We start from the raw sequence: 121,896 nt of genomic DNA on the forward strand, positions 1-121,896 counted from the left end.
GACCAGTTCCTGAGAAGCTGTTACAGCTCCACTCTGGCTCCTGCCATTCCCACTAGAGAAAGCAACAGGAAAAACTCAAAGTATTTGGGGAATCTGAATTCTTTGCTCTGATTGGACTTCATCAGTCTAAGCCAAGCAGGAAGAAGGAACAATAATGACACTGAAAAAGAAGAAAACATCACAACTGAGGGTGGATATGGAAAATTCTAACTCCTCACAGTGAGACCTATAAACTCACAGAGTATTCTTGGGAGGCAACAACAGGCAGAAGTGGCATCTTTGGGGTCATTTAGAAGACAGCTTCACAACAAAATGCTAGAGCAATGCCCACAGAAGCTTGAAGACAAAACCACACAGCTGACCTGTTAGAGCCTTGCTGTCTCTGAGACACACAGCTGCAATTCTCTGAACATAAATTTCACATGTTTTCAGATTAGGTGGATGAAAAATATCTCTTTTTTTTAATGCTTGGGAACCTGACTGTATATATTAGAGGAGAAAGAATTAGAGGACTGGTTTTCCCCCACACTTGAAAATTTCCAGGACTGCTTTGATCATATGTGAGAATTGATTTAGGGGATGCAAATGAAGGCCTTGGCAATCTGAAGAAGAAAATCTTCTCCCCTGACATTTCTGAACGTTCAGAGAATTCTCAACAAGCCATTGAAGTAGGGGTTCATCAGAGAGACAAAAAGCAAATCCAAGAAGCAAAGGAGTACATAAAGCCCCAATAGCTCCCTCACAAGAAAGCCAGCAGCATTAGCAAGCTCTCTACCTTGTTTAAGCCTTTTTCCCCCCACCCCCCATGTTTAGACTTACCTAGACACATGAAAGCAAGGAAGGAAAGATGCAAGTGTTTCCTTGCAGAGACAGAGCCTGAATCCTCTGCAAGAGCATTACAATATTTTACAACTCATTAGCACTTTCCATCCCAGGATCTCCAAGCATTTTCCAAGCGTTAATTAATGCACTCTGACAACAACCTGTGCGAGGCAGAGAGGCAGGTGTCTAGGCACTGTGCTGACAGGTGCACTACAGCTGAGCACGACACACTTTCTAGGCTCTTCATCTGCATATTTAGGAAAGTAGGGCACAAAGAGAGGAGGTAAAATGAAGAAGTGCTGCAATACCCTGAAATACCTTCGGTTAGGGGGTACTGGAATACCTTGAGCTGCCTTGAATTGGCTTCCAAGCTCTCAGCTAAAAAGCAGTACTTAGGGACCTCAATAAAATGTTGACTTTATTGTTGTAAAGTCTTTGCATCTAAGACCACAATGGCTATTTTGGGCTGTCTTGTATAAAAAGAAGTGGAGCCTGAATGAAATTGGATCTGTTTCTTTAAAAATTATTTATTGAGGTCTCCTAAGTCCCTGAATCACTGTGGCCTCTGAAAAGCACTAAATCAATTCTTTTTAAAGCTAAGAGGGAGAGTACAGAAAGTGAAACAATTATCAGAAATAAATTACTTTACTAATCATCCCTAACTCAATAAAATACAAACTGCAGTCAGGTGCTCTGGAGGAGCTTTTCTGCAATGTGTGTGCACAAAAAAATAAGGACTCTGGTGGTTCTAGGTTTTCTTTTTCCTGTACTGCACCAACTTGTTACCACAGTAACTCACAGGATGTCAGGGGATGGAAGGGACCCAAAGAGATCATTGAGTCCAACCCCCCTGCCAGAGCAGGACCAGACAATCTAGCTCAGGTCACAGGAACACAACCAGACAGGCCTGGAAAGACTCCAGAGAAGGAGACTCCACAACCTCTCTGGGCAGCCTGTGCCAGTGCTCTGGGACCATTCCAGTCAAGAAGTTCCCCCTTGTGTTGAGCTGGAACCTCCTGTGCTGCAGCTTCCATCCACTGCTGCTTCTCCTATCCCAGGGAGCAGTGAGCAGAGCCTGTCCCTCCCTCCTGACCCCCAGCCCTCAGATGTTTATAAACATTTATTAGATCCCCTCTCAGTCTCCTCTTCTCTGGACTAAGCAGCCCCAGGTCCCTCAGCCTCTCCTCATCAGGCAGTGCTGCAGTCCCCTAACCATCCCTGTAGCCTTCCACTGGACTCTCTCCAGCAGATCCCTGTCCCTCTTCAACTGGGGAGCCCAAAACTGAACACAGTACTCAAGATGAGGTCTCCCCAGGGCCTCTCACCCCTTAATGTATACAGAGAACAGAAGCAGTAATTTATACCATGGCAAGGAGGGGATAAAAAGAGGAATTAAGGAGTTTCTTTCCAGTTCTATCACAGATGCCTCTTTGCGTTGGTGACCAGAGCCTGCTCTACCTATTTCCTCATCTGACAAGATAACACAGGAACAGACCAGTTATCAAAGGATGGATGCACAGAGCAATTCAAATACTTGTACCAGGTGCTGCTGACAATGTTCATACTCCTCAGCTTACAGGTTTTCTCTGTTGTTTTTTTTTCACTCTTTAGGCTCATGGTATTCAGTGAACATCTGGTCATACAATGAGGCTTTCCTCTTGTCTCTGCTTGCTTTCCTGCAAGGAAGAAGAGCCATGTGCAGGAGTATTCCCCTCCCTAAGAGCCATATGGGAATGTAAAGGCATTCTCTGAATTCATTACCCTGCCCCACAATATGATTCTGTCTTTGTATGGGCATGAAAATGGATGTTTATTTATTCCTTATTGCTAATTTGAAAAGGAGCACAAACACAACAGTTCCATTGCAAAGACTTCTACCAAGGGTGTAGTTTAAGTCCAATTATGTGCTATTAGTACATTTGCTCTTTGTTCCTGTGGCATATTAATTACATGTCTGGTATTCTGATAATTAACACAATTACACTCTTGATTTTCCCTTTTCTTTAGACAATATTCTTGCATTTGATTTGGATAAGTAATTTTCTATAGGTTAAAGGAACCAAATCATTGCATAGTAATAAAATCAAGCAACGAGCTTTTAAGTGAGCTTATACACAGAATTTCCAGCACTGCTCTTCAGCAAAAAGAAAAGCAGATGCTCTCCTGTTGGGCTGAATTTTCTCTCAGAGGCTTCTACAAGGGAACTAAATTACCAGCCTCCAGTTGTATCATAATCACTGGCTGAAGCAGCAGGGCCATCAGGACTCTGTGAGTACTGCCACACACAGCTCTTCCAGCCACACCATCACTGCTGTTCAAAGGCTCACTGCTACCAAGATCTTTAGCCTCCCACTGACATCCATGAACCTCACACGACAAAAAAGGTGTTACAAAGGGTCAACACAGCTGCACAGATCATCCACAAGTGAGCACTCCCCACATATTCCAAGGAAATATGAAAAGAGACTAAATAAAACAGGCTCTCTTGCTAGTGTGAGACAGTAAGGTGGGTAGATTAATTGTGTAGGTATAGACTATCTGTAAGACTTGGGGCTTTTCCTCCAGAATCCTGCTCCTCTGAACACAGGTTGATGTTTCTCTAGAGCCTATCTGAATCTCCTTTAGGTCTCACATGCTGCTGTGGCTGAAAAAGCCCTGCAGTGGAAGGAGAGGTCCCCAGCAGTTTCCTTCTCTATGTGCTGATTTGGCAGAGGAGAAAAAAAAAGTGAAATATCAAAGTTAGAAATTTAGTAGAAGGGTTACCAGCACCTGCCCCCATATCTCTTGTGTCCAGATCCACAGTGGGGCTGGCTACAGTGCAGCTGTGTGTGCATGAAGAGAGGCTGTCACCCAACAACATGAATGCCACTTGCTCCCTTCCAGAGACAGCAGTGGATGTTCCTCACTTACTGCTGTCTGGTACAAGTTTTACCAGTAAAGAAACTTGAAGCTTGTTTATGATTGCAAACTGCCTTTAAGTGTGCCTGCCTCCAGTGCTGGAGCTCCCCCTCCCCAGTTACACTGCACTGTCTTCAAGTCCCTTGGGGAAGAGGAGGAATAAAACCTCAGAAGGCAAGTCCTAGTGTTGGAAGAGCTTGCTCTGCCTCTCCTGAAAACACCATCTGGAATATGGTGTACTTTGAGTGGTTGACTAGTAGACCAAGATTATCTAAGGGCCCTCTGAAGACAGCTGTTAAAACTATTTCCTATGCAGTCCAAAACCCCACAATCCCCCAAAACTGATCTCAGATCCCAATTATTCTGATCCTATCCAAAGAGCACAGAGGTCTCATCTTAGGAATTTGCACAGGTAAGAATTTGAGACAGCACAGGGCTGCTGTGCTCTCTTCCTGAAGACACCACTGACATTCCACCCCCAGACAAGTCCCTGAATCTCTCTCTGCCTCATTTATTCTCTCCATTTAAAGCAGCTTTGCCTATTCCGCATGGAGGGAGTAAGACTTCATTAACTGTCTGTAAAGTACTTGAAGATCCTAGGACAAAAGCCTGCCTAGACCTTAAGAGTATTAATATTTCCATGAAAAAGGAGGCAGTTATAAATTCCCTGCTATGAAGTGACCCTCTGCAACATGAGCAGCCAGGCCCAGCTCCCAGACACTCCTGGGAAGCAGCGAGGCCGATGCCAGTTTAAGTGCGATGCAGTAAGAAGTACTCAGAAGGGAGAAGGTTACACAAGAGCACAAACCTGTCAGCATGGTTCCCAGCTGGCAACTGACTTGCAGCCAATGCCCACTTTGATTTATATTTTATTCTGAGTCAAGACTGTAAACTCCTAACAGCACAGCCTGGAAGAAAGTTCACCATGTTTAACCTTTTGTTTCCTGGTCTCTATGCATTCCTTAAGCTCCAGTGAAAAAACCCTACACAGATACAGACTGCAAAGCTGCTTTTGTCTTCCCTGCCTAAACACAGCCAGGATGTTTTCCTCCCTTTTTCCTGGAAATGTGCAGCACATTAATGATTAAATGCATTAAATGGTTGAGGCTCAGACCTGTGCTCGATAGCAGCTTTTTAGCAGCATGGAGAACTGGGAGCACTGGGATGTCAGAAGATCTGATTATTCAGTGCTTGATTCTTTCTTCAGTCCTTGCACCCAGCCTAGGAAGCTAAAGTTACACTACTGTGCTACCATGCTCAGGTGAGAAGAGGAAGCTTGCATCTCCTCTTTTCCTTTGGGTGCTCTTGGCAGACCTACTCTAAGAATAACAAAGCAAGCAGGCAGAACAATCAGCCAGGACAGGACAACCAGCACTGGTCTCCCCATTGACAAAACACATTCTATTGACGCTCTCAGGAGGGACACTGGGAGAAAGGTCAGCATAGAAACCAGTTATGAAAGACACTGGGAAAGAGCCTGTTAGGGTTAATTGTAGGCTGTTCATAGGTAAATGGAAATAAATCTACCCTGCAGCAACTGAAAGGCTCAGAAAACAGATGGCTCCAAAGGCAGAGGGGCAGAACTCATTTTTCCTCTTCACCTCATGTTGCCCAGATTTCCTCCAGAGCTCAGCCTTTTAAAAACATTTTTAAACATGGATTTTAATAAACCCCAAATAAATAAAGGTCACTACATTCATTAACTGTCTATACAGCAAGAATTTAGAGTAAAGGCTTCTTATTGCCTGTGCAATGCTATTTACCAGATTTATACTGAGACCATGCATGTGAAAACAATCACGTTACCATCTCTCTGAAGCTGGCTTGCCAGGTCAGAGTTCCAGGCAGAAGAACTGATTTAATGCCAGGAGAACCTAGGTTTAAACTCCCAACCCTCTAGAAGCAGTTGTGAATTCTCGCAAGCTTAACTCTATTGCTTAACCTTCTGTAAGATGCAGAAAGCAGAGTAAGGTGAGCTCACAGGTCACCCAGCTTGTGTGTGCTTTAACTACTGGACTTTAAAAACAGCTCTCCACAATTTTCTTGACAAGTCTGCATAAAGCTCCCTGGTCGAGCCACCCACCTCTTCCCTGAGTTGTGCAGGGTGCTGAATGGATACTCAGAGAGACTGTACAATAGGTGCCAACACTGCAGCCAGAGCCTGAAGAACAAAACCCCCTGTTTGCACAGACCTCAGTTAAATCAACTGGGAGAAGTGAATTGATTCCCAGCATCTAGGCCACAGATGAGAAGTTTCCCAGATCCCTCTGGATCTTGAATTTTCATCCCACAGCATTAGACTCTGTATCATTACATGCAAGTGCCTTCTCCTCCTGAGAAAACACTGAGCTGTATGGTGCTGTAAGTGGGCCCAACTGTGCTGTCTCCAAAGCTGATGTCAACACTATTATTTAGATGTGGAAAAATGGGGCCAATTTTACTGAACAGTTCTGCAGAGACACAGCACTAGTGGCTCTATTTTCCACATCACAGAGGCTTTCTGAAGACAAAAAAAGTCGGCTAAAAACATGCTGTTGTTTCTCTTGCAGTTGGCTTCAAGCGAGCTGTTGTTCCTCCCTTGTAACTGCTAAGGTGAAATCCTCTCCACTCCTGGCCTGCTCAAATTCACCTGGCAATAAGAGACTGCAGCTTTGACAGACATTTTGCACAGTCTCAAAGCATGACACATTGACATATGAAGAGCTTCACAAACCTCTGCAAGGCATGGTCCATACCTTTACAGTCTCACTGATGAAGAAAATGATGACGCTCTTGTACTTCAGTCACCTAAAGTACCTGGGACAAGATTCAGAATGGATGCAGGCATCCCAGTTCCTCAGCTTGTGGTTTAGCTGCATAAACCATCCCTGGTGCTTCAGAACTCCCTTTCAAAATTATCTGGTCCAGGAGGAAAAGTCTATTTTACCTCCTGGGGCTTGTTCTTTTCCTTCCCTGCAATCCCTGTGCTCCTAGCCCCTTCCTCGCTGTGCCTTGGCTCTTTAAGGTGCAGTCTCATCAGACAAGAGTGCAGCTAAATCCTTTGTCATTTCACATACTTATTTCTATTCTGACAGATACCAGTTGTGACCTTTCCTTGCAGTAAGCCACTGCCCTCCTGGCCTTCACTCTAATTGCAGATTTGCTAATCACGTTTTGATCACCCACCCATCTAATCTCTGGCTGCTGCGAGCCAGGGAGCCAGCTCTATTTTCGGGAAAGAGGAGCCTAGCACGCAAACGCCACGCTCGTGTTCTCCTCCGTATGGAAGGGATCAGAGGATTAAGAGGAACAGTCAGCCCTGATTAATGCCGTGAGTGAGAGCTGCTTGCCAGCAGCAGGGCCGACTGCCTCCCGTGGGGAGCTCCAAGGTGGGCAGTCTCCCCAGCAAGGACAGGTCTGTCTCCTCTTTGGAAAACCAGATGCTGCTTTCCAGCGCCGCTCCGCAAGAGAAGGGAGGTTAACTGCTGACAGCACACGGTCCCGGGGTGGGAAGGTTGTGTTCAAGAAGTGGAATACTGTTCTGGGAACGTACTGGACATAAACAGAGGTTTGTTTCTATCACTGACTCAGCCACTGACCTCCCACCAGTAGGAAAACAGAATTCTGGCCGGTGGCTTCTGTACCTGCTGAATAGGTGTGATGAGCATCCTTAAAAGGGAGCCAGCAAAGAGCTGTATTGACACAGCAGAAAACAAATACACACTCAGAGGTGAACCCACATCACCATGGGTTGTACTCAGCATGAAGACAGGATGCATGTCCTCCCCACCCCCAACCAAGCTGATAGATGTAAGTGAATCTAAGTGAATTACAATAATTACCCCATCCCCATGTGTCCTGCTTTAATGCATCCATTAGGCTGTTAACTCCATCTTCTCCTCTCCTCACTGAAGAAAAACATTTCTAGTGAGTTCTTCTGTAAAGGTTATGTGCCCATTTCTGTGAGATCAGCTTCTGCTGGACCAAACATGATCTGAAGGACCATACAACTACCTAGACAAACACTCAGCAGCCATACATTCCCATTCCATTTTAACAATTCAGATTTTCTCTTGTTTTCAGTGAGCCTCTGATGTACAACTTCTCTGCCCTAAGGCTCCTTACCTTCTCTTCTGGTCTATCCACTCTTCCACTACATCTGCCAAAAGTGGACAAGCTGAAGGAGTGGCATGACACTGTCTCTGCAAAGGAAGCATGGGGGCGTAAATCCCATGTTGTGATAAACGAGTGCAGCAGAATGCTTTGCACTGTGTTCTAACAGCCCAGGCTTCTCTGTGTTTACCACTGCCTTGATGATGCATTGCCCACTGAGTGTAAATAAAAAGCTTAGGAGATGAGACAGTCACATCATCCTGTCTGAGGCTCAGCTTGCCCAGGCAGCTTTGTAACAGCATGAGGAAGAGCCTCTGGGAACGGCTGGTGTCTGTGCAACGCTGCACTAAACACAACTCAGGACAGGTCAAGAAAAGAACCTGAGTGCCCAGTTCTTGCCAGTTTGAACAAGAGGTGCATGGTGACAGCTGAAACTCCACAGGCTCTGCAGTGAGTGAGGAGTCCTCAAACTGAGCAAGATGCACAGGAGGTAGTCCTTCTGCCACAGAGCCAACAGGACAAATGGAACAATGTGAAATCTTTCCCAGGTTTTAAAGCCACGGTTTCTGTACAAGATTATCATATGCATCTCTGCACTCCTAATCCTAAACCCTGAAGCAGCTCCATAGATTGCAGCTTTGGACCATTTTCTAAAGCAATGCCAATAGTAACCATGAGATATCTCAGGCAGAAAAGATACTTGAGCAATGAAGGGGAAAAAAACCCAAAAGATCTGTAGAGTAACCATTATCGTCAGTGAAAGGCACACAAAGCCACACATCATACACTAGATATACACAGGAGTTCAGCATTACAACATCTTTCTATCCTTTTCCCTGCAGCATCTCTGCTCCCTTTGCTGCCCAGCTCTCATTCTGCCTGACAGCTCCTTAATCACAGTATCTCTGTCACATGCATAAAATATTGTTTAACCTCCAGCACAGAGGAAAATGCTTTTACAACCTGCGGGTTTCCCCTTTAATCTCTCTGCCTCCTTACTGCTCCCCCTCTCTTTTCAAGTAGCTCTAAGCAAGAATAGTGCTAACTACCTTCAAAAACCTGTCTTCAGGCCTAGACAAGAGCCACCTCTGCACTCTGCCAAGACAGGAGACAGAAGAAACAACACACATGATGTCAGTGTGTTACAGTTACCCACCAAACGCCGCAGGCTGAGTGTTGCTTAGCCCCCTAAGTGATATCCAGATGTCTAACAGCACTGGTGCTTCAGAGGCTTTGCTCTATGGCAACCTGGCACCGGTGAATTTAATGCCCTGTCTGAGCTGAATTCAAGGTGTCAACTTGAAACCACTGTGGTCTAGGATCTCATTGTGTCAAAGACCTCATTCTCTGTGGTTTATCTCACCAGTACTTCAGCCACAGAGCTTTTCTGGGCAAATTCTCTAGTTCAGCCTGTAAGGAGAGGAAAGGAAAGGAGGTTTCCCCAGCGAGGGCTGCGAGTCTGCATGCACAGCAGTGCTCCCAGGCTAGCCTGCTGTTTACTAGAGCAAGGTGCAGGTCTGAGTTCTGCTGGCCTGGGTGTCTGCAGAACCCTTTGGAAGCCTCTCCTGGATTGCTGCTGGTGTGTAGTTCATACAAACACTTGCCAGTTCTCCAAGCCCTGTCTCCTCCTTTGGCAGCGAGGGCAACAAGGCTGGCAAGGGAGCTGGAGCACAGCCCTACGAGGAGCAGTTGGGGTTGTTCAGCCTGCAGAAGAGCAGGCTCAGGGCACACCTTACTACTCTCTACAACGATCTGAAGGGAGGTTGTAGCTAGGTGGGGTTGGGCTCTTCCCCCAGGCACTCAGTAACAGAACAAGAGGACACAGCTTTAGACTGTGCCAGGGCAGGTTTAGTCTGGATGTTAGGAGAGAGTGATTGGCATTGGCATGGGCTGCCCAGGGAGGTGGTGGAGTCCTCATCCCTGGAGGTGTTTAAGAGCAGGCTGGATGAGGCACTTAGTGCCATGGGTTAGTTAATTAGAAGGGTTAGGTGATAGAGGTCTTTTCTCAGAGGTCTTTTCCAAGCTGGTTAATTCTGTGATCCTGTGACAATGACACAAAGTGAAGAGATTTAACTCCCCACATTGCTCCAACTCTCTGGCATCTGACTCGGAGAGACAAACAAACAAAAACTACCAACAAAATAACAACTACTCCAGTGAAAAATGATCCTGTAGCTGCACTGTCCCACTTAGCCTCAGAAGACTACGGCCTCAAGGTCAAGGCCAGACTAAACCAAAAGGCTCTCCCCTAGGCCCATATGGCACAAGCAGCTAAGCATGCTCCAGAACCAGGACGCAGCACAGCTCCCTTTAGAAGGAGCCTGTGAAGTCTGGTGCTGCTGGCAAGGCAAATCAAAAGCTTAAGATCCTGTCTAGTTTAATTAACATCTTTCTCTAGGCTCAAAGAAGCTTATGAGAACACAACGGTGAGGCAGAATCCTCCTCCCGTGCTTCCACCTGCAGGCATGCATCCACTCCTGACCTGCCCCTACCTTCCTCCTCACCTCCCCCAGAGATTCATCAGAACCTAGCCAACAAAAACCAAACCCCGGAGCGCAGACGAGTTGTGAACTGTCCTACTTGCATGAGAAAGCTCCATGGCCAGCTGTGAGCGGGCATCAGGCACAGGCATGAGAAAGCTCCATGGCCAGCTGTGAGCGGGCATCAGGCACAGGCTTCAGGCGCTGACTGCAGGTACCAGGAGACACACAGTTAACGTCTGCCTGCTCTAAGCACTTCAGATCCATGACAAAGGACTGAAGGCAAATGCTTGGCTCCCACTATCCATTCCAATCGCGTTCAATGCAATTTACCCTGTGCCCTCTGATTAGGAGGTCACAAGTAAAGCTCCAAATGGGTTACAGTGCATAGTGACATCACAGGTGTCGATGTCATGCCACGCTCAAGTCACTCCAGGCATTCTCCTGCTTCTGGGGACAATGCATGTACATAAATGACATTCAGAGCTGCTCTCTTCTGAAGCAAATTCCTTCCTGTGAAACCTCAGAGACCTCCCATCGCACAGTTAAACCAAACCCAAGCACCAGACCAATGCCACACTCTCACAGTCTTGCTCTACACTAGGAAGGCAACAAGGAGCTCCAGTTCCATATTCCCTCACTACTGCAGTTGAATACAGGGCTCTCAGTTGCAAACTAGGCACAATTATGCAGTTTCAGTTCTGGTCAGAAGTTGCTCTGCAGTCTTGGACCATAGTTATGCATTTACCTTCTCTGAAGGAACAGACTAAGTAAGGGCAAGTAACAAAAGCAACTTTTGAGCTTTTGTGGCAGCCTAAAACGAAGCCCCACAGGTAGAACAGCTAGAGAGGAAAGTTTGGGAGCCACATTCTTAGTCTGGTTTACCTCCCCATCAAGGTTCAATGTATTATCCATGCTCATGTCACAAAATCCCTCATATCTGGGGAAAGATATTGTCAGAACAATCATCCTTGTTTCTTCCAGCAGTTGGAACGTTGCAAGCATCGTGAGAGCATTGAGTTATGGCTACACGTGAAGAGCAAAATTACTTTCACCTCACTGAAAACAGGGAATGTGTTTTATGTGACCACATGTGGACAGCAAACTCTGCTTGCTTGAATGACTTAGTTATGATTTGTGTCTTCCAAAGCCAGGAATTAGCTATACAAAAGTGGTGTGCAGGGCAAGCAAAACCAAGAGTTCAGCCAAGATCACTTTTAAGTGCCTACTAAAACCAAATCTAGCTAAATGGGTACCTAATATTGTGAAAGTCCCAGCTCAGAATGCAGCTATAACCTCAGGATTGAGCACGACCAATCTGGAAGTAACAAGGTTCATAGAATAGTTTGGGTTGGAAGGGACCTCAGAGCTCAGCCAGTTCCCTGCCATAGACAGGGACACCTCCCACTACAACAGGTTGCTCAAGGCCTCATCCAACCTGGCCCTGAACACCTCCCTGGGCAACCTGTGCCAGGGTCTCACCACCCTCACTGGACAGAACTTCTTCTGACATCCAGTTTAAATCTCCCTCCTTCCAGTTTAAACCCACTACTCCTCGTCCTGCCACGACAAGCCCTTGCAAAGAGGTTAATCTCAAGTATCTTGCAACCTGGGAAAAAGAAACAGATAAAGCAGCTGTGTTGCTCAGAGTAAAAGGCCTTTTTCTCTGCAGGGGTCCAGAACAGCACAACACATGGGGAGAATTGGCTTCCTCTGCACTGAGCATCTCCAGCTGCTCCCATCCAAGGTACAGGCAGAAGGATTATCCTCTGACCCAGGAGGGATTGCTGCACTGGTAACTGCATCAAAAAGGGGCAGCAATAATCAGCTAAGGTGGAAAAGAGGAAGGAAGAGTAGAGATGTATTAGTCACATCTGGGTTGGAGTTAGTCCTGTAATTGTTAAACAAGGAGTGGAAGCTCATTTTATGAGTTTCACAGGCCTCTGGTCACAGAGCAGCATTTAGCAGCAAGGAGAGCTAACCCTGAGAACATCAAGAGAGCAAAAGGCTCTGTGCACCTATCATGCTGATACATGAGGCAGCTTTGTAAGCAGGCCAGGGTATGAAGTGAAAAAAAACCAACAACCAACTCTTCTCCAAAATAAACAACCCTCAAAACCGACTGCTTCAGGCTCCAGAGGAAAGCAGCCAGGTTGTTTATAACTTACTGCGGGAATCCTGCTTAGGGCAAATCAGCTGCACAGAAAATGAAAGCAAAGCTCAGAAGACAGTAGGTGATTCTTTTCTATTTTTGTAGGGGAGCCTGCTACAGTCTGACAGGGAAGAGATCCAAGGTCCTCACTCACCTTGCTAAGTTACAACAATGCTCCTCCCTGTTGTACAGCACTTCCAGATTTGTAAAACAGTGAAAAGCAGCAGTCAGGAGGAGGTTTAAAGGAAACCACAGTGGGAGGTGTCTGCAGAGACTTGCTGTATTTGCACAGCCAGTCTAAGGCAGATCTGCAAGAAGCACAGCAATCCTCTGACCTATTTACTGCAGCTCTGGAGAAGTGCACAGAACACAGGACACAACACTGGCAGGATGCAGCACCACAGCAAACTCCTCATGCTGCACTTGAGGCTGCAAGGAAAAGGCTGCCCAGCAAACAGCCCTCAGCACTGTGGTGGCTCATGTCAGAATCTGGCACATTTCAACACCTTCAAAAGCTCTTTTTGTGCAAGGCCACTCATGCAGCCTCAGCTTCCTGAAATAATTGCTCCAGGCCTGACAGGATTCTGGGGCAGAAGGTGAAATACAAGAGAAAGAGGCTGACAAGAAAGCCAGGAAGTGACTTTTACAGAGCCTTGTTAGTGGTAGGAGGAGGTAGGTGTGAGCCTGGGGAGGGCAGAGTTAGACTGGATCTCAGGAAGAAATTCTTTGTCGTGAGGGCGATGAGATACTGGAACGGGTTGCCCTGAGAAGTCATGGATGCCCCATCCCTAGAGGTGTTCAAGGCTGGCTGAAGGGGACCTGGGCTAGTGAAAGGTGTTCCCAGTTGAAGAGAGACAAAGATCTGCTGGAGAGGGTCCAGCAGAGGGCTATGAGGATGGTTAGGGGACTGCAGCACTGCCTGATGAGGAGAGGCTGAGGGACCTGGGGCTGCTTAGTCTGGAGGAGACTGAGAGGGGATCTAGTAAATGTTTATAAACATCTGAGGGCTGGGGGTCAGGAGGGGGGGAAGGCTCTGCTCACTGCTCCCTGGGATAGGAGAAGCAGCAATGGATGGAAGCTGCAGCACAGGAGGTTCCAGCGCAACACAAGGGGGAACTTCTTGACTGGAATGGTCCCAGAGCACTGGCACAGGCTGCCCAGAGAGGTTGTGTTGTCTCCTTCTCTGGAGTCTTTCCAGGCCTGTCTGGATGTGTTCCTGTGTGCCCTGAGCTAGATTGTCTGGTCCTGCTCTGGCAGGGGGGTTGGACTCAATGATCTCTTTGGGTCCCTTCCATCCCCTGACATCCTGTGAGCCTGTGTCCCATCCCATGGCAGGGGACTTGGAACTAGAGGATCTTTAAGGTCCCTTCCCACCCAACCCATTCCATGAATCTGTGAAATTGTTTCACCTAAAAGAAATTAAAAAAAAAGAACTGTCGTGGCTGCTGCCAGCAGGGAGGGATCTGCCCTTGCTCACAACAGCCACCCCTGACTCAGCGCTGAGTAACAAACAGCTCCAGCTTCATTCAAGTGTTGAGTAGGCTGTGCTGAAGCTAATGCATGCTCTAATGCTGTCAGTGACTGAAAAATCAGCTGCATTCAGCAAATACCTACAGAGGCAGCAACTGCAGCACTGTGGTGCTCCTGTTACACTTAGAACAACTATGCTCTTAAAAGCTCTTTATTAGAAACTAAGCTCTATTACTAAGAGAGAGGACGAGATGCTTACTCACTAAGGGCTTTCCTCTGCAGAGACTGAGTCCAGCTGAAGATTTCCTAAATCTCCAGAAACTCTCCTTACTGAACTGCTGCTTTCTGCCGGTTTCAGTGCCCTGCAGCCTTCCTTGCTGTCAGCTCTGCCACACAGTCCTCTGGGAGGCAAGAGACCAAAAAAAAAAGAGCTTAAGGACTGATCTTCAACTAACCCAAATCATACATTCCCCTCATCACCCAGGCTCTCAGCACGTCTTTCATTAAAACATTCCTCACACAGGGGTTTTTCCCTTGCATTATAAACCACTGCTGATGTCAGATGTGGCACTGCTCTGTTCTTGTAAGACTCTCAGTAGCCATAGAAATGTATCCTACATATGACCCTGAAGTCTTATTTAGGATGTTCTCCTCTCTAGGTGCCAGGAGTGTTTGGATTTTATGGGCCATTTCCTCTTCAGCCTTTGCCAGAACTATGTAGGCTGTGGTGAACCAGAAACACAGAGCTCATGGAACTGACAGATTCACTGGGAAAGCATTAGGCACTTTCACACAGGCCACTGAAGAGCCAGAAAGGAGAAGACTTACAGTAACTACTTACCTTCAACAGGAACAGGAGCAGAACCATCCGAGGAGCTTCTTTTATCAGTGGTCCAGCTTCTTTCAGGCAATAGCTCCTTCCACAGTGTTGCTGGGCCATCAGCTCACATGCTCTTTTACTCCAGAGCTTATTTCAGGACCTGAGAGAACCAATCTAAAAGCCTCTGTGAATGGTGGGGTCTCATTTTCATTTACAACAGGCCATGCTCTCAGACACAGTGACCCACCTACAATTACAGCAGTTGCTACCCATTTGGAGAGAGAGGAGAGGAGCATCTGACTCAGCTCTACAGCTCTTCCTCAAGCTCTGGGAAACAGGGTACGAGCAGAGGCAGATGACAGGCTTGGTAAGAGAAGAGCAACAGTACATTTTCAGTGTCTAAAGGTACTGTCTCCCAAACAGACCACTCAGTGGATGTGTGCTTTCCTGGAAGATGCCTCTAAAGCTTTTAGAGCCTCTCATTCAAGCACCATTGGGTTGGTAGTTGAACCCTACAGCTTTTTCTATTCACAAATGCATTTCATTTTAGATCCATTCTCACTTTTGATGTCTAAAACATTGGATGCCTCATTTTTATTAGTAATATTTTGCTTGAGAAGGCAAAAGGCCTGAAGTAAAGCTACAGAAAATGGTGTACACAATAAGCAAACCAACCATACTCAAGTACTCTGAGCAAGTGTCCTTCCAATTAATCCAAACTCCACAGACATAACAGGGATTTAGCTTTCCTAGCAAGAAGATAAATACTCAGTGTTCAATGGGGACACTGGAAAGCCTTTTTCCCACTGCTTTTCCCCTGACTTACACAGGAATTCATGACTGCAAACCTTCCAGCCCTTGTTTAAGGCTAAGAAATCACCAGTGGGTAAGGGGAGAGGTAACACAGCAAGCACAAGTCATCTCAAGAGCCTACATCTCTTCTGGTCTCTGGGTCCCAAATCATGTGGTCAGACAGCACACTGCCTTTTCCAGGGTGAGCCTTCACAACATACTGCTCAAGACCCCACGGCTGGAGTTTACATGGAAGTCCTCCTGAAAGGTGAAGCAAGTATTTAGCATTTGGTGATTTAACAGTATAATAAATCAATAAGAAACCAGGGTAGCTATTAAAAACTGTATTTCTTCCCCCCCTGCCCCAACAACAGTGACCTGTTTAGTGAAAAGATGAAACCACATCAACACTTCACTTTTCTCCTTGCCAAGATTTAACAGCTGGGGAATGCCACAGACAGACAGGGAGGATGCAGGTAGCTTGACAATGGCAGGCCACCACAAGCCAGTCCCTTCAGCCCAGCCGGCAGCCAGAAACACACCTCTCCCCTTCCATTAACCCTTTAAGGGCTGCTCCCCTCTGCACCAAAGTTCAAGTGTGTCTTAGGCAGCCAAGTCAAAATGTAACCATTTTTTGTGCTCATTCCTGGTTTATTTTAATAAAGATTTTTTTAATGTGGTCCCAACAAACAGGGGTAAAAGATTTACTTTCACAGTGAACTGTACAAAGCTGCAACTGAATCAAGAAGATCTTTTTCACAAAGAGATGTTCTCATCACACAGTATTTATTTGCTCAAGATCACATCCCTCCTCGTGCTCACAAGTCCATTCTTCCTTTTGCATGCATTCCATGGCTTTTCTCTAGCTTCTCCCCCATTCTGAGCCCATAACAGCATCCTGTCATCATTTCTCACCACAGAAAGGGTCACATTGTCACAGCCAGAGTCTGCGAGAGTTACTTTAAATAATTAACAACCACATGAAAGGAACCAGGAGCAGGTGAATGCAGTTCTGCTTTAATAGTCTGAAACGTTTGGAAAAGTCAGTGCAACCCACAGGGAAACCTGGAAGTATTGTAAAAATGACCTGCACATAGGAGAGAGAATGAAGTGCTAGGGTTCAGACAACAGTGCTAGAAATGCCATGTGCAGATTCCAGAACAGTCAGTGCACTTCGGGAATTTCACTGCAGGGTTTTCAGTCTGCACAGCTCTGTGTGTGGCTTTGTGTCTGTGTGTGGGAGACAGTAAACTTCAGTATGCCACCTGGACGCTCGCTACTGAACAGCTCAGTGCAGTGCTCCTGCCTCCTGAAGCAAGGCCTGAAGAAAATGGTATTACTTTAGGGTCCAGATCAAGAGCTGCAAGGAGCCAACCCACACACAGCTTTTCAAGTGTCTAGAAAGTTCAGTTTATTAAAGCCCAGTGCAAGCTGGATGTCAGTTAGTGACCAGTAATTTCTCCTTGCGTGAGAGCTACTCTTGTGCAGCAACTAAAGGGTTAAAGTGGAACTCTGCAGTGTTTCAAACAAGGTCACATATTCTCTATACAAATTTGGCAAATTTCTGTCACAGCCACAGACCTCACTCTTGCAATTCCTGCAAAATATCTACAGCTCCTCTGTCAGAAGCAAAGAGAGAAGCCACCTGAGCAGCTGGGTCCTCCCAGGAGCTCCTAGTGAAGCCCAGAGAGCAGCACAGAACCGCTGGGGATCTGCGTGTGCCAGCTGAACCAGGTAACTTACTGAGCTAAATCTGCGTTCGACTCACGCTCCCAAAAGAGCTTCAGGCCACAGAGCAGATGCGAATGGAAAAACTGATTGCATCAGACACGCTGCAGCGAACAGGAAATCAAAAACATGACTTCAGAGCCAATCAAAAAACCCAAACCAAGCCCCAAAAGCAAGCGCTGATACGTGTGTAGATGTAATAAATACCGCAAAGCACATGGGCCTTCCCCCTGCCCCAAGTCAGTAAGTGTAAGGAGTAAGCTACGCACCAAACATCAGCCTTCTGCCAGGAAAATGTGCCAGTCAGTAAACACCTGCAAGCCAACTGAAGGGAAAGCATCTGCACTGTCAACCAACCACAAGTTGCTTCCAGTTCTACGCAGCCAAACCAAACCCTCTTCAAATTCACAAGTTTGACCTAAATAAGCACCACAGCATGAAAAGCTTCTTTAAGAGTAGGATGTCGAGAGATTTGCTTTAAAATACAAAATAAAATGCAAGAAAAAAGGTTTTCATTGGTCAAGTTTGGAAAACTCATCTTCCTTTAGCCAACCACAGCCTGGAGCCAATCAAAAATACACCTTTAGGTCTGCCCTTAACTAACTGCCCAGCTGAGTGGCAAAAACTTACAGGAATAGACGGCTGTGAGATTCATTCCGAGGGTTGGGCAAAGGGAAACTAAATGACAAAGGAGAAGGAATACCAAGGAACAATTAGGGTGGGCAAAGGAACTCATTAATGCTCAGCCATCCTCCTCGAGCTTCAGGAGTCTCACGGTCCTCTCTGCTTCTGTCATGTTCAGGTGTCCTGCAGTTACTGTCTTCTGTCTTCCGTCTCTGATCTGGAAAATGCCATCACAACATCCTCAGCACCTGTAATAACAACGGAGAGTGCAAAACATGTGCCATAAGTACTTGCTTGGAAGGACAGTGGATTAATGCAGTACCCAAACCACCATCCTACATATCCATACAAGCAACAGGAAAGGAGAGAGAAGAGGAAGCTGTTGCCTTACTTGTCTGGGACTGGAACCTGACATGGCCTGGACGTTTCAGCAGCATTCTTTTGCAAGCCTGAGGAAAGCAGGGGAGTTTAACTACAGCCAAGGACCCACTGCTTTTGCATATTTCTAAGAGGCAAGACTTAAAAAACAATCATGGGATTGTCACCACAGGCATGTAGAGATAATCTCCCCCCTGCCTCCAGAAATGCTGGCACAGCTTAAGAGACTTAGGGAGCTTCTCTGAAGTACGAGGAACTCAAATGTTGAGTGAAACTTGTACTGCCCTTTGCATCACACTGTCCTTTTTAAGTGACATTTAGATGTTCTTCCCTTTATCTTTACATCTAAATATTCATTACTCTTTGCTTTTGAGAATAAAAAATGGTTTAACAGCCCAGCTGAAAGGTTTTTGCCTTCCCCCCTACTGAAAAATCACTTAAATACCCTTTATAAACTAACATGGCTTGAAAATGTTCCATTCTCTAACGACAGTGCAGTGCTTTCCTTCAAACTGAAGGCTTCCATTTGCCCAGGGAACAGACTGAGCTACATAATGCTTTTATCTCTGGCCTGAAGAAAGCCTTTCCAGGAGAATTCAGGGCATGGACTTGCTTTTTTTTCCAACTGAGGCTATCAACTGTGTGTAATTGCTACCAAACCTCACGTCCCTTCAGCACAGAGAGATGTTAATTACCTGCCTATAATTATCTCCAAGTCTTTGCAAACTTGTGTGATCTTTGGAGAAGCATATATGGTAGAACAACTCAAACAGCTTGAGAATCAGATCTGTAAGGAATATCCCATGCTCAGCTCTCATCCTTCAAGAAGGTATCTTGAGATCTTCAGGAAGGAAAACCTCACTCTCTGGACTTCCTATCCATAGAGCATGGCCTAACAGGCACCTATAGAGAAATGTCTTGAGGACAACAGAGAAATACAAAGACATCCTGCAGCAGTGTCAAGGCAGTGGCTGAAATCAGCACTAGATTCTACACTAGACAGGAACTGGAAAACAACCCTGAAGGGCTGAGTGCAGCATCTTTAATTTCTGGTACAAATCTGATCTCTAAGAAAGCCAGGTAAAAAGAAAAGCTTTCTTTCACCTGTGGATGCTCTAACAGCATCTCACTAACTGATCTGAAATCATGATGAATCCTCCAGTCACTGTCTCTGTAATACTCAGAACATGAGTTGCTCCATTCAAATGATCCCAAGTGTTTAAGTGCAACAGATGACTCCAAATGACCATTCTGGTCATTAATTTGCTTTACTTGGGATAATTTTGCTTACTAAGTTTGTTTTGGTGTTTTTTCTAAAGCTCCTATTAAAAGGTGACACAACAAAGGAGGAAATGTCAAAAGCAACACTGACTGCCTGTCCCATTCAGGTAACCAAAGAGCTCTAAAGAGTTCTTTTACTGGAGTTTGCAAAGCCCAAATTCAACCTGGATGGAGCACCAGCATGTAAAAATTTCCCAGCCTTTTATTTGAAGCACATCAAGAAACAGAGTTCAGCTTTGTGCCCCAAGCAACTTCTGCCTGTACATCTGCATATAGGGCAAAAAGAAAGAGGACTACCAAAAAATCCCCACCTCTTATAGTTGCACTAATTCCATTTCTCAGTTAGCTAATTTGCTCTTCAGTTGCAATATAGGAGAAAAAGCAGGCAAACAAAGAGAAGAGAAGAGAAGAGAAGAGAAGAGAAGAGAAGAGAAGAGAAGAGAAGAGAAGAGAAGAGAAGAGAAGAGAAGAGAAGAGAAGAGAAGAGAAGAGAAGAGAAGAGAAGAGAAGAGAAGAGAAGAGAAGAGAAGAGAAGAGAAGAGAAGAGAAGAGAAGAGAAGAGAAGAGAAGAGAAGAGAAGAGAAGAGAAGAGAAGAGAAGAGAAGAGAAGAGAAGAGAAGAGAAGAGAAGAGAAGAGAAGAGAAGAGAAGAGAAGAGAAGAGAAGAGAAGAGAAGAGAAGAGAAGAGAAGAGAAGAGAAGAGAAGAGAAGAGAAGAGAAGAGAAGAGAAGAGAAGAGAAGAGAAGAGAAGAGAAGAGAAGAGAAGAGAAGAGAAGAGAAGAGAAGAGAAGAGAAGAGAAGAGAAGAGAAGAGAAGAGAAGAGAAGAGAAGAGAAGAGAAGAGAAGAGAAGAGAAGAGAAGAGAAGAGAAGAGAAGAGAAGAGAAGAGAAGAGAAGAGAAGAGAAGAGAAGAGAAGAGAAGAGAAGAGAAGAGAAGAGAAGAGAAGAGAAGAGAAGAGAAGAGAAGAGAAGAGAAGAGAAGAGAAGAGAAGAGAAGAGAAGAGAAGAGAAGAGAAGAGAAGAGAAGAGAAGAGAAGAGAAGAGAAGAGAAGAGAAGAGAAGAGAAGGCTGTGATTTCCTCTTGCTAAAACCCATAAAAACTGAACCAATGCTTATGAAATGCAACTGCATTTATTTTTATACACTTCACCATTTATTTGTTATATGGACTCAAAGGAGGAAATATTAAGGAGCAAGCAGTAGTTTGTTTTTCATATGTAGGACACCAATCTTCCAGAGCTACATCAAAAACTGCTCTGATGCACCCTCTTGCCAACACTCAGCAGCCCTGCAGTCATCTCCCTTTTCATCTCCTCCACAAACTGTCTTTCCCTCGATCAAAACAGAGATGATATATAGCAGTAGGATCCAGTTCTGAATTAGCAAGTTGCCAAGTTATTTTGTTTTCAATATCTGAAGATCTCCTAGCCTCCACAAAATGAAGGCTTTCATTTGCAAAGATCCTGAAAAGCACTTCTGTGCCAAAAACAGGGGGGAGTAACGACACTGAGAAGCAGTAAGAAAGCCCAAGCATGGAAAGCACAACCTGTGCCACCGTATTTCACACGCAGCCCTTTACAGTGGAGGAGGCTTTGCTAGGCAAGTCCAGAGCAGCTGCAGTAGCCTAGCAACCACAAAATCACAGATGACGTCACAGCAGCACAAGAGATGAGCTGGATTACTTAACAGATGTTGATTGTTTTCCTGGGATCTCCCATTTCAACAGGCTAAATATGAAAGAAGAAACAAAATCTTCTTACAAGAATCCTTAAGGGTTTTATGCAGAAAAGGAAATTTCATTCCAGATAATCAACCCATAAACACAGAGGTCAATATTTCTGCCTGTCCCAAATGATTCCAGCTCTTAGCAGTGCTCCTGTGCAGAGCACACAGCCCTTTAAAGCACATGATGAGCAGAAATAGCTTTGGGCACAGAGGACGCCAGGAGCTCTGCAGTTCAGCTCAGCTTTCGCAATCAGAGCTGTCACGCTGAGGAGCAGGTTCCCACTCAGCCAGCTCCTCCTCTTGTTTTCTAGGCCTACCTGGCACAGCTTCAATACCAATGTCACTGTCAAGATGGACTTCTGATAACTTATCATTTCCCTGGACTTTGAATAGGAAATGAGAAGGGAATACAAGAAATACAACTTGTCAATCCAACAGGACAACAGAAAGTGCCAAATTTCAACCCAGTGTTCTAATGGAGGAAAAATCAAGAGCACAGTGCAAACTGCTTGAGCATCTGCAGTGTCACTGAGTTATTATGTGCACCTTGAAGGAAGGAATCCAAACAGTGGCTGGAGAATGGGTCTAGAATTCAAGGTTTCAGCCAAACCTAACAACACACTCAGTGTGCAGTAGCTTTGTCTGACCAATGCTGTTATGATCACTACTGTTTTAAAGGTACCTGAATTCAGGAAGAAATGCATGTGGGGTTTTATCATAGCTCCATCCAAAAGCATGCTCCCCCTCTGATGTTCTTCAGCACTTTCTGATACATGGTTTCCCACGTGGTACTTGTGAAATGAAGACAGGCAACCAGCACCAGAACCAAGGTGTGTAAAGAATGCGTCAGGAGGAGATCATGAATTGGGTTTGAAAGGAGATTACAACTGCACTTACTCAGTGGTTGGCCTTTGCACCAGTTTTACTGAATGCTTTCATAAAGATCCTGGAACAGAGAAGCAGGCACACACTAATGAAATCTGATGGCAACACAAAGTTAGAAAGTTCTGCCAAGCGCCAGAGGGCAGCGAAACAACAGACAAGAACCAACAGCACAGCAGTGAGGAGCAGAGGGAGCAAAAGGGGTTCAGCTATTAGCGCTAGGAAAGAAGGAGAAACCCTCCAAGAGAAGAAGGTAAGTGAGGTATTTCTGTCTTATGGTACAGTTCTAAACAAGATTAGTACAGAATTCTGAACGGTTATTTGCTCCCCCCCCTCAGTTCCTTTTGTTGTTTGGCAGAACCATCAGTGGGTTTATTTGCAGGAGTTACCGACAGCCCAACATTTGCATGAGCCTCAGGCAACTGCCTTGAACGAGACAATTTGATCTATCAAATGAAAAGATAATACCACCTAAGTGGGTAGGTAACCTGAGGGCACAACACCCAACAGATCAGCAGCTTGCAGCCAAGCCCATGCCCATTTCTTCTGCTCCCACATTAAAGATCGAATTGCATCCTCAGTGAGGTGATGGATTATTACGAAAGAGGAAGACATCCTTTGTCCAAACGACAGCAGACACAGAGAAAGCCCTTGCAGACTATTACATCTAAAGCTAGCATGAACAAAACTATCTGCTTCACACCCAGCCCAGTGGTTCCCAGACAGTGTCAGCCCAGTTGCTTTCGACACGATCACTGCCCTTGTGTACTGCACCTTGGGGCTTATTTTCTGATCGCTAACAAAAAGAATCTGTTTCTTCAGCCTTTCTCCATGAGCACCCATGACTCTTGACTGAGATAAAACTGGCAGTAGTATTTCCCAGAACCAGATTGTTCAGGGGGCTTGCAAGAAGGGAAGATACATTCTGCTTGTAAATTGAGTAGTTACAACATCACAATGCCACAAGCTCCTGATGGGCACGAAGTCCTACTGCTTTTAGCTGAACACCTCTGTGATCTGAAAGCAGAATGGAAAACTTCTCTGCTGCATTTAAGGAAGGGTAAGAGCACAGTATGTAAATCATAGAATGGTTTGGGTTGGAAGGGACCTAAGATCATCTAGTTCCAACACCCCTGCCATGGGCAGGGGCACCAAATGAAAGGGACCCTCTCATCTGTGCTTCCAGCCTTCAGGAAGCCACTTACAGAGCAGGAAGATTTCTGAAGATGCCCTGTAGCAAAAAAAAACCAACCTGGGTGACATCTGTCTAGGGAAAAAATCATCCACGTCCACACTTCCCAGCACACAAGCAGGTTTTGTTCAAGTCCAATCTTACAACCCAAACTATCCAGGGCTAAATGAAACCAATCTAACAAGTCTGCTCATGAAGCAATTCCACAGCTGCCTGTGCTCGTGTACAAACACTTGCAGAGAACAGGGCAGGGGATTCTGTGTGCTGAAAGGAAAGAAGGGATTAAAGTACTAGTGAATAGAGCTGCTGCTGCAGCCCCACTTGGCCCCCACAACGGATGTTTTCTTTCTAATCAAGTAAAGGAAAACTCAAAAAGCAGAGTACAGGTTACAAAGTTAAGCTGCCCATTGCCAACAGCCAGTGACTAAGACAATAGGATGCTGAACCACAGCTACTTTTAGCACATCCTTCACCGAGCTCTGCACTTCCAGTAATTAATGGCCAGAACAATGAAAAAGGCACACTTACACCTGACACCCTACAGTCTAGGCACACAACTGCTCTCTCCACAGCTATTCCTGAGCACGTTTCTACACATGAATGGAGTTGCACCCTTACCCAATTAACTATTCCTCATCTTCCTTCAGGAGCAAAGCATTAATTGCCACAGACTTTCAGACATGCAAATACTTCTCCCACTTTTTCTGCCTCAGCTTTTCCCATCCTCAGCATTCCTGAAAATGAAAACGCATTGAATCATAGAATGTTAAGGGTTGGAAGGGACCTCCAGAGATCATCTAGTCCAAACCCCCTGCCAAAACAAGATCACCTAGTGCAGGTCAGGAGAACACAACCATGTGGGTTTGGTAAGTCTCCAGAGAAGGAGACTCCATAACCTCTCTGGGCAGCCTGTTGCAGAGCTCCATCACCCTCATGGTTAAGTTTTTCCTCACGCTGAGGTGGAGCTTCTTGTGTTCCAGCATGTACCTGTTGTTCCTTGTCCCATCATTGGGCACCACAGAAAAGAGCCTGGCACCTTCATCTTGATACCCAACCCTCAGATACTTGTAGACATTAACAAGATCCCCTCTCGGCTTTCTCTTCTCAAGACTACACAGCTCCAGGTCTCTCAATCTTTGTTTATAGCAGAGATGTTCAATAATTAACTGGTAGGCCTACGACCAGCTTAGAAAACAACTGAGACAGACTCATTCTATCAACTTTCTAAAAGCTCCTGCTGCAGCTATGTTCCAATTGCAGTTGTTTGGACTGCTGAATTTAGTAGTTTTTACCCGACTTGAATTCCAGTCTTGGCAAGCTAAGAAGATCTGAAGGTCAAATGACTTCACAGAGCAGCATCAAAGACTGTGGAGAGCCACTGAGCTCAGCACATGCAGCTGCTGATCAGCTCACCTACATCTCAGAACACTTCACCAAGATGACTGCAGTCAATGCTTCCCACAGCAAGCACTCAGCTCCAGTCACATCAAGCCAGGAGGATACAAGCTGGGTTAAAACCACACTACCTTAACACAAAGGAAGGTGCTAAGAGATTCATCTAACAGCTGCTATTTCCAAGTGTTCTTTGAACAGCTACAACCACCTGATCTTTGTATCTGCCAACATCTTTCACCTGCAAAATTAAACCCCCAAAGCCTTTAGAGATCAGAAGGTTAAGCCTGTCAGAGATTTCTGAAGGCTGCCATATTAACAGATCTCTGTATACACACGTCTCTTGACTCATCCTCCAGCACCACCTTTCTGAAATCCTCAGTACGTGGATCCTAGTCTGGCATTCTAAAAATACAGCATGCACTGCTGAGAGGAGGAGCACATTCAAGCAAGCATTGTGTTCAAAAGAAGAAAACTCCACTGCCAAGAGCTCTGCCTCCATATCTCCACCACTGTCTGGTATTTCAGGAGCACAGCCTGCCTCCTAACCCCACAAGCAGCCCGGGCTCATTTTTAATGCTGTGCCATGCAGAGAACACATCTAACCTAGCTGAGGCATGTGCTTGCATCTCTGCTGTGCCCTTCCCAAGGGACCAGCTTTCTTCAAGAAGCAGCACGACACTCCTGTTGCTATAGGAACAACAGAGCTGCAATCACCAAGGTCTTAGTATAATTCACGTATCACACTTACTGGCTGCACAGCTTCCATTTGCAGATCTGCCAGAGCAGCTACTTAAGACAGCCAAGTGCTACCCTAGCATTTAGAAATCAAAGTCACTGGGAAACAAGAAATGCAGGTTTTATGAAGGAGATGCTCCTGTGCACATAACTTCCTGAGAGGCATTCTGCTTTTATTAAGAATATGTGAGGAAGTCCTGATTTCATCATTCCAAGCTGAAGAAACCTAATGAGTCTGAGCTGCTTTGGTTCTTGCTGCAATGCAAAGATGACAACCAATATGTTAATCTCTCAAAACAGCTCATGATCACATCCACTGGTTAAAAAAAGATGCCTTTGGGTTCCTCAGTTATTCTTGGAGCCACAAAAACAAAGCAAACAACCAACCCACAGCCAACAGCTGAAAAGCTCCTTGAGTAAAGAAAAAATGCCCTCTACTTCTGCACTTTCCTCTAGGTGTTAATAATATTACAGCAGTGACTGAAAAGAAAATGGTTGTTAAAAAAAAGCAGTGAGCATGACTTGAATATTTAGTCCCTTAATTAACATGAAACTTCAGTATTAAATATTTCAGCTTAGAGTTTTGTAACTGTTGTTCAGGCTTCCCTGGATTACTCAGATCTCATCCCCTCTGCTAACAGTTCACCTTTTCATGGCTAACAAAACATTTTTAATGCTTCAGATATGCCTCCTAACTGTCATGGATGCAACGTAAGAGAAAGGAGAAAGGGTCAACAGGCCCAGATATTAGCAAATACAGCTGAAATATCAGGCTAGCAAGAGAATGCAGACATCTGAATTGCCTAAACATCCTTGCAGCCCATGCTGGTGAAACAGCATCTCTAGAGAATTGTATCCAAGTCAATACACTGAGGGTCTAAGCACTTCCTGAGATTCTGGAACATACTGAAAAGAAAGGACAAATTAATCTGGAATTAAAGCCAAATAAACCAACAAACCAAACAAAAAGACTATCTGAAGACTGGAGTACATGTTCTGCTCATTCAAGGTTCCTTCTCAGATCTATCAGTCTAAGGTATGTTCTGGTTACGGATGTAAAGAGTTTAGAACACACTGAAAAGTTGTGTTTCAATCAGGTATCTGCCACAGCACATTAGAGAGCTCTGCACACGTGACTTGATTACTGACTTACACTAAGATGCTCAAGCAGAACAACTCTGAGGTTGCTATCAGGAAAACAAGATTCACAGGGGGTTGGAACTAGATGATCTTTGAGGTCCCTTCCAACCTAAACCATTCCATGATTCTAATACAACACAGATGCTTCAAGAGTGAAGGTGTTTCAGTGTATGCTTCAAAGCAGCTCTGTCAGCACCCCTCACACACAGTGATCTGGCACAACTGAGCTGATGAGTTCCTCTGGATGGAAGGTGGGAACCGAAGCCAGAGTCTCACTTCCCCTCTTTCTATTCAAAACAGCACAAACTGAAAGGGACTCAGACTTCAGGCTTGCTTAAAAATTACAGAGGCACTGCAAGATGCTTCCTGATCAAAATTAGCAATTAACTGCTATGACTGGACCCTTAGACAGTAAGCAGAGAGTCACAGAAGAACTTTAAATGTTAGAGGTATCACTAATAGTGGCTCAGTGAAGTTTCATGGCATGAGCACTTGAACTGTGCAGGGAGAGTGTAAACTTCTTTCTTCACTGCACTGTCACACTGCTGCAAGCACAGAGTGGACACGGAGGTTGCAGTGACTCCCTGTGGTCAAACAAACAGGCTCGCAAAGAAGTTGACAGGTACTTGTCAGAAGCCATACAGTGCTAAGCAGTCCAACCTCTGGTAATTTTGGTGAGCCACCAGCCAGCTGTTCTAAGATGGATGTGCAACAAAGCAAAGCACAGAAATTGTAGCAGAGACTGTGATACACACTTAGAGAATTCCAGACCATCCACCCTGTGTGCTGTTGTCCAAAACTACCCCCAAACCAAAACAACCTCCCTGCAATTCTGCAGCCAGACAACAGCGCTTTTAAGTGACACGCAAAACTGTGCAGGTCTGCAACAAAGCTTTTAGAGTGCTAAGGCTAAAAATGTCATTGCCTTTTTGGGAACAAAATGGGGGTATGAAATCAGCTTTCTGCTTTTTGTGTGCCTGCTGAGTAAAAGGCCTCTAAAGATAGGTCTTGGACAAGCTGGGCTGAGAGCAATCTGTCCTACTGCTGGGAGAAAAGACTGAAATCCACTAACATGCTAACTCTTTGCACGTTACTCCTTATATAACACACCTTGCAGGTGTTCTGGGAGCTCGGATGCGTAAAGGGAAGGAAAACAATTATTCTTCCGGATGAGATTGAGTGAAAGCAGCAGAAAAGCAGGGCAGCAAACTGCTGGCAGCAGTCGTGAGCAGGCAAGAGATGGAGCAGCTCAGTGCGGGGAGCCGGGCTGGGGGCTCCCAGCGCAGACAGCGCCACCTCGTGGAGCCGCAGCCTCCCTGCAGGCGGCCAAGTGCACACCTGCGCAGCGAGCGCCTGGCTTCCAGCGCTGCCACACTCCCGCGCACCAAAACAAGGGGCGCTTGGCTGCCCTTCCTCCTTCTCAGTAATCTTTGCCTCATGTGGAGTGCTGCCACATCTGGATATGAAAATAACCAACATCCTCTCCCACCTCTCTACATACTGAACTGTTTTCCTTCTTTTTTTCCCCTTACTGAGAAAAAAATTAACTGCTCAGATCATCAGCCTAAGTAGAATTAATTCCTTCAGCATAAGTAGTCACTGGGCCACGAAAAGGATCAGGGGCTTTGAACACCTCTGCTCTGAGGGCAGGCCGAGGGAGCTGGGGTTGTTCAGGCTGGCGAAGAGAAGGCTCCAGGGACACCTAATAGCAGCCTTCCAGTAGCTGAAAGGGGCCACAGGAAGGCTGCAGAGGGACTGGTTGGAAAGGCTTGCAGTGATAGGATGGGGGACAACGGCTTGAAGTTAGAATAGAAAAGATTTAGATTGGATGTTAGGAACAAGTTCTGCACTATGAGGGTGGTGGAACACTGGAACAAGTTGTTCAGGGAGGTGGTTGAGGCCTCATCTCCGTAGATACAGTCAGGCTCGACAAAGCTCTGAGCTACCTGGTCTAGTGGAGGCCATCCCTGCTGACTGCAGGCTGGATTAAATGACCATTGGAGGTCCCTTCCAACCCCAACAATTCCATGATTCTACAATGGTGAACAATCCCTGCTGTAACTAAGTCTTACCACATCTGCTTCAGGTTTTGATGAGAAACCAGACCAGCTGAAGAATTCTGAGCCAGAATGCAGGAGATTATTTATCTCCATCCTTCCCCCAGCTATGTGAGGAATGAACACACAAGTTTCAAACCGAAGAGCAAGTTGGTGCAGGTTGTGTTTCTAATGGTTTGTTAATTGTCTTAGATCTACATTAAACTTCTGCTCAGCTCAGTTCTTTTTGGAACCTGAGACTCACAATTTTCCTTCAATACCAAATTAAACATTGTGAATGTGACCTGACAAGAGGTCTAAGAGGGGGGAGGAGGGGGACAGAGCGAATTCAGAAGGAAACATTCAGGTTCAGAAGGGATTAGTAGATTCAGAGTAGAGCCACACAATTGTTTACCAAACCTTCTGCAAAGAACTCACAAAAGCAGCAGGTACTTCATCCCTTTAATGGGAATCTAAACAAACCAAAGCAGATTTGTAAACTTATTTCATGTCTACTACCTCTGTCTGGGAATTAATTACATTATGCAAATTAAAGAAATGTAATAAGCAACATTTCTCATATTGCTAAACTTTCCTGCTGAAATGGTAACGCTGCACTTCCCCACGGATGGAATGTGAAAACCAAGTGATGTTGGCAGATTGTTCCATTTCATTTGGTGAGAAAATCAGCTAGAGTCATATAACTAAATCATCCTTATGCATAACAAATTGCTTTTGTACCTTAGAAATCTCTCTCTGCTTCAGATTTTATTTTGATGTAAGATTCCCAGCTCAAAGCATACCAAGGAAATGCTTTGGAACCCCTGCTCAGCTGTCCAGTTAAGAATAAATAAAAGACTTTAGATTAAAATTGTCTTGTGTGGACCCAGTGCAACACAGTGTGGACTGTGGAATCCAGCAAGACACCCAGAACTAGAGGCACCACCTGAATTCAACTTCACCTACCCAAAAAAAAGGCAATCTGGTAAAAAAAATCTTTCTATTTAATGAGAGAGTAGGAAGCTGTATAGAGGCATTTAGCTCACAGGACTCTGCTCAGCACTTTTTTGAGTTATAGAATCACAGAATGGGTTAGGTTGGAAGGGAGCTCAAAGCTCAGCCAGTTCCAACGCCCTGCCATGGACAGGGACACCTCCCACTAGACCAAGTTGCTCAAGGCCTCATCCAACCTGGCCCTGAACACCTCCCTGGGTAACCTGTGCCAGTGTCTCACCACCCTCTCTGTAAAGAACTTCTTCCTAACATCTTGTCTAAATCTCCCCTCTTCCAACTCAAACCCATCACTCCTTGTCCTGTCATTACAAGACCTCGTAAGTAGTCCCTCCCCAGCCTTCCTGTAGGCCCCTTTCAGATACTGGAAGGCTACTACAAGGTCTATCAGGGAGAAGATGATGTTTAACAATGCTTTTCATCCCCTAGGAAATCAGGTATAGCCAAGGCTGGCTTGACCTGGCGAAATAAGTTTGCCACTGCACTCTAGTTCTCTTCCAAATATTCTAGCAGGCAGTACCTTGCACATCCCAGACTGCAGGGTGGGTTTAAGTCAGTGACACATTACAGAAGTACAAGGGCCTAAAATTGGTATTTGCTGAGACTGTTCTGACAGATGAAACAAAGGCAAGGCAGACAAGTGCAGTACTCACCCTGATCAATTGAGTGTTGAGGGAGCTGGCTGAGTTGGCTATTCACTACACCCGCATACGTGCGCAAGAACTCCTCTTCGCTAGCAGTCAGCTGGAAACATACAAAGAGTAAGTCAGCAAAAGGGGAAATGAAGAAAGACTGAAGACATAACCTCCCACTTCCCCACCAGGAACATCACAGCTGCCTCTATTCTATTCTTTAACAGTTGAATCATCTTGTACTTGTGCAAACTACACCATCAAGGACGCAGCAGCAAATTGGTACACTGCATGTTCGTGGAGAGATTCAAAGGCACCTGAACAGTTGCTTTGTTTTGCTCATTTCCCAGTGAGGAAAAAGCTTTTCTGTACACAGATACATGAACACATGCTCCAATTCACCTATGACTCCCAAAACACTTAAGCAAAGTCTGGTTGATCAGATAGGGCTGGGTGCTAGCTTGGACTGGATGATCTTGGAGGTCTCTTCCAACCTGGTTGATTCTATGAAAACTCAGTTGTGTTGAACTGCAGGTAATGATTAAACCAAAGACAGATAAAATGACTCAGTAAAACCAGCCCATCTCAGTAAGCACTATGCCACTGACTACATCACCTGGGAATGCACACAATACGGGTTAAAGAGAGTGCATCTTACATTTGATCCCATCTTCCTCAGCATGAGCAGGACTCTCACTTTCTGCTGAATGTACATCTCCTCCGGACTCTTTCCGGGGACACCCTCACGGTTCATTCCCCTCCTGCCAGCTCCTGGATTTCCTGGAAGTAAAAGAGCAGAGAAAGTGAAACTCAAACAGGTAACAGGGTGTACCAGGAAAAGTGTCATTTCCAAACTGCTCTTTAATCGTAGAATCTGGCAGGTTGGAAGAGAGCTCCAAGCTCAGCCAGCCCAACCTAGCACCCAGCCCTGGCCAATCAACCAGACTATGGCATTAAGTGCCCCAGCCAGGCTTGGCTGCAACACCTCCAGCCATGGTCACTCCACCACCTCCCTGGGCACTCTCTCTGCCAACAACTTCCTCCTAACATCCAGCCTAGACCTCCCCTGGCACAGCTTGAGGCTGTGTCCCCTTGTTCTGCTGCTGCTTGCCTGGCAGCAGAGCCCAACCCCACCTGGCTACAGCCTCCCTTCAGGGTGCTGCAGACAGCAATGAGCTCTGCCCTGAGCCTCCTCTGCTGCAGGCTGCACACCCCCAGCTCCCTCAGCCTCTCCTCACAGGGCTGTGCTCCAGGCCCCTCCCCAGCCTTGCTGCCCTTCACTGGACACCTTCCAGCACCTCAACATCTCTCTGCAATGGATGAGCCCAGAACTGGACACAGCACTCAAAGTGTGGCCTGAGCAGTGCTGAGCACAGGGGCAGAAGAACCTCCCTTGTCCTGCTGCCCACACTGCTCCTGAGCCAGCCCAGGATGCCATTGGCTCTGCTGCCCACCTGGGCACTGCTGCCTCCTCTTCAGCTACTCTCTCCCAGCACCCCCAGGGCCCTCTCTGCCTGGCTGCTCTCAACCACTCTGGCCCCAGCCTGTAGTGCTGCTTGGGGTTGTTGTGGCCAAAGTGTAGAACCCTGCACTTAGCCTCGTTCAGTCTCTTCCCATTGGCCTCTGCCCACCCATCCAGCCCGGCCAGGTCCATCTGCCCTGGCAGAGTAAGGAACCTCATGCTTCATCAGAGAAATCCTTCACATTTTCAACAGATAAACTGAGCCTCATATGTGCAACTCAGACATCCAAAGAGGCTGATGTTCACATCCCTTCTAGCTCATTAGCTGCTGTCACATTACTGCATGAGTAGGAAAAGAGAACTCTAACAACCAGATGAAGGAATCACCCTGACAGAAATCTCTGATTTAGGTTCCCCTCCCCCAGATAAATAAGCACAACCAGTATGGAAACAGGATGCAGAACACAGACATCAAGGCTGAAACAGCTAAACATAAGCTGGATGAAAGCTAAACTATTTTTCTCACCTTTTTTTCTTCTATATATCATATAAAAAAGGCCACTGTACTTGTAGCAAGTTAATAAAATGTATTAAATGGGTTTGGAGAGAAAGAAGAGCTATGAAAAGCAGAGAAGCAGTCAAGTTTATCATCCTTGTGTCATTTAAAAACTCAAGTTTTGCTTTTCTATTTTAAAACCCCCAGAAGAGTCTGGATTAAGCAGACCATGCTACCCAAATTCAGTAGCACAGAGTACAACCACACTCTGTGGTCTGAGTATCTGCTCATTATTTAAGTTTCACAATAGGGAGCTGATGAAAAAAAAGGAAAAATATCTACAGGTGCAATCTTCAGCTGCTATAAAATAGATGTTTCAGTCAGCAATAGTAAAAGTCTTCACCTTTAGAAGCTGGTGGTGCTTCAAATAACACCCTGCTATAGCAGCCCACCAAACCAAACTGACGCCTTCGAAAGCTTAGAAGAGTCTCTTAGAAAAGACTCCACAATCCCCTCCCTTACTGCAGGGCTGTGCAGTCTGCCCCTCTGGAGATACTTAAAACCCACCTGGAGGTGTTCCTGAGTGATCTGCTCCAGGTCATCCTGCTCTGCAGCAGGGTTGGACTGGATGATTTTTTGAGGTCACTCCCAGCCCCCAACATTTTGTGACTCTGGGATACTGTGTGTTGGAGAAGTGTTAGGATTCCTGCTAAGGGATCTGTGGATGGAGGTGGAAGCCAGAGAGCCACTCTTCCACCATGCACAGCTTGGAAGTGGCTGCACACCACCTCTCCAATTCATTTCCATTAACAGAACTGGGTCTGGTCCTATACCAATAGAATAAAATCAGCCAGGTTGGAAGAGACCTCCAAGACCATCCAGTCCAAGCTATACATCTGCCTCCCTGGACTTTGGTAACTAAGAGAATACACAACACAAGGCATCCTTAGTGAGTGAAGAGTCTCACACACAGGTTTTCCTCCAATCATTACCAACCTCTCCCCTCACTTTACTTTCTCCTAAGAGTAATAATGAAAATGATCTGGGTGTGGAAACAGTTTAAAATCACACACAGGCCCTCCTGAGTGAGTCAGAAGCAATGCAAACTGAAGTGGCAGCTGCTGGGATAGGCTTCACCACCCACATTACTTAGCACAAAGATAACAGTAGTAAAAAAAGTGAAGGAAGCTCCATCACCAGCCCTGCTTGCTTAAGTTTCCAGTGGCAAGACTGACATTATGCTGATTTGCTATAGGTGGTTCTGCTTGGAAACCTGCAGTCTGAAAGTGGGCAAGGTGATCCTCTCTTTTTGCTAGAACCCACAAAATGCCCTCTGAAGTGGGGGGGGGTAAAACAATCTCATTTTTGTGTAGTGTCACAGAATGGATTAGGTTGGGAGGGACCTTAAAGCTCATCCAGTTCCAACTCCTCTGCCATGGGCAGGGACACCTTCCCCTAGACCAGGCTGCTCAAGGCCTCATCCTATCTGGCCTTGAACACTTCCCTAAGTAACCTGTTCCATTGTGTCACCACCCCCACTGCAAAAGATTTCTTCCTGATCTGCAGTCTAAATCTCCCCTCTTCCAGCTTCAAGCCATTCCTCCTCATTCTATCACTACAAGCACTTCTAAAAGTCCCTCCCCAGCTCTCCAGTAGTCCCTTTAGGTACTGAAGGCTATTCTAAGGTCTCCCCAGGGCCTTCTCTTCCCCAGGTTGAACAACCCCAAGTCAAGTGTCCGCCAAAGTTGATTGGGTTAGGTTACTAAGCATATACTCCACCATGCAATCAATGCACTGAGTGCTAACAAGTGGGGTCCATAGTAAGACAACAAACAAAATATGACTAGGAGCAAAAAACATTGTTCTGCATATCCAAAGGCTGATAAAACAATAAACACTTATCAAGATACCAACTAAGTCTGAAAGGTTTTAATTGCTTCTTAACATTATACTAACACAGACTTTTGGACTCTCTTTTTTTCCTCCCCCCCGCCCCGAGAAAAAAAATATTGTTCCTGGAAGAGAGAAGAAGCATTACCAGAAGCCAAAGGAATCAACTGGGAAAAGAGAAAGCACAAGAACAGAAACTTGAAAGGTGGTAGCATGCTTATGGTTTAAAAATGGAACAAATGATATGGGAGATCTATCAATAGGTGGCACCACATGCAAGCACCAAGAAAATGCCACAGCTGTCTTCACCACAAGTACTACCACCACAATTCAGCACTCCTTTGCTCATCAGAGAGCAGAGACCAGAAATCTCACATACATCTCATCATTCATTGGCTGCCATCACTATAGTCTGACAGTTCTTTATTAATTTTTCAAACCTTGCAAAGGGGTGATGGGAACTGCTACCCAAACCTGGTTCTGGTAAAGTAAACTTCAGCTGGGACTTCTGGGCTCCCCCAGTTCAAGAGAGATGTTGAGGTACTGCACCATGTCTAGAGAAGGGCAGCAAGGCTGGGGAGGGGCCTGGAGCACAGCCCTGTGAGGAGAGGCTGAGGGAGCTGGGGGGGTGCAGCCTGCAGCAGAGGAGGCTCAGGGCAGACCTCATTGCTGTCTGCAGCTCCCTGCAGGGAGGCTGTAGCCAGGTGGGGTTGGGCTCTGCTGCCAGGCAAGCAGCAACAGAACAAGGGGACACAGCCTCAAGCTGTGCCAGGGGAGGTCTAGGCTGGGTGTTAGGAGGAAGTTGTTGGCAGAGAGTGATTGGCATTGGAATGGGCTGCCCAGGGAGTGGAGTCGCCGTGCCTGGAGGTGTTGCAGCCAAGCCTGGCTGGGGCACTTAGTGCTATGGTCTGGTTGATTGTCTAGGGCTGGGTGCTAGGTTGGGCTGGCTGAGCTTGGAGCTCTCCTCCAACCTGGCTGATTCTGTGACTGTGAAGCTACCTATTTAATAGGAAGGCTAAGAATACTAAAGCCTGCCCATTCAGTGAATGCTTCACAAAGTTAATAAGCAAAACAGGGGAAGGAGGAGTGGTATGGCTCAAAAGCTATCAAAGTATCTATATAAAGAGGTTAAACTCAAGTTCACAGCACAAGAGTTCTTTGCTCTTCATAACTGCACATTAAGTTTGGGTGATAGCCTCAGCCACCACAGCTGCTCTTACCTGAAGACAACTAAGTGGGAAGACAAATCTCAAGCCAGTACTGAGACCTCAGTATGAAAAACTTTCATCTCTCTGTTCCTGTTACATAAAGCTCTGCTGAGACAGTTTAGGATGACAAAACTACCCAGAATATACTGCATCAGAAGATTTCCAAACCCACTCATGAAGCTGGTCTGTGCCCAGAAGACAGCACAATCCACCTTTACAAGTCAAGGACTGCAAAAAAAATCTTATCAAGGTACTTATCCAATTTGTTTTCTTAAGAAATGGCATTATCCAGGGAATATTTCAGTCACACATCCTGCAGCACCATTTAGACAGAATCTCCCTCACCTTACAATTCTTTCTAGCACATAGGCAAAGCCTTTGTTCCTCCCTCCCCAACCAGAAAACGTCAGAGATTTCCCTGCCAACCTACCTGCTTCTAAAAACCAGAGCAGGTCAGGTAACCCACGTGTTTAGTCCAGGTCAATGAGTGCAGCTGGGGAAAATGCACCAGGAAACTGCCCTGGGAAAACAAAAGGAGCAAAGCATTACAGAAATATCCCCAACTGAAAATCAGAAAGAGCCTTGGAATCAGAGCCTGCAAAGCCCTTGGAATCACAGCCTGCTTTAGAACTCTGTCTAGCCCAAATCCATTCAACTGTAGGTTGTCTGCACTTTACAGAACATTTTCTTTTGAAAGAGTAAGTTTTTTAAGGGCCAAGTTGTTCCTCATCCCTCAGATTTACACCCTGACCATTCCAAGGACATTCTCCATCACTTGAGAAAGGAACACGTTCAAGCTTTGCATTCTTTCAGGAGCTTTCAGCACGAAACTCATCTGCCTGGTAACAAAACCCCAACCAAGTCAACATGATGACCTGTAATTTCCTCGGGGAAAAGGTAACAAACCAACAAACAAAATAGTTGTATCTTCCCAAAGAGCTGAGGAGAGCTGGAGAGAAATGTAAAGCATGCTGATTTGGACCAAAATGATTGTTTTCAGCTATGCATTTGTTGTCTGAAGGCAGCAATTATGAAGGCTGGTCTGGAGAGCCCTCTGTGCTGGAGTTTTCAGAGCAGTCACCAACAGCTCCAGTTACTGACTTCATTTTTGTCTTTAGACTTGTCACATTTCTGAACATATCTTACAGCTGCCAGAGGTACCAGGGAATGGTAAGGGTTTGCAACTCTTCCCACCTACCACAGTAGCCTCCGGGACAAGCAGCTCAACTGCAATGGTGAAGTGACAGTTGGAGCTCTAACGGGCAGTAAAAGAGCAAGTGCCTGCTACTGGGGAGAGCAACACAGCTAGAATCATGTCAGCAACAGTATACCTCGCTGTGCTTAGGAGCCCCTGGTTAGGAAAACTATGCAGACCTGCAGCATTTGTCAGTAAAATGCTGGTGAAATTTGCCGAAGAATCCCTTTTGCCCTCCGTGTGTGTGTGTTCAACAAGCAAATGCAGACGTGGACTAATTCAGTTTCTTTCAAGGCTGTTTACCACCCCGTGCAGGTGTCAGTAATGGCAGGGGAACGAGACAGGAGTAGCTAAAGCTACTCAGCTGCTCTGTACATCAGGTTCAGCAGAGAAATGATGAACCCAAAACACCTGCGAGCTTCACCCAGAGGTTCTCTACAGTGTCTCTTACTAACAAGTGTTGAAAGCAGCAGAGCTTTATCAATGGCTTAAAAGAATCATTTCACCTCTCCAGAGGAGAGAAATTGCCTGCTCTGAAAGGATTATTTAAGCCCTACCTCACTAATTAGTTCCCACTGTTCTTGCCCTCTAAATATGCAATGCAGCCCCAAGAAAGATTATCTACAGCACAGACAACAGGGCCGTTTGCAGTGACTAATTGCTGCTCTCATTTCTGTGCACTTCAAAGACACTCCCCCGCCCCACTGAGCACTCACTCACCACACGACTGCCAGAACTCCTTCCTAAAGGAAAGGATTAGGGCATGGCAAGTAAGCACTTCTGAGATGCGCTTCTGTCCTCCAGACAGGAGCAGTGCGTTGACAGTCACCATCACCATTCTCCACAGGCATCCCAAACCGCCAAGAACAATAATGCAGGCAGTTGTTTTAGTTAGCACCAAATACAAAGGCAAACAGAAAGACCAAATGGTTTCCTAACCCAAATAATTGAGAGGAATTCAGCTGAGAACCAAAGCAGCTTCCACAGACAGCTCGTTTTGATGAAGAAGGTATCAGAGTTTAGTTTTCAAGCACAAGTCTAATGCCCCTGCAACCCAAAAGGTTTGGGTGCTCTGTCCAGTCCATGTGGCTGCCCAGAGCTGAACTGGCCTCACCACTGCCAGGATATAAACAGGAGTGGAACACATCAAGCTTCCACACCACAGTCTTTGCATAATAAACCAGCCTGACTGCTCAAGGCTCCTGAACTGGCTAGAGCAAATGAGACACTAAATCAGACTTCACTGCCTTTTCCTTAACAGTACCATTAAAAAAACAAGACTAAACCAGGTGGTGACCAGTCCAAAGCCACACCAAGGTGCTCCTACCAACCTCTTCCTACTTCATGCAGGGAACTGCTTAAGAGGATACAGCAAAGGGCTACCAAGATGCTGAGAGGACTGGAACATCTCTCCTACAAAGAAGGGCTGAGGGACTTGGAGCTTTTAGCCTGGAGAAGACTGAGGGGAAAATCTTCCCAGTGCTTACAAATACTTAGAGGGTGGGTGTCAGGAAGATGGGGCCAGGCTTCTTTCAGGGGTGCCCAGCAACAGGACAAGAGGTAAGGGGCACAGACTTGAACATAGGAAGTTCCATCTAAACATGAGGAGGAACTTCTTTAATTTAAGGGTTCAGGGGCAGTGGAACAGGCTGCCCAGAGAGGTGGTGGAGTCTCCATCTCTGGAGTCATGCAAAGCCCACCTGGATGCACAGACTTGCTCTGGCAAAGGGCTGGACTAGATCTGCAGAGGAGTCCCTTCCAGCTCCTGTCACTCTGATTCTAAATGGCAGCTGGCACTTGCAGCATTTCCAACCACACATCAACATTCATTTCCAAAGAACCCCAAGAAATAAGATCTACAACTATTTTGCAATCATGTATTTTGGGAGTGGGAGGGAAGAAGTGCAAAATGTGAGAAAGAGTTTAGCAAGACAGCTGAGGAACAGCTGAATCACTACCAGCCTGGCTTCTGCTCAGTCTTGAGAGTCCCAACAGACCTGTGTGTTACACAATGATCCATCCCCAAAGCACTTCTCAGGGCAGGTATTTCTTTGCCTCAGCTGCAATTACCAGCTCTAAATTCTGTTTCTTTGCTCATTCATACCCAGTTTCTATCCCTGCAAGGTCAGGACACTGTTTATTTTGCCTCTGCTCAGTTCCAGATGTTTGTCTCTCTCTAAACAAGTGAGGATTGTTTCATTTAGTGCATTACTTCTGCAGAACTCAGGTAGGTCTGTACCGCTTAACCCCAGGCAAACCTCTGCATTCTGTCAGGTACCACAAACAGCTGTTTGGGCTCGTCACACCAAGCAGCACTTCCACCATGGAAAGCAAGATCCCGACTTTCTCCTCGTCACAAGGTTCTGTCAAAGCTTAGGTGTCACTAGAACACAGGAACACAAAACCACTTCTCAAACTTACAGTTCCAATTCTTGCTGCAGTGCCAGCCAGCAGGGTTTAAGACCAGATGCACCATGCAAATTCCTTTACCATGGAAATGAAATGAAAACTATTCTAAGCACAAAGACTCCAGTTCCAATCCATTCTTATCCTTCTTCCCTAAATAATTCTACTTCTTACACTGGTTTACACTTGGGGCAGGGATTGCTACAGAGTGCTTTTTAACAGAGAAAGAACCTTAAAAGCAGTGAAGTAACATTCAGAGATGTCTGTATTGGAGATGGAAAAAGGTCAAAGCCTTAGCTCTAGGCTCTGTCACTGACGAGATCATGCTGCTTCCCCAGACATCAGGAGGTTAAGGGAGTTTTGAATCTAAAATGTGAGGCACATGAACTGAAACAGGTTTTTAGTGTAGTTGTTACTGAATCGAAACAGCACAGGGAAACCGAACCAGCATCAGGATGCAGCATGCCAAATGCAGGATGCTGGCAGCTGAACATCAGCTGATCAGCAAAGGGAAAACCAAATTCTGCACACCCCATAAACAAGCTTTTGTCAGCAGCACTACAGAATCCTACTCTTTACAGCTAAAACACAGAATTCACTTATTTACCTGCTCTTGCCAGATGTGTTGTGCTGCTCAGGAGAAACATTCCCTCAAACACAACACTCAAGTCTGTATTTTCAGCACAAAAAGGCAGACAGGGAGAGAGAACAAGAACCACCAGATACTGGGCTGAAGGAATCTCCACAGCACAAAGTCAGATGGAAAACTCTGAATTGGAAGAGAAATGAACAGCTCTGGCTGTTTAGAAGCCCAGTTACAGACTCACTGATACTTACTGGCCCAAGTGAAGAAATACTGGGGGCTCAGCTGAATTTCTGGTAATCATATCCCGAGTTCCTAGCACTGAAGGAAGGGCTGCCAAAGGCTGATGAAGGCATGGAGAAGAGTTCTATCAAGTCTCCAGAACTGGTCTCTCCAGGTGATGGTGAGGCAGATGTGCAAAGCCAACAGGAAAGTCTGGGCTGCCAGTATCTTATCTGTTCTGCAGCTAAGCACAGTTCCACTCTCCAACTCCTTTCTCACCAAAGAGACTCACCTGTACATTTCAAAAGCTGTAGTTTCACTCTGACATGCTTACATTCTTGGCTAAACTGTCTTAAAAGACTAAATCCTTCAGGATTGTCCTGCTGCATCTACTACACTGCCAATGGACATAAATGGGTCACCTAATTTTCCCTTGTTTGGCAGGCAGAGGGAATGAAATTTAGTTCTCATTTATTTTTAATATGATTCACAAGACAGACTAATAAATGCCAAAGATCTATATATTCAAGCCAAACCTGCCAGCTCAGCTTTGGCAAAGCAATATACCCGAGTTTAAAAACATCCCCTCCCTTCCCCAAGCAGTGGAGGAGGTTGGTCAGCAAACAAATGGCAAAGCTGCCCGGCTCTCCAGCAATCCAGTCCCCGAGCTGCCTGCAGAAGGGCTGGGTGAGGATCTCAGGAATGTCTTCTGCTCTGCAAGGCCCAACATGTGGACTGGGCAGAGTCAAGCACGCCTGACATCCCTGTTCTGATCCCTGCTTGCCTACCAAACCCATCACTGTGGCTGTGGAAAGGGTGGTGCAAGCCTGTCCCCTTGGCAAAAGAAAGCTGAGCCATCATCCTCACCTATAGCTCCTGCTATAGAGCAGAGTTACACTTTCCAGCAAGGCAGTCAAGGCAGACTTGGACGTCATTTTGGAATCAGAAGATGGGGATGTGTCAACACCACAAAACAGCTGGGTTACTTTACAAGTATGGTACCAAAGTAGAAGAGGATTAAGTATTTTTAACTCTTCCACTAGGATTGAGAGATGCTTCCCTGCCCCTCCATGTTGTTACTTGTCCTGAAAAGATAATAATGAAAACAGAATATAATCCCTCCCAAAGCCAAACTAAAAGACCTGATCAGCTTTCTCTTCACTTACTGACTGCAGGCACAACAGTATGCAATGAAATAACCTTGTCATTGTAGTTACACCCCCCCACCCTCTTCCCTCCCTGCTTAGATTCAGAACATCAGCTACTGCATTTTCACTTCAATATCCCAGAGCCAGGAGAAATCTGCACTCAAACTCAGTTTAACTTAGTTCTACAAAGAGATGGGACAGCTCCTAAGGAACTCAAGCTCACTAGGAAAAAACGTTTTGACTGAATGCTTTCAGCAGAGGAGGATTCCAACACGCAGCAACTGAAAAGCAGAGTTTTGTAACTATTTCCCTCACTTCCACCTCTGCTCTCATGAATTCAAAACCTGGAAGGGCTCCTCTGTTGGACAATGCCACAGATGGGTTCACAATAAAGAACTTCCAAATTACTCTGACTCCCCTTCCCCTTTTAAAAAACAAAACCCAGAACTACAAAAGAAATTTCCCATCCCACCAGAAAAGGCACATGAAAAAATGCTAGGTTTGTAAGTTCTGCATAAAGCAGATAGTTAAGCACCCCAGTAGATTTTATAGACATGCTTAGTTAAAGCAATGAGAAAGTAACATGAGCTTCTGCTCTTTCATAGTACAGACTTCTCTCAAAGCTGTGGTCCTCTGTAATGCTGAAATTCCTAATATCCATGTTTTACTGGCACAGGGGTGGGGGGAAAAACCCAAAGTGAAACTGAGGAATTTGCTCATTCTAAATTAAGGGTGGGGGGGAAGAGAAAAAGGCAGTAAGCTGTGTGTAAAAGTAGTATTTTGCATACTCAGTCTTAATAATTTAGGGTACTTAGAGCAGCCATCTGGCAAGCTCTTTAAAATCTAAGTCACAGCTGACTACCTCTTTAATATCTTGTATAATTTCCAGTTACAGTCAAAAGAAATCCAACAGGAGTTGGTTCAGCTACAATTAAGGTTTTTTTTTCTTGAATCTGGCTGGTTCTGTTCAATGCAGCAAAAAACCTCAATTAATAGGATAGGATTAGAAAAAGCTCAGATAAGGAATTACAGAGAATAAAAGCCAACCACTGCAGGTTTCCTTTGCACTACACAAATTGAGTTAACAGCCAGCATGAAGAGGTCCCTTCAACTCTATGATATCATTATCCAAGGTTAAGCTATTAGCCTCCACAGCGACACTACTGACTACTTCAGTGGTTAAAACATGGTCATACTGGGAGGCTTCTGAGTGCAAGGGGATGCTGCACCTTCCAGCCTTGTGCATTTTGAAATGACATTGTAGACAGAACAGCTAGAGCCCTGAAAACCTTCCAGGCTGGAGCCTGAAACCTGAAGTCAGGAACCAGAGTCTGCACAGTCCTGCTACCAATTTTCCTCTAATTCATTCTGACTCATGACCTTCAGTCACAGGCAGCTGGAAACTGGATTAATTCCCCTCTCCAGAGGCATATGACAATGAAGAATTCATAACAGCTACCTATTTATAGGTGAACAGTAAGAGATTAAATATATAACATGGGGGGTTTTGTGTCTTCATTTCTATGGTCAGCATTAGCTTTTAGCCCTTGTGTCAGATTTAAGCCACTTTCCAGCTGCAACTCTGCTTGTAGGTGTGCATCTCTTAAATGTTAGATTTAAATATTTAACAAAACACTGCAGCCCTCCCTCCTGACAAGGGACAGGAAACAGCCCAACCAACTACCATTCAGACACAAAAAAAATCTATGAAAGCAAGCAGGTTTGGTTTTTTCCCAGGGCTGGATCAGCTTTCAGAGCTTCAAAAAGGACTTCAAAAATAGTATATGAAGTGCATGGAAAAAAACTCCCCAATATATTAAACCAGTTCTTAGATCAATGCTCAAGCTAAATGTAACAACCTGCTCCCCCCAAGACAACCCTACCATCACAATCACCATTTTTAGGAAATCAATCCTTCCTGACCTTCAGGCACACACAAACCAGATGATTGGGTTTTTTTGCTGTACCACAGCAGAAACCTCTCAAAGAGAAGACATCTATCACATCTCACGCAGTTAAAAGAGGCAGCACAGGTTTTTAGATAGTCAACTTGAAGCCTCTGAAATTAAATGTAGTAACAGCAACAAAACCTTAAAAAAAGAAGACTTTCATTTCACAAAGGCATTCACACTTCAAAGATGAATTTGTCAGAAATTCCTTAAGAGGTGGCAGCTCCTCTCTAGAGCCATTTACACACAGAGCCCAGGCAAAGCAACAGCTCCCAGCGACTCACAGAAGCACTAAGCTTGGAATGTTACAATACTTTACTCGAGATGGTCTTCAACAGCTGGATTGAGGAGTGCTGCTCTTGTCCTGCTCATCAGCATCCTACACAGAGGTTCAGGTGCTTCCTCCCCTCTTTATAACAAAGCTGCAAATCTCCTACGCAGGGCATTAGGCACTAATGATAGATAGGCAATGATTTTAACTACCAGGTATCACACACAAAAATGACTGCTGTAAGAGCAGTGTTACACATCCCTCACCCAGGCAGAGCTGTGCAGCAATGCTTTCTGTGGATCAATGAGTAAATCCTGTCTTTCCAGACAGAGCATTAACATTTCCAGCAGATAGACATACAAACTTGAAACACCTTTTCCTGTTCTTAAGAAATTAGTCACATTTTCACAGGTGGATTTTAACTTGAATCACAAACAGTGGAAAAATAGAGTACTATTAACAGGCAAAAACGTCATCAATACCTCACAAGAACCAACACACTATTGTCAATATAGCTATCCCATTTTATATGCTAGGTCTGCTCCAGCTGGAGTACTACATCCAGCTCAGGAGCCCTCAACACAGGAAGGACATGAACTTGATGAAGCAAGTCCAGAGGAGGCCATAATCAGGCAGCTTGAACACCTCTGCTATAAGGACAGGCTGAGGGAGCTGGGGTTGTGCAGCCTGGAGAAGAGAAGGCTCCAGGGACACCTAATAGCAGCCTTCCAACACTTGAAGAGGCTACGAGAAGGCTGCACAGGGACAGTCCCTAAAGGCCTACAATGACAGGACAAGGGGCAGTGGTTTCAAGTAAGAGAAGATTTAAATTGGACGTTGGGAGCAATTTCTGCACCATGAGAGTGGTGGAACACTGCAGGAGGTTGTCCAGGGAGGCAGCTGAAGCCCCATGCCTGTGTATATTCAAGGCCAGGCTGGCAACCCGACCTAGTGGAGAATGTGCCTGCTGACCGCAGGGGAGTTGGACTACATGGCTTTTGGAGGTCACTTCCAACCCAAACCATTCCATGATTCATAGGTGGAGGTGTTACACTTTGGGACTACTAATTATTGGCAGCAATGAGGGAGCCTCCTGCAGCACACCTGTTCTATGATCACTGCAGCAACTGAACTGAGGCCAATACCCAAACATGCAAAGGAAGAAGGAGCCCATTAATTGTGGTCACTTCATTTTCTTGTAATGCCAATCTGCTTTATGACCAAAGTTATGTTTTCAAAGCAGCTCTGCAAGAAGTGCTAACGCTGGACTCAAAGTGCTCTGAAGGCTCACAGGTCAGGAGCAGTAAAACTGGGTTTTACTGAAGGCTTCTATTTACATCACAGAAACTAAACAGGCTAAAAAGTAATGCATGGGACAAATAGCCTGCACTCATGAAGCAGTCACACCGATAAAGGATTAGCTGACTCCAGAAGCAACAATTTAGTTCAGTCCTTGTAATAACCCCAAGCTAAGCCAACCATGCCTACACAACACAGCACAGTGTCAGAATTGCTGCAACTATGTGTATATGCCCAAGGTGCAAGATGTTCAGCAACTTTCCTGTGGCTTGAATGGGAACAGGAAGCAGAAGTGTGGATGAAGCAGCACACATGCAGAATTTACCAGCAGTGCTAACAGAGAAGCGCATCGGTATATGAAGTGCTTCATCACAGAGAAGAGAAGACTTTGGGTGGACCTCAGAGCTGCCTTCCAATATCTGAAGGGCTCCTGCAGGAAGGGTGGAAAAGGACTATTCATAAGGGTGTCTAGCAACAGGCCTAGAGGGGATGGTTTGAAGCTGAGAGAGAATAGGCTTGGACTGGACCTTAGGAAGATGCTCTTCAGTATGAGGGTGCTGAGACTCTGGAATAGCTTTCCCAGAGAGGTTGTGGATGCAGCCTCCCTGGGGGTGTTCAAGGCCAGGTTGGATGAGGGTTAGGATCTAGTTGAGAAGTGTCCCTGACCACAGCAAGGAGGTTGGAGCAGATGATCTCCAAGATCCCTTCCAACCTAGGCCATTCTCTGATTCTGTATGGTATCCTTCCAGTGTCGTTAATACTGTACTTGTACTCAGGTCTTGGAAATCAAACTATTGCCTAGTGCAAAACCTTGATGTTTCAGTCAACTTCGAAAGCTAAATGACACTAACAACCAATCTGACCAACTCCTGAGCAGCTTAATCATATTGCATTGGTATGTTTAAGGCAGAGTCCATGAGTAACACCTACAGAAAGGACTGCTCTTCAGCAGCCTGCTCACTGAAGCACCATTACATTTGTAGGCATTTTATTTGGTACCCATCGATGCAGGATCTTCCTACACATGCCTGGCACACTTGAGACAGCTTTCAACTGAAAAAGCAACCTGTACTGCCCTGTAATTTATCCTGACATGTGAGCATCATTAATGCCAGATCATGCACATTTTACTCAGCCTACAGATCTTTTAGAGTGGACAGATTATGGCTAACTAGTTGGGTTCTTTTCAAAGCAATTAAAACATGAGTTGTTATTAGGTTGGTGACTATTGAGCATTTTAATGTTTGGCAATATTCTATCAAAGGACAGCATTGGGAGCAGAGACTCTTAGATTAATAGTTCCTAAGTTACCTAACTATTGGACAACAACAGGAAATACTGTTCTGGCCTCATATAACAATAAAAGCTGCGGTAAAATATGATAAATACATCCCTTTGAACACCTCTTCACTGTGTTTCTCTAAAGTGATACATCCTGTGTGCTGCTTTCCTCATGATGCAAAGAATTTCAGCTTTTGATTCTGTCTATGGCTGGTTTGTTTCTAAACCAATCCAAACAGTTATTTTATTAAGAGCCCTTGCTAAAAGCTGAACTAGAACTAATGGCTGTTTGTCCAATATGAATATACCTCTTGATCACCCTTTTTGCACTAACTATGGCACAAAAGCTTTGCCTCCTCAGTGAGCTGATAGCTTCATTAATATTATTGGATAATCTGGGCAAGAGAGCAGTGCTCCCAGGAGCCTGAAAAATAACATTCTTTGAGAACTTTCCTCAGTAGTGTTCTAGGAGCTGGTCTAAATAGCTGCATTAATCATATGTGTAAAAAGATGTCAGTTCCTCTGAAAGGCTTATTAAAACCAAAAAACACAAGGAAAGGATTTTTGTTACTTGCTTTAGGTCTCTGAAACAGACCAAACCACAAAGATATCTGGTGGAGAAAGAAAAAAGGAAAACATCCTTGTCTACATTAAAAGAAGACTTTTGATGTTCACAAGCTTAGAACAAAGTCCTCATTGCACCTCAGTTTCACCACAGACCTTTTGCTTTCTATATTTTTTGGTCAAGTGGAATTACAAGGACGGAAATCTTGCCTTCAGGAGACTTCCTATTTCTCAGGAAGAGAGATGCAATTTCCTTCCTCCCTAGCCACAATTTTGAATGTCACTTTAATTATATTAGCCCTGAATTGTGAAATAAACCTGTATGAGGTCATTAGCTTGACAGCAGGAATCTCCCTTAAGTACCACTGTACAAACACACATCCACAGAGACTGGAAAGAATCAGCGACTGACTGTGAGGGGTTTTAAGGGTTATACTGAGCCCAAATCAGTGCTGGGACTGATTAATTTCAGAGAACAAGGGAAACGAGAAGCATCACAAGCAAGGCTAAGAATGCACCTATGTGAAAGGCAACCAACCAAAACTATGTGGAATGGTGCAGCAAGTCTGACAGATTCACAAATCAACACTAGTAGAGTTAAATACTAAAGCCTGATTGTTTCAACATCTGCTTTATACATCAAATTTGGTGCATTTACAAGATAAATGTCAACTGTTGCCCTGAGAATGGGAGCATCATGCAAATATAATTTTAATTAACCAGACTTCCATATCCACCAGTAACAACAAAAGGTGTTAGTCCAGAGACCATTAACAACAGTCAAGCCAAGCCTGACCTTTCCACAAGCTAAAACTCATGTAGGACTCCAGATCACTTCAGAAAGCTTCCATATCCCTGCAACATCACCAATTTAAGGCAGAACAGAGAAAGAGGATTACTGAAGCTGCACTTCCCAATCCGTTAGTACAGTTGGACTACATCTTTATTATATTTAGTGTCTCAACAAAGGGAAGGAGCCAATAGCAGCTATGTCAAAAACAGCAGCAATTATAAGAGGAATGAAATAGATACATAAAAACCCAGGTGTCAAAACTGTCTTCACACACACACACACATGTTATTATGCTTACAAAACTTTATTTAAAGTCTAAACCATATTTTGTAAGAGCTACTGAACTAGGGATGGTGACAGTGAAACATTAAGGGAACTGCTGCAAACAGTTTTATGTGAATTGTGAAAGGTTTGTTTTGCCAGTCCCCTGTAGCTGCTGACTGAATTTTCAGTGATAAAAGAGGTGTTTAAAAAACCCTGATGTTTCTGACCTCTGAAGTGAAGCAAAACCTTTCATGAATTCCACATAAACCAATGAGTATTATTTGGCATCGACAGACATTCCTGAAAAAAAAGGCAGCCAGGCAGATGTGAAAGCTCCCATTTTTCTCCATTTGGCACCAACTCTTACAGTTAATTGTTTGTTAAGTGTGTTATAGCCAATCTTTTTTGCATAAACATTCAGTTAACTGTCTTTATCTTGAAGGCTGATATTGCCTCCTCTGACCAACCCCACAAGCTGCCAGCACACAATGACATGTTCAGTTCTCCCCGCAAGAGCCAGCACACTCCAAGTTAGGAAACTCTACTAAAATTACATTTGCATGGCAACAGGCTCCAGAGATCACCACAGCTGCACTACCCCCTCCCCATTTCTACTAAAAGCCTTCCACCAGTGGTTTACCTTAAACTGTTTCAGTATTTATACTGGTCCTTTACAGAAGCTCTGCTGCAAAAATATAGGTCACACTTCCTTTAAGTGTACAGATGGATACTTCTTTAAAGCCCAATGAAATTAATTCCAAGTTCCTCACAGGACTTCAATGTGCATTGAATCAGGACCTGGATGAGTTCAGAGGCAAACCAATTACACTTTAATTAAACATCTTAACATCGTTGTGAAGCACTCAACTAATTTTATAGATGGATACAGTGAGTCAGAAAGTTTCAGAGCTTGGTGATGGTCATAAACAGAGTTGATTACTTAAGTTGCTTCCACATTTGTTAGTTACCCTCCTGACAAGGAAAATGGACGCTGTGAAAAATCACTTAAAATCTTGGCCTACATATTTGCAGGAAACAGAACAGAACACATCCTTGGACAAGTGCAATGGTGGTAAGAGCTCCTGGCTCCATTTCTGCTCCCCTGTCAGCAGCAAGAGGTTGAAATTTTCAGGGTTTTCCCCTATTTTTCACAGCAATTTATCTCCAGAGATTTTTAAGCTGTGAGGTTTGGTTTGTGGTTTAAAACAGCATACATGATTAAGATGTTTATATATTTTTTTTTCATAGTAGATTTGATATTCTGCAAAATCTGGAAAATACACACTGAAAAGCAAGAGGTATTATTACACTTCCAAAATGCAAACTGACCCTTGCACCACACATGAAGTGCTGGAACAGTGTCCAGTCACCAGCAGCAAGCAGAAACAAGAAATTCACTTTCCTCATTATTTTGAGCATTTCTCACATACTGCTCCCCAACACTCAGTCTGAAAATAAATCCCAGAGTCAGAAGAGTAGACTCATTACTAAATTATCAGTACTTTTTGGTTGTTTTCCTGATCTTTGGTTTCTTCTCACCTATTAACACTCCGTAGTTTTGCTCATTCTGGTCTATCTGCTCTCTTGTGCAACTGAAGTTGACGGACAGGCCACGGTGCTTAAAAAGGAAAAAGAAGTGTCAGTCTCATCCATTCTCAGATACACAACAGCATCAACAACAGCACACAAAGTCTCTTGCTTTGTTTTCTCTAATTAAGTTTGTTGGTGAAACTTTAAAACTTTCTGGATCATCTCTGCCACGTACTTAAAGCTAAACCATTGAACTGCCAACATTTGTTAGGATGGCAAACAGGTGACAAAATGTTTTCATTCCAATGATTTACATCTTTGGTAAACAGCAGCAAAGCAAACACTTGCTGTGACTACTTGTGTACCTGTATATATGCAGTAGCTTTGCTGGAACTAAATCAATGGATATTATTCCATATCCTGAATTGAAATAACATCTCTCTCTAATACCTGTGATGAATAAAGCCACTGCAGAAAAAAATCATTTTTAACAGCATTATTCTTCTCTTTTGAAGAAAGCTCTACTGGAAGTTTCTCTAAGCATATGCAACAGCAGCCTCCAAAAGCCTCTCGCCTCTCAGCACGCACAGCACTTGGGTGCATTTTTGATGCTTAAAACTAGGTCAGATGCTCAGGAGGGATGCTTTGTAGTCAACAACAAACTTCAGAAGTGAAATACTTACTAAAAGTCATAAATGTTTATGGTAGTTACAGATGACAAATGCTCTGGAGAGGAAAAGTCTCACATTAAATGAATATAAGCAGACTGGTTTCACACAAGTTGTTTCTCAGGCTAAGCATCAACCTTTAACATCAGCTTCACAGTGTCAAACACATTCAGATGTCAGCTTCACCTGCCTGTACCCAGCCACAGGAAGATTTTTAGCCTTTGGTAATACTTGTGTATCACAGTCAGCGTTTGCAGTGACAATCCCGAGGGGCTGTTTTGGGAGCTGTTTCAGTTCACACTGGGTTTTGTTTAGAAAATAATCACAAACTGTTTCGGAAACTTCTCTCTCCTCTTGCAAAATTCGCTCAGACCCTGGATGGGGGAAGGAGGACGGCAGAGGATGGAAGAGAAGAAATTGACACAACTACAGGTGACCCATAAAATCGAGATTCAGGACTTGCTTTCTGTGCAGCCCTAACACTTAACGTTCCTATATTGTACCTCTTGTGAAATGCAACGGCATTTAACCAGTTGGCCCTCCTTCCTCACACGCAGAGCGCCACCGCCAGCAGCCACTCAGGTGAATGACAACTCTGGTACAGCCAATGAGTATTCATTACAAGGACTCCTGGCAGGTTATGGAACGATTCTCCCGGTGAAGATTTCAGCATCTTTCCACTTGGATATCAAAAGTAGCCCAAAAAGCATTTTTATGCCCTATGCTACTTACTGCAACTTCTGTCACAATGCTTCAACTGTACTAAAAGAGTGCTTCTGCTTGGAAGCGGCTCTGGAGAAGCCATAAAACTTCAGCAAACCTGCTCTAAGTTCACTGGTTCAAAGTGGCCTTCACCCTTTTTGTTCCATCTGACAGGCCTCCTTGTAAAGTTGCACTACTATGATGCACACCATCAGCCATGAGAACATGCAGATCCACTTACCAACACATCTACATCACACTGAAGGAGATGCTGATTGCTACTCAGATGCCAGAGACACATTGAAAGAGATCATTCTATTTTTGGCTAATGCCAAAGTGAAGTAACTCCAACGTACCTGAAGTACATCTGCCACCACTTTCCAATTGAATTTGCAAACTGCAGCTTTCACACTAATAAATAATCACGTTTTGAAAGTGATTAATATGCAGCTTGCTGTATACCTTTTCACTCTGAACACCCACATTCAAAGTAACCCTCCTGAAGTACAGTTTAGCCTCACTTTTCCCCATTTGCAGTGTTTCTCCTTTGGCTGGGTACTTCACATCACTTGAGCTTCCCCAGCACCAAGGGCAAAAGAAGCTGACAGCTTGCAAGTCCAGCAGCCAACAAAAACTAAACATAAAATATTGGTTTTGTAGATGCATTTTAAAATTACATTCTTAAAGCACTCAGCAGACCTTCCCTTCACCGTACTGGAGCCAACTGGGATCAGAAATCTGAACATACATCTCTTGCCTCCAATGTTTGTTGATTTTTGGAGTGTGTTTTGGTTTTTTCAAAAGCACCACATCTGCAGAATGTCTTGCTCTCATCTCACGGAGCATCAAAGCTTATTTTGTTCAATGTGCCAAGATGAGGAACGGTCAAATAAAAGATGATACACAGCAGAGCAAAATAGTCTCTTGTTGAGGAGAAAGCAAATGCAAGCCTCAGAGTCAAATGTACCCTGAGGAAGCACATCTGGATGTTTAGCAGAAACTACTCTCATCTCTCAGCTGCTGCCTGGAGTACTAACGCACTTGGATTTAGCAAACGATGCTGTTCCTCCCTCACGGACCTTCCCAAGGGATAAAGAACAATGTGCCAGCACACACCATCATTACCCTGAATTCAAAGTTACCTAGTGCTACTTCAGATGCTCTGCAAACACCATTTTCGGCCAAGGTAAAACCACCTCCAGGTGAAGCTCTGTCTCAAGCACCGACCAAGAAGCGATTTCCAGCACTTCTCACCGTGCAGCACCGCACGCTGCCCGTGACACAAACGGGGGCTGCCCTGAACCGGGGCGCACAGATCCTGGGTGTTATTGCCCGCGGACGTGACACCTGTCTGCCCTCCCCGCGGCTTCTGCGCACCTCAAAGAGCTTTTAGGTGGGAATGACTTCACCGGCCACAAAAATGCAGCCGTGGCTGGGGCAGGACATCGCCGCCGTCAAACTGGGTGCCACATGACGTAAGAGATGATGCCAGAAAATTAAGAAGGCACCTCCCGTACCTGTGCTGCGGAGCCACGGCCTGGCAGCGTCCACGGCCGTTCTGCCACCGCTGAGCCCAGGGGAGGTCAGAGGCCGCGGCCCCAAGCCCTGCTCCGCGCCGGGGAGGGGGCGCGCAGAGCGGCCCCGGCAGGGCGGCAGAGAGAGGACGCGGAGGCCCGGGGCCGGCAGAGCGACGCCCCGACCCGGACGAGCGCCTTTGTTCACGGGCGGGCGCCGCGCACAAAGGGCAGCCGCGCTCACCTGCGTGCGGGGCCGGCCCGGCCCCGGCGGTCCTGCGGCACGGGCGGCGGCGGCGGCAGCCGGGCGCACGAGTCGAACGGAGCCGAGCAGAGAGGAGCGGAGCGGCCGCCTCCTCCGTCGTGACTCACCGCGACGGCCCAAGGCGGGAGGGAAGGAGGGAGGGAGGTGCCTGGGCGGCGCCGGGGGAGGGACCCGCCGCGTCCCGGCGCCCAGGGCAGCGGCAGCGCCGCAGGCAGCACCCGAGAGCCGGCCGGCAGGAAGGGGCTGCACCCCGCGGCCGGGGCGGGGCCGGGAGGAAGGGGCGGAGACGCAATGGGCGGAGCCTGGTAGCGGTGGGGCGGGGCCTCGAGAAAGGGGAGGGGCCGGGAGGGTCCGACCCCGCCCCCGAGTCGCAGCTCCGGAGGTAGCGAGGGGTTAAAGCGCGGGGGGCTTCCGCGGGACCGGGAGACACTCAGCGGTCACCGCCCCACTGTCGCCACGGGCTGCACACTACCCCTCCCGACAGGGCCGCTCCATCGCGATAGGAGACGTGCGAGAGGTTGGCAGCAGAGGGGGCACGCAAGCTCGTCCCCGCCGTTCGCCGTACGCTTACCTTAAGAGACACGCTTGGAATCGGAGCCTGCGCTGACGTAGTGCCGGGCCTCGCACGCCGTCCCGCCGCTGTGCTGTTCGGCGCGGCGAGGCTGAGGAGCATTTCTGCGACAGGGCCGTGGTGGGTAAACCACATCATGTTAACACAGGTTTCGTGCGTCTGCTGAGTCCTGCTGTGCTAAGAAGGTTAGACACTGCAAATTCAGCCCAGGATGAGTCAAGCTAGTTCAGCAAACAAGAAATGCCGTCTTCTGGGATCCTCCAGCTCGACTAAGCATCCATCGGGTCAGTCAAAAGCTGAGAAACAGTCCTTCCCCGTAGGCTGAAGCAGAGTAAAAGGAGAGATCACTAAGATAAATTAGTTTTAAAAAGTAGTAAAAGCAGGAGACAGAAGCCGTCAGAGGTTCACCACCTCTGTCTGTCACTTATCTGCATTTTGGTTCCCCACTAGGCTTTACGGCTCTGCAGTTACATACAGAAATCACTGGGGGGGGTCAGCAAGGGAAGTGTAAAATTCCTAGAAATAAAAATGCTTTGTGTTCCGAGTGTTACTTAGTAAAATGCATCTGGTTTCTACTTGGTATTTGACTTAATGGCACACAAACAGTCACAGTAAGGAAATAGGTGGCACTTTCTTGAACAGCTTGCTACTCAATGACATCAAAGGCCAGTGCCACTGAAATCCATACCCCCACTGCCAGTTAATGAAGGTCTCAACATGAAAGGCTCTGCAAAGAGCAAACCCAAGCTGCTGACAGGAACAGGAATAGTGCAAATATGCTGGGATCTGAGATCACTAGCACATCCCCACCGCACAGCAGGCAGTAATGATTATTAATTATTTAAGAAAAGAACATAAGAGCTCCAGCATAAGCTGGAAAAAAAATATGCAGAAGCCTTGCTCTGGGATCCTCCAGCTGGATTACTGCTAATTAGCACTGTACATGAGTCTAAGGAGAAGATCTAAAAGCATCTCCTGCTAGCAGGAGTGTATAATTAAGCCATCATTTGCATCTTTGCAATAGTATGAATTTTCTTACTGATAGCATCAATTTAGCATCCTGCCTTGATTTAGAAAGGGATTTAGCAGACAGAAATACTATAAGGCTTCCTCTGCCCCTGGAGGATTTCAGATTTATTTGCTTAACCTGGGCCTAAATCATCTTCTGCCTCACCTTAGTCTCTCACCATCAAGCTTACCAAAATGTTTCACTAGCAAGCAAGGTGACATCTTGATGTTGTAGTTATCACTTGTATCATCCTAAGCCATGATGGATGCTTAAGAGACCTCTTAGCTTCCAGTTCTGCAACAGATTTAGTGGAACATTGTTCATGCCTGATGAGACTGCACTGACATTCACAAAGTAGGCATAAGACAGAAGAGCACTGCACTGGATCAAACCTATTACCTTACGAATTGCCACCCTCCTTGCCCCCAGCACAAAACAGGAAGAATCAGCAGGGGAATGTTAGTTTAATTATCTAAAGGTTAATTCTTCCTAACATTTTTACAAGTACTGAATAAAGCTTGGGTATTATTTTGTACAAATCTAACAGATTAAATGGATTTTTCTTTTCAACAGCTTCCAATTTCTTCTGTTTGATGAGGCTGTTGTTTGTTCTAATAAGTCAAAACTTCATGAAACCTTCTCTGAATCCACAAATTTACTCTGTCCTCCTCTAATCTCCAATTCTTAATCAGCTCTGAAATTCATTTAGGATTCCTTCACAGTACAGCTGCTTCCAGCTTCCGAGTCCCTCTGTAGTTGTTGGCATATCCCTCTCATTAAGTGCTCCCAGCAGCATTTGTACAGCTCTCCCTTCATTATCCATCTGATTTAACCACATACCATGATGACACCTTCTGTTTCTCTCAAAGATGTTTATGGTACCCAATAAGGGAATTGTTTTTGAGTATGAGATTTTTTTTTGCCGTTTGATAATCTTTTGTATTTCAGACTTAGTCTGACACTTCCAATCCATCCAAATCATGCTCTGATGCAGAAGAGTGCAGTGTTCCCAAAAATTAAACACAATTCAACTAATCAAGCCTTTGGGACACATCCTATAATAGATGGCAGAGCAACCAGTTGCAACATCCATGAGCAGTGGCAAGCACAACTAGGGAAAAAGTATACAAGACAATCGAAGAAAGACTTCAGCTGCCTTAGTTCACTGATCCAGAGATTGCATCGGGTTGGAAGGGACCTCCAAAGGTCATCTTGTCCAACCCCCCTGATGTTTCTACCAAGCATGCAGTGAGGAGGTATGCAGAGGAACTTAGAGATGGGCAAGAAAGGCCTGTCAGTCCAGACGTAGTTTGCACAATAAGAAACCTTCTCAGCTGTGTATTTTGTTCAAAAGCAGAAGCATTCCTAGGTTGAATTTGGGCTGTACAAAGTTGCAAAGCACACTCCTTTAGAACATTGAAGTACTACATTTCAATCTCCAGCTCACAAGGCTATTAACTGGATGTTTGCCCATACATTAACACTTCTGTGTGTGCAGGAGGTTCTGCCTGATGGCTTTCAGTACATCTCCCATTGTTACTGACCCATTTCTGGAGGCATGTTGAAAACAAGATCCTAAACGTTATCAAGCAGCAAACCTATTCCGACAGCAAGATACAAAGAGATAATCCAGATTAGAACTCACTTTAGAAAGAAGTCTGCTATTTAATTATTAGCCTGTTAATTTACAGTAGATATTTCAGTGTCTGGCACAGCACTGCCTTACCTAAACTTGTATCCACTAACCTTATATTTCCTCTTTTAAGACCTTAGACTAACAAGGAAGATAAAAGTGTTTCAGAATAAGTAGTGCCAGATTTTTCGGATGCTCTCACCATCAGCATCTCCTATGTGACGGAGGTGGGAAGCTTGAGTATTTAAAAGTGGAGGGAAAGAAACCTTGGGCAACCTGAGTAACTCTGTCCTCTCCCTATAGAAGTTAAAACCCCTGCAACTTCATTCTGAGACAAGGTGCCACATTTTGCACGGGTCCTCAAGAGAAACTCCATCATGAGCACTCTTGTTCCTCCCTTGTGGGTAGCCAAGCAGACAGATTTGAGAGAAGAATGGATACATTTCATTTTCCCTACCATTTCAGCCACTAATGAGACAATAGAATTCTCAATCAAAATGAACTCTATTTTAAGAGGCAAGGTAACATGATGAACTAAGGGATCTCTTAAGAAATCTTGTCTTTTTGCTTTAAGACAAAGATAACGTGCTACTTTGCCACTCAAGATCAAAGACGGGAAATAATACAAAGAGACAAAGACAGAAGAAAGAGAGACAGTGTGTTTGAAGCTTCCATTTTCTCTCTAACACTTTTGCTTTCAGATCAGTACAATCATTAGACTTACCCTACAGAGAAAGATTTAAAAAAGGAAGGTTATAAATGGCCAAAAAGAACTCTGGGCAACTTTGCTGATATTTTTCAAGTGACTATACTCTACCGTTCTTATTTCAGATGTAAAATGATAAACAAACCCCAAAAGACTTTTATTCTTCAGAGGCATGTATGATCAATAACAACTTCACAGCACTCAATATCCAAGTACTATAATCTGTATTTTACTGCAGGAGAGAAAGCTGTGTTGAAAATAAGTGATCTGCCTGGCTCTACAGCTGAGTCTGGGTGCAACTTAAACAAGCTTGTGTGCTAAACAACAAAATCATGCTTTCATTTAGCAGTTGTTCTTTTGTTACCACCTTTTATTTGAGCAAATGACTGCATATAATACAGAGATTGTGGAATTTTTCTAGCCCCTGCAGAAATGTTTCAGATTCTAGTGGAGGGACATTCCAGGATTATTTGGCAATACCAATTAACTTACCACACCTCTGAAATTAACCACTTCAAGTAGGTGCTTAAATAGCAATTTGCTGGGGTCAACATACCAATAGCTTCATATAGGCAATAGCTTCCTTGCTAAATGACATTGATAATCGGGGCATTCTACAGGACATACCCAGCCTTTGTGTCAGAGCTATGCCTTCCAGCCCTTCACAGTGCTGGGAAGGGAGTTCTGGCTTGGCATACTGAACCCTGCAGTAACACTGATCTTGATCCCATCTTTGTCCATCTAAACCACAAGAAAGCTTTTTAAAAGCATAAGGAGCACAACATCAAACTATATTAAGTCAAGAATTGGTTTAATAGGAATTGTACAACTGCCTGCAGTACAGAAAGAATCCTGAAATATTTGCCAATCAACAAAACAAGAGTTTCTCCTGGAAACATACACCTTCCCCACTACAAGGAAAAAGATTTCCATATCATTATACTGTAAACTTACAGAGATCTGTGGGAGCACTGAGAGATTTAATTTGCATACTAATGCTGCAAGCAGGTTGGGGGCTGTGGGGGGAGAAGAGTTACTTAGCACCAGTAATGAGCAGAAAGGAAAAGAAGGCAGCTACGGTCCCCATGGACTGTTTTGTTTTCAATAATTTTAGACTGTCTAATAATGCCTTTTAATAAGCTGCTCTCAGCTATAAAGCTGCAATCACAGCCTTTGTCAGAGAACACAATACTGACCCAGACAGGAAAATAGTTCTGTTGTAATGGACAGAAAGACCCAACCTAAGTCAAAGCTTCTTAAAAAAAGAAAGCCAAAAAAAAAAGTTCCATCAAAGACCTCAACGACATTGTCTTGCTGCCTACATTTCCAAAAGGACAATCTATTAAAATCAAAAGACATTCTAACCCACACAATTCCTGGCTGACACTACTCCAGTCCTACTTCACAATTACACTTGCTTACTTATAAAGTATTTTTTTTACACCCCATAAGTGCAACCTAAATCACTGATCATGTTAATTTTTAGTTCTGAGCCTACACTACCCACTTAGTCTCTATGTGATATGGAGATGAACATTGCAATCCACACTTAAGACTATTTCCACTCTACTCAATTTACCAGCAGCTCTCACTGAAGCTCAAGCCTAGCTATAAAATCCTAAGACATAGATGTGATAGGTAAACCACAGTAGTTCTCCTCCGTTAAACACAGGCTGCATCAAAGCAGTGGGTCACCTCCATTGCTAGCAAAGGCAGGTTCAACCGCACTGTTGCCAGAGCAGCCATTCCACCATGAACTCAAACTGAATCTACCCCATATTTGGGGTTGCAAGATGCTTTATAAACCATTACTAAAATAATTTCACTGTTGTCCTTTAAGCACATTTCTCATTTTTTACGATTCAAAGCACTAACAAGACAGAAACAAGATGTCTTCTTCCCTAGGAATTCTGCTCTTTCCAGTAATACTGTCATCCTTGTCTTTCCAGGAACTAACTGTGACAGCATCTATCACATTTCACAGATCATTAGCATGCTTCAAACTTAAGTGAGACACATGGAAATATACTAAATCACTAAAACCAGCACAAAATCTGTTTGTCCTGCAGATACACACACCTATCACTGTAGCAATGCAGGTGAGATCTCTGTTCAACCTCTTTTTAATATCATATGCTGAGTTAGCATCAACCTCTGTGGCATTTGGTTCTTGTACTTTGCTCTCATCTATGGAAAAAATTATCACTGAGATAAACCCCAGATAATATGTGGAGTTTAAGCAGCACAATGGCAGCTTTCTTCTCTTGATGCATTTCTGCCCCATCTTCTAAGAAGGGGAACTGAGTGTATCTGTGACTGGCAAATCACACTTCTCAGGGGTGCCAGATAATAATAGCATGTCACCACACACAGCCAAGCACTCCCCTTGCCAATGAGATTTTGTAACACTTCCTCCTCATCTGAAGCTCTCCAAAGAAAGGAAGCACTAACTCCCCATTAAAACTTACAGACTAAAGGATCCCAAACTGTCTAATGTTTAACGTTTTGCACAGAAAGAGATAAGTGGTTTCTTTGCATTAAATACTTTTGAATTATTCACCCCCCTTTTATTTTTCCAGCTAGAAGCTGTATACTTTTCTTTAGCTAGTGGTAAAATAAGAAGAGGAACAGGAATAAAATTCAGTTGATAAATGCCTTTTTTTTTTGGTTACCAACATCATGAGGTCAGCATCTGAATATATGCCAAGGGGAGAGCGGGCTTGAAATGCACATTTCTTCAGCTGAAAACGTTCTCAGTGACAAACAGGCTTCCAGTCAGCTCACACAAAATGCTAACACCTACCAAATGAGAGTGTGAAGCAGTCAGTAGCTTAAGAACAAGATGCCTAACATGGGTTTCACCAAAAAAATCCCCAGTTAATTTGGAAGTTAACCACATATCCCAAGCAGTTTCTTCACACTGGGAGATAAAAATTCAACAATATGTGATCTTAAGTCTCCCAACACCCTGACAATTATTCAGGATTCTAACTTCTTTGTGGAGGCACAGATCCTCTCTCTCCACAGCTCCACCATCTGATAAATAGACTGAGCAACACTTGCATTGAATATGTAATGAGAGCTTTCCCCCTCCAGCCCTTTTTCAACTTGTTTCTGCTTGCAAGCTATTTCATGCTATCCCAGCTATACCAGGAAATAATGATAGCATGTAGTTGTAATACCCAGAGCTAAAGAGGTCACAGAAAGGGCTTCTCATTGCCATTTCCTAGCCATTCCCTGTCATTTCAATACACAAGGTTAAATTACTCCAGAGGCCTCCCTACAGGGCTTCCATTGTTTCTCAGGCTAGGCTAGGACACAATAATGCTCGTTCATCTGCACAGCAAACAAGCAGCCAAGGGCCAGTGATGAACATCCAGTCTCATCTGGGTTCTGCAAATAGTTTGTGGAAAGATGGCATTTCAAATAAACAATGTCAGTTTTTCAGGCCTTCAACATATTCCCAGTACAAACTACTTAGTATTTGAGTTCAGACAAAGTTATGGAGTCCAGACAAACTTGAAAGCAACATGAACAATCACCCCAAAACAACCACTTGCCTGTCAGGACTGCTCCAGAGAAGGATCTGCTTGCTCTAACCACATGCAAAAAGATTATGTTTTAATAGTTAGAGAAATACACACTCAGAAAAGTTGAAAATAGCTGATTCTTTCCAAAGGCAGTCAGACCATGCTTTTGTTTTTAGAGTACCACTTAGTGTTCAGCCTCAGAGCTTATATTACTAAGGGTTACAGACACCAGGGTTCCAAAGTGCACTTAAGGCTGTTTGCTTCATATCTTCTGGTTAAAAACCCAAGAGGTTTAGGGTTTGTGTTTTGGTTTGCCTTCCTTTTTTTCCCCAATATGTTAAAAGTAGAAAAACCAAATGCAGTATGACAGAAGTCCAATGCTGCTGATAACTGGAGAGACACAAGCCTCACGCACCTCTTCATTGTTTGGCCTTCTCTACTTCAAAACTTGCTAGAGCAAAGACTTTGTCTCCTGATCCTATGAGAGGAAAAAAACACAACATTTTCAGTAAGTATTAGCAGAAACTGTGAATTTCCTTATGTACAATTTAAATCAAGCAAAACATCTGAGATCAAAAGAAATCAAACCTACATTTGAAAAGTAGAACACTTGAGCTAATTTAAAATGCCAGCCAAACAGGAGACATACTGGCTTGACAGGTCTGGCACCAGCCATGCTGTGCTGACTCTGCCTGGGATGGAGTTAGGATTCCCCACAGCAGCTCTCCTCCTGCTGTGCTTTCTGTGTGCTGGTGGCACACCAATGTTTGGCTATCCAGGCTGTCTGCTTCCCAAAGGCCAGCAGACTTGGCGTGGGAATGAGGCTGGTAGGGGACACAGCCAGGACAGCCGACTCAAGCTGAACAGAGAGATGGTCCATACCATATGACACCTTGCTCAGCAAGAAAGCCAGGAAAAAGGAGAAGGTGAGGGATCTGTTAGTAGGGCATTTGTCTTCCAAAGGAACTGCTACATAGAGAATCATAGAATGCTTTGAGTTGGAAGGGATATTAAAGATAATCTAGTTCCAACCATGGGATACTGAGGACTTACTTCCCATAAAGTGGCTGGACATGGCCTACTGATGCGAAGCAGAGAATAAGCCTTTTTATTTTCCTATCATTCTGTGCACAGCCTTAACTTTTCTTTATTAAGCTTGACCCATGAGTTTTTAAAATCATTATCTCCCCCATCCTGCTGAGCAGAGGAATGAGAGAGTGGCTTGGTGGTTACCTGGAGGCCAGCCAAGGTCAACCCACCACACAGAAAGAGCTTCTTACAAAGCACCTTCTTGAACACAAGGGTTCTCACCTTGCTCACACTCTCAGAAAGAGGAGTTTTCACAGGTAGGTCACAGAGACAGTTTACTTGTACCCTGAAATAGTCTGGCACGTTCCTGCCATTCACAGTTCTTTCATCACAGTTCTAAGTAATGCTAGGTTGAACTGTTGTGTTTATTTTATGTACATCATAACTGAACTTTTGGTCTTGTCAATGTAATTACTTTTGACAATGATGGCAAGAGTGCTTTAAAGCTCTATTTTGACAATGTGCCAATAACTGCCAAATTGTTTGCACTGAGCAGAGGAAAAAGCCCTCCTGAAGAGAGTCTTTGATGCCAAAGAGATCTGTGTTTGACTGTAAGAACACTATCCCTGCTTGAGACAAGCCCTTCAGCATTATGGGCAACACTTGACAGTTTATGGACATTTGGCACCGGATTTATTTGCTGCACTGTTCTTTCCTGATGGACAGTGCATCAGAGTTTCATTCTTAACAAAAGCAAAATGGACAATAAAAAATTAATGGCACCAACCTTTTGCTCCTATTTTCTCTTTCACAGGGGAATCAGAGCTATTTCTATTAAATCAGTGTTCAATGAGGCAAAGAAATTGCAAGTTATGACAATGAAAACTTACCAAGGTCAGTGGAGACTCTCTCAAACTGGCTCAGAGCTGCACCAGCATTTGCTGACAAGAAGGTCTCCTCATCTGGGGTGAGCTAAAGAAAAAACAAACCCCAAACAAAAAACCTGTGAGCTTGGTACCTTTACTGTGCATATTCCCACCATTTTCATGGGCAGATACATGAACTAAGACAGGCCACAGCAACTGGCAGTCTGCAGTTTAAGTGACATACTAAAAGCCAAAGCAGAAATGCAAATTATTCCCCCTACCACTGAATTTTTCCTCAGTGGTGCCCGCCAGTCCAGGGAGAGCAGATGCAACAGCACACATGCCCCTGCATGCACCACCAAGCTTCAAACTGAGCTGCAGTAATAATTTGTGATGAAAGGTTCACACTGTACCTCTGTACCAAAGCCTTTTTCTTTTGTCATGTGGTCAATACAATAATGAGCTAAGATTTAAGCTCACTTTATATCATCGACTGAGGAAAGCAAAAATATGCAGTCACTACCAGCTTGGACCATGCTAAGAGTCAGTGACCTAGAAATGGTTCTCTGCCTTCTAAGTGGCATTTGCACATGGGTATTTTGCTTTCACTTGGATGCTCTGATGCCTCATGACAGATGCCCATAAAATATTTACAGTAACATTTGGAAGGTTCAGACATTCCAAGTTAAAACTTGCTCATTTAAGTAGCTTCAGATGTATCTCGTTAAAGAAAAGCCTAAGTGTGTCAAACTCTCCATAGAGTTTGTGTCAGTTTATTTATTAATTTATTAATTTATTAATACAGGTACAGGCACTTAGAATGGTGTTGGAATGAGGAAAGAGGTATTAGTTAACTGCCTCTGCTGTGCCTTGTGACCATCTAACTGCTTCAACTTCTGCAGCATTGTGCAGACAAAAATGTACTATTTCCCATCACTTTTCACATCTGGAACACAAGTGAACCTACAATCCTAGCAAGTAGCTTACTGATCATTTTAATAAAGAGGTTATATGAAAGTGTGATGAAGTGATACAAGAAACTCATGCCAGGAGGGCATCTCTGTGCACTCAGATCACAATCTCAGCTTGGCTTTTAACCTATTCCAAAATGACATTTTTTCTCTGATAGACAAGCAATAACAATATTCTGAAAGAAAGCATTTGCTAATATCACCTAGTTGGAATGCAGCTCCTTTAAGTACTGCACGTGACCTATTTCATTATATTCCCTTATTTCCTCAGAAAGTTTAAGTCTGGAGGCACACAGCAACCCATTTCCTGCATATACCAGCTACAGAAGAAATAACAACTTCTCTTCCTCCCTCTAGTGGTAAAAACCTGGGATCGTTCTGCCGCCGGGGTGCTCACTGGGGAAATGCTCAGGTCACAGCTCAGAATCATACTTAGGTTGGAAGGGCTTCAGACATCATCTGCTCCACCCTCCTCGCCATGGACAGAGATGTCTCTCAACTAGGCTTGGTTGCTTAAGGCCTCATCCAACCTGGCCTGGAACACCCCCAGGGAGGAAGCATCCACAGGCTCCCTGGGCAACCTATTCCAGAGTCTCACCAGCCTTCTACTGAACAACTTAAGATCCAGTCTAATTCTACTCTCCTTCAGTTTAAAACCATTCCCCCCTTGTCCTATTGCTAGGCATCCTTATGAAAAGTTGCTCTGCAGCCTTCCTGTAAGATCTCTTCAGGTACTGGAAGGCAGCTCCCTTACACCAAGAGGTAGATATTACAAACACTGAAGTAGATAAAGCTCAATGTATGTGAGAAGTCTTGGATAGTTCCTGCCAGGTGGATTGTTGGTAGCTGGCCAGTAAAAGACATCTTTTGGAGCTTCTATAATTACCAGTTTGTACCAGCTTATTCATTGTTCATTCATACAGCCCACTGAAGAAACTCTTTTGAGGTAGGAACAACACCTCACCTTCTCACCAAGCTTCCTGAGAGCAGTCAGGATTTCCACTTTCTGCTGCGTGTAGAGGTCTCGTCCCAGTTTCCCAACCATTAAGTCTCGGTCCATCTGCATAGCAGGGAAAAGAGAAGTCAAAATACATAAGCAGCCCATTAGCTTCACTCCACACAACAGCCTGAGAAATGCAACAGGCCAAACGCTAAGTATGGCACCTGCAGAGGAAAGGAGCAGAGCTACCCCCAACTTAAGAGATGGCTGTGAATTTCAGCTGAACATTCTGCAAACACTCTTTGCATGTAACCTTATCATGCTGGACTTCTCCAAACTCGAGTCTCTTAGTCAAAGACTCAAAATGATGGATTCACACATCACTGATCCATCAGATTTCATTTCACTTTATCTGGACCTCAAGTTCAGTCTACATCTCTGAAACACTGAGTGTGCTCTCCAGCCCCTCAGTACAATTACAGCTGGAGAGTCTCCAGATTTTCTGTTTGCAGTTAGGCTCAGCTCACAGTCAGTCACATTTTTTGAAGCAGCAAGACAGAAGACAATTGAAGAAATACACATCCTCTTCCCCATTAGCACAATACACAGAAACAGAGTTGTCCTTCAGTATTTGCTCTATCTCCTTACAATGCTGTTTCCTAACACACTTGCTGCTCTCCTGGAGATCACTGTACATGTCAATAGCTCCAGCTCATACATGTCAACAATTCCAGCTCAAACAAATTATTTTTTTTACAGTGAAACAGAAACTTCACCTCTGCCAACCTTGTCCTCAGTTGCCTTGGTTGTTTCTTTGCAAACATTCTAATTACTTCTGGAGTTTTAAATGCTTGGCTGATGGCTGCTTGTATTGCCTAGAAGGAAAAGAGCAAGACAGACCAGAACTAAGAGCAGTCACAAGCTACAGCTGCATGACAAGATTAATGAAGGCTGCAAAGCATCATTAGTGTCCTCTGCATCCTTTGATACAGAGAGCTTTTTTTTCTGCTTAACTATGGAAGTGAGATTAAAAAAAAAAGTATATGACCTTTATGCTGGGCTTGACAAATACACTAATTAGTGGAGCTACTGTGAGAAAGAGCTGTGCAACTTTACATTACAGTCCAGGACTTAATTTATAATAATTCCCAACATCTTCCTGATATTAGCACATCACAAGTGGACGTGGTATGCTATCTTTAGCAGTTTTAATGCCCACAGTGATGATGCCTACAGTTCTTCTAAGGGTAAGCAGAATGTAAAGGATGAGGCAAACCTAACGTTATTCAAAATCCTCTATGGAACATCAAAACTATTACGATTAAATCTCACCAGTTATGTCTGGACAAATCATGATCTCTCTGGATACAAAACCTTAAAACGTAGGGCTCAGAAGGAACAAATCACTCTTTAATTAAGCATTTGAAAAGAGAGACAATAGATCAAAAGTTTGGAAGTCAGCATAAAATAAGATCAATTCACTACAAGAACTTAAAAATTGCAGTCACTCCCACAGCCCTTTCATTTAGCCTGGTATGAATCCAACATCCAGTAAAAGACCAGGAAATGCTATCTTCATGCTTTGCAGCAAAAGGAAGAGCTCATTCTCATGGTTTGTGTAGTCCTGGATTGTCTCATACCTTTTATATTCACTTGCATTGTTTTATTTTCTAATATTAAGGATCTGATACCCTTAGTCCCTGCAATTCCCCACACTTCTTTCCTACAGTGTTATGCTTATAGTTCTACAGCACTTTTGTTTCTTTTGGAGAGGTTTAACCAAGTTTTTGTATGTGCATATATATTAAATACTAAAAACGTTAGCTACCCAGATCTAGGTTTCACACATACCTGTTTGAAAGCTATAATGAACCACCTGTGTCTATTTTCTGTTTCAGTGACTATAAGCAGAACATGAACTATTTTTAGTAACGTGTCATCCTTACCAGTTGCATCCCACTGAGCTCATCCACCAAAGTCATATCTCCAGACATAATCTTCTTCAGGGAGTCACTGATCTCACGCAGCTGTTCCAGAGTTTCTCTTTTGGTTTCTTCATACTCATCTGCATCTAGCTCCTCTCTAAAAAGCATCCAACAGGACACATTTTTGTTACCTAACACTAACATTCTACCTAAATTAAAAAGACAAAGCCACAGCAAACCACAAAATAAACCAAACAAGGTTTTGAAAGGCACCACTTGATTCTGCCAGCCACCTTAGAGAACTATTCCCACATAAGAATAAAGCATCTCTTTCTATTACCTGCATTCCTCCAGATCTTGAAGCTGCTGCATTAATCTGTCCAACTGCTCTTCCAAGTTTTGTTTTAGTTTACTAGTCTCTGTTGTTCCTCTTGAAGCCATTTTCTGTTTTCAGATGAAAATTTTCTTACATGCCACTCCTAGGAGAAAGAAGGGTTGTGTATCAACAACTTAAAGCTGATTTTAAAATGCTCCAACCATCACATAACAAACAAACAAACAAACAAAAACCCAACCAAACCAAAACCCCACAGCATGATGATGATAGAATGTCTATTCGAAGTGCTGGAAATATGAAAACCTTAGGCTGGGTCTACAGGGTTGTTATCCTTGCAGCGAGAGGGAGTTCACCAGGGCAGTAACTCAAAAGGCCATAGCACGTAAACAAGTTTGAAACCAAGTAGCAACAGTGAAAAGCTGAGGCTCCTCTATACCAAACAGATTCCACTCTTCAAAGAGACCCCTTAGGAAACCGCTAAATAGTTTCAACCTACATAAGCAATGCCAGTACAGACAAGCCAATAAACACAACAACCGGGATGCAGGCGTCTCAGGCATGCAAGCGCTTCGGACAGAACCATTGGCTGTAGAAAACGAGAACGTTCTAGAGGACATTGGTGCTTCTTTGGGTACCAAACAGGAGCCGAGGCTAAGGTGAGGGTAGCATCAATGAGATACCCCTGCCTATCGTATCGGCTCCACAGCCTCTGACCTGCCATTCTGAGGTTTGCACCAACGCCACCGGCTCCAGCAGCCGGAACAGAGGCAAGGAAAGGTAACCCTCTCCGCTAGAAAGGTGCGAGAGAGGAGAGCGAACAGCAGGGCTGCGTGTGGGAGAACCGAGAAGAAGGAACTTGGGCACTATCCGGGTCCTGCCCAACGCCAAGGCCGAGCTCCAGCCCGGCTCTTCCTGCTTGACGCCCGCACTGCACGGAGGTGAGTCCGCGCCAGCCCCACTCCCGCAGGCAGGGCCGCCCGCATGGGAAGGAAGCCGAGACCACCCTCTGTGCCCCCTCAGCCCTGCCCGCCGCGGGGCCGCCGCTGCCGCCGCCTCACCTGGGGCAGGCCGCGGCCGGGCAGGAGCGGCAGCGGCAGCCGAAGGGAGCGGGGAGCGGGCCGCGTCCGTTAGGCGCCGCTTCCGGCGCGCCCGGGCCAATGGGAGCGCGGCTCGGCTGCGCCGCCCAGTGCGGGCCCGGTGCGCGGAGCTGGCGGCGCGGCCGCGGGCGGTAAGCGCGGGCGGAGGGAGGCGCGGCCGGCTCGAGGCGGGGCGGGGGCAGCGGGGCCGCCGGGGGGAGCCCTGGTGGCCGGGGAGCCACGGGGCTGGGGCCGGAGCTGCGCCGTGAGCCCTCGGGGCCGTAGCCATATGCAGGCCTCCGGCGGAGCGGAGCGTGGGGAGGGTGCTGAAACCGGACCGGGGACTGGAGTGCTTGGCGTGGAGGCAGCTGTTAGCAGCAGTCGGCGTGCCGTGAACTCAGTGCTTAGTGATGCTTGCGTTCTACAGACAGATAAGCACGCTTAATAAAGATTTGCCTCCGAAATGTAAGTGGGGGGAAGCAAAACACACCGACAGCTGCCTGCTTACCCACAGAAGCTAACAGTTGGTTTTCAGAACCACCCCCAAACCCACTGCACCCACACTTTGATGGGGTTTTGCACAAACACATGTCCAATATATCTAAGCATGAGCAGGACTGCAAAGTAATGCATGCTAAATGTTGGTAAGGTTATGTACGAGCATGCTGAGATTGTATGTAAGCATACATGTAAAGGACTGCATCACAAGGCACCCTATTTTTCCTTCTAAAGAAGGGAAAATCATCCAGGGTATCCTAAAATTAAAGGAAAATCCGAGTGAAGACCATTTTAAGACTGTTCCCAGCTTTGTGAAACTAAACACAGACCTGCATCCAGATCTCTCATCTCTGCACAGGAGGAGCGGGGCTGCTGGTTTGGATTTTGTGGTCAACCTGCAATCATCAGAATTGTGTTAAGCACAGCCAAGCAATGTATAATTAATCAAATCTCCAGATGTTATGTAGTAACATCATCACTGGGATGAACAAATTGCATAGCTTTCCCAAAAAAGTAAGAGCATGTGAAGGGTATTTCATACAAACCAGATCCCAGCTCTGATAGTCTTCTGTTGGTTATAAGGAGGATATAACTGGAGGTAATCATGAGATGATAGCTCTTTGTCATTTCCTTCCCTCTTCACATAAAACATGCAGCTGCTGTCTGCAGAAACTGCTAGACAGAGGATGTAATTCCAAATAAGGATATGTGCAAGCTAATAAATCATATTCTTACTTTCTAGGCAGATACGGAGTGCTACAAGGTGAGTTTCTGATGCAGTGTTTGCCTGTTTCTCAAGGCTGTAAATTAGCAGTGAGAAAAAAGAGTAAGTCCAGAAAAGGCACTATTTTCAATCTTAACATTTTCTATTTTGTCTTTGCCTTTTTTGTCTTTAAAGGGGAAAATGAACCCTTTTCAAGTTTGCAGTGAGTCACTTTCTAAAGAAAGTAGAGCTTTATGCATTACAAAGGCAAGTCTAACTCCTTTCCTTGCCTGTTCCCATAGTAACTCCTCTAGCTGATGCCCCTGTGAAGACTGCATTGCAAGCAGCAGCAAACCCTTCAAACCCACTCTGCAGTAATAACGAACGTTCTAAAAGTTTGTGAAACTCTTGAAAGCACAGAGAAGTTGCAAAATGCGAAGCCTTGCAAGCCTTCCTTTTATTCCAGGGGTATTTGATGTTGGTCCATTGTAGCTGTCACAAGCTTTAGCTGTGATGATATCTCGCCACTGTGGCAGCTGGGAACATCACTCAGCTTCTTTGTAAAGGAGACAGAATGTAAGGGTGACCTTGTGCAGTGATGTTGCTGTAGAAACAATGGCAGAGTGTTCAGTGCTAACACAGATGTCTGGGACATCTCACAAACAGCAACTGCAGGAGAACGGCCTGTAACATATTCTAGTTTTCATTCGTTCAAGGAGAAACCATCTCAGCAGGTCAGAAAATTCTCACGAAAGAAAAGAACACTGAGAGGCAAAAATCTGTGTAGTATAAGGAGAAATGAAAAAAGTAGTGAAATTTCCTTATTTTCACCAATTCTTAAGCAGCAAAGTTCAAAAATGGAACAGTGCTGTTGTATTTTGAAGAAGGAGGGGAAATTTTGGTATTTAGTTGCAGCTTTTATTAAACTTATAAAATTCATTATCCCTCTGTTATCTGCTCCACCAGTACACCTGCCACTTACATTCTGCCACACCATGCAGGTGGTTGTTTTCATCCAGGGACAGCCAGAAAGAGCTAGAGGTGGTGGCTTTAATCTCTCAAAAACTGGGTAACGCAGACGCACATGAACAATTGCAGGCTGAATGTTGCTAGAAGGAAAACAGGCTGTTCAAGCTGATCTGAGATCTTCTGCCTACTGGCAGCACAAATCAGTAAGAATTACACCTCTGGAGCTACCTTTACTGGAGATGGCCTGTAGGGCTGTCCCAGCAAAGCTGTATCTGGATTTACTGGTTGCTGGAGTTTGGACACCTTCACTGGACCTTCTCTTAGGGGCATGAGCTGTGTAATTCCCTCTCAGTAGACATACCACTTCTTTACGGTGGACTTCTGGGCTATGCCCTCTGGTGGAGGGGATCCCTTAAGAATCAGCTTCAGCAGGAGGAAAGGTCTTTGCACCACAGTGTCCTGTGTGGTGTGAAGCTTCTCTGCTTCCTTAACAGCCCTTGTAAGGGAAAGGACAGGACACAGACTCAAGTTGTGCCAGGAGAGGTCTAGGCTGGATGTTAGGAGGAGTGATTGGCATTGGAATGGGCTGCCCAGGGAGGTGGTGGAGTCGCCGTCCCTGGAGGTGTTCAAAAAAAGAATGGATGATGCACTTAGTGCCATGGTCTGGTTGATTGGACAGGGCTGGGTGATAGGTTGGACTGGATAAGCTTGGAGGTCTCTGTCTCACCAGACAGAGTTGATTCTATGAACTGTTTTCCAACTTTGTCTCCTCTTGCAGTGACTGGTAACTAGCACCAACGTCCTCCCTTTGCCTCTGTAGCTGCAAGGAATGGCTATGGAAGATGACAAGAAGACTGAGGTAGTACTGCTGGCCTGTGGCTCCTTCAATCCCATCACCAACATGCATCTAAGGCTATTTGAGCTGGCTAAAGACTACTTCAATGAAACAGGTAGGATGGTAATGCATATCATCCACAACAGCTCTGATAACTAGACACTGAAATGGTAAGGGGAATATTTTGTGGCTGTGAATGTCTGTTTGACAGTGCCAGGTATTACTGTAAATACTAATTAGATATTGAAGCTAATAAGCTTGGAAGTGTCGTAGAAACTCATGTAGGGCAAATATGTGAGAGAACAGTCATATATGTATTGCTTAGTACTAATTTTAATGAGCTAAAGCACAAGTTTGATAGTTATTTCTTTACAGAAATAGATCCTTCTGATTTATTTTACTAAATCTTTAACTGAGCAGCCTTGCACAGTGTCAGAAGAGTTTCCACCGGGCTGGCTATCAGAGCTGGCACTCTGTTCAGTTACTTTTCCACTGGGCTGGCTATCAGAGCTGGCACTGCTCTTCTTGGAGATTGCAGTGCATAAAGGTTAGGAAAGAGTTTGAATACAATACAGTGGGAGTAACATCTGCTCAAGCACTTGTCATGTTCTTGTGTGATCTGTTTTTTCCGCAGGAAAATACAAAGTCATCAAAGGAATCATTTCACCAGTAGGTGATGCCTATAAGAAGAAAGGTCTGATCAGTGCAGATCACCGAGTAGCTATGGCAAAACTAGCTACAAAAAACTCAGATTGGGTGGAAGTGGATGATTGGGAAAGCAGCCAGAGTGAGTGGCTGGAAACGCTAAAAGTTTTAAGGTATTCCTCAGCCAAATCCTCAAAAGTCTTAAGTACCTATAGAAGGATCAGGAATGTGTTAGCTCTAACAAGTTGGAATAATAGCAGGCTAACCCCAAATTGCATGAACAGACTCAGGGAATTCAGAAGTACTATTTATACCAGCACTGCAAATCAAAGATTGCACCATTGCTGCTAAATGTGCTGAAAAGGTACTTGTGAGGAAGGAGAAAAGACTAGAATAAGGTAGGGACATGTTACACAAGCTTGCCTCATTTGATTCTCATTCTGTTGTGCTGTCCACTTACATATTTAAAGGTTGGTATGAGAACTCTCTGAAGGAACATTTACTTTAAGCTTCACATTTTCTACTCCTCCAGTCACTGCTGCATACCTAAGAGAACAATACAATAATAGGATGCCTTCCCCTCTCCCCTTTTTGGAAAGAAAGGAATTAGGTGTAGAGAGGAAAAGGGGTAAATCACCCAAAGAATAGTCTTGCTTCAATTTGGAAGTTAAGAGAAAAAAACAATAAACCAAAGGTATTTAGGGTAGAGGAGTTACAAAAAGGTGTGGGGCAGGGAAACAAGATGCAAAAATGTATATACAACCAGATTGATGGCAATGGATGGAGGTAGATTCAGGAGGTGGTTGTGCCACCATGTGGTAGGGTGGCCACGTGGCAAAAACAGGAGCAGCAGGAACCAGGGTGCTGCTGGCAGGCAGGGCAAAGAGAAAGAGAAACAGAAAGTTCCTCTGTTTCTATAGGGGGTCTACACTGGAAGTGGGAGTGGGCTAACCACTACACCTGGGGTCAGGTTCAGACCACCCCCAGCAGGGTTAACCCTTTACAGTTATTTAAAACAAACCTTTATTTAAAAAGAAACAAACCAACCTTGCAGGTTTTGCTTTGAAATCTTAGCACTTTGACCAGCTTCTGACCCAGCTCTTACAAGTCTGTGCTCCATCAGATCTGTTCTTGTGTGGATTGGCTGTGAAAGCACTGTGTGAGGGAGCAGTGCTAGATTATTTAGTAGTCCAGACTCTTCCCTACATTCTCCTACATCTATAAAATACATAAAATACATCTGTTTTGCAGGTACCATCACCAAAAGCTTTTACCTCCTGATCCTGCTAATAGTCTGCAGAATGCTGTACCTTTAACAAAGCCAGGACGGAAGAGGAAACAGGAACCAAACAGGCATGATCCTGTTAAAAAGAAAAACCAAAGTCCAGATATAAAAAGTTAAGTCTGTTTACTAGTTAAATACTTAGCAATACTTGTTACTTCAGGGGAATTGTGCTGATGAGTAACTTTTGTGCAGAGTAATTCTTGGTTCTGATTTCACTGAGACCCCACAGCATAAAGCAGCAGGCTTTGTGAAAAGATGACTGTACAAGTAGAATGCAGAGGACATGAAAAATGCTCAGGATAATCAGGAAATCTGAACTGGAAAAGGTCTGTCCTATCTATTTTACCTCTAGCACTTTGATAAGATGTAGCTAAAGCTGAGCATTTTGGATCATATTGTAAATTGCTAAAGAAAGATAGAAGAGGATTAATTGCTGAAGAAAGATAGAAGAGGATTAAATGCTGAAGTTCCAAATGTATCTGGGCATGGGGTAATTTGAAGTGGTAATTTCAAACTTAATACAACAGGCTTTGAAATTTTAGGGTAGCATTTATTTTGGTTATTGCTTTTAGAGCTTAGCTTTAGTTCTTTAGCTTAGCATGTAGACATTTATATATACTAATTATGAGTATTCAGGAAGAATTTGAACAGCCTTGCACAATGACCATCCTAATCCTATATGTTAGCAAATCTTGACTTCTGCCTGACTTTGTCCCTTGAGCCTTTCCAAATTCTAGTGTTCAACTGTTTGAATTACATTCAGAGAAAAGCATCAGGCAGGCTTTTTTCATACTGTGTTGGCAGAAGTTTTACTACATTCCTGCACCCTCTGACATTGCTGCAAACTGCAAATCTGTAGTGCTCTCCATTTTGCTTCCATTACTTGAGGGTGGTTTCTACCCTACTGCTTCTTTAGATTCCCTATAAAGCACAGGAGGGTAGAGAGTTCTCTGTACTCAGGTCACACAGTCTGTAGTTTTTTGGGGGTTTTTGGTTGTACTTTCTTTGCTTTTAAATAATCCCCTCTGCCTCCTGTCCTGTAAAGTTAGCTCTCTTCTGTAACTGTGGAACGTCAGATGAAGTTTCAGCAGTGTTGCAGGATCCTTTTATGCTTTGCTATTCTGGAGTCTTCTCCATATTTTCTTTCACTTTGATCCTCACATTGATTGATTTACCCCAAAACTAAACGAGCATATTGGAATTTATTTTCCAGTCACAGAATCACAGAACCTTAGGGGTTGGAAGGGACCTCCAGAGATCAAGTCCAGCCCCCCTGCCAGTGCTTTTCAATGAAGGGACTCCCATGAGCTTTTTCCTGTATTGAGGCTACTAATCCTAAATTACCTACTCTGAATCTTCTTATTTTTCTCACTGTCTCTTCTTAACTAAAGATGTCTAGAAATTAAAAATAAAAAATGGAGTTAGCTAAAAGCTGATGGTCTAAACCATCCATATTTTGCACTTGTTTTTCTTCTTAAGGTGTCCCACAGGTTAAACTGCTCTGTGGAAGTGACATGCTGGAATCATTTGGGATCCCAAATCTGTGGAAGTTGGAGGACATCACAGAAATTGTGGAAAACCATGGCCTTGTGTGCATCAGCAGGGCTGGAAACAGCGCTCAGAAATTCATCTACGAGTCTGACATTTTGTGGAGACATAAGGATAACATTCACCTCGTGGAAGAGTGGATCACAAATGACATTTCCTCCACTAAGATTAGGAGAGCGCTGCGGAGGGGTCAGAGCATTCGTTACCTAGTGCCTGATGTAGTTCAGGCATACATAGAAAAACATAATCTGTATAGTCCAGAGAGTGAAGACAGGAATGCTGGGCTTATCTTGGCTCCCTTACAGAAACAGGCAGGTGAATCCAAGAACTAAGAGGCACCAGACACCCAACTTTCTGCTGTGCAAAAAAATACAGTCTGGTACAGGAAAATATGGGCTTGTGAGATTTTTTGTTTGTTTGTTTAGGTTTTTTGTTTGTTTTTGAAGTAAGTAGTGAGCTAATTCTGTGGCTTTAGTACCTGTGTAGTTGCTGTTGAGGTTTGGTGCATTTGGTAATTGGACTTGCATAGTCTTTTTAAAATTCAATAATATGATTTTCATGTTGAAACATTTTGTCTCAGTGCTGTGAACTAAGGATAAGAATGCACACTTGAATAGGAGAGCTACAGATTATCAAAGTAACTGAATGCTCTGATTAGTTTTAACTCTGGCTGCTGTTTATAAAAGAACAAAAACGTTTGTAATAACTTTTGGTGTCTTAACAGACAAAGCTATTTCATTTCTTCATGTACCATTTACTGATGGTAAAACTATAGAGAGAACTTCTTCCAAAGTCACCAACATGTGCTGCATCTCAAAGAAATTACTTAGCTCTATCTTGGAAAGGAAAAATATACTCCTAGCTGAAGTGGTGTTAGACACACCATGCTTCGAGCTGCCTGTTGTGTAAACATCCAGTCTGTTTGTCTGCTGTTGTGCAATTAGCTCCCAGAAATGCCTTGTGCTTTACCTTTCCGTTTGTGTTTCCAGAGCTGTACATTAAGCTCAGTACTGTTTCTCATGGAAGGACAGACCTACTTCCAAAACTGGTTTATAGCCAATGATTTATTGGATAGAAATTAATAATGGTGTCATTGCAGGGATTCCCAGACAGTTGTCCCTTTATTCCAAACAATAAAAGAGCTTTTACTTCTGAACCAAATGTATATATCCAGAACTGCTTTCTGTGGGAGGAGCTGAGAAGTGGTAGGATATTAAGAGTGTATGTAAGTGAAACGGTTTGGTTTGCTAGAAATCTTGTGTTGAGTCTAACTGTGTAATGTCTGTATTATGTGAATGTAAACTAGAGAGGCACTGTGAATGCCATGGGGATGGAATTCTACCTCCCTTCATTTGCTATCATCCCATTTTTGTTTGGATTCTGTGCCTTACTAAAAATATCAAGGTTTCCAATTGACCCAATGGGTCAACAGCTTTTTAATGAGATCTCCACAGCATGACTCTGTTCACATTTTTCAGACCAAAAACTCGAGCAGGATGAGAGACATGTGAGCCTAGATGCTCTTGGGCAAGTCTGTAACCAGGGACACATTCCAGGATCACAACTGGCACAATCCATCATCCTCCTTCCCTGGGCAGGGGATCCCCAAAGAGCTGAGGCAGAAGTCTTGGCTTCCTTAGCAGCTTAGGGGGAGTCCGGAAACCAGAAACCAAACACAGAATATCACAAGGGGCCTAGGATCTTTACATCTTGTATAAAACCCAGCAGGGGAGTCAAAACACTGTTAGGAAAACCTAACTAGCTAGCACTGGGCATACAAACTTGGAGTCCCACATGAAATTCTGCAACTTCCATACATTACAACACCTGTTCTGCCAGTTGTAGCCTGCAAAGGTGGCTGGCTGAAGAGAATCTACAAGGAGATCAGTGTAATAAAATTGAGTCACAGCTTAGAAGTGCACCTGTAGCTGCACTGTGACAGATTAAAAAAAACAGATCATGTAGCATCAAGTAGCATCATGGATTCTTAGATTTTTTTTCTTGATGGCTCCTGCATCACATGTGCTGTCTGCTGTTTCCCCCCTACAGCTCTGACCAGTTTACACTGTCCTCTGATAAAAAGGCTGAGTTCATTTGTCATCAATATAGTAACAGATAAATTATGCCTCTCCTGACACCTCAGCAGTCAAACTGCCAGACCTGATTGAAGATAACTATTCTTGATGATGTGTAGGAAAGAACAAGACCTACTTCTCTCTTTTGCTGTCTATCTTTATTACTGGCAGCAACACAGGACAAGAAAGATTTATCTTCAGCACTGAAGTCAGCCAGCATGCTTGTGAGTAAACAGAGAAAGCTCCTTGTTTGTGTGGTCACTTTTCAGAGTAAAACTGCACTTTAAATCTAGGTTTATTCTTCCAGTAAATGATGCTGGGGTGTGTTGATGCACTTGTGTAACTTTAGAGAAACTGCAAATTCACTAGGATGTTCTATAAACTTTTGATCTTCAGTGATAACATTTCACTGGGTTTGCTGTAGTTATGTGTGATGGGTCTTTCAATAAAACAGACTGCATGGAATATGCTAACTTTAGTCAGCCCATTATTAACCAAATGTGATGTCTGATGACTGCATGGCTTTGGAGTAGGGAGAATGGTGTCAGTACAGTTATGTCTATGCAAAACAGAATGGTGTGCAAATATTGCTGACCGCTGAACATGGATATTTTGCTTTACTAGTGGGATCCATACATCTGTTACACCACCGACGACCTGCTGTTCTAATCAGTTGTACCTATCAGCATCACAGTCAGTGGCATGCTGTAGGCAAAATTGTTAGAAGGGTATAACTTCCAAGAGCAGACTAGATCTACAAGAGAATCTGTAGCCTTAAAATGTAGAGTTTGTGGAAAATGCAGCTCATTGATCTTCTTTGGAGTCATAATGCATCTGCAGATATTCTGCAAACAAAACTGAGGCTTTATTTTTGCACCACTGTGCTTAGTTCTGCTTTATTAAGAGAGCACAGAGCTCTTCCGCCTCACATGAGATTGAGACTGCAGCAGCAGCAGGAACCACTTTCTCTGCTTCTCTAATGAGGCCATACCATTAATGGAATGTGTTAGATGCTGAATGATGCACAGCAGTGACGATGGAAGTAAAAATTCTTGCCACAAAAAGAAAACTGGGAAGTTTGAAGGGAGAAAGAAACAAAGCACTGCGGGATGTGACCAGGTGTCCTGGGCTGAGCTAGAACAGAACTTACTCTGCTCACTGATTCTACAAAGAGTTACATAAGCAATTATTTGACTGAGGCTTGGAATAGTAATCCTAGTTCTCTTCTAAGTCTTCATTCAGGCTGAAGTACTGATTTTTCAGAAAGCAGCACCACATCCCAGACAAGCTGCATAACCTTAATGTCCAATTAAAATCTCATATCCAGGCTTCTACACAGGCCTTACCCAAGTACTGAGCAAGAGCCAGTAGCATTACAACAGCGCTTTACTACCACAACCTAATAACAAGTTATGGGTGAAATGTTACTATTTGAGTCCAGGGGAAATATCAATTTGCATTTCTCTGTGCCATTCCTGGTTTACTATAGGTTAGAGAACAATATCCTTCTACCAACAGGAAACAAGTTTGACGTCCTCATTTCCGACTCGCATGATTTTTGTGAGTCATGTAGGGCAAACTGTCAGCTTCAAAAATGTAGCTAAAGTTCAGGGAAACTTAGTTTTCTCCTCAAAATATCATCTTTGTATTCAGCCTAACCCAAGTCAGTAAGTAGATAGATGTAGTAGTAGTCACAGGTGAATTTACTCCTTCAAGATTCAGAATTAGAGGTTGCCTTTTCATTATGGTAGCAAACTCCTTGTGCATCACTTTGGGGTTTTCCAGGCATTCATCCTCTTTCCCATCTAGGCAAACTGATTAATAAAGAGCTGCACAAGTGGGATCAGAGATCAGGCCTCTGGATCTGCTGTCTCATGTCTAACTGTTAGACTTTCTGTCAGGTAAGGCACCTGAGAAACCAAAGGATTTTGTCTATGTATATTTGTTTATCTAGGCTAGAATCCACAGCATTAAAGAAAGAAGAGCAGAAAGAGGCAGACTGTGCTAGTGCTGAGAGTCAAGTCAGAGAAAATGACCACAGGAAAGATTTGTCTTTCACGTTTCTAACCACAAGATAACAATGCTGCCTGCTATTCGCTCCAGACACAACCCGAGAAGATACAGCACTTTTCTTTGCTACTGTGTCATAGGTGCTGCTTTAAAACCTGCTGATACTGCTCACAGTTTAACAGTCAATCCTGTCTGCTCAGATACAGCAGGTATTTACAGGGAGGGACCAACTGCTCAACAAACATGCAGATTTCAGACCACAAAACCACAGACCTCATGGTGCAGAGAATTTCTGCAATGACAAAATCTGTCCACGATTCCGAGTACACAAGATGGACACAAACACTATCAGCCAGTTTTCAGTTTGCATTGTGACTCTTGGGCTATTAACATTTGCTCCACACCAAGATTTCAGAAACCGTGAACTTTTCCCTCCAATGCAGCTGGAGCTGTTCTACAAATACCCTCTCACCTATTGGTCCAGCAATTAGGACTCTTCCCCTCCATCAGAAGGGCTCTGGGGTGTAACCCACCCACAGTCTGCCTTATATAAAGCCTGGTTGGAAAACTGTTTCATTTTTGGCTTTTGATCAGAGCTAGGCTGCATCTTCCTTCTCCAGTCTGACAATGCCTGTGGATTTCAGTGGAACCTGGAACCTTATCAGCAGTGACAACTTTGAAGGGTATATGGTGGCCTTAGGTAGGTGAAAATATCTGATCCTGTTCTTCCTCCTTTCTCCTGTAAAGATTTAAAGTCTGAGTTCTTCTAAAACCCAGATATTGATGAAGCTTTTTTGACCCCAAAACCCACATAAAATCTTTGTGTACCAATGAATAGACAGCATTAATCATACTGTATGTAGCCTGGCACCCAAGTGTCACTGCAGCCTTCAGGGCTTTCTCAGCTTAATACTTGTTAAAAGTATTTTTTGTATGTAGTTCTCGAAGACAGGAAAGAGCTTGCCCTGTTCACTCAATTTCTCTTGGTTTTGCACATAAACTTGCAGACCTTATGTCTGGGGTAACAAATAACAACAAAAACAAGTGTTTGTGTATCTGCCACTTCCAGGCAGGTGTTTAGTGTAGTGTCACTTTAAACAGGTTACAATGCTTCTTGGATCACTGTAACTCCTTGATAAGTCTCTTTGACTGTCCCTTTGCTGGAGAGCTTGAAGCTAACCTCTTACCCTGCTCAGATCTTTTACAGAGAGAGATTAATGGTGCTTTAATGGGGAATTAAAAACATCTTGGCTTATTAACTTTCCTGTACAAAGCTCAACACAGGTTGTGCCAGCAGGCAACCTTATGTGCTGCCTTCTCTTCTCCCTGCCTCTCACACCTTGCCTTTTTGACTTGTGTAAACTCAGGACCAGCAGTGTCTCTTGCTGGTTATTGTACAGACAAGTAGAGCAAAATCAGTTTTGTGGCTGTATCTATGCTGGGCAACCTACTTAAATTGCCTGGTTGGCATCCTTAAGGTGGGGAAAGAACCATTCTCTGTTTTTAATGCTGCTGTGTTATCGATTAGGAAAAAAGGGGGGAAAAAACAATGCTCCCTTAATGAGAATTTTTTCCTCAGTTTGCACACTGAAGTGACACTTAAGTTGTTCATGTTCTCAAATGGAATAGAGTCTGTCTGTTCCTTGATAATAAATAAACATTGTACAACTAAGTAAAGAGCTTTGAAAAAATAAAGATATCTCTTAATCTTGTGAAACATGCAATTTGTTTTCAGTGTGTCACTGGGGGATATTACTTAAAAGGCAGTTCTGTGGTGATTTACAACTTATCTTTAATTACTCCTGCTGAACACAACAAGGACTGAAACCAGTATTGTAGAGCCAGAATGACAAACCTTTCTGCCAGGAGAAGTTAAGTGAGGAGGGTAATAATCTGATCAATTGAGTATCCAGAGGGTTAGGGATGAGGACAGGACTAGTCCAAGACTAGCTCGCTCTTCAGTATCTACCTCTATCTAAGTTTGTTATTTATCCAGCCTTAAAACCACGTTAAGACTTACTGGGTATGGCTGTTGCCAGTAGTGAATTCAAGCCCCTCTATACTAAAATAAAGTATGGAAATACTTTCCATACTAAAATAAAGTATGGAAAAAAGTGACTGACAGATTCCAGCACTTTTGTAATGCATACAGTAAGGAAGTTCCACTTCAGACAAGTCATATGGCCCAAGGCACGGTAGCTGAACACACCCTGTCATGACCACAACCCCAGCCTGCATGAAATGGGAAACTGCTAGTGGTCCTAGAAAAAGTTTTAATCTAGGTGATGAAAGGAATTAAATTAATTAACATACAACTTTATTTTACCCATCTACCTTCCCAAACCCCTGATTCTGAGCATGCTGTTGGGATGCAGTGTAGTTCACTTGCCTGATGGATAGTGATGACCAAGAAATCCTTTGACATGCGTCATGTCTTCTGGTTGCACTTAATAGCAAGTGGCATGTCCTGAAAGCAAGCCCAAGTAATTAAATTTAGGACTGCTCTTCATTTTAATTTATTTAAGGTATAGGGTGCTGGCAGATTTCTTTTGTTAATACACACAATGCCTTTCCTCTGCCAATGGATGAGAATAAGCATCAACTCTTCCCTCTAGCTAAGCAAGGGGCAAGGCTGAGAGCAAGCCTGGGGTGTTGGCGTGTGGGAAACTAACTCTTCCCGACTCCTAGAAGAACTCTTCTGACCCAAAGGCATAGAAATCTTGCACAGGACTTGTGCAACAATTGAATAAGTTGGTTTCCAATCAGTGAAATGTACAAGAACATGATTTGATCTGTGTTACACATGCTTTAAACAAACCAGCCCCCCCCAGCCCAAACCACAAAACCTTGCGTAGCAGTAAGGTGAAGCTAAGAAATGCTTCTGGTAGTAAAAAAGACAAGTCCTGGCTGCTGATAAATACTCTGACCTTTTTGTCTCCTGCCCAAGGTATTGACTTTGCAACACGCAAGATAGCAAAAATGCTGAAGCCTCAGAAAGTGATCAAGCAAGATGGTGATTCATTTTATATCCACACCACTAGCACCTTCAGAGACTACTTGCTTGAGTTCAAAGTTGGAGAAGAGTTTGAAGAAGATAATAAAGGCCTGGATAACAGAAAATGCAAGGTAAGAGTGAATAAAATCAAGAGGTGGTGATCAAAATTACAATGCTATGATCAATCCAGCTAGTTGAGCTGAAAGTTTCAAGAATACAGTTTGTAATGCAATGCAGAAGCAGGAGCCTGAGTTGCAGAGAAGTTTAATTTCTCCCTCAGGAGTAGTATTTAGGCCTTCTTTTATCCAGGACAGAACAACGTTGTCAGAGCATATTGCAGAACTGAGACAAAGACCCACAGAAGCACTTTGTTTCCTCCTCCACAGAGCCTAGTTACCTGGGAAAATGACAAACTGGTGTGTGTCCAGACTGGTGAGAAGAAGAACAGGGGCTGGACACACTGGCTTGAAGGGGATGACCTCCACCTGGTAATTACTTTGCATTTCTACTAATTCTGTTTATGACAAACAAGGTTTAAAATGTGGCCATGGTGTGCACAAGTTGTCTTCTAGCTCTGTAGTGTTTGTTATGGAAAGTATATAGAGAGCAGAGAGTACATCCTGCTTTGATTTTATTTGAACTGAAACAACTTAATTGTTTCACTATTAGGTACAGTTAAATTCAGAGTGTTAAGTATAGCTTCTTGGCGTGGCAGCAGAGAGGCGATCGGTGGGATCTGTGTTCATGTTTAGGAGCTGCTTCTTTGATTGCCATATAAATCTATACCCTTGCTTGTATTTTTGCAGGAGCTTCGTTGTGAGAATCAAGTATGCAAACAGGTCTTCAAGAGAGCCTGAATGTGTACTGGTTCCTACATGGAGAGACAGATACTTGCGGGAGACTAGACATCATCCTGTCCAGTGCTGCCTCTACGGACAAGAACTGTTGCCTTGTACCTATTAATCTAAGTGGTCTGACATCTCTGGCTCAGGAAATAAGTCTGCTGTTGCCAGTACTGAAGATCTCTTTTTTGCTAATAAACTCCTCAAACCAAAAAACCACTAGCCTTCTTTACACATTTAGGGAAATGTTGGGGGCAGCAAAAGTAAAAGGCCTGGTGTTTATTCTATCAATCCTGACAGTCTTTCCTGTGAAAAAATAAAAATAAACTTACTGTTACCCTGTTTTTCTAATATAAATAACATTCACATAGCCAACTTACTGTCACATCTCACAGCCAAAGCCACACAGGCTTCCCGACTCCACTAGATGGCATCTCCGGGACGTGCTGCATCTTGCTTACACAGCAGAGGTTCCTGACAACAGTGTTTTAAATGTTGCAGACACTCTCCACGGTTTTTAAGCTGTGCACTCCAGTAAGATCTGAAAAGCAACCCAGAGAGGGAATGAGGACCTTAAGAACTCTGCTAGCACAAAGACCCGAATGAGAAATCAGAAAAATGCGACCTCAGAAAGCTGTATGACTGAAGTGTAACAATTCATTACTAAGGCTGATGCTAGGAAGTCTTTAAGTGCTAGAAATACAGAAGTTATCAGCAGTGGCATTGCTTTTCTTGTTGCTGCCTTCCTACTTCAAACTGTGGGTTTAAAAGCAGGTAACACAACGTGGAACTCGCTTGAGGATGAGAAAAGATACTCCAGTGACAAACTGCTTCTCTTCATTTATATATGAACCAATTCACATGCTTTCACAAAACACAAATCAAACACCTTGAAATGAAAGGTGAGAAAAGAAAGGCAGCAGTCACTTGTCCTGGAAGCAGGCAAAATCTCCTAAAAAAAGAGATTAAAATGGACTCTCTTGGTCTGTTCACTTACTGTTTTCTATAATTATGCCTTGGTGCTGTCCCTTGTTCAAACAGACCAGTGTGCTTTCATCTTAGGAACATCCTCTTGTCCCCCTTTCATGGGATTCTTCCACTTGGTGAGTCAAACTCAGTGCACTGCACATAGCTGTCTGCTGAGATCTTATTGGTAGTTACTTCATCCTGGGGCAAAAATCTGCTGGTGCAACTCTTTTTTTAAAATTTGTTCTCTTCCAAACCAGCAACTTCTCCAGATCCTTTTCTGTTTTTTGTACCTACATGAACTACAACTAATCAAACGAGCTGAGTGGCAAGTGGACACCAATTCAAAGTGAACACAGGCCTTGGCTAGTTTGGTTTTTTTGGCTGAGTTTTGAGGGTGAGGGAAATGAAAGAGGAGGAAGAGATGAGTATCTTGCACAGAACCATAATTCTGTGATATAATGAAAGAACTTGGTGCAGAAAAGTTTGTGTTTTCACACAAAAGGGAAAAATAGTTCAGGTTCAAACTGTACCTAGAACAGGCTAAGGCCCAGTAGTCACTGATCACCCAAAATCCCAGTGTGGTGAGGGTTGGAAAGGACCTCTGAATAACATCTAGGCCAAACTTGGTGCTAGAGCAGGACGACCTGGAATGAACAAGAGAATCACAGAACTGTTTAGGTTGGAGAAGACCTCTAAGATCATCAGGTCCAACTGTCAACATCGTCATGGCCACAAAAACATGTCCTGAAGTGCCATGTCCACACATTCCTTGAACACCTCCACAGATGGTGACTCCACCACCTCCCTGGGGAGGCTGTTCCAACACCTGACCACTCTTTCAGTAAAGAAATTTTTCTTGATATCCAATCTAAACTTCCCCTGGAATGCATCCAGGTGAGGTTTGAATGCCTCCAGAGACAGACTCCACAACCTCTCTAGGTCACCTATGCCTGTGCTCTTCCACGCTCAAACCGAAGACTTTTTTCCCTTACCCTTATGTGAAATCTCCTGTTTGTGCGCATTGCTCCCTGGCCTGTCACCAGACAGCGCTGAGAAGAGTCTGGCTCCATGCGCCTGGCACTCACCCTGCAGCATTAAGGGGATTCCACCTCAGTCTCCTGCAGGTTGAACAGCTGCAGCTCTCTCCCTGTGCCTTCAGATCATACCACACCGCAGTGCTGCCCCAAACGCTCGGCACCGAGAAGCAGGCCAACACTTCGGAGAAGCGAGGCACGTGGAACCCGCTCAAACGGGAAGCCTCCAGCGGCCTAAGCCAGCTCGTTCCCTATCTGAGGGACCACTGCCGCCCCGGGCAGCGGCGCCGCTGCCCTCAAGCCGCTCTCCCCTTCCCGCGCACCGCCGCCCCCGGCCCCGCCCCAGCTCCGCCTCCCGCCTCGCGCCCGCCCCCGCCCCTCGGCGCCCGCCCCGCCCCTCCGCCTCGCCCCGCCCCTCCCGCCCGGCCCCGCCCCGCGGCGCTGCCATTGGCCGGCTGGGCGCGGGCCCGGCATGCCCGGCTGGGTGCGCGGCGCCGGGCGGGGTCACGTGATCCCGCCCCAAGATGGCCGCGGCCGCCCTCTTGTTTTGATGAATAATCTCTGCGCGGGGCAGGGGCCGCGGGGCGGGCGCGGGCAGGGGCCGCGGGGCTCGGGCGGGCCGCAGCAGCCGGGCAGCGGCTCCCTCTTGGCCGCCTCGGGGATCGGCGGCAGTTGAGGCGCGGTCGAGCTGCGGGTAGCGGGTCGGGGGCGGCGGCTGCGGTGGGGCCAGTTGCCGGCGGGCGAGGCGCGGCGCGGCCGCCCCGGAGATGCCCTTGTGAGGCGCCCCGAGGGGCAGAGGCGACAGGAGAGCGCTTCCTCGGAGCTGCCCCTCGGCGGGGCAGAGGAAAGCGCCCTCCCTCCGTTCACCATTAAGAGGAAGGCGATGGAGGAGCTGAGCACGGATGAGGTGAGCCTGCGGGGCCCGGGGCCTGAGGGGGCGAGGTGGAGGCGCTGCCGGGGGCAGCCGAGCCCCGCGGGGGGAGGGCACCGGGCTGTACCTGGGCCCTTTTCCTCACCCCAAGGTGAATCCCGTGCGTGGGAAGGAGCGTTCTGGAGCGCTCTGTCTTTGCCCAGTGTCTGTGCTCGATGTTATTCGTGTGCCTCCTTTATCCGCGCTGCCCCTGCCCTGGGACCCTCCGGCTGGTCGATGGGGTCGAATTGCTTCTTTTCTGGTTAATTGTTTGTTCTCTGTTTCCATCTGCCAGGTAGTCTTTGTCTGGAGGATGTCTCCTTTCAGTGTTGAACGCTAGGCGTGATCACTAGTGCGTGATTAAAAAACCCACCCTGCTTTCTAACAGAGTGAAACGCTTCGAATCTTGCTTCCATGCAAGAGCTCTCCGTGCTCTTATATTTAATGTCGTTTCGTCTTGGAGCAGGCTCACCAATTGTCTGGGTTCTTTGATTTACTTCTGTTTTTATTCAACCTCTTATTCTTTCACTGAAGAGTTAACTGTGTCCTGTTGTGGCAGATAAACATCTGCCATGGAATGAAGTGAACTGTTTGTTGCTTTCTCCTCTCAAAGGAGGACTTTTTGCTTTTTTAAAACACAGGCTCAGTTCTTATGTTTTGCTTTATGTTGTAGGGCTCTGAAATGGATTCTGACGTGGTGTTGAACAGGGTATAGGGAGTTTCCCACTGTTCACTGTAATGCCCACGCTGTGTGCAGCTCTGTATCTCCCCTCATGCCTTCAAAAGAGTATTTTCGTATTGTAGTGTGCTGCCTGTGCCTGAAGTGTCCTCTATTGGACCAGCTGCAGCATAGGCTCGTTGCTGTACTGACACTTCAGGAGCTATACTCCCTGTACTTAGGCTCCAGGGAGAGCCAAAAGAAGTCATTTTAGTTCTGGCCCATATCTTCCAGTGGGACTGTAGAGCAGGGTGGCAGCTGTTAACACTCAGGTTTACATCCCAGGATAGGAGATGTTTTTGGTGATGTGGTATGTCATGATTTAGCAATCCCACTGTGCTGTGACAGGAACAAGATAGTTCATGACAGGAACGAGATAGTTCATGCTACTGACTTGATGAAATTCCTCACAGTTCATGGAAACATTGAGAAAATGGTTACAATTGTGATGCTGAGAAGAGTGGGATTGGATGCTGCTGTTGTAATCTCTGCTGTGGAAAAGGCATCTTTAAATTTATAGGTGTTTTTCATGAGTACTTTGTTTACATGCAATTATTCTGATTGTTAAACTGCATCTGGTTATGAGGTGTTTTATGATTAATGTCAGAGTGATTTAACCTATGTAAGCTTGTCTGTGTCACTGCTTCAGCAAATTCCTGCCATCGTCAAAAACACTGCATCATGGAACTGAGGCTGCAGAAAACGAGTTCTCCAGCAGGGACTCATCCACCTTTGCTGGCAAAGTGTTGGTCTGAAGTGACTCAAGTTTTTCCATGCCTTCCTAACACGGTTCAGCTAGGGCCAAAGCTGACTGGTCTTTTAGGTGATTGCTGGAGACAGCCTTCTATCACTTTAGGAGAGTCACACTGTCACTTTTTATTGCTAATGTGCCCCTCCTTGGAATATCAGAGCCAAGTCTTTTAATTTTCCTCCACATCTCCACTTGACTCTGATTTGGTGCAGTGGACCCTAGGTCAGAGGTGAGCCAGCACAAGGTAGCGCACAGTGAGAGTAGGGACTGCATGTTAAAAAAGAGAATCAAAGCAAATGTGGGAGAAAGTGGGAAATAATTATGTGAACATAGCATCTTTAAGCATTGACATGATTTTTGAGTAGCTTAGTGGTTTCTGAGCATAGCCTGTGACCAGTATCACCAGAAAATGGAGCATTTCTTATGTCAGTTGAACCTGCTCTCATGAATACAAGAAAAATAAAACTATCCATTCAAATGACCTTTTCTTTTACAGATTTGGAAGTCTTCTGCATTTGTGCTAGAGTAAAAGACTTCCTCTAGAGTATCTCTAAGCAGTTGCCACTAAAAGCGGATGTTGATAGAGGATTTCTTTTTAACTGGGCGTGTGTGAGCATGAGGGGCCAATCTTACTGCTTGTGTCTCTACTGATCTGCTGCAAAATTAAATTACCAAAGAACTGTCTTTAAGAGGGTGCTGGGTTTGCATTCTAGTGTGTCCAGCTTACAGTGTTTTAAGAAGTCCAGTAAGATCAAAAATATGCTTCTGAAAGTCACTAATCAAAGCCCTAGTTCAGATGAGTCTGGCAAAACCTGTACCAATTAAAAATCAATGTGCTACTGCCATTCAACCAATTAGATACATTTTTAAATCAGTTTTTTCAGTTGTATGTTGTGAAGCTGGACTCTGCAGGGAAGATGAGCATTGTTTGGGCCATAACCTGTGTAGTGCACAGTACCAAATAGTTTGTCACTGCTAGGTAATAGGAGGATGTGCAACAGCTTTGTCAGGTGTCACTGCTGCCAATACTTGGTGCTGAAATCAAGGGGTGGGTATTGCTGAGCTACCCTAGCCTTTCCTAAGGAAATACTCTAAAAGCCCCAGTTTCTTCATGGTCATTTGGAGAGTCAGTCAGTCTGCAGGGAGAACAGGTCACTTGGAACTCCCACAGCTCTAATGTAGATTAGTTGTGTTAGCTGAAGTCAGCAGGTTGGGCCCTCATTTGTGTCTAGTGCTCTGCAAACAAGCTGCATCTTTTGAGTCCCCAACCTGCCTTCCCTTGTCTTGATGCTGTTTGGTCTTAAGGCACAAAGGAATTAACTGGGTAGAAGAGGTGAGGAAGTTTTATGCTGTGTTCTCAAGCTTATCTTTCAGCTTTCTCCTTTTCAAGCACAGAATCTGTTTTTCACTCTCTCAGTTAAAACTTTCTGATCTCCAAATCGAATTTCATGTCTGTGATAATTTTGTGTAAACCTAGAGGAAAATCACACCTCAGGTTAGCTAGGAACCAAATCTGCTCCTTGAAGGATTACTGAATGTAGCCTCAGCTGTGAAAGCTGTCTCTTTCAGTGGGAAAAAAACTTCAGAGTTTATTTATACTTTAATGTTACTTTGTCCAGCAGTAAGGAAGAGAAGTGTTAATTTGCCTCCCATCCTTAAAGAGGCAGGGTAGAATCTCCTATTAATGGTACTCTTGGGTAAATTGCATTTAGCTTACCTATAAGTAGCTCAGTGTCTGTGCAGATTGATTTAGTCCCTGCCTTTTCCAGAACTATGTTCAAGGCAGGTTACCTTCTAGGAGGTTGCTCCATAAGATGGATTGTTGATGGATGAAGAGTGACAAATACAAGGCAGGAAATTTGTCTTGGTGTCCTCCTGTTTCAACAGTGATGATTTCAGCTGATTTTGCTGTAACTTTGGCAGGGATCTAGCCTGACACTGTAGATGGAGGAATGCTGAGTGGTAGAAGTGACCTCAAATATCTGCTTGAATCTGGGAGATGAAGAGAGGTTTTGTGCAAATCATACCTTGTGCAGGATGTGACCTTGTTTGACTAACCAACATGTCACTGTATTTAAGAATAAATTGGTAGATGTTATTAACCATGCTTTCTTCTCAAGTATTTCCATCCGAACATCAGCTTTGGACCTAGCTAGTAAGAATGAACATAAACAGTTGTGGAAAAGGTTCTCATCACATTGGTTTTTCTTCCTTTTACATAATTAATCTTTCTCCTTTGGCCACTTCTGCACGTATGGGCTGTTTGTGCCTGCATTTCTTTTTCCCTCTGTTCTCCCCTGCCATTCCTTCATCCTTCATTCCTGCCATTCCCATCTGAAAGCCCAGATTAGTCAAATGGTAAGGAAACATCTTTCAAAGCCTTAATTCAACCCCCTAGTTCAAAGCTATTTCAATTCAGCTAGCTTGCTTTACAGGTAATGTTTTCACACAGCTTTGTGAGCTGTGACCACTTCACTGGGGTTCAGCAGTAGGGAACATGGACGTGGGGACACGTAGCTGAGATTTGCTCAGGAGTGCCTCTGAGGGGTGAGGTAGTTCTGTACTGTTTTTCAAATTAGCAGCTGGAAAAAATAAGATGTAAGAAACAAGTGGGGGAAAAAATCACATATTAAAAGCCTCAGACTTTTCTGAGCCCCTAATGTGTACGACTTCTACTTATGGCAAGGCTAAGCAACTGCTGCAGTAAGCTCCCTGTTTGACTTGGTGGAGAGATGAAGACATTCTAATCACAGCCTTAGACTCTAGCTTGAATTTATTTTCTAGCTGCCTTCCATGTTCATGTGGTGACACCTGTCACGGAGGGAGATGTTCCAGACACTGTTTTCCCACAGTTTTTGAAGTCTGATTTAATTTGCTCTGTTCTTCTTCCTGTTGGAGTAGGTTTCAGAGGCCATTAAATGACTGCAGTAATGTAGGATAGACATTACCTTGACACAAATCTTTTGTTCACTCTCTCACTTGCTTGGCAGTTCTTTAGGATTTTGAGCAGAAATGAAAACTGAGACTGTGTACAGTGCTTGAGTGTCGTAATGCAAAAGAAGGAATAACATGAATTGCTTGTTTTGGCAGGAATGGAGACCCTCAAATATATATATGTATATATATATCTATATCTCCATCCTCCTGGGTCTATTTTGAGCTGAAGGTGCGAACTTTAGGAGCACATCCTCTGAGGCAGCCTGTGATAACTACTTTGTTTTCTGTTTCTCATTTATGCTTCGACTTTCCCTTGAAGCTCTCACAAGTGCTGAAGTTTATTTTGTCTGTTTATTGCTCATGTGTAATATTAGTGTTATGCAGTCCACTGATTTTACTAAATGGGTTCATAACAGTTTTCTGAAGTCAGATTTTGAAGGCAGATGCTTCTCTGTCTTATTGGTGACTGCAGTAACTGTTATTTAAACTCTGTGTGGTGAAATGGCTCCAAGTGATAAGAGGATGTAATTTGCTGTCTGTCTTCTCAAGGTGCTTCTGCCCAGCAGATGAATTGTATATTTTAGTGTGGTTTAGATTAACTTGGTTAACAGTGGTTGCCTTTAATAACTGGATCTTCTTTAGCACTGTTGTTTTTATTGGTACCATGGTGTGAAATTAAGGCAAAGGTCATGTTTATATTGTCCCTTTTATCAGACGAATGCATTTTGTTTCATCAAGTGCCAAAATAAGTGGGCAGGAGCATTGCAGGTTTGAAATGGCTGAGCAGTAAATGTTAAACGTGTCTTACACAACCATTCAGGGGACAAACACAGCATTGTCCTGTGCAGATGCTCTTCTGAGGCGGCAAATACATAGTTCAAATCTAGAGGTGAGGAAGATGTTGGTATTGTCTCATGGAGCAGAGAAGCAGCAGCTTCATTTAGCAAGTTACCAAGTGAAGCTTCTCTCTTTCCAGCTTCACAGGAGTGAGGGTCCCAGGGGCAGCCCTGAGGGGGAGGTTGTGGTTGGCTGTGAGCAAAGTGACTTCTTGACTTGCTGTGGTTTCCTTTGCCTTGTGCAGATCCGTCGCAGGCGCCTTGCCCGGTTGGCGGGGGGGCCATCCTCCCAGCCCAGCACTCCGCTCACCTCACCGCAGAGAGAGACCCCTCCGGGACCACCTGTAGTGGCACCAGCCGCGGGGCCATCCCACAGTCTAGGCCTAAATGTCCATAGCATGACCCCAGCTACCTCTCCAATTGGTGCATCAGGTAGGTTGGTGCCTTAGTGCCAAGAGTTGCTGTATGTCTGCTGACAGTTCTGCAAGACCTCCTCTTCGGAACACGAGCACCACTGCTGCTGTTTCTGCCCTTGGAAGTTTCCAGAGAGAAACATTCTCAAGTGATGGGTGAAGCTGCTTCTCAAGGTCGTTTTCCAGATAATAATTGCCATCTAATAAGATATATGACACTATTAGATAAAATATGTATCTGTGCTGATAGGGGTTAATAGTAACAGAAGTAAACAATACAATAAGCTGGTTTCCAGGTATCAGTAAACTAATGAGATTTAAAATATGGGGTACCAAAGCTTCAACTTTGTACTGCAGTTTAATGTGACAGAGCATTAAAGAAAAGAAAGCCACTCTGTCAAGGTGACAGGGGAAAAAAAACTTTCCACTCTTGCAACACAGTTTGTATTGATTGGTTTCTAGGTACATTTTCACAACCAGTCCCAAGTTCATTTCTGATCTTTAATTACTGGCATTTGGCACAATTAAAAATAGTAGGCTGTGACTGAGCACTGTCAGTGTAAAAGTAAAATGTTTGCTTTCTCCTGTATTTTGCCACTGTGCTATTTCCTGGAGTGACTACAAGGTAGGATCTTTACGAAAGGTATTTCTTTCAGAAGATCTACTGAAATCCAAGGGAGAAAGCATGGCAGGTTGGGAGGGTTGCTCTGTAGAGAGGTGAAGACAGTATTCTTACGTACAATACACTCCTGAGCTAAAATAACTGGTTCTGATTTGAAGCTGAGTGTCTTGGAAGCCAGAGCCAGTTGCCACATTTTCCACTATTGTGATACTTGCCTGAAAACTGATACTGTTTTGCATGTGGTGTTACTAAGCTAAGAGGTTCACAAAACCAGTCTCAAAACAAGTGTCAAGGTTATTTAAAATAAGTTATTAACACCACAGGATCATTTAGGTTGGAAAAGACCCAAAAGATTGAGCTAAATCATTCAATGTCTTTATATTGAGGTGCCCAAAACTGCACACTGTTCTAGAAGCAATTTCTAATAACGTGGTGGAAATATTTTTCCAATGCTCTTTGCTAAGCATGCAAAATTCTTTATCTATTTACATATTTGTTTTCTGAAACGTCTTTTTTTTAAACCCTATTGGCATTTAGGGTAATTTATAGCTTAAAACCTGTGATTTAATGACAGTGCTGTTCTCAGACACTTAGAAGTGACTCCTTCCTGCTTATTTCATAGTGCTGTACCCAAAGCAGGACAGAGAAAAGCTATCAAAAGCACTTCCTGAGAAAAGCTCTTTGCAGATGGAATTTAACACTGTGCGTTGTCCTCATGATTGTAGACAGCAACACAGAAGCAAAGGTGACTTGTTTTTTAAGAGCAGTGCAGAGGTCACTTGCTGTTCACCAGGCCTGTGGTTACATGACTGTTTCAACTCATCTTAGGTCTGACTCGTGCTGAAAGAGGTATTTTTCACTGCCTCTCTCTCTCCTGTCCTTAGCAGCTGTGTAGTGAGGTGGTTTATGGCCTTAATGCAGGTCAAATCTAACCCAGAAACAATAAATGGTTAGTTTTAAAGTGATGAGGTCCTGATCCTACTGTTTAAGCAATAATGTCAGCAGAGCAGGAGCTGTGCAAGCATGTACCTGAAGGCAGAAATGTTTGTGTATCCTGGTTTGAAATGGTCAGGAAGCTAAGACCTAAGAGACTTATGTTTTAAGAATTCATCTTTTGGTAGCTAATTCTGCTGAGCAGATTGACCAGAAACAGCAGCACCTAGGGCCAGTAGAGTGTTTCACAGAATCAACCAGGTTGGAAGAGACCTCCAGGAGTTTGCTTCCTACAAGCTGTTCATTGCAGCCATTTAACAGTGCATGTCTCTTTCACACCAGAGGAAGGTCTGTGGTTAAACCTCCCCAGCTGATTGTCTGCTGTATTTATTTAGCACAAACAAAGACTCAGCTAATGCTGTGTGGTTTGCAAGAGCTCCTTTGAGCAGTAGACTAAAATGACTGTAGAGAACTTTAATTCATTTGGACATACAGAGAGCAGCCCAAGCAGAACAGTGCCCTTGTAAGCATCCAGTTTTCTGAGCAGTTGCATGTCATGGTGAGGTCAGAGTTCCACATCAATTTACTGGAAAATATCACCATTTTTTTTAATGTGTGTTTTGAAGATACTTTGGAGAGCCCAAGTCCAGCCTATCAGTGACAGTTATACATAATGAGAGTCTGATCTTCTAATGCTGCTCTCTTTGCTTTTGTGTTATGTATTCCTTTTTTACAAAGGCAAACTGGAATTTTGGGTGTCAGGTATTTTTCTTTATTGTGTACCTGATCCAGCCAAGTACAGATGGAAGTAAATCCTGAAGGATGTGCTGGGAAAAGGTAGTAGGTAGGACAGTTTGCTTGAGGAGTGCTGATAGTGAGTGCTGCAGTCTAACTGTTAAAATACAGTGTGACTGCTTCTAGGGGAGGTTTTTCTGCCTTCTGCAGTTCTGTACTTGTAAAAGGGATTGTTTCAGATCTTGAAAAGCTATGGGAAGCTTGCTCACAAACAAATTAACTGTGTCAAGGAGCATAATCCTGATCTGTTCTGTTTTGCCGTCCCCACTTAACTTCACAGTGTGTTCCCACCTCAAACATGGGACAAGTTTGCACTTTTCAGTAGCAGCATGAAACACAGCCAGTGCTGGAATTTAAAAATAGGTTGTCAGTCTGGTTTTACACTTCTCACTGGAAACCTAATACCCTTTGGGGAATGTCTTGTAAACTACAGGCAAAAGAACCCAAAGGAGTGCAATTCACTGCTGCTTTCTTTTTAAACAGCTAGAGGAATAACAGCTTTTCTCCTGCTCCTTCAAGGGGTCTTTTTACTGACATGCAAATACCTGATATTGATACAGTTGCAGTTTACACTTACTGCTGTTTTCTAGTTGTGATTTCAAACAGTGTCACCGGGCACAAATTTTAGGGATAGACTACACTTAAGAGCTCTCTGTAGCTGTTTGTAGAACTCATTCAGCTGCCATTGCTGTTGCATTCAAGGTTTTTTTCTGGATTGTGTGGAATTAAGTGTGTGACTTCCCTCCTACTGTGCTAGTATCCAACTTCTCTTCGTTGCAAAGTCTTCATTGAAGAAGCCTTCATTGCAAAGTGAAGCCCTCTGTTCATATCCTGCACATTGATATCACATCAGCCCTAATCCAAAGCCATTCTATTGCTCTCTATTTGCTGGTGGTGTGCTTAGTGTGTGTTGTTTGGGCTACTTGGATGCAAATTCAGGTTTGTTCTCTGTGGTAATGCAGGTAAGAATTCCTATATGACTGCTGAAAGGGGAGGTAAAAAAATGTCATTTTCTGTGGTCAAATGTGTATATTATTAACATTTATTTCCCAGTGCACTGCCAAGTGCTGAAGAGCAGGATTGGAAAAGAGAATTTCCACTTCTTTTGCATCCAGTAACTGTGGAGTGCCTTCTCATCTCTCTGGTAGTGATCTTAGTGGTGCCTTTTCTCTAGGAGTAGCCCACCGAAGCCAGAGCAGCGAAGGAGTGAGCTCACTCAGCAGTTCTCCATCTAACAGCCTTGAAACTCAGTCTCAGTCTCTCTCTCGGTCTCAGAGCATGGATATTGATAGTGTCTCCTGTGAGAAAAGGTAAGAAGTGCAGCTTGTGTAAGCTAGCAAGCACTGCTCAATGCTAATCACACCCACTCAGAGGGGGAAGTGTCCTGCCATCTCTCACTTCTAGCTGTGCCAATGCAGTAGGCTTTGATGCTTAGAACTGACGTGCTCTTTAGACCACTGTAATGCTTTCTCTAGTCTGGTTTTAATGGGGATTACTGACCTAAAGCGGTAAAGACAAAGCATTACCTTAGACATTAAGTGGTGAACATGTCTAGTGGGAGTAATTCAGCTGTTTAAAAAGAAGAGGTGATGGAATGTGACAGCTGTGCAGTTTGTATTGCCTGCTGAAGAAATTCAGAATTCTTCCTTGCATTCAAACTAATGAGAAGCATTAATCAGCTAATGATTTTAATTGCTCCTTGTGCATATATGGCTGTTCCTGTTGCACTGTGCTTTCTCTCTGCTGCTTCAGTCATCATCTGGACACTAGGAGGAAGCTCTTTATTTTGGGGATGGTGGAACACTAGAGCAGGTTGCCCAGGGAGGTGGTGGAAGCCCCATCCTGGAGACGTTCAAGGTTGATGGGGCTCTAAGCAACCTGATCTAGTTGGAGGTGTCCCTGCTTACTGCAGGAGTTTGGACTGGATGACCTCTAGAGGTCCCTTCCAACCCAGTGCATTCTGTGATTTTGTGATCTTACAGAGGACTCTGTGGCTTTCTACAAGTTAATGACATTCTTCTCTTATTTCCATTTGCAGTATGTCCCAGGTAGATGTGGATTCAGGAATTGAAAACATGGAGGTCGATGAGAATGATCGAAGAGAGAAAAGGAGTCTGACAGATAAGGTTAGTCTGGCATATGTTGGCACCAGAGTGCAGGAGTGATGCAGAGCTGTGGCTTGCAGTGAGTTCAGTTACCTCCATATTTTCAGCCACCCCTCAAGTGTCAGCTGTAAACAAGTTCTGGAAAGGGAAAAAAACATCAAAAGTGCCAATATCAAAGCTTCGTTTTTGTTTATTTCAAACTGGGTTACTCATAACATCTGGAAACTCTGAAGGAAGTGTTTTTGTTACATATCCTACAATGAAATGACCTGTTCATGCCCAGCTCCTTTTTTAATACGCAGTAAGCCTGCAGAAATAGTTCTGCAGACACTTCTGAAGATTGTTGCAGCTAATTTATATAGCATTTAGAGGTCAGTACTGCTTTAGATGTTATGTTTGCCAAAGCAATGCTCTGTAATAAGATTTTTCTTAATGATATTGTAAGTAAATAAAGAGTAGCTATCAAGGTTTAAACAGATGATAGAAGCCTTTAAAGCAGAACAAAGCAAGCGAGTACAAAGGTCGAATTCACTCCTAAAATTGTTCTCTTTGTCATTGCATTTTAAGGCCCATGTGGAATAAAGCCATAAAGAACTGGGACATCAGTGTAGCGGAGAGAAGTTTCTACAACAACTCTTGCAGTGCTCATTAGGTGTCTTTGTTTATTCCTGCACTGTCAGTAATAAGGTCGGTTGGTAAAAGCCTGGCTTAAAGCCATGCGGCAATAACCCTGCTGCAGAATCCTTCCCAGTCAATTCCTAGCTGCAAATCAGGCAGTTGGACAGCTTGCATTGTGCTGCTGTGAAATAAATAGCTTGGAATCAAGGACAATCTTGAAGAGGGGGATGGGGAACAGTGGAAAGTAAAGCTTTGCAAACCTAGTTCAATTCCTCTTACTCATTCGGAGATGCCATAAAGTGAAGTGGTTAGGATACAGCATGGTCCTCATGAGCAAAAAATGTTCTTGCTTGGCTGTCTGCACTGGAAATGCTGTCAAGAGTAAAGCTTTCTTTGCAGACATAGGAAAGGAAATAGATTTGTAAGCAGGAAAGACATGGGGCAGCTCACTCCTTCCTGTGCTTTCATTTTTGCAAGAAACTCTTAACATGCACAAGAAAAGATAGGAATCCCCACCTTGCTCCTGAAAACAGCCATCAGATCAGAGGGATCTTGGCTGAGTTTCTCTTCCTAGCATAGGTTTTGAATGAGATTTGGGAATTTACTTTCTGTTGGATTTGTAGGTTTCTGCTACATCTTTTCTGCATCTTCTTAGTGTTTCTTCAGGTTTTCTTCCTGAATACCCTTGGAGCAGTGTATCAGAATTGCTTCTGCAGTGTGCAAACTGCCACTGACAGTTAGTCCAAGGCTGTTTAAAGAAGACCTGCATCTGTTTGTCACTTGATTGGTACAATTGCAAAGAAGTTGACTTACTTGTTTGGTGGTGTTTTTTAACCCCCTTCAATGAAGGAACCACTGGCTGGGTCTGAAGTGTCTGAGGAGCAAGCTTTACAGCTGGTCTGTAAGATCTTTAGAGTCTCTTGGAAGGACCGAGATAGAGATGTTATCTTCCTGAATTCACTCTCTGCCCAGTTCAAGCAGAACCCAAAGGAAGGTAAGTATCAGAGCTGTTACTTGGATTGCTTCAGCTGAGTGCTATGTTCCCTACTCTTTATTTTGAGCTTCCTCTCTCTTTGCTACAATGCCAGAGCCACCTACTTGTGGTCTTTGCTCCATTTCATGCAGCAGGAAGTGGAATCCCCAAAAAGGAACATGGGACCAACTGCTCATAGCCCCAGTTTTAGCCACTTGCTGTGCCGGTGGTTGGCTGTGTTTTCTGCTGGCAAACCGAGTGGGCTGACCTTGTGGTTTTGCTGGAATCACTTTTCCTTGGGAGCCTTTTACTGAATTCATGAGCTCTCCTGATTCACAATAGACATTAGGAGTTCATTTGATAAGAAATCCTGATTGTTTTGTAACAGATTCTATTTTCTACATCAGCTTCAGCTATGACCAAATCCAGAGCTGTTATTTAGTGTGTGGGGGGTGTGCACGAGGTTTTTCCTTTCGTTGACACAACTTGCCCAGCTCTGTAGCAGAGTGTGGAAAATGAGAGGGGTGAGCAAGAAAACTTTGATGATCAACAACAACATTACATCATCTGTTATCTTTTGTGCTTTCCATAAGAATGGCATTTTTGTGTAGCTGTAATTGCAGAGCCCAGTGAAGAGGGCTGGCTAGAAATAGCAATGCCAGTCTGTAGGTTTTGCCAAAAGAAACACTTAAGTCACAGAAGTAAACTCCTGTTCTTTCTGATAATGTTCACCTCTCTGAGCAGTGTGTAGATGAAGGCAGCAGATGAGGATGCTAACTCTCTTCTCTTTTTTCTGAACAGTGTTTTCAGATTTTAAGGACTTGATCGGGCAGATTTTGATGGAGGTGCTGATGATGTCCACCCAGTCAAGGGATGAAAACCCTTTTGCTAGCCTGACAGCTACATCACAACCCATTGCTGCAGCTGCCCGATCTCCTGACAGAAGCCTGATGTTAAACATGGGCTCTAACCCAGGAAGCAGCCCTATGTTCTGTAATGTGGGCTCCTTTGGCTCCAATTCATTATCCAGGTGACTTCTGATTATAACTGAATACTGATTTCACTTGAGTATTGACTGGTAGACTAGAAGAGGGAGAGACAGGCATGGAAACGCCCTGAGAACAGTAAATTGATTCTTCAGTTCTTCCCTGTGTTCCATGTGAATGTCTCTGCAGTTCACCTTTTTTCATCACATAGCCATGGTTAGAAATGTATTTGCTAGCCCCAGAGCCGTGTAGCTGGTTCCTTCTGAGATGTACCCCTAATTTGCATCAGTCAAGGCTATGACTCACAAGTGTGCAGATTGTGATGTAGTTTTATTCAACATTAGTAATAGGAATAACATCTGTAAGCTGCAGAATTATTGCTGAGAAGTCATCAGAAGGGCAAGGACTTCTCCTGCTCATTTGATCTTTTCCACCCTGTGTCTGCACATCCTAAATTACTGCTTTGTTTTGTGTTTTTTTCTTTTTCCCCTGTAACTGGTTTAGTCTCTATGGGACTAGTCCAGCTCCTACTACCAATTTCACAAGCTATGTACCAATGACTGGTTCATCTCTTACCCCACCAGCCAGTTCAGTTGCCAATACATCAGTACCTTCCAATACTGTCAGCTCTCACCTCACAGCAGCAAGCCCTTCATGGACACAGCCTTCCTCTCCGAGGTACCGGCCATACACTGTTGCCCACTCTGGAGGCTTTTCAGCTTCTTCCATGCCGCGTTCCTTGAGCATTGCCATCCCATCTAGTTCACCAAGTCCTCCAGCCGTGGCTGCGAGCCCTCCAGCCACGCCAGTCATCCCATCCAGACAGAGACCCACAGCAATGGGTCCGCCTCTGTTTACTGCTTCACCCAGTGCCTTGCGCAGGCGTCCTTTACTGACCAGGATTCCCTCTAGGTATTTGGCAAGTGTTTCGTGTGTGCTGTGCAGGGTGTGGCATAACCGTGCAACCTGGAAGGACTTCTGTTTGTGCTGAGCTCACCCTACTTACCCTCAGTTGGTTTCTGCGTTTTGGTTTGTGCTAATATGTTGACTTCCTAACAAGCTGTCTTTGCCAAAATGTTATCCCTGCTTCTGCCAGCATTTGAAGTGCAGTGTAATTCCCTGAAAGGTAGCAATACTCTTCTAATGCTTTCCCATCCATTCCAGTTAAACTGCAGCTTTCTGCTCAGTTACTACTGCTGGAGAGTAAACCAAACAGACCTCCTGCTTAGAAATGAGTTTTCTCAGTAGGGCTTTAGTTGATGTGTTGAAAGTTGTTACTTGCTGGACCGTGTTAGCTTTGATTCCCTGGTGCCTGGATTTAAATTACAGATCAGCCCATTCCAGTATGCCAGGCCAAGTACTCCTGCATTTCCTCTGCTGGCTGCTCCTGCAATCCCCAGTCCCTGCAGGAGGGAGAAACGAGCATGAAAGGATTTGAGACCATTTCTTTAAAGTTCAGTAGCCTGGATTTGTAATCCTTATTATTTGGTCATGTCCAAACTTTCCCACTTTAGCTGTAATTTTTATCAGGTCTTAAAAAGTCTCCTAAAATGTTTGGTTTGTGAAGGTGTGATGGTTTGTGTGCATAACCCATACAGCATGTTAGGCTAGCTCTGGTTTACTAACGTGGAGCTGTCTGTTGTCTGCATGTTCAGAGAAGATGATTTTTGGCAGACTTGCAAAGCAAACCTACCATTTACTTCTGGCTTAAACCATCTGATGGGCTTTTTCATTCTGTTATGGTAGTATATACGACAACCCTTTCTCCCTCCTCCTCCTTGCCGTTTCTGATGTGTCTGAGGACAGTAGTGATGAAGAAAATGAAGATGATGATTTTTCTTGTGTCCAGTTTGGGTCCAGGTATTGGAGAAAAGAGAATGTAACCTGCATGTTTGGGTGCCTAGGAACTAACAGTCTCTGTAGTGCCAAGTGTTCCTCAAAGCAATTTGGGAAGTGACTAAAGCAAGGAGATGACCTGGCTGGGTTTGAGGGTGGTGTATAAACAGGTGTAACGAGTGCTGGTTAGTCAGCTCTTCTTGGGAGAGATGACTAAGATGAAGTGAATGTTAATCATGCTGCCTTTTAGTTTAATGGGCATGGGTTCTGGAATGATGCTCAAGTGGAACTCCTCATTGACTGCATGAGTAGAAGGGATATTATTCACCCGTGGCTGTACTTTAAAGCCAGTGCTGCATCACCTGCATGTTTTCCCATCAAAAACGGGGAAACGCTGACAAAGGTTCACATATAGGAAAAGATGCAGTGCCCAGCAGCCAGCTGGTGCAAGCAGCATGACACTGCTGCAGATTGAGTGCTGTCTGACAGGATGGCTTCTCAAGCCTGTCAAGAGAGTGTACCTGAAAGTTTTACCTGCTGTTTGGACGTGGTAAATAGCAGAGGCTGATGTAGTTTGAACAGCTGAGAATGGAGAGGGAAGAGCAGACTATTTCACTGTAAAACAGACACAGGAGTTGTACAGCAAAGCCTTTGCGTTGGTGTGTCTTTAAGCTACATGAAAACAAAATAAGAGCTGATGTTAGTGAGTTCTGTTTGGAAGCTGTGCCAGATATGCAAAAAGCCCTACAGAGCACTGGGGAAAAAACACTTCTGGAAATGTGAAACTGGGCAGGACCTTCTCAGGTTTTACACTGCCTTGCAGAGTGATGCTGCAGTGTCTTGGCTGATAGAGTAGTAACCCAAACTGGAGGAAGGAATCAAAGTTTTATATTGAGCCCCACATATTTTAGGGAGACTATTCTGAAAAGTTACACTTCTGTGGTCTTGTTAGTATCCTGAACATTCCCTATCAGCACTCAGACACTTAAACTGGTAGTAATTGTGAGGTGGTCTAGGTGGCCATTTAGCCTAACAGGGCCAGTTAGAATTTGCAGGTGTGTAGGGGAAGTTTTAAGGACTACATGAATGTTGAGCATCTGGAAGGAAAAGAGTTCCTCCAAGTCTTGCAGTCCTCTCTCAAGTATTTTAGTTGTAGTAAAAGTCAGGAGAAATCTAATTGCTTGAGCCTTCTGAAACCTAAGGCCAAGTCTTCATGGAGTATCTTGTGGCGTCAGGAGATGCCCAAGAAGACTTGGTATGAGATGATCATTTTAGCCCCACTAGCTCTTCTGTCCGGGATTGTTCCTGTGGTATGTTGGGACACTGCTGCTGAAGTTAGATGGTTAACTAGAAGACCTCCCATTGGCATCTCCTCTTTTCTGGTCTAATTTTAGGCGAGTAACTTGATAACACAAATTTGGGGGTTTCTGTGTGTGTGTAATTTAGGATTATTTTTCTGCAGTGTTTTGTTTCATTTTTATCCTCTTGGCAATCTGAACCAAGTGCTGGATTGCATTGCAAAGCCCTTGGTAAGGGTTTCTGAGGCTGCTATGCTTCTGGAGCTTTAATTTGTCTATTATGTGCTAGCATTCTGCAGACAGCAGTAAGATGTTAAATTATAAACACAGTGACTGTACAATTATGCAACAACTTGCATTCTGAAAGCACCAGGGGATTCAGTGTGTGCATGCAGGCTGAGCTTTGCATTAGAGTCATTTCAGTTACTGCTGCAGTGAAATCATTAACAGAATGACTAACTACAGGAGCAGTAAGGTCTTTAATACAAATTGATGTTCTTCAAAGGGTAGTTTTTAAGCTGAATGTGAGAAGTCAAGAGGTTTAATAAGAATCCATAGAGAAGAAAATGTGTGTGTGATTTCATGGCTGGTGAATGCTATTTTAATAGAGCTACATTTTACATGGAGTAGTTTTAATTGAATAACTGAAAACAAATTTTCTTTGTAAAAAGAGATTGCTGCTCTTGGAACTTTGGTTTCCTAACATGCTGGGCTGCCAGATGCTTAGCACTAATAACCTTTCCCTGCTTTATTGGTTGGATAAGAGGTGTGTACAGCTCAATTATTAAAATGTAAATGATTTTACAGTCTGGTTTTAAACCTGTCTTTTGGGAGGCACATTTAAGGTAACAAATACTGTTAGCTCCCAGTTGAAGATCTGAGGCTTATAAATGGCTCTTTATTTAAATCCACCCTGACCATACCGAGTTCTCTTTGAGGACTAGCAGCAGACCCTCCATGATTTCATTGCTGGAGGTTTTTTTCAGTTCCATTTACATGAAGTGAATGTATCTTGTCCTAATTCCCTCTGTAAAATGAGGAGTTGGCTTTTAATTAGCTTTGGCAAGCTGTTATGTGGAGAAGAAATCTGTTGAGATAATGAGTCTGAGATTGAGAGTTGTGGGATCTGTTCTCACTATTTGTATTTCATTTCTCTCTTGTCTCAAGCTTGGTTTTGGTTTTGTGGGTTGAGTCTGTGTGTTTGCAACACCAGCGATTTATTTTTCCCTCCCTGAGGCTTTGCTACTTAATGAAATGACATTTTTTACTGTAAGGGAATAGAAATGAACTGAGTTGAAATTAGTTCATCTTTAATGTGGAAATTTTTAAGGAGCAATTGCTTGGCTGCTGCCTCCTGTTTTGTGTATTCTCCCTCTGTAGAGGATACAAAGCAGCCCGATCAGTCAGCTAAGGTCTCCTCCCTGCAGTGGAAGGCTCTTGCCTTGAGTTTATGGAGTTGGGGAACATTCTTTACCGTTTATGGAGTCAGGGAACATTCTCTACCATTTGGAATGCTTTTTGGAGAATGTGCAGAGGTTGCATGCAGGACATGGAAGTGTTGTGGTGTCCTGAGCATCCAAGCATTTTTGATGTCCATTAGAACTGTTCATTTTCAGTTTTGCCCTGTGAGAACTGAAGTCGTGCACCTTCCTGCTGTCTGTCAGATAACTTTCTCATTTAATAAGACAACAGATTCTTCATTCATGTCACAGTGCAGCTGAACTTCCAGAGGGGGACAAGCTGTTAAATGGAGAGCTCTTCACAGACCACAGAAACTATCTTAACTATTGACCCATGTGTATGATGGGATGGAGTCTACAGAAGACTGACAGAGGAAGTCAGGAGCTCATGAATTATTTGATTGTGCACAGCTGAAGAACTGTATCTAATGCTTTGTTTCTTTTTTGTGTGTTTTGAAGTATGGGAGGCTCTGGCAGCTCAAGTGTTTCCGATTCCTGCAGTGACCACTTCACCATTGAGAACTGTAAGGAGACAGAGATGCTGAACTACCTCATTGAGTGTTTTGACAGAGTTGGAATAGAGGAGAGGAAAGCACCAAAGGTACATTTCAGATGAGTGAAGTCACAGACACTCTTCTTACTGCGTAGTGGGGGAAGTCAGTGGGAATTGACAGTACTTCTTGGTGACTTTGTTGTAGAAATAGATGTACAGAATTTACAAGGTCCTTTTGTTATTTCATCATGCTTGAATTGTTTATACATTTTACATCTCTAAAATAAACACTCTGCTAGAAACTGTCCTTCCCCTCTTGATCTACTGCATTTTATCCAGATTTATTCTAGGTAAAACTTTCTTTTGTGAGACCAACTCCCTGTCAGCATTCTGTGTTCTGCTTTGAGCTTTTGCTTCTGGGATGAAAAACCAACAAAGACTTTTTATGTATAGTCTGAGAGGATTTTAGCTGGAGTAGTGCTAATCTTAGTTTGCATAGTACATTCATACAGCATGAGTAAAAACATTTATGATGTTTCCTGTCTGTTCTGTCTCTGAATACTTCTGGTTTGCATTAAAATGAAGTTTGTTTTTATCAGATGTGTAGCCAGCCAACAGTTAGCCAGTTACTGAGCAACATCCGATCACAGTGCATTTCACATGCTGCTTTGGTGCTACAGGGATCCCTAACACAACCAAGGTAAATACAGCTGATGGCAACCATCAGAGTTTAGACTCTTATGGGTTTTCCTTTCTGTTTTGCTGTTTTTCCTTCTGAGAATTAGATAACAAAACTCGAGTTATTGGAGCAGGATAGATTTATGTGCCAGAGAGACAGTTTGTTGCAGTCCTGTAGTAAGAGGTGTTTGCCCATGTCTGTGGGTTTGGAAGTGGGTGACCTTTAAGTTCCTTTCCAATCCAAACCATTGTAGGAGTGCTTTACCTTTGGACACTCTTGCTCCCAATGATCCGTTGGTGGAGAGCAGTTTAAGAGTTTTTTCTAATGGTGTTTGGGTAAAATCAAACAGGTTTTGAGCATTTCAAATGGCAGGTCTGAGTTAAGCCATTTTTTGCTTTACCTCATGCATAAACTGTTTTACTTGCAGATTGTTGGGGCACTACTCCTGTGAAAGTCTGTAACCAGCAGAGCTGCATCTGAGAAACAGTCTTATAAAACCATGTAGCAAAAGCTACTGAAATGGCTTAGTGCTGACTTCAGAGAGTTTACCACAACAGATCTAGTAACACAAATCCGTGTGTAGATGTTCTCCACTCAATGATGACTGAGATCTCAAGTGCAGTTGTGTCCACAGCAGTTGCCTCACTAGCAGCCTTTTAGCTGGAACAGTAAAAGGTTTTTAAAAGAGGAGATGTGACTTTTACTAAAACCTGCATCATTTTGTATTTGTGTTTCCAAACAATACTTCTGTAATCTTTAAAGCTGCACCAATTACCCTTTGTGCTTTGGGCTTAGTGCTGACATTAGACTAGCTTTTGTGTATGTAATAAGGGAAAAAAGATCCTATTTGAGACATCCTTAGGAGCAGTTAAAAGTAATGACTGTACCAAATTCAGAAAATACTGGTGTTATGTTCTTAGTCTGGAGAAACAACCACCAGAAAATGTTGTTTCTTCACTAGTTGAGCTTACAAAGGATTTTTCTCCATTAGAGGAGTAGAAGGGAGAAGCAGTCACTACACAGAAGCTGTTACTTTCTTCCAACCTCATTAAACTCAAGTGTGATGTTGGCAGCAGCAGCATCTGTTTCAGAATAACATTTGCACAAGTAACTTGAGCAGACAAGGTTGGTTACTACTGAGATGAGTAGGTGTCTGCATGTTGATAATCTGCTTTCTGGCAATGCTAGGATGTGATTATTGACACTTCTGCAAATAGTCAGCAGTTCTGCCTATTTTTTTTATACAAATAAAGGTCATTGCAGCAGCAGTCTTTGCTGGTACCATATATGCTGTGTAGGAATCTCCCATTTGGCTTCATCCAAGAATTGGTGAGAACAACTTATCAGGATGAGGAGGTGTTCAAACAGGTAAGGCATGGGTTAAAAATCAATAACAGTATCACACTATTCTGCTCTTTGCAGTGTTCAAGCACAAATCCAGGCTGGGTGCAGTGGGCTGAAAGTAGCTCTGAAGAAAAAGAGTTGGGGGTGCTGACTGAGAAGGTCACCATGAGCTGGCAGTGCCCTCATGCAGTCTAGACAGTAAATCATGTTCTGGGTTGCATCAAGTGGAGTGTGGCCAGCAGGGCAAGAGAGGGGCTCCTGCCCCTTTACTCTGCTCCTCTGAGGCCCCACCTCGAATACTGCATCCAGTTCTGGTGCCACAGCACAAGAAGGACACTGCTGTTGGAGTGAGTCCAGAGGAGGGCCACAAAGATGGACTGAAGCACCTCTGCCATGGGGCCAGGCTGAGGGAGCTGGGATTGCTCAGCCTAGAGAAGACTCCAGGGAAACCTTGGAGCTGCCTTCCAATACCTGAAGGGATCCTACAGGAAGGCTGCAGAAGGACTTCTCATAAGGGTGTCTAGTGACAGGACAAGAGTTCAAAGCTGAGGGAGAGCAGGTCTAGACTGGATCTTAGGAAGACATTCTTTAGTACAAGAGTGGTGAGATGTCTGGAATGGGCTGCCCAGGGAGGCTGTGGATGCCTTCCTCTTGGGGGATGTCTGAGGCGAGGTTGCATGAGGCCTCAAGCAGCTGATCCTAGTTGAGAGGCTTCCCTGCTTGTGGCAGGGAGTTTGAAGTAGATGATCTCTAAGGTCCCTTCCAACCTAAGCCATTCTATGAGGGAAAGTACTCAGAGCATATTGAAGGATAGCTCTTGGGTTTTCATCATTTTATGCTCCTCTAGGAAGGCAGCAACCTCCTGTAACTGTGCACAGATTTATTGTGGTAAGAGGGTTTTTTTGGTTGTGTTTTTTTCCTTCTATCTTGCAACCTGCCCCCTTCTTTGCAACTTTAATAGCTTGCATTTAAGGTGTTCAGAGCTTTTTACAAATCTTAGTCCATTAAACCTTTATATTTCACAAAGGAGATGACTGTGAGAAACTTTAGATGGTTGATTCTGTGAATCAGAGTAGCTCACTGGGATGATTAAAATATGGGGACTGGTTGGCCTAGTAATTAAGGCACAAAACTAGCAAACTTCTTCTGGCCATATAAAGTTTAAGCAGCTCAGTAAGGCTGTAATTGTCTCTAATTAGTGCTCCTGTAGTATTATGTGACTTAGATGTAAAGAAGCCTTCAGAGTGGCACTTGATCCTTCCAATGCTGAAAAATGACATCAGCCAATTTTTGTGTGTGATGCAAGTACTCTTCAATAATTTTCATCTCTCTGGACACCTTTTATTGGGGGCTCAAGCAGATGGAAGCATGTTTAAGGCTGTCCAAAATGGGTTATGGCATGTGTTAATGGTCACCTTCCTGGAGAAGAGAACCAGTCCTCCAGCTGAAGCAGCCAAGCACCTCTTTGCAGTTCTTGTCTGTGAAATGACTTGAATATTTGGTGTCCCTTTGTAGGGGCAACACAATGTAGTTGAAATGTAAAATTCAGTGAGACCTCTTGGTAATTATTGCAAAATGACAGCAAGGGTGTAGTTCTCAGAGCTGTGTGATTGAGACCTCCTAATTGGGTATAATTACTTTTGATTAATAAGTTCCTGCCTTGTCACTTCCTCTTTCTTAATAGTCCTTGACTGCTGTTTATTATGTTTATTCTTACCACAGTTAGAACTTAGCAGCACAAATGCAATTTGCTTACATGAGATGTGAAATTAAAGCTATATCATAACCCCAAGTGCCCAGGCAGATAAATTATTGCTCATTTGGGCAATCAGGTTGTTCTCTACAGTCCTTGTGTTCTGATTTGTATCTATAATAACCACGTTTGCACACACACTACAGTGACCCTGCATGAAATGTCTGTACTTCCCCACACAGGACTTGATGGAACAATGCCTGATATTTGGCTATTTGTCAGCTTCAGCTTGTATCTGGTAGCTGTGGGTCCAGATCTAGGTGTACAAGGCTCTTGTTTGTTTGTTTCCTTTGCAAAGTAAATGTTTGGAAACAAGTTCGAATGTGATCAGGAAGAGTACGTAGGAATGCTTGGAAAGAGGCTTCTATGGAGAAGCTGTGCCCACTTGCTGAGTTTTAGCTTTGAAAAATCTTGTAACCTTAACTGACAGAAATGTAAAGAAAAGGTCTGGTTTTTCTGATGTGTAACCTGAAGCCTGGAAAGGGTGAGCAGGCATTTCATGCTGTCTACAGTGATAGTGTCACTTGCTTCCCAGTGAATAAAGTCATCCACTTCTGTCTTCACAGATCTTTATTCCCATCTTGCAAGGCCTGGCTGCAGCTTCCAAAGAGTGCTCCCTTGATAGTGACAATTTTAAATACCCCCTTATGGTAAGGTCTGGTCATTTCTAGAAGCAGTTTCTTTATCATTGCTGAGAAGTTATGCAGATTCTACACAAGGTGGACTTGGACATTTGGGGGAATTTTGTGGTTAGTGGATTACTGTTAAACTCTGTTGGAAGCTTCATGTGGTATGATACTCTAGTGGAGACCAAGGACATCTCAGGCTTAAGGTACAGGGTTTGTGTAGTAGGCTGTTCAACTGTTTGTACCTTTTGTTGCATATAAGATGAGCCAAATGTGTGGACTGCCTCACACATGCTTCTTGTGATACTGTGGATGGTTATAAAATCCTGCTAAGCTCCTCCTAGCTTAAGCCTTGAAAATAAGGCCCAGTATCCAAACCAATGTTTGTTGGGTTCACTTTTGTCTGTGGGAAGCTAAAATCTGTTGCATTAAACCCATAATTATTTGAATTGGTGACTCTGTACTGGAGAGAAACTTCATAATAGACCCTGGCTGCAAAGCTGGGTTTATTTTTAGACTAAGTGCATACTTCAGTTGTAGATCTGCTTCTCTAACTGCTTTTGTTGACAAAACAAAAGTGTCTTTAAAAAAGCATGCTTGGCCACAAAAGAGCAAGCTGAATTCTTGACTCATCAGCCAAGAGTTAGCATTGCCAGCTAATACCTTCAGATTTTATGATCTTCAGCATATGCTGAAAAGGCTGCTCCATCTCAAGCTGTACTTCAGGAGGTTAGCTGGACTGAGGTGCTGCACATCAAAGCAAAAAAACAGCTCTGGTACTTTGGCAAAAGCAGCTGCTTCTGCTGCTGCTGTGTTTTCCTGCTCTTCTCTTATTCCACTCCCCTCCAATTATAATGTGAGCTGTAGCAGATTTGGCTGTTGGCTACAAGCAAGGGCTACTTGGAAGTCATATTCCATTCCCATCATCTGCAGTTGGCACATGGTGCAACAAAAGGATGCAGCAGTAGGTAGCAGCTGTAGCGTAAGCCAAGCATGAGAGCATGCAGTGGAGGAGCAGCAGGAATGGGAAAGCCCAGAGTGTTTGCAGAGTTGTCTGTTATCACTGCCTTCTTTTTCCTGTGCTGCAGTTGAAAGTGAGTGAGAGATCTTGGGTAGGATTCTTTCTTTCTGGCTTCTGTGTACATCTGACACTTTTCCACTCTGATTCAAAAGACAAAGGCCTCGGTGTATGTATCAAACAATTGCTCTGTTTGTTACTGTTACTGATTTGTTGTGTGGCAGTTCAGGAGTCCAGCAAGGGAATTGTTATGTTCTGAACAAACAGTTTGCACAGCTATTTTTTGAAGTAAGTGCATTAATTTATTATCCTGTGAGGCACATTAGCTTTTTTGAGACAACTTGGAACAGATGTAAAAGCTAAAATGGGAGCAGGGTGTGCTCTAGCGCTTTTTGTGCCTCACCATTGTAGGAGAAGCAAGTTTTTCCACTAATTAAGGAAAAAAAGGTTTGGCTCTTTCAGCACTTTATGCCATGTGAAGGCTGTTATTTGCAGACAGGTTACTTAGGAATTGCACATACAAGTAATTTTTCTTGGGATTTGTTTATAGGCACTATGTGAACTTTGTGAAATCAAGTTTGGGAAAACACACCCCATGTGCAGTTTGGTAAGTGCACCCAGTTTGATCTTCTCCGAGGTAAAAGAACCGTGGCACTTCCTCTGTTGTTAGTGTGGTGCAATCCACATTAATAAGGTTATGCAGGATCCTAACCAAGGGCTACTTTAGCATCTTATGCTAAACAACATTTTAAACTGGTCAGAGGAGTCCACTTTCTTGAGAAGTGACACAAACCAGGACAAGCAAGACTTGTGGGAGTTGCTGAAATCCCGAGGACATGTTTGCATTTAACTCTCAGCATGACTGCATCTTGAAAAGTGAGGGCATGTGGGAAACACTGGAAGATGATGGTGCACCTGACACAGCAGCTTTGATTCACTTGCAGTTTCTCCTGTTTCCTAGGTTGTCTCCTTGCCTTTGTGGTTGCCTAAATCTTTAAGCCCAGGGGCAGGAAGAGAGCTGCAAAGACTTTCCTATCTTGGAGCCTTCTTCAGTCTGTCTGTCTTTGCTGAAGATGATGTAAGTGGTACAGAGGATGTTGATAGTAGCATGGCAGAGTTTGTTTGCTTGGCTTTGTCTTGGTTTTTTGGGGAGTTGTGTCTTTGTTTTGTGTTTTTTTTCCCCTTTGTTCAGTATGTTCAATACATTTGATAATGCTTCTTCTACTTACAGAACAAAGTAGTTGAAAAGTACTTCTCAGGGCCTGCCATTACTCTTGAAAACACCAGGGTTGTTAGCCAGTCTTTGCAGCATTACCTGGAATTAGCAAGGGTAAGTGTGCTCAGATTTAAGGGGATAAAAAAAAGGGAGGAGGTGGGGCTGTGGAGCTTTCTGATCTTGCCATAGATGAAGAGTACAACCTGAAAAAACCCAAATGTAGCTTCTGTGCTAAAGAACACATTTATTAGGATATGTCTGAAGGGCATTAAGATAGAAAAATCAAAGTGCTAAAAGTATTTCTTGAAAGCCACAAGCCACTGTAGAAGCTCTGAGAAGAGTTAGCCATGGGTTACAGTTCCTGGTGAAGGATGAGTGAAAACACACAGGCTGGTTTAGCAGTGTGTGTGGCATACTACTCTTTTCTCTGTAAGTAAGGCATGCAGAGGAAGCTGGCAGGGAGAGCCTGACAGAAGTTGTAGTGGTTTTGTGGAATTTATAGAAGATGAAAATATGGAGAAATGTGGAACATGTGGAGAAGATGTGCAGCCTGACTGAATGTTTACTTGAAATTCCAGCAAGAGCTATTCAAGGTTCTGCACAGTATTCTGCTGAATGGTGAGACTCGAGAAGCAGCTCTCCATTACATGGCAGCTATTGTCAATGCCAACATGAAGAAGGCACAAATGCAGGTAAATACTGGGGAATGCTCTTCCTGTGGTCAGAGCACAGACTTCACTGCATGGCTCCTGCAGTGGTGGCTCTTGAGGACAAAAGAATGTTGTGTGCCTGCTATGACCGGCAGGAAGCCTCACCAACACTCTCTGTCTCTTGTTAAACGTGCTTCCCATTTCTGAAATTATTCTGCCTTGCCCTATTTGATCAGTTCATGTCACTTCCTCTCTTGGGGCTGGCATCACTTCATTAACAGGGATTCTACTGTAGATGTTTGAAGCTTTGTGCTTTCTCCCCACCCCCCATCTGTGGGGGCTTCATGCAATCAGCTCTGATAAAAACCCTCATCTGCCAGCTGGTGAGGTGCTAGGCTTCCTGTGCTTTCGGAGCTGTGAGCTGCTGTGGTTCCAGTGAAACGGCAGGGACGTTACTCTGCCATTGTTCACCGAATATGTTGGACTCATTTCCTGTGATAACATCTCTGCACGAATCCCGAACAAATGAGGTCTGCATCACTGGTATCTTGACGTCTCCTTTTCAAAAGCAGACATTTGGAACCTTAGGTTTCTCTGAAATTACAGCCAGGAGGTAACAGAAGCTTCACACTTATGATAAAACTTAGGAATTGGAGCTCAACAACTATTTGAAACTTTGTGCTGCTGTCTAACCATTCCTGAGAGAGACTCTTTTGATTTCTTGGGTTATGTTCTACTTTATCTGTTTAAAGTTCTTGAGAATGACTGGAGCCATAGAGGCAAATCATGTGTTAGTAAGTGGCCTTCCCATTATCACAGAAGCCTGCCTTACAGATTCACATTCTTCATCCTTCCTGCCTTTGTTGCACTTGCAGAATTAGTTGATGTTTAATATTGTTAAAGCAGCAGAAAACACCCTTGTACTTCTCAGCTTATGTCTCCCAACTATTTGCTTTCTTGCCCCACAGACAGACGATCGTTTGGTCTCTACAGACGGCTTTATGCTCAACTTCTTATGGGTACTGCAGCAGCTGAGTACGAAGATAAAGCTGGAAACGGTTGATCCCATGTACATATTTCATCCCAGGTGTCGTATTGACCTCCCAACAGATGAGACAAGAGTGAAAGCAACAATGGAGGATGTTGCAGCCTGGACTGCTGAGCTTTGTGAGTACTCCTCTTGAGATGTTAGGCAGGTGCTGTGCCATCTGGTTTTTATACTGGAGGTACATGGAAGTCCTCGATGCCAGCAAATCACTCCCCTGTTCCTTAAATGCTTTTCCTCGATGCTGTCTGCTCTCACTTCTTTTATAGAAGTTAGGTTGAAGGACTTGCTCCTGGATAAGGCCTTGAGTTGTACTTCATTCACCCGTGCTGCTTGCTTGCTCGTTTGTTCTCTAGACAGGGACCCATCTCCGTTTTCTGAGCCGAAATTCCCGACAGAATGTTTCTTCCTAACCCTGCATGCCCATCACCTCTCGATCCTGCCCAGCTGCCGGCGCTACATACGGAGACTGCGGGCCATCAGGGAGCTCAACAGGTTAGAAGCTGTTAGTTGCCTCATGCACCTGAGAGCCCTAGCATGCATCCCAGGCACGTCCTCCTCACCGTGATGGCAACTCCTATAAACTCACAAGTTAGAAGGACAATTTGGGTGAAACCTGCTGGGTGCAGGTCATCTGGATCATTGTAACTACTTGTCCATCTGCTGCTTTTGGCCCTGATGGGTTTTTGCTGATGTTGATGGACTCTGGCTTGAATTAGGAATTGATATTCCAGTGGGCTAGAGGATACTGGTTACACAGAGCAGCTCAAATAGGCAAGAAGCCCATTCTATTCAAAAGGTAATTCCACTCAGTATTTTCTCGGTGTTTAGCAGCTAAGTAGGCTCAACACCTCGTAGATGGCAGTACCTACTCCCTCTGCCACCATAACCAGATCTGGCATGTGGCTTTCAGGACTGTTGAAGATTTGAAAAACAATGAAAGTCAATGGAAGGATTCTCCTCTGGCCACCAGGCACCGAGAGATGCTGAAACGTTGCAAGACACAACTTAAGGTTTGTAAGTGAGTCAGTACTCAACTAAACACCTTTGTCAGTCTGCTTGCTTTGCATCCTGATGTTTAAATGCAACTGCCCACTGATGCTTCTGGAAAAGGATAGGTTTAAATTTACAGCCATGTGAATACTGCACTAGATGGGGTCATGATACAGTGCCACATTAATGGTGAATTTAAAATTCAAGGTAACAGCAAAGTTCAGAAAGAAGAAAATACTGCTTTTATGGGGGACAGAATGAGCAAAGGGACTACGATTTGTTCAGGGTTCTGTATGCACAGTCCATGCCCAAGATGGAAATGAAACTCTTTGAGTCTCTTACGTAGAATTCTTGTGAAGATGAGTGTGCTGTGGTCCTCTCTATTGAAGGTCTGTCCTGCTTAGGTCTGCCTAGCATAAGCTGACTGTCCCTGCAGCTCCACACTGTGGGGTTTTTATGTGCTGGGGCTTTAGTACCCTGTTTCCTTGACCTGAGAGCATATTTTAAGAAGAGACCACTGTACATTTGTCATAGTTCAGATCTATTAGTTAGCCTGGATAGGCTTGATCTTCACTTCACATCATCTTGCCCTGGATCAGCTTCTGTATGCATATTCTGCAGAAACTGGTGAGGTGCAAGGCTTGTGCAGATGCTGGTTTGCTGGATGAAAACTTCCTCAGGAGATGTCTGAATTTCTATGGCATGGTGATTCAGCTGATGCTTCGCATTCTCGACCCTGCCTATCCCAAGTGAGTGTCAGAATTGTGCTAAAGGTATTTCAGATCATTTTAGATTGTTTACTGAATTTAGCAGGTTTTAATCCTTTTTTACAGAGCCTGCATTCTTAAGTGGTTGTTACTTTGTGTCAGTATTCTTGCATGCAATCTCTGTGTTTATAGTTTCAGTTGTGGAGGGGAGCAACCCTGGGGTGTTTAGTACACTCGAAGTACTGACACTGATTTTTGAAGTCAGTTTCAGAACTCTTGTAAAGTGTCCTCACAGGAGAGCTCAAGACACTTCCTACTTCACCCTGCTATTTTACTGGCTTGACTGTTTTCTCTCTTATTCTACAGCATAAAATTGCCTTTAACTCCCGAAGTTCCAAAAGTGTTTGCAGCATTGCCAGAGTTTTACGTGGAAGATGTTGCTGAATTTTTGTTTTTTATTGTACAGTAAGTAAAGTTACATCTAAAGGACCTTTGTTGCATTATTTACCCCTGCATCAGGTGCTGTGCACAGAAATGTGAGGTGTGAAGGTAGCTTCCTAGGTATTTTGTAGTTAATGTTCTGCTTTTAACAGCAGCCATAAATTTATGGCACTGGTTGACACTGCTGCAGATCTAATAGCTAGGTGAGTTCTAGAGTCCCTTAGAATCATAGAATCAACCAGGAGACTCCACAACTCCCCTGGGCAGCTTCTTCCAGAGTTTTGTCTCCCTCACAGTGAAAAAATTCCTCCTTATGTTTACATGGAACTTGTATGCCTCAGCTTCCACCCATTGCCCCTTGTCCTGGCACTGGGCATCACCCAGCAGAGCTTGGCTCCAGCCTCCTGGCACTCACCTTTACATATCGATAAACACTGATGAGGTCACCTCTCAGTCTCCTCTTCCTCAAGCAGCACAGCCCCAGCTCCCACAGGCTCTCCTTGTAACAGAGATGTTCCATTCCCTTCATCATCTTTGTGGCTCTGTGCTGGACTCTCTCAAGCAGTTCTGTGTCCCTTCTGAACTGGGACGCCCAGAGCTGAACACACTACTCCAGATGTGGCCTCAGCAGGGCAGAGTGGAGGGGCAGGAGAACCTCTCTCAACCTACTAGCCACAGGTGGATTTTTGTTTCTTCCCCCCAAGAATGTTCATTATGGGTTGGAGTGAGGTCTTTATATCTCATTGTATATGAAGTCATCACTAGAGTAATACAATTTTTAAGAAGTCAGAGCTTAATAAGTAGAAAATTCTCCCCATTCATAGAGCAGCTGGGACAAAGTGCATTTGTATAGTTCTAGCAGTTTAGGTGGGCATAAATAGTGTTCAGATGTTGTTCTGGGGCTCTGAAGTTGGTCACTGTCTTCCTGAAAATGTGCCTTCAGATTCAGACTTGCTGTGATTGATGATTAGGAGATGGTTTCTTTTGCCTTCCTGAGGTGCTGCTACAGTGATACTTCACAGCAAATGTGGTAGGATGTGCCACATGTTTCAGAGTAAAGCTGAGCTTCCAGGGAACAGCTCACAAGACCTTTAGAGAACCCAGTTTCTGTAGAGAAAGATGGGAGATCACGATAAAATGACTGAATTTTGCTGGTCGCTAATGAGTCAGGTGAACTTCCTTGATGTGTGTGATAAATCTGTAGACAACACAGGGTTAGGGATTTTGATATTGTCTTCCTTGTCTCACTCTCTTCAGATATGCTCCTCAGGTGCTTTATGAGCCCTGCACTCAGGACATAGTCATGTTCCTTGTCGTGATGCTGTGCAACCAGAACTACATCCGCAATCCTTACTTAGTAGCCAAGCTGGTGGAGGTGATGTTCATGACCAATCCAGCTGTCCAGCCTCGGACACAGAAGTTCTTTGAAATGATAGAGAATCATCCTCTCTCCACTAAATTGTTAGTCCCCTCCTTGATGAAGTTTTATACAGGTAAGTGCTTTGTCTGTAGGTCATTGAGCACACAGTAAGAAATTAGATTTGCAAGGCAGAAGGCTGTGCTAATCCTTGTCACCGTATGAAAGCAATGCTCCTCAACTGGGTAGGTCTTGGGGCTTGTTTCTCAGGAATCAGGGTCAGTGGCACTAGGTGGCACCTTGAGAATTTTAGCCCTTGCACAGTTGCTGTGCACTGCTGACTGGAGCACTGTAGTTTGTGACGTCTGACTTCGTGGTGTTTACACTCCAAACCTGAAGATTTGTGTTTGCTTTTTTAAGGGAGTATCAGGATTTCAAAATGTTGTGACATTAGTTTTGTAAGTCCTACAGATTGGAGGTGCATCAGAAGAGTTTTGCACTCATACTAACTGCCACTTTTACATGTTCCCAGAGTTTTCTTACCTGTGACATTTTAGACAGTGGGACAAAGAGCAGTGATGTTGAATAGGAGAAAGTTTTGTGAGGTTAGATGTGGGTTACAAAATCACAGAATCACAGAACCACAGAGGTTGGAAGGGACCTCCAGAGATCATCAAGTTCAGCCTCCCTGCCAGGGCAGGTAGTTTGCAGAGGAATGCATCCAGGTGGGTTTTGAAAGTCTCCAGAGAAGCAGACTCCACAGTCTCCCTGAGCAGCCTGCTCTAGGGCTCTGTCACCCTGACTGTAGAGAAGTTTCTCCTTAGGCTGAGGTGAAACCTTCTCTGTTCCAGTTTGTAATGGACAGTGCTGCTTCTTTTAATGGCAATTAAGACAGAGACTTCTGATTGGGAGCTGAATTTTGTCTCCTAAAGCTCATTGCTTGAAGCTCACTGTGTTGGAGGCAGGAGGGGAGAGATGTAGTGAGTCCTAGTGGGAAAGGGTTTTGATTTCAGTTGTGGGCTCTGTCTTTTTCAGATGTGGAACATACTGGAGCCACTAGTGAGTTCTATGACAAGTTTACAATCCGCTACCACATCAGCACCATCTTCAAAAGCCTCTGGCAGAACATAGCTCACCATGGTACCTTTATGGAAGAGTTCAAGTGAGTAAGGCATGGTGTGGCAAGCTGCTTACTGTCACCCAAGCTGCTCAGGCAGTGTCCTGAGGAGGTCATTACCAGTGGGAATGGGTGATGCTGCTTTCCGTTGTATTTTAAATGGCAACCCCTTCCCGTAGAACTGGAGCGTTCCTAAGCTGAGCTCTGGACACCACAACCAACTTGGCTTGGGGAATGGGATCCTTAGAGTGCAGAAGGAGTGTTGCTGGGGTTGCAGTCTGCTCTGCACACCCACCTGCTCTGCCGTGGTAACTGTGTTTCAATGTTTTCAGCTCTGGGAAGCAGTTTGTTCGCTACATCAACATGCTGATAAATGACACAACTTTCTTGCTGGATGAGAGTCTGGAGTCCCTAAAACGTATCCATGAAGTGCAAGAGGAGATGAAGAATAAAGAACAATGGGACCTGCTGCCCAGGGTGAACAGAGCTGTTTCTCAAAGTGCCCTTTACTTACTTTAATTTTTTAAATACAAGACCATTAAAACCCGTTTTTAACAAGGGGCAGCACCAAAGAGCTGCTGCTGAGGAGCAGTTCTTGATGGCTTTTTTTCCTGCTTCCAGTATGGCTGTGGTCACTCTGGATGACATTCTGCAAAAAACATCATTCTGCATAGTTGTGTTGTGGCTGGCAAAGAGAGTGGTGCAAAGTGGGAATCGTATACAGGTGTAAATTGCCATGCACTTAATTCTAACTGGAGAAACTGAGACTTTAACCTTCTTGAAGGAGGTTCTGGAAGCTGCTCGCCAGTTGAATTTATTTCAAGGAACAGAAGCTTTTCTTTTGTTGATGCATTGATCTGGGGTAGATTCGATGCAGACAATTAGAGTGCTTTTGCTCAGACTGCAGCCAGATTAAATAGTAATTGTGTTGACCCACCAGTGTCAGGGATTTCTATTCTAAGGTTATTGATTATTAAAAAATAAAAGAAAGAAAAAAGAGTTGGAGAAGCTATAAGGTCTTCTTTGTTAAAACATACTCTGCTTTGCTCTTCTGAAGCCTTTCTTCCTGTTTGTGCCTGCTAGCAAGGTAATGCCTGTAGTGGCATCATTGCATCACATCATCCACAGAGTGTTCCTGTGAGGAGTGTTTGTTAGTTTTGATGGTGCCTAATTTAGAGAACCTCATTTGACTCTCAGATCCCAAGCTGGTTTTGAAGAATTGGTATTTGGATGGAAAGGAAGCATAACCCAGTTCTGCAGCTGTGAGAGGCAGTTCCAGGGGGTAAAGAGACTCACTAACTGGAGTCTTGTGATGCCATTTGCATTCAGCTTTAGCGTTGCAGGATTCTGGAAAATGGGTGCAGACTTCAGTACTGGATAGCAAAATGAGCTGTGCCATAAATGAAACCATGTATCCCACCTGGATTTGAATTGCTGCCTGCTCTTCTGTCTGTCTAGGTCACATTAGCATTATGGCTGCTATTGATGGGTGATGCTGTAGGAGATCTGTGGACTTGTAACACCTGAATGTTTGCTTTCTAGGACCAGCAACAGGCCCGTCAGTCGCAGCTAGCTCAGGATGAGCGCGTGTCTCGTTCATATCTTGCCCTGGCAACAGAAACTGTTGATATGTTCCATATCCTAACCAAGCAGGTTCAAAAGCCTTTTCTCAGACCTGTAAGTCCTGCTCAGATTTAACTTGGCTTCAAACTTCCCTAACATCCCTGCTGCTGGATAATAACCTGGAAATGTTTGGTAGCCCTTAGTCACCATTCTCCTCCTCTTCCTCAGCTCATTGAAATCTAATTGCTGTTGAAGTTATTTGATGTTAAGAGCATTACCTGAGTCACTGAGATGGTTTCATCCTTTGAGACAGAAGCTGTTTGCTTGCTGTTTTTGTTAATGGAAAGCACGCATAGCACAAAGGCACTTCCTGCAAGCCTACAAATGATAGTTTTATTAGTTAATAATTCCTGATCTTGCTGTGTGCAAACCTAGTGCTAATCTTGCTTTATCACTGGCCTCATGCTGTGGTCTGTGTTTTACTTTGGTCCTGTAGGAACTTGGACCACGACTGGCTGCCATGTTGAACTTTAACTTACAGCAACTGTGTGGCCCCAAGTGCCGCGATCTGAAAGTCGAAAACCCTGAGAAGTATGGGTTTGAACCAAAGAAGCTGCTGGACCAACTCACTGACATCTATCTGCAGCTAGACTGTGCTCGCTTTGCTAAAGCCATTGCTGATGATCAGGTGAGCTGCAAAAGGCTGAGGGGCAAGGGCAAAAGCACTGTGGACAAACAGGACTTTACAGAATGCTCAACAAGAGTTTCATCTTATCTGCTGCTACCCAGTTTCCATCAAATGTTTGTAATTTGTTTTCCTTCTGTGTTCCTGTTCCGTCTGCTCTCTGTAGGTGGGTGTGTTTTTCAAAGTGTTGTGCAAATCTAGAGACACACAAACACCTGTGGCACTTCACACACACAGGACATTTCCTGAGCATCAGTTGCTTATGAGCTACAGGCTCACTGCAAATTATCCAAAGTACTTTGTCCTGGTTTTGCAGGTGGGAATACTGAAGCATGCAAAGAGTGCTGACTCCTTGCTTTCTCAACAGCAGCACAAGAAACAGGCAGAGCTGGGGCTGAGAATAAGAGTCTCATTTAGCAGTCCAAAGCTTGTTCTCTAGACTAACTCCTTGTAAATTTGTATTCCTTTTTATATCACTTTATTAAATGGCAGTGTAACAAACTGATGAAATGCAGCACACATGAGAGCCCTTTGGAGCAGCGCAGGGAGCTGAACCTGTAAAGTTGTCACACTACTCAATTGCATCTCTCTGCCTGTGTCTTACAGAATAAACTTGTCAAAATCTAGAGGAAAAAACTGTTCTCAGTAGCTACCTGTGTTTGTAGTGGAAGCTGGTTTGCATTACATGAAGCTGGATTTGCATGTCTGGTGAAGCAGAGATATCAGAGTAACTCACAATCTGTGTTCTGTAATTATTTACATCCTGGTAATTACAGACAGTATCAGCACCACTTCTGAAACAGACCTTGTGTGTTTGCAGGTGTATCAGGAGCATGCAGTGTGGTGTCTTTATGCTGTTCAGTATATATGGAAGTGAAAATGTTATCCATCGTTGAGTTACTGATGCCAGCCACAGCAAAATGCACATCAGTGACATAAGGATTAATAAGAAACACATCTGCTGGTGTGGGAACTGGAATAAATCTTAATTAACAAAGTAGCCCTTCATAAAAGGGTGTGGGGGAGTGACTAATATCTTGGAAACTGCCAGTGACAGGAAAGGAATACCATGGAAATGCACAGTTGGTTAATGGCTGAAAAATGCCACAAAATGCCTGATCATGGCAGAGCCTAAAGCGCTCTGATCCATCTCCTGTTTGGAAATCCTAGCACGTATTAGAGGAAATCTAAAGCCTTGGGCATGCTGCCATAGTTCTGTTCTCTGGGGACTGGAAAGGGGTTTGGGTGGGCACTGTGTGTCCTGAGTAGTGAATGGTATTGCTCAGTGCAGTGTAGCTGAAAGAAGCAGGCCTGTGCTGGACATTTTAAACTCCCCAAGGGAGACAGAAATCTGTGAGACTTTGTGTTTTGCTTTGTCATTTAATTCAGCCTTGCACTGCAGAGTAAATAACCATTTTTATTAAAAGGCTTCTATCAAAATGTGGCCTTGTGAGCTTCAAAGAAATTGGTGTCTTTAGAATGTAAGTAGCTTTCCAAAGTCCTTGCCTTTTATTTTTTCACATGAAAGTAATGCTTGCTTCAGTTGGAAACTATGGGATGTACATTTGGCCTCTCCAAATGCTGTGCTGTGTTGCTGTGCAGTTCTTCCTGTGCTGGCTGGCACACTTCCAGCAAGTATCAGCTCCCTCCGAGCTGCCTTACTATTTTTGCAATGTCCCAGGGTGAGTTTTTTGTTTGGCTTTCTTTGGGTTAGGGGAAAGAATCACTTCTTTCCAGTACTGCCTTCCACGTAATCGGGGAAGTTAAAAAATTAAGTAAAACCAAAACCCAACATTGGATTTCATGCTGTATTTTCAGCCAAGGCTTGTGAGAACAGGAATACAGGCAGGAGGGGCAAGAGACATGTTTTGTGCAAGAGACAAGCCTAATAATTAAGTCAGCCTCTCAACGTGTCTTACTAATTTTGATTAATTGATATTGCCTTAATTGTAATGGTCCCAAACACTTCTGCAGTGGTGGAGAGCTATGAAAAAGCATCAAGTCTACCCCAGAGTTGACATTTTGGTGCTAGATGAAATGTTACCTGCAGGCTGCTCTTCTGTCTGATGTAAAGCTGAGGTTTCATGGATTCCTCCCTTCTCAAGTTTAAAAGATGCATTAAAAGATCTTTAGAATTTTTATGAAATGTTAGCATAGCACAACTCAGCAAAGTTGCCTTTTTATGCTTTGCTTGTAGAGGTCCTACAGTAAAGAGCTCTTTGAGGAGGTTATCTCAAAGATGAGAAAAGCTGGAATCAAGTCAACCATAGCAATAGAGAAATTCAAACTGCTGGCAGAGAAAGTGGAGGAAATTGTTGCCAAGAATGCCCGTGCAGAAATTGATTACAGCGATGCTCCAGATGAGTTCAGAGGCAAGTTGAGTTTTCTGTGTATTGACTTGTTAGAAGAGGGATTTGTTTTGTTACTTGGATTCTAAATGTAAGTAGATATTAATAGAAACTATGTATTGTTTCTGAAGCCTTGCATTCTGCTCTGTTTTAATTAAATAGTTAAGAAAGTCTAGAGGGCAAGAGTTACTCTTTCATTGCTTTTCCCTGAGGCTGTACTGTCCAGTCCTATCTGTTTTGCTTAATTGTACTAACACAGTTAAATAAATGCCCAAATCTGAAAATGGGGTCAAAATAGCTAATCCTTAGTACCAGCTCAGAAAGTGGAAAGCAAGATAAAGGCTAAAGTTTGCTGCTCATTGTCTGTAACCTCAGCAGTATACCTGAAGACCTAGATTATCAGTTCCACACTGTGGTTTTGTGAGCAGATAAAATCTGGAGCTGTTGTGTTCAGTTTAATGAGACACTTGTGCCCTCAGATCCACTGATGGACACTCTGATGACTGATCCTGTGAGGCTGCCATCAGGAACTATTATGGACAGGTCAATCATCCTGAGACACCTGCTGAACTCTTCCACTGATCCTTTCAATCGTCAGACGCTGACAGAAAATATGCTGGAACCAGGTAACCATTTAACAGTCAGCAATGGAGCTGTGGATGGGGGGAAAGTAATTTGGGTGCACTTTGCTCTGGGTATTTCCAGAAGATAGTGTCGAGTCCGAAGAGGTTGACAGTTCTGTCATCTCTGCTTGCCCAAGAAAGTTCATTCTTTCTGCTTTCCCTTTGTCTGGGAAAAAGCTCCACACCCTTGTCTTCTAAATACTGGGCTAAAAGATGGTGTTACAGCAGGTAAATGAGTAACTCATTTACTCAAAGCTGTGCAGAAAATATGTTGATGGAGCAGGAAGTAGCAGTAGCTCAGGTTTCAATAAAAGAAATTGCTATTGGTAATGAGGAGCTTTCTTACAGTAGTATTATTAATTAACTGCTAAATTAACACTTTTTTTTTTTTTCTCTTCCCCTCCCCCCTACTGTTAGTGCCAGAACTTAAAGAGCAAATCCAAGCCTGGATGAGAGACAAGCAGAATGCTGACCATTAAAATTCCCTTGCAGTGCACGCCACCACCGATGGGAAGAGCAGGGCGTGGGCTGTTGTGGTAATAGTGGAGCAGATACTCTTTGCAAGCTGTTGACGGGATTAGCATGCCCACTGGTACTGACTCGCTCTAGTGACCAGAAGCATGTGGACGAGGAGAAAAGCAGCTTAATTCTTGTACATATATTTAAGTGATAATGATGGTCAATAACATGGAGGACAAGCTAGAAAGTTGCTTATGTTACAAAACTGTCCTTCAACATGTCACATTTTGGAGTTTTTACAGCTGAATTATTTTAGCAAAGATGAATGGATCAGGGCAGCATCCCTTCAACCTTATTTTTTACAGGCAGACATCAATTAATTTGATTTGTGGTTAGAACCTTGGACATTTTGCTGCTAAAGTAACTTTTTCCTCTTTCCCTCTCTTCTTCCTTTTCCACTTATCAAACCTGCACTGCTGTCTTTCTTTCTTTCGTTTTTCTTTTTCTTTCTTTTGTATTGCAAAAAAAAAGAAAAGTCCCTGTGAAAATCAAGATCATTCCCCTGCCCTCAAAAGAACACATTCTGTGCGATAACTGTGCCTGCAACAAAGTGTGAACCTTGGGGTGGTATTTTTGTATTATACATACTTGGGTTTTAATTGGTAGTAGACAGGAGGATCATTTCCAAAACGAAGATTTCCCACGTGGATTTTAATTTCCGTTCTTTGCAGTCTCCCTTTTCTTTCTGCTGATCTAGATGCTCTGGTATTTTTGAAAAGCCTTGAGACAGAAATGTGTTCAAACAGCTCCCAACGAGTGAGATGCTTGGGAACACCAGGATTTCAGTGACTTTTAAAACAATAAAATCCATTCTCTTAATGCTGCAGATATGATATATGCTAACTGACAGTTCTGAGCCATTAGAGCTTGTCCGCAGAGAGCAGAGCCTCTTATTCCTGGAGGCTGCAGTTTGGGGCAGGGGTCATTTTTCTTATGTTGCGTACCAATTTGTATCCATGGCTTGGCCTTACCAAAGCAGAAAGGGTGCAGGAAATGTAGAACTACATTTTTAAAAAAAAAAAGAAAAAAAAAAAGATTCACAAACATTTTTGTATTACTGCCCCCTGCATATAATACTTGAATTTCCTTTTTAAAGAGGATTTGAAACCACAGTGTTTTAAAATTGTCTGGAAAAAAAGGTTGTTTTTCTCTGTTTTTGGCTGTGTCTTCTGTTCAATTCCTGACTCTCTTGAACTACAATAAAATGATACACACTCGCACAAAAGGTTTCCTTACTTCCTTTAAGTGTGACAGGATGAAAAACCACAAATGGCTGCGTGGCTTTGTTCATGTTTGCTGGCAATGATTAAGATCTGGAGGTAACTTTAAGAAATTATGTGAAAAATGTGTCACATATCAGTAATGCTTCAAGGTAAGGAATGTTCCCAAGGGTGACTCTTGTCCCTATTCATAGGCACAGGACAGTTGGTGCCAGGTTTCAGGGGACGTTTGGCTAGATCATATATAATCCAGGGCTGACCTTTGGGATGCAAACATGACAGGAGGAACTACATCTTATACCTAAGGTAAATAT

General features: G+C 44.1%; 5 protein-coding genes and 1 long non-coding RNA gene across 13 annotated transcripts; 3 read left to right on the forward strand and 3 right to left on the reverse strand.

The window, feature by feature from the left end:
• Window positions 1-16,156: 16,156 nt before the first annotated feature.
• CTNNBIP1 (catenin beta interacting protein 1) lies at window positions 16,157-54,783 on the reverse strand. Of its 5 annotated transcripts, none has more exons than XM_064172275.1 (7): window positions 51,973-52,246; window positions 48,854-48,932; window positions 47,955-48,112; window positions 35,770-35,859; window positions 30,942-31,063; window positions 30,305-30,395; window positions 16,157-18,126 (listed from the first exon to the last, which is right to left on the reverse strand). In XM_064172275.1, exons 5-7 carry the CDS (start codon window positions 31,035-31,037, stop codon window positions 18,068-18,070), a joined length of 246 nt encoding a protein of 81 aa, XP_064028345.1. In that variant the 5' UTR covers window positions 31,038-31,063; window positions 35,770-35,859; window positions 47,955-48,112; window positions 48,854-48,932; window positions 51,973-52,246; the 3' UTR covers window positions 16,157-18,067. The 5 variants fall into 5 exon arrangements, with proteins under 5 accessions (XP_064028345.1, XP_064028347.1, XP_064028348.1 ...); XM_064172277.1 differs by lacking the exon at window positions 51,973-52,246 and adding an exon at window positions 51,732-51,753; XM_064172278.1 differs by lacking the exons at window positions 47,955-48,112; window positions 48,854-48,932.
• Window positions 54,784-56,706: 1,923 nt separating this feature from the next.
• Window positions 56,707-66,674, reverse strand: LZIC (leucine zipper and CTNNBIP1 domain containing). The gene is made up of 7 exons (XM_064172346.1): window positions 66,569-66,674; window positions 65,514-65,652; window positions 65,195-65,330; window positions 64,025-64,123; window positions 63,273-63,368; window positions 61,362-61,443; window positions 56,707-59,920 (listed from the first exon to the last, which is right to left on the reverse strand). The coding sequence occupies exons 2-7, from the start codon at window positions 65,612-65,614 to the stop codon at window positions 59,862-59,864; spliced, it is 573 nt and encodes a 190-aa protein (XP_064028416.1). The 5' UTR covers window positions 65,615-65,652; window positions 66,569-66,674; the 3' UTR covers window positions 56,707-59,861.
• NMNAT1 (nicotinamide nucleotide adenylyltransferase 1) lies at window positions 66,652-75,609 on the forward strand. 2 transcript variants are annotated; one of them, XM_064172343.1, is made up of 5 exons: window positions 66,652-66,738; window positions 69,535-69,706; window positions 70,226-70,409; window positions 71,488-71,633; window positions 73,001-75,609. In XM_064172343.1, the coding sequence occupies exons 2-5, from the start codon at window positions 69,586-69,588 to the stop codon at window positions 73,399-73,401; spliced, it is 852 nt and encodes a 283-aa protein (XP_064028413.1). In that variant the 5' UTR covers window positions 66,652-66,738; window positions 69,535-69,585; the 3' UTR covers window positions 73,402-75,609. The 2 variants fall into 2 exon arrangements, with proteins under 2 accessions (XP_064028413.1, XP_064028414.1); XM_064172344.1 differs by having other exon boundaries at window positions 66,678-66,738; window positions 69,577-69,706.
• Window positions 75,610-76,122: 513 nt separating this feature from the next.
• On the forward strand, window positions 76,123-81,297 carry RBP7 (retinol binding protein 7). The gene is made up of 4 exons (XM_064171734.1): window positions 76,123-77,854; window positions 80,102-80,280; window positions 80,536-80,637; window positions 80,956-81,297. Exons 1-4 carry the CDS (start codon window positions 77,782-77,784, stop codon window positions 81,004-81,006), a joined length of 405 nt encoding a protein of 134 aa, XP_064027804.1. The 5' UTR covers window positions 76,123-77,781; the 3' UTR covers window positions 81,007-81,297.
• Window positions 79,530-82,573, reverse strand: LOC135190385 (uncharacterized). The gene is made up of 3 exons (XR_010308504.1): window positions 82,491-82,573; window positions 81,372-81,532; window positions 79,530-79,621 (listed from the first exon to the last, which is right to left on the reverse strand). It is a non-coding gene; the product is annotated as an uncharacterized LOC135190385 (long non-coding RNA).
• A 1,037-nt stretch (window positions 82,574-83,610) lies between these two features.
• On the forward strand, window positions 83,611-121,587 carry UBE4B (ubiquitination factor E4B). 3 transcript variants are annotated; one of them, XM_064172373.1, is made up of 29 exons: window positions 83,611-83,901; window positions 89,392-89,578; window positions 93,084-93,219; window positions 93,948-94,035; window positions 95,482-95,626; window positions 96,407-96,635; window positions 97,096-97,503; window positions 98,338-98,451; window positions 101,645-101,786; window positions 102,278-102,378; window positions 103,611-103,725; window positions 106,021-106,104; window positions 107,649-107,705; window positions 108,060-108,176; window positions 108,330-108,428; window positions 108,893-109,006; window positions 109,933-110,131; window positions 110,366-110,504; window positions 110,923-111,022; window positions 111,624-111,751; window positions 112,076-112,174; window positions 113,408-113,643; window positions 114,543-114,669; window positions 114,957-115,101; window positions 116,167-116,301; window positions 116,684-116,875; window positions 119,070-119,244; window positions 119,700-119,846; window positions 120,261-121,587. In XM_064172373.1, exons 1-29 carry the CDS (start codon window positions 83,878-83,880, stop codon window positions 120,320-120,322), a joined length of 4,044 nt encoding a protein of 1,347 aa, XP_064028443.1. In that variant the 5' UTR covers window positions 83,611-83,877; the 3' UTR covers window positions 120,323-121,587. The 3 variants fall into 3 exon arrangements, with proteins under 3 accessions (XP_064028443.1, XP_064028441.1, XP_064028442.1); XM_064172371.1 differs by lacking the exon at window positions 98,338-98,451 and having other exon boundaries at window positions 83,612-83,901; XM_064172372.1 differs by lacking the exons at window positions 97,096-97,503; window positions 98,338-98,451 and having other exon boundaries at window positions 83,614-83,901.
• Window positions 121,588-121,896: the final 309 nt, after the last annotated feature.

The sequence above is a fragment of the Pogoniulus pusillus genome, chromosome 36 (genome assembly GCF_015220805.1).
Source record: "Pogoniulus pusillus isolate bPogPus1 chromosome 36, bPogPus1.pri, whole genome shotgun sequence".
NCBI classification, from domain to species: Eukaryota; Metazoa; Chordata; class Aves; order Piciformes; family Lybiidae; genus Pogoniulus; species Pogoniulus pusillus.

What these genes read in the sequence shown, in the direction of transcription:
- RBP7 (XM_064171734.1), top strand. Translation starts at nt 77,782, where the DNA reads ATGCCTGTGGATTTCAGTGGAACCTGGAACCTTATCAGCAGTGACAAC. An exon ending in AGGGTATATGGTGGCCTTAG is followed by an intron (nt 77,855 to 80,101) that starts GTAGGTGAAAAT and finishes CTCCTGCCCAAG; the next exon opens with GTATTGACTTTGCAACACGC. An exon ending in TGGATAACAGAAAATGCAAG is followed by an intron (nt 80,281 to 80,535) that starts GTAAGAGTGAAT and finishes CCTCCTCCACAG; the next exon opens with AGCCTAGTTACCTGGGAAAA.
- NMNAT1 (XM_064172343.1), top strand. Translation starts at nt 69,586, where the DNA reads ATGGCTATGGAAGATGACAAGAAGACTGAGGTAGTACTGCTGGCCTGT. An exon ending in AGACTACTTCAATGAAACAG is followed by an intron (nt 69,707 to 70,225) that starts GTAGGATGGTAA and finishes TTTTTTCCGCAG; the next exon opens with GAAAATACAAAGTCATCAAA. An exon ending in CCAAAGTCCAGATATAAAAA is followed by an intron (nt 71,634 to 73,000) that starts GTTAAGTCTGTT and finishes TTTCTTCTTAAG; the next exon opens with GTGTCCCACAGGTTAAACTG.
- UBE4B (XM_064172373.1), top strand. Translation starts at nt 83,878, where the DNA reads ATGGAGGAGCTGAGCACGGATGAG. An exon ending in TGTGTCCAGTTTGGGTCCAG is followed by an intron (nt 98,452 to 101,644) that starts GTATTGGAGAAA and finishes TGTGTTTTGAAG; the next exon opens with TATGGGAGGCTCTGGCAGCT. An exon ending in ATGAGGAGGTGTTCAAACAG is followed by an intron (nt 103,726 to 106,020) that starts GTAAGGCATGGG and finishes CTGTCTTCACAG; the next exon opens with ATCTTTATTCCCATCTTGCA.
- CTNNBIP1 (XM_064172274.1), bottom strand. Translation starts at nt 52,702, where the DNA reads ATGATGTGGTTTACCCACCACGGCCCTGTCGCAGAAATGCTCCTCAGC. An exon ending in TTCCAAGCGTGTCTCTTAAG is followed by an intron (nt 48,933 to 52,564) that starts GTAAGCGTACGG and finishes TTCCTTTTTAAG; the next exon opens with CACCGTGGCCTGTCCGTCAA. An exon ending in AAACTACGGAGTGTTAATAG is followed by an intron (nt 35,860 to 48,853) that starts GTGAGAAGAAAC and finishes TTGTTTTCCCAG; the next exon opens with GGCAGTTTCCTGGTGCATTT.
- LZIC (XM_064172346.1), bottom strand. Translation starts at nt 65,614, where the DNA reads ATGGCTTCAAGAGGAACAACAGAGACTAGTAAACTAAAACAAAACTTG. An exon ending in AGCTCAGTGGGATGCAACTG is followed by an intron (nt 64,124 to 65,194) that starts GTAAGGATGACA and finishes TTTTCCTTCTAG; the next exon opens with GCAATACAAGCAGCCATCAG. An exon ending in TGAGGACAAGGTTGGCAGAG is followed by an intron (nt 63,369 to 64,024) that starts GTGAAGTTTCTG and finishes CCTGCTATGCAG; the next exon opens with ATGGACCGAGACTTAATGGT.